General features: G+C 42.5%; 3 protein-coding genes across 4 annotated transcripts; all 3 read right to left on the bottom strand.

Annotated features, from left to right (window-relative positions):
• Positions 1-17,602: 17,602 nt before the first annotated feature.
• On the bottom strand, positions 17,603-21,834 carry gdf6b (growth differentiation factor 6b; the record flags this gene model as incomplete). The annotated part of the gene is made up of 4 exons (XM_083982336.1): positions 17,603-18,041; positions 18,495-18,808; positions 19,636-19,844; positions 21,594-21,834. The coding sequence occupies 4 exons, from the start codon at positions 21,832-21,834 to the stop codon at positions 17,603-17,605; spliced, it is 1,203 nt and encodes a 400-aa protein (XP_083838462.1).
• Positions 21,835-51,243: 29,409 nt separating this feature from the next.
• Positions 51,244-125,132, bottom strand: pkhd1l1.1 (PKHD1 like 1, tandem duplicate 1; the record flags this gene model as incomplete). Its single annotated transcript, XM_083982335.1, has 76 exons — positions 51,244-51,524; positions 52,545-52,698; positions 53,266-53,412; positions 53,505-53,656; positions 54,156-54,500; positions 55,380-55,515; positions 56,061-56,218; positions 56,768-56,932; positions 57,916-58,148; positions 59,912-60,077; positions 60,181-60,297; positions 60,998-61,109; positions 61,225-61,347; positions 61,911-62,059; positions 63,495-63,585; positions 64,176-64,297; positions 64,391-64,517; positions 65,350-65,453; positions 65,572-65,745; positions 66,007-66,136; positions 66,899-67,017; positions 67,725-67,854; positions 69,283-69,446; positions 70,596-70,684; positions 70,798-70,969; positions 73,153-73,312; positions 73,637-73,788; positions 74,752-74,943; positions 75,818-76,373; positions 77,591-78,064; positions 78,843-78,979; positions 79,766-80,007; positions 81,113-81,242; positions 82,139-82,348; positions 83,199-83,355; positions 83,466-83,622; positions 84,225-84,399; positions 84,560-84,709; positions 85,880-86,128; positions 86,743-87,736; positions 88,486-88,691; positions 88,883-89,056; positions 90,187-90,372; positions 91,433-91,537; positions 91,715-91,857; positions 94,261-94,453; positions 96,293-96,425; positions 96,582-96,703; positions 97,691-97,855; positions 97,951-98,046; positions 99,128-99,257; positions 99,548-99,670; positions 100,667-100,821; positions 101,944-102,076; positions 103,580-103,779; positions 104,615-104,787; positions 104,875-104,999; positions 105,720-105,869; positions 106,490-106,600; positions 107,366-107,520; positions 108,787-108,930; positions 109,053-109,188; positions 110,042-110,201; positions 110,293-110,384; positions 112,052-112,317; positions 113,690-113,800; positions 117,184-117,294; positions 117,412-117,482; positions 118,331-118,373; positions 118,460-118,533; positions 119,230-119,377; positions 120,103-120,160; positions 120,305-120,413; positions 122,294-122,438; positions 124,898-124,975; positions 125,078-125,132. The coding sequence occupies 76 exons, from the start codon at positions 125,130-125,132 to the stop codon at positions 51,244-51,246; spliced, it is 12,774 nt and encodes a 4,257-aa protein (XP_083838461.1).
• Positions 125,133-136,477: 11,345 nt separating this feature from the next.
• LOC310993287 (transcription and mRNA export factor ENY2-2-like) lies at positions 136,478-142,024 on the bottom strand. Of its 2 annotated transcripts, none has more exons than XM_083981603.1 (5): positions 141,978-142,024; positions 141,794-141,864; positions 141,614-141,684; positions 140,337-140,411; positions 136,478-136,704 (listed from the first exon to the last, which is right to left on the bottom strand). In XM_083981603.1, the coding sequence occupies exons 2-5, from the start codon at positions 141,859-141,861 to the stop codon at positions 136,628-136,630; spliced, it is 291 nt and encodes a 96-aa protein (XP_083837729.1). In that variant the 5' UTR covers positions 141,862-141,864; positions 141,978-142,024; the 3' UTR covers positions 136,478-136,627. The 2 variants fall into 2 exon arrangements, with proteins under 2 accessions (XP_083837729.1, XP_083837730.1); XM_083981604.1 differs by having other exon boundaries at positions 141,943-142,016.
• Positions 142,025-144,179: the final 2,155 nt, after the last annotated feature.

The following is a 144,179-nucleotide window of genomic DNA, read 5'->3' as shown; positions in this document are numbered from 1 at the left end:
TATTCTCTTCTCTACTCTACTCTACTCTACTCTACTCTACTCTACTCTACTCTACTCTACTCTGAGTCTCGTCCTGAACAGAAGCCGAGTCGCTCCAGAGCTGAACAAACTTTGATTTTCTAACAAACTGAGATTTTGTCATGTGTATTGTTGTGTGTTGTTGTGTTGTGTTGTGTTGTTGTGTTGCTCTCTGTGTGTGTTTTCAGCTCCGCCTGCTGCAGGTTCCTCTGAGCCTCCGACTTTATGAGTCTGAATAGAGAAATGAATCCCGACTTGAAAGGCGTCCCGGCAGCGCGGCGTTCAGCTCATTAACCCTCCTCCTCGTCAGCACCTCGCTGCAGTTAACGACACTGTGGCCTCCTCACACACACCAACACACACACACACACACACACACATACACACACACCAACACACACACACACACACACACCATCACACAGACACACACATGCACGGAGCTGCCACTTAAGCTGCTTTAAACTTGTTCACTGGTGCTTGGAGGCCGTAAAAATACTTCCGTTTGGGTGTGAATGGGAGCCCGTGGTGGTTAACGCTCAGTCATTGTGTGTCGTTAGTGTAAGTGGTCTGGTCACAAGGTCACAAGGTCGGAGCATCCAGGAGCTGCTCCGGTTCCTCTGCTCAGATTCCTCTTCTTCCTCTTCTTCTTCTGCTGCTCCGACAGTTTATGAACGTTTCCTTGTTTGTCTCTGACCAGATGGATGGAGGTTTATGAGTGTGTGTGTGTCTGTGTGTGTGTGTTTGTGGTGCAGGTTGGACGGCAGCGTCAGGACAGGACTCATCAATCCTCTGGTCCAGACTGAAAGGAAGAAGGAAGATTGGCTGCAATAAAAGATCCTGATTACAGTCTGAGGGAGGGAACAATGGTACAGTGTGTGTGTGTGTGTGTGTGTGTGTGTGTGTGTGTGTGTGTGTGTGTGTGTGTGTGTGTGTGTGTGTGTGTGTGTGTGTGTGTGTGTGTGTGTGTGTGTGTGTGATCCTGTGACAGAGTAAAAGTCTAAGATGAAACAGAGTCAAACATCCCGTGACCCTGAGGTCGTGACCCTGAATCAGCTACTTGCAGGTTTCTGTTCATTCTGAAGTTTCTTCCTTTAAAGGGACATTGTGTAAGTTCTCCCGTTATCTATTCACGAAAATCAAAAGTCTGTTTTTCATTAATCAGTAATCCCCCCCATCAACAAATTGAAGTGTTCCTTTCAGCTCTGAATATCATATCTAGATGGAGCGGCTGCCATGTCGTGTCGCCATGTTTTTACGTTCAGTGGCAGCGTGACAGTAGGAAACCACGGACGTCGCGCTCGCGCCGACACTCTGGCCAATCAGTGGAAGGCAGTCGGCTGACGTCACGTTATAGTATCGCTTCAGCTCGCTTGGAACCAGGGCCGAGGAGGTACTAAAAATGGTACCTGGTACCAGGTACTAGGGCTAGTGGAAAAGCCAAATAAGCGGGCCGCGCCGTGCCGTGCCGTGCCGTGCCAGTGGAAAAGCGCCATTTGAGAACCACTGATCTAAACCATGTTACGATATGTCTGCTGTTTCCTCCTTCTTCTTCCTTCCTTCCTCCTTCTTGGATTTACTCTTCAGGCTGCCGTACAAACATGGCGGCGCAAGATGGCGACACTCTCTAAAGCAAGACCCTTGTTATATGTAGATATAAAAGAAGAATTATAAGGCTACGAAAACCAAACACATTTTATTTCATAGCTGTAATACACTAAGTTATACAAATATATTCATGGGGAGTAGATTCAGATTTTAACAATAAACCATGACAATTTTTACACACTGGACCTTTAATTGATAACTGCAGATCTAGTGATCAGTTCTTTTTGTAACTGTTGGAGGAGATGGTGAGACTCGAGAGCTCGGCCAACTTCAAGTGGAGGAACAGTGTGTGTATGTGTGTGTGTGTCCGTGCCACCAGATTAACCCCTGGATTCTCCACATTCCAGCCCAAAGTCAGGCACAAGTCTCGCCGCCGGTCTGTTTGAGGTGATTGACGTTATTTGCTACCATTAGGCTCTAGTATGTAATTGACCTCTGACCCCTCACAAGCGACCTGTTGAAGCAGCTTTAAAGCGCAGCGTCTAATCTCCATGGGAACGGCCCCCGATCCAGACTCAGGCCTCTAAGAGCAATCAACACCTAAAGGTGAAGGAGGGGAGGAGGGGTCACTGCCACCAGATCACTGGGATCCAGTCAGAGGGGGGGGGGGGGGGGGGGGGGGGGGGGGGGGGGGTGATGGTTGATATTATTACTATTAGTCTTTAATCTACTTTTTTATATTTTCTTTAATGTTTTAAACACATGTTTTATTTGTATCAATAATATCACAGTCACTGTCACATCTCTTCTCCTGTTTCAGGATATCAACTAGGCCTATAAATAAAAATATGACATCATTCAACTGAATATAAAACTCTCTCTCTTTATATACGTATATAGTATATATAACCTAATATCCATTCTTTTATAAAAAATAACAGTGTTTAATAGCTTTGGACAAACAGATTCTGGACTGTGAGACTCTGGTGATTGACAGCTGTCAGCTCTGTCATCAAACCTTCACCTGCAGCAGAAAATATGAATATAACATGATATAAAATATTTATCACATGTTATTTTTGTATTAAATCACACAGGCAGCTTCATGTGAGCAGGACATGCTCCCCACTTTTTAAACTGTCAGCGCTCGATAGGCCGATTATTGCACATTTTGTTATGTGCTCTTATTGTAAGTTGATGCCTTAAAGGGATACGCCAACTTTTTTTTTACGTGTCTTGCCTCACTCCCGAGTCCATGACCAGCAGATAGACACCATCCTTTCGACTGTGCGTGCAGTAACAAGGGAGATAGAGCCGTATCGCCCGTAATTAGCTTAGCTCAAACACTGGAAGTGTATGGGTAATGTTAGCCTGCCTGCTACCCGAACCGAAATCAGCAGTCAGAAGCTGATTTCATTTTAGCTCTAAACTCTGTAAATATATCACTTTATCCACATTTCAAACATGTTTAGGAGAGAAAGTAGCCGTTTAGATCAGCAGTGTGTCGTTAATTTGTCTAAATACCAGCTGTTTACAATTTTGTTTGGACGAATTCGGCGCTACTCAAGCTAGCCGTTGTGACCAACGCACTTCCGGTTACTTTCACAAAATAAAACACCCGTTGCCCTTTACATACAGAAAACCATGACGATAGAATTTGTGCTTTTACTTTGAAATAGGAAGCTAACCTACCCTCGATGTAGCTAGCTTGAACCAAAATAAACCATTTTTGCTTGAACCCTCCGTTTTGACCGATCTCGTCCCATTAGCGGCATTTGACCGCTCAAGATGCCTTAACGGAGAGTTTTGTCAGCTCTGAGATGAAGATCGGCCCGCCGGTTTCCTTTTAAAGTTGCTGAAGAGTTTCTCTGATGACTTTAGGTGGAGGCAGGCTAACACTACCCATACACTTCCAGTGTTTGAGCTAAGCTACTTACGGGCGATACGGCTCTATCTCCCTTGTTACTGCACGCACAGTGGAAAGGATGGTGTCTATCTGCTGGTCATGGACTCGGGAGTGAGGCAAGACACGAAAAAAAAAAGTTGGCATATCCCTTTAAATGCAGCTATAAATAGCCTTTTTTTAAATGTGTCAGTGGGTGTATGATCAGAGTCAGGAATTAGAAGGGGGTGCACGGCCTAAAAAGTTTGGGAACAGCTGATACAGAGCAATGAAACATGATGAAGAAACATTTATACTTATAGTAAAGAACAGGTGTTTCAAATGTAGAATACAATATTAAAAAGCAGCTGAACAGAGAAGAGGAGAAAATATGAATAAACTCACTCAGAGTGAATGACTTATATTATATTATATGTTATATGTACATATGTAGGCTATATATATATTATAAGTGACAGAAACAGAAGCAGCTCCTGGTTGTTGGGGGGTTTTCAGGTGTTTGTGACAGTAGATCCTCGGTGTGTCTGTGCTGCTGCTGCTGCTGCTGCTGCTGCAGACGTGATGGGACGAGACATCGGAGGATTAACGAGACACTGATCAAAGTTCATTTTAATCCCGTTAATTAAAGCAAAGAAGAAGAAGAATAACACGACTTAAAAGAGAATCAGGATGAAAGAGCTGATCAAAGATCTGGACTGAAGCTCTGTTCATTCTCCTTCTTTCCTCTCCTTCTTCCTTCTTCCTTCTCCTTCTTCTTTCCTCTTCCTTCTCCTTCTTCCTTCTCCCTCATTGTCTTCTTCTTCCTTCTCCTTCTTCCTTCTTCCTTCTCCTTCTCCTTCTCCTTCTTCCTTCTCCCTCATTGTCTTCTTCTTCCTTCTCCTTCTCCTTCTCCTTCTCCTTCTCCTTCTCCTTCTCCTTCTCCTTCTCCTTCTCCTTCCTCCTCCTCTCTGCTGATCCTGGAGCTGCTGTCGGAGCGAGCAGCAGCAGCAGCAGCGAGGTGGGGGGTCCGGTGTGGGGGGGTTAAGCCCATAAACACTGACCTCTCCCAGGCCATGAGCCTCCCACAGTCACATAGGAACAGTGGCTTACAAATCAAAATATGCTTTCATCATTTCATCACCGAGTCCAAACACACACACACACACACACACACACACACACACACACACACACACACACACACACACACACACACACACACACACACACACACACACACACACACACACACACACACACACACACACACACCTGCTCACTGTCGCTCTGACACATGTAAGCTACATGTAACACATCTGTATATTCATGACATAAATATGTTTATATGAGGTAAAAATGAAACATGGAAGCTTTTAGAAATGAGAACAGCTCCATACATGGACACGTTTCTATATAAAACTGTATGTTTACTGTATGTTTATGTAGGTCGATGTTTGTTTATCATAAATGTTAATGTTGTCAATATGTGTTCATATTATAAACACAGTGAAACACTTAGAGTGTAAATAAAGGATCTTTAAACAACAATTAAACATAAAAACAACTGAAACTTCTCTAAACCGACGTCAAAGGTCAAAGGTCAAACTCTGAAGGTGAAGGTGACCGACCAGGTGAGTCAAGTGTTTCTGTATTTATATTACTGTAAAAGTATTCAGAATAGAAAATAGATTTTAATCCCACTGTGGGTCTTAACATTAGTGTAATCACTCATCTATCAGGCGATGGAGCCCAAACTCTGTGCAAAATTCTATTTTCGAGTAAATCTGGGGTGAAAGTGAGGTAGTTTTTTTTACATTGGATAATGCAGGCGCACAAATTATGTGTCACGTTGCTCACGATTCATCAGCCAATGATATCAGGATCTGATCAAACGTCTGAGACAAACGAGGAGACTCGTCCACCATCACCGGCACAAACTCTCCTACTCCTCTCTCCTCCTCCAGATCCCTGCGCTCCATCACTTAGCTTCGCTAGCTAAGTTAGCAAGCTATACCGTAGCTAGCCTACTAGCTAACAGTTAGCTACGTTAGCTAAACACACTCGCACACACACACACACACACACACACACACACACACACACACACACACACACACACACACACACACACACACACACACACACACACCGAGCTCGGTCTCGCCCCAAACATTGAATATCCCGCCTTACTCGGGTAAACTCGTGGAAGGAGGCGACAAACATGACAAATGGCCGTTTCTGAACACCGGCTGAGAGACAAACAGCAGCTTCCTGAGTTCTGATGGTTCTCCACCGACTCAGCTCCATGTTTACCAGACACAAGACCAGAGGTCCAGACTCAAAGGTCCAGACTCAAAGGTCCAGACCCAGAAGTCCAGACTCAAAGGTCCAGATTCTGAGGTCCAGACCCAGAGGTCCAGACTCAAAGGTCCAGACTCAAAGGTCCAGACTCAAAGGTCCAGACTCAAAGGTCCAGACCCAGAGGTCCAGACCCAGAAGTCCAGACCCAGAGGTCCAGACTCAAAGGTCCAGACTCAAAGGTCCAGACTCAAAGGTCCAGACCCAGAAGTCCAGACCCAGATGTCCAGATTCTGAGGTCCAGACTCAGCTCGATGATGGTCTCTGGTCTCTGGTCTCTGGTCTCGCTTCCGCTAAAACAACAGAAAACTGTTGAATTGGATCCAGACGTGTGATTCTGGTCCAGCTGCTCTGGGATCAGCTCTTTGATGCTGCGTCCGACTCTGAGCTCCAGTTTAAAGTAAATGTTTGTCTGTGTGTTTTCTCAGCCCCCAACCCCCCCCCCCCCCAATTCACCCTCCCGACACCTCCCACTGAATAAATGCATTAATTTATGACTCTGTGTGTGTGTGTGTGTGTGTGTGTGTGTGTGTGTGTGTGTGTGTGTGTGTGTGTGTGTGTGTGTGTGTGTGTGGCAGTGAGGCTTTTCCGTCCTGTCAATGGAAAACATTAGTGTCATGCCCCTCGCCCCCCCTCCCCTTGCCCCCCCCCCCCTGTTTAATTCAGTCCATCAACACTTCCTCCTTCAGCCTGTTAGTGTCACACTACATTTCCTCTCTGGACTCAAACGGACCGGCTCGCCGCGCTCGGCCCGGTTTTGGGTTTCCCTCCAAACGGCTAAAGGGCTTCAAAGTCAATAACTGCCTTTCTGATTTTTATTGACCCAAAGACTCGACCCCCCCACCACCACCACCCCCTCCTCCTTCCCCCTCCTTCCCCCCTCCCCTTTACCCTTAATGCCACTCACCCCCCACACACGTCTTAAAGGGGGAATAAATGACAGGACGGTCGAGGTTTGAAGCCGCTTATTTTCGTCGTCGTTTTGCTGAATTCACCTGCAACTGATTTAACAAGGTGACTGGACAAGGTTTAAACTGTGAGGCGTTCAGGGGCCGTCAGGAAACTAAACATTTTTTCTTCTCAATGAAACACCCACAGAGGTTCATTCTCAAGCTCTGACTGAAACAAACCAGCCTGTTTGTTCCTGTTTATCGGTCGAAACAGGAACATTTACCAGTTTGGGATCAATAAAGATAAATTATCTATGACACAGAGTATTACATTGTTACCAAAATATAATTCATCACACATGAGATATCAAAACACAACATTATAGATAATCCTGTAGTTTAATATTATGAACTAATTTGTAATATTAAAACATCTTGTCTTGGAGATGGTTTATTTTGATCATGTGTCCTGCAGATTGAGTTTTTACTCACACATGAGAGGAGTCAATAAAATATTAATAAACTCTGAGTCATCTCCTGTAAAAAGATCTTTTATCTGAGGATCCTTGTGAAATGCAACGACTCAGAAAGTCAACCTGTATAAAGCTTTCTTTCTTCCTTTCTTTCTTTCTTGCAACAACACTGCAGTGCTGAGAAAGTTCACTTTCTACATCAACTAGGCCTGGTTCAAAGTGCACAAATTCAGTTTAAAATGAACTAGTTCAGTTCATAGTTCAGAATTAAACATTTTGAGCTAAGTTCACGGTTCCAAAAATGAACAAGTTCATATTTTTTTTTTTTTTTTACGCTACGGAGGCTCATAGGATTTCTTGTTTTCCCTCATCAAACTCATCAAATACACAATCCAACAACTCCAAAACGCTCTGGTCAAGTTGTGACCTGCACATTCACCACGCTATGAGATAATAACACAACGTTACCAGACAGAGTTGTTGTAGAGGGAAATACAGAGACTGCTTGATGAAAAACTGTCCCTGAAGGCAACACACATCAGCGGTTTTACATGAATTTCCCTCTAAAACAACTCTGTCTGGTCATGGTGAATGTGCAGGTCACAACTTGTCCACCAGAGCGTTGTGGAGTTGTTGGATTGTGTATTTGATGAGTTTGATGAGGGAAACCAAGAAATCCCATGAGCCTCCGTAGCGTAGCTCTGAGCAGCTCACGGCTCTGCTCCGCCGTTCTAAAAATAGCTTGCACCGACAATTAAAGGTAACAAACCAATGGACCAATTTGCCAAAATGTTGAACTATCCCTTTTTAAGAGGAAACAAACTAAATGTCCCTCTGTCCTGTAGTTACCGGGGGAAACTTTATTGTTTTTCATTATTTACAAATGATTGAGTGAATCTTGGGGGGGGCAGCCAATCATCTGCCTCCGATCAGTTTCACAGGAAGTCGACTCTCCGGCGTTGTTTCCTCTTCATGTGATCAGCAGCGATGATCAGAGATGTGGCTGCGCGTTGTAAAGAGCTCTCAGCAGCCACTTTTAATTACCGGGGGGGGGGGGGTTAGAGGGTGATTTTGGCGGCTGAGACCCCCCCTCCCCCCTCCTCCTCCCCCCCGTCTGGTTTTTATTTCCCACTGCAGACTGACTGTAAAACAACACGAGCGGCGCTGTCACCCAAAACCAAAGCTGCTCATGTACAAACGCGGCGCGAGCTGATTATCATCCTGTGTCGACCATGTGAGCGACAGCTCCTCTGGTTTTACTTATACTGACCCCCCCTCAACCCACCACCACCTCCTCTTCCTCCTCCTCCTCCTCCTCTTCCTCTCTCTTTCCTTTAAGTATCTTTCTGTTCACATAAAAACCGATGTCAAGTGCACACGCTACATGTTGTATCTCAGACAAACCAGAGCCAGGTGTGTGTCCGGCTGAGGGAGTTCGTATTAGAGAGATATTACAAACATGTGTGTGTTCTGCTGCGTGTCCTCGTCGGTTAGACCAGAGTGTGACAGAGAGAGGCCGAGGAAGAAGAGGAAGGAGGAGGAGGAGAAGAGAAAGAAAGAAAGTAACTGGTGGTTTCTTCTGCTGCCACACACACACACACAGACACACACCAACCCCCCCAACAGTGGACTGTCACTCGACACCAGCCAAATGAGGACCAGTACCAGTGTTACCAGTGTTTTGAGCCTTTTGAAAATATACAAATAAAATGTGAGGAGGATGACACAGTGGTGCAGCGGTTCACACCGTCTCTTCACAGCAAGAACAATCTGGGTTCGATCCCCGTGTCCAAACGTGCACGTTGTGGTGTGAATGTGACTGTGTGAGGTGGTTTGTCGGCCATGTGATCGACAAAGTGCTAATGGAAGGATAGAAATCAAAAAATCAAATGTTAATTATTTTAATGAAGTTTTTACTATTTATTATAAAAGTGGAGACCTGTGTTTCTGTTTACCTCCCACAGTGGGACCCAGGTGTTAGTACAGGACCCGATGCCATCAACAGACTGAGGACGTACAAATGTTTTCTATCTGACTCTGAAGCCGCTTTCCCACTAAAATGAGCAGGTCGCCGCAGGTTTTTTAAACGCGGGTCGACCCGCTAACAATCGGCATTTGGCTCCTTTCCCATTGACCAAAACGAGTTGAGTCTGACTGCGCCCCCCCCCCCGCTGGCGACATCACGCTGGGATCGCGTTGATGACGTCATAAGTGCGACAGAATTCAGGGAAGTAAACAATGGAGAGCAACATGGAAGCGCGTCAGGCGGCGGTCAGTGTTCTCTCTTGTTTTGCACTTTTGTCCGTCCTCAAAACGGTCGAAAGGCAGTGGAACGATTAACAATTTTCAAGCGCTCAAATCAATCGCTCAAATCCCCAGTCTGGAATGCGATTAATGTAGATTAGCGGGTTGACCCGGGTCTGGCGTTCCCACTGCAAGCCGCTCAGAGCCGAGCCAATTGAAGGCGATTTTAAACCGTGTCGCTTGCCGATTTTGCGGGTTTTTTGGCCAGTGACAAAGGGGGATAAGTATGTTCTTTTTTTTTTGGAGTTGTTGGATTGTGTATTTGATGAGTTTGATGAGGGAAACCAAGAAATCCCATAATGACCCTCCGTAGCGTAGCTCTGAGCAGCTCACGGCTCTGCTCCGCCGTTCTAAAAATAGCTTGCACCGACAATTAAAGGTAATGAACCTACTGCTATGACTATAGGGATTATGGCAATGGGCCAATTTGCCAAAATGTTGAATTATCCCTTTAATAATATGACTAAAGTGAAATGAATCTTCACCTGTTTGCTGAGCTGTCGGAGGGTTTTTCTACCTCTGTGTCTTTTCGCCGCCTCCCCTCCGTCAGAAATAAAAGTGAACCAGCACATTTCTTTCTCCTTCCAGAACTTCCCCCTCTGAATTCATCCCATCACCGTTGTGGTGGTGGTGAATGTGTTAGTGGATCAGTGTCAGCGGAGGCCGGAGGATCCAGGTCGCACTGAATACCAGATGTCACCACACACTTTATCTTCTGCTGTTTAACGCCGAGTCTTTCCTCCACCGTCTGAACCGTAGCTGTTGTTTTCATACTCGACTCGTCTTCACCTCAGCCTTCTATGGAGGATTTGCACCTTAATTAAACAGCTTCAGAGTAATTGTTAGATTAGATTAGATAAACTTTATTGTCCCCCAATGGGGGAATTTAGAGCCATATAGCAACAATACAATAAGTGACAGACATACAGGCAATAGACATACAGACAAAGCAGCATTGCACAGCATCAGAACCAACAGTCGGCTTTTTTCTTGTTATTTTGACCTGTTGCCATTTTCTGCAAATTAATGCTCTAAATGACAATATTTTTTATTTCCAATTTGGGAGAAATTTTGTCAGTATTATAGAATGAATGTTATAGAATGAAACAAAAGTGTTAATTGTACTCAAACACATAGCTATGAATAGTAAAACCAGAGGAACTGATCATTTTGAAGTGGTCTCTCATGTTTTTCCCAGAGCTATATATTCCACTTTGTAACCAAGATGGCGATAATTGAGGGTGGGAAGTGTCCATCGTTCCGCACTCAACTTTCTGGACGTTGTGAGTGAACCATCCAGGTTCTTACAGTTCACTGTGTTTTGCCATATTGTGAATGCACTTACACACATAATAGTTGGTGTGGATGGAAGCAGTTGAACTGAGACCTGAGCAGGAGACTCGTACCCTTCATCTTCAAGCTGCTGTTTGTGTCTGACTGACGGTTTGTCACCTGACAGATGTTGACTCAGCTAATCAGAGCAGTGTGTCTCTGGTGTGAATCTTGTTCTCTGTGACTCAGAGCCCCCCCCTCCTCCTCCCCTCCTTCTCCCCCCTCCCTGAGGCCTGAGGTCGTGTTTACCTGGACAAACATGGAGGACGAGACGACAGAGGAGACACGTGTTCCTGGGTCAACGCTGCAGAGAGAGACAGCGAGCGGTGTGGACGCTCATGGACTCACTGTCGTCCCTCCTCCTCACCCCCCCTCATCTGCAGCTTCCACTTCCTCCACAGCTGATTTACACCCCCCCACCCCCTCTCTCCCTCCTCCCTCAGCCAAATATTTTCCCTCCATCTCACAGCAAATCTGCCACCGAGCAGAAACGCCTCCGCTCGCCGCTATAGAGACGCCACATTCCTGCTCTTTGTCCTGCTCCGCCCCCCCCACGCCCCCCCTCTGCCCAACCAGCTGCCCCGCTTTATACCTCACCTCTGGAACACATACACATTCCTCCCCTCTTGATTGCGGCCCCTCCCTCTGAAAAGGGGGACGTACACGTTGTTTAATGTGGGAGACAATGGGCCACTTGACCGTTGACCCCGGTGAGGAAAAGCCAGGCTTAATCTGATGTTGAGATCCTCCACTGCCATTGTCCAGAGGGAGGGGGGTACAGGGGGGCAGGGCTGGGGGGGGCAGTTACTACATCTGCCCACCAATTTGTTTGTTACATATATAACAGCCCACCCACCCAGGGAAGATGGCGCTCTTTCCCCTCGTCTGCTGACCCCGTGTTCACCCTGCACTGTTGCTGTTCACTTGTTGATATTGATCAGAAGTCTGGACACTGAGATGAGACAACAGATCACTGGATCAATAATATTTAAATCCCCAGTGTGTAACTTATTTGTCTTTTTATTAGCAAAAATCAAATATGTCTTAATAAATACGTATTTCACTGAGGTTACACCAAATGAAAGCTTTCTCGTACCTTAGAATGAGTTTTTACAAGTCGTTACAAATACATAAGTGGGCGACCCACCGAACCGAGGTGGCCATGTTGCATCGCCATTTTTTACGTTGAGTGGCAGCGTGACCGTAGGTAACCACGGAAACTCAGCGGAGCTGTGGGCTCGGCCTGTTAAAACTGTCACCACTGTGTAGTGTGAGGAAGGACGGAGGCACTGGTGTTGCATTCAGGTGCAGTCAGACACCTGAATGACGCCGTCGGCAAACCAACCGGATGTCATTTTACTCCACCAGAGAAAGACGGTAAAACGTGGGTCAGGTAAACAATACGACATCACCATGACAACATATTGTCACGCCTGTATTGTTTTGCCTCGTGCTGGCGGACCACTTGTTTACATAGACGCTTGTTTATCCTGTTACATGCAGCGTCTGTTGTCTGTCTGACGTCTGCCCGATTTCACCTGAATGCAACATCAAGAATACGTTCAGATATGCAACCGCACCGCTAGATGGGGGGGAATTCCTACATATTATACCTTTAAGTGGTTATTTACATAGCTATTATAAATCTACAGTGGCCCTGAGGGGTCAACTCGCTGCAGATTAAAGGACGATTCCACTCAAATCCAACCCGGGGCTCTAGTTTTCTAATATTTTAGCTCTAACCGAATGAACCTGCTGATTTTCTTTTTACTGTCTCCTGTTCTGCAGTAGTTGTGTCTGTCCCTGCATCGCCACAGCAGCGTAGAATGGGAGTGGACGGATCTAACTGTGCGTTCACACCAAAATCTTCCAAAGCGTCAAAAACGCCCGAGGATGTGCGACAGACAAGCTTCCAAAGCGGCTAAATATTTTTAGCTGCTTTGGTCGCTCTTCATGTGACTGACGTCCAAGTTTGATCGCACTGGTCATTGGGGAGCCGAAGGATTAAAAAAAGAAAAAAAAAGGGAGCCGAAGGACGTCTCTATTCTGACAGGTTGCCGCCAAACCGCGTCATAGCTAATTACCATAAAGTTAATCAAGACTCAACTTCTCGTTTGGTGACGCTTTGGAAGCTTTGGACACTTTGGAAGCTTTGGACACTTTGGAAGCTTTGGAAGCTTTGGACACTTTGGAAGCTTTGGAAGCTTTGGACACTTTGGAAGTTTTGGACACTGGACACTTTGGAAGCTTTGGACACTTTGGAAGCTTTGGAAGCTTCGGACACTTTGGGAGTTTTGGACACTTTTGAAGCGCGGGCTCTCATTGAAAATGAATTGCTTTCCGGCGTTTTTAACGCTTTGGAAGCTTTTGGCGTGAACACTCAGGCTGTTTAGGCTGTTTAGATCCCACAGAACCACAATTTCTTCCACAGACAACGCCAGACACACCGAGGGGTTTGTTCAGGAAAGAAAGAGGACATGTTTGTGAACGGAGCTGTAAGACAAAGTCTCACTGAGAGTCAAGTTGACACACTCAGTAGGCTATGTTAACAGGTAGAATAAACAACATCCAGATTAACGCTGAGCCTCCGAGTTGATTTTCCTTTGTTGATAAAACCAACAGGAGCTTCAGACCGGAAACATAGTCAACAAGAGACTTGACTCCAGCTCCGTTTACACACATGTCGTCTTTCTTGAAGTGAACAAACCCCTCGGTGTGTGTTTGAAGACATCTGACATTGTCTGTTTTATGGGATGTAAACAGCCTAAACAGCCTGAGAGCTGTCAGACAGAACTAAGCTACTGCAGAAAATCAGCAGGTTCATTCTGTTAGACCTAAATAACTAGAGCCCCAGGTTGAATTTGCCTGGAATCGTCCTTTAAGAAAACAAGCAAAGACACAAATGTGCTACAAATTCAGAACAGAAGTGTTTCCGGGGACACAAATTAGTGACGGACCAGGCTAAAGGCTAATGCTAAGCTAGCCTTGTGCGTCTTTTTGCGTCTCATGTTTTGTCAATTTGATGACGTTGTTTTCTGAATTCGTAGCACGTTTGTGTTTATTTAAGTTGCAGTGACTTGTCCCCTCAGGGCCACCGTACAAATATGGTTCATTGATGTTATTAGTTGAATTAATTAAAAAAAAAAAGTATCATTGACACTGAAGGCGGAAACACAGCTCAAGACATTTTAATGTTTGTGTTGTTCTATATATTTTACAGTTCATACACTTTATAAGAATAGATAAATTTGTCTAAACAATTCAAATGATTATTTTACTATTTCACTTTTCTGCTGTAAAAATATGTGAGAAGATCAAAAACAAATCTAAACACAGTGACGCTGAATCTCTCTGTACAATATATTATTCTCAGATTCTAGTAAATAATGAAAAACATAAAATAGGGATTAAAACTAAAATTAAAAACAACATCAGAGGCTAAAACACAGAGGAATTCACCAAACAGGAAGGAGACGCAGCTTCTTCTGTGGTGATGAATAATTTCCTATTTAAAGGCACGTACGTCATCAAAAAAACACTGATAATATTTCACAGTGTGAGCAGAGCTGTCACATCTCGTTACCGAAACACTGCCCACATGCGTTCATTAGAATCAGAGTATCCAGATGTGTGACTCACGACATCTGGAAGTTGTAACGGAACAAAGCGGATGATAAAAACAAAAAAAAAATGCAATAACTTATTCATAGAACATAAATTATTATTTCCATATCAAATATTTACACATGGTACCTTTAAACATCAGTGCATTACAGACAAGGTTGTGTTTCATCCTTAACAGAGACTGATACCCCGTTTCCACCTGGCATAGCATGAGTTTTCAGTAATCAGATTACAATCAGATAGAGCTTGACCACATGAAGGTACAGGTGTAAATGGTAACGTACGCTATGGTTCCCAAAACAAACTAGCCTGGTGGATAGCAGTGGTCAGCGCCTCTAGGCCGTAGAAAACATGGAGTGAGGATGAGAAAAGTGCGTACAATAGCGTAATTACATGAATGGCTACCATTTTCTCTTCTTATTCGCCTATTTCTTTTCTTTTATCTTTTTTAATTACCGCGCAAATGTGATTAAGTCTCAATCGGCTCTACAACACAATCTGGATATGAGACGCGTGTTAACGCCAGGTGTCAACAGGGTATAGAGACGCTGACAGTCGTAATCTGGGTGTAGCCTAAAGAAGCTGTTTATCTAAGGAGTTGCTAATGCTACATGGCTAATGTTACCATTAGTGGCTGTTTGCTGACCAGTGTTAAAGAAAAACGTTGTGAATTTGGCATCAAACTTCGTCCCTGTTCAGGCTAATAGCGGCAATACTTGTTTTTCCTTCTACTGAAGTTAGCATGCTAACCAGCTAGCCTCCGCGACTCCCTGTAGCATTCAGGCTAATGAAGATGTAGGCTATTTAACCTCTCGTGTTGTAGATATAGTGATGGGCTTAAGTTATTGGAAATTAAACAAATGCTAATGTTAATGTTAGCTACATAGCAGTGGTAAACAAAACCAGTAGCTCCTTTAAAAGGGGCGTTAATCCCGCTGCAGAGGAGACGGCTCCTTAGTGACGGAAATTACAAACACCTTGAACCAGAAGAAGAATTATAATTTCTAAACCCGTTATCCGTCCTATTTAATTTATTGTTAACGTTTGCTCAGGAAAATTCTATGAACTAGCTACATGGTTAAGGAGCCGTGTCCACCAAACAGCGCTCTCTTTTTTTCTCTCTTGTCAGAATGCCGCTGTTGCTAGGTTACAAAGGAGTCCTCTCACACCTTGTTGAGCTAATGTAGCTAAAGCTTAAATACAAAACTGACTTGGTGAAAAACTATTCTAATAGTTAGTTGTGTTTGAAGGACGTGAAATAAATATGAAGTTGTTCACTGTTTCTTCTCTGCAGCTGCAGCTCCTCTGTGACGTTCCCTGAGTCTGAGGTCGCGTCAGGTGAAGTTCTGCTGTCTTTTACTTCATGAAGGAAAAACATCTGTTTATCTGGAGTTTATCTTCTTTTTGGAAAAGTGGAATCAGTCTGTTTGGCTTTGGCTTAAATTAAAACAGTTTTTTTAATTAAATTTTTTTTATTTTTTTTTAAATGTGGTGAATTTGGATAAACACTTTACAAGCAGTGGTTCCCAACCAGCGGACCGTGACCCCCTAGTGGGCTGCAAAGGAACTGCAGGTGGGTCAACAAATCATTCACAAAACAGATGTTTATGTAAGAAATGTCATTATAATCGGACATATAGCTATGAATAATGTTTTAAGATTAAGATGTACTTTATTTATCCCAGAAATTATTGAAAGGGAACTTCCCAGGTCACCTGGGTGAAAACCAGGAATCCAATGTCAAATAAAAATGACCAACAAATGTTTTAAATCTCCTCATAGATTTAAATCACCTGTCGACCTGTGTCCAGTTTCAGAATCACTGTTTTAAGAGTTTATCACTCCGTCACACTGGGAGGAGGACAAACTCTTTTAAAGAATTTATTTAGTTTAGTCTGCCATATAAGCCACTGTATTTTGTCCTTTTTAAAAATGGCCACATGATGTGTAGCCATATGTTCATATTTGTGTTTTTTCTTTCATCTAACAGTAAAAAGTGTTGGTTCAGTCCAATGGTCTGAACATTGGGTAATGAAAAGATAAAAAACAACAACTAACTATTGAAGCAAAGTTTTACACTGACAGTAACCAGTCGCTATTCTAAGTCTTTTGTGCCTTCTGCCATTAATTTGTTGAATGCTGAGCTGGCTTGAAGCTGTAGTTAGTACAAGTCCTGTTGTTGACAATGTGTTTTTTTTATGTATATTGCCCTATTTATGTATTTACTATACTTATTGTACTTTTTTTTTATCTTACTTGATCTTAATTTGCACTGTCTCGCACTTTCCTCCTCTCTTGTATGTACGTATGTTTGTATGTGGTGCAATGGTCAACTGTAGAAACAGAATTGCCCTATGGGATAAATAAAGTAATCTCAACTTAACTCAACTTTTTTACAGTATCAAATGTAAACGTATATTTCATATGTGGGTGAGATGTTTTCAGGCACTGCTGCAGATTTAAGGCGACCAGATGTGAGCAGATGTGTCTGAGGTATCAGCTGTTGTTCCACAGGTTCCTTCATTCTCTGTCTTGTTAAAGGGACATTGTGTAACTTCTCCTGTTTGGTTCAAAAGTCTGTTTTTCAGTAATCCCCCCCATCAACAAACTGAAGTGTTCCTTTCAGCTCTGAATGATCCGTTCATATCATTCATATCTACATGGAGCGGGTAAGCTCGGTGCTGCTGCCATGTGGTGTCGCCATGTTTTTACGTTCAGTGGCAGCGTGACGGTAGGAAACCACGGAAACTCAGCGGAGACACCGGAGCTGTCGGCTCAGGTCGAGGTGGCGTCTGTGAAAAGTCACCGCGGTAACGCAGTGAGGAGGAATGGAGCGTTACACTGATGCTGCATTCACCTGCAGTCGGGCAGACGGCCGTCGCTAACAAACCAGATGTCATGTTAGTCACAGAAGTCCAGAGAAAGCTGCTAAAACGTGGGTCAGGTAAACAATACGACATCGCCATGTTTCGTTTATGCCGTTATGTGCAGCGGCTGTCGTCCGTCTGCCGTCTGCCCAATTTCAGGTGAATGCAGCATGAAAAATACGATTGAGTTGCTTGAGATATACAACCGCAACGATAGATGGGAGGAATTCCTACACAATGTCCCTTTAGATAAACCAGGTTGAGTCCTGCAGCCTCGGGCCCCCTCCCGTCCCGCCTGCAGCTCCACTACCTGCAGCCACAGGACTCGACCACCATGTCCTCGTACTGCTTGTAGACCACGTTGTTCCCTGAGTCGATGTAGAGGATGCTGATGGGGCTGAGCTTGGAGGGGGCGCAGCAGCTGGGCGGCATGTCGCCGGGGTTCATGGAGTTCATCAGCGTCTGGATGATGGCGTGGTTGGTCGGCTCCAGGTGCGAGCGCAGCGGGAAGTCGCACACGCCCTCGCAGTGGTACGCCTCGTAGTCCAGCGGGGCGATGATCCAGTCGTCCCAGCCCAGGTCTCGGAAGTTCACGTGCAGCGGCTTCTTGCTGCACCGCGACTTGGACGACTTCCTGCCGTGTCTCTTGCCGTGACGTGCCGCCGTTTTGGACGCCGTCGCTGTCACCGTCGCCATCGCCACCGCCGTCGTCCTCCTCTTCCTCCTGCTACTGCTGCTGCTGCTGCTGTTGGCTTTGGCCTTCCTCCTCCTCCTTACGGTGGCCCTGAGGTGCAAATCACAACAGCAAATCAGAAAACACAATGGCAAAAGAGAAAACACAACACAAAAAGAGAAAACACAACGGCAAAAGAGAAAACACAACACAAAAAAGTTAGTTTAGTAATTTGTCATTGTGTTTTTTCTCTCTCTCTCTCTTTTCATGCCTTTATTTGATAGGACAGTTGAGAGAAACAGGAAATGGGTGGGGGGGGCACACACGCAGGATAGGGCCGCTCGATGCGGGAATCGAACTGGGGCCGCCTGCAGTGAGGACTATAGCCTCAACACATGGGGCGGGCGCTCTACCAACTGAGCTAAAGACAGCCCGTGTTTTCTCTTTTTCCGTTGTGTTTTCTCTTCTACCGTTGTGTTTTCTGATTTGCTGTTGTGATTTGCACCTCAGGGCCACCGTACCTACCTCCTCCTCTTCCTCTCCAGGCCCAGCAGCGGCCGCCCCTCCCTCCTCTCGTTGAACAGCGTCTGCCTCTTGCGGGAGCGGGTGAACACCACCAGGATGGCCTTGTGCTGCTGCGGCCGCCCGTGCCGGTGCAGCCCGAGCAGCTGCAGGTCCAGCTCCCTCTCGGGGGGGTCCAGCACGCCGCGCAGCTCCAGGCAGAAGGAGGACGAGGACGCCATCATCGCCCCCCCCTGGCTGCTCCGCTGCTGCTGCCGCCACCGCTCTCTGAAGATCTCCCAGACGTCCAGCACCTCCCAGCGCGGCCGGCGGGAATCCTGCAGGCAAGGCCGTAACCATGGAGTCAACATTAGGGGGGGGGGGGGGGACCAAATCTCTCTCTTTCAATATACTCAAAATCTTTCCAAGAATATTTGTCGTATTTCTTGTCAAAATGTCTCATTTCTAGTCAAAACTAATCTCTTTCCACTTAAAATAAGATTCATCACCTAAAAATGAACTTGTTTTTAGATAATTTTCATTTGTTTCAAACAAAATTTCACTTGAAATAAGTAGAAAAATCTATCAGATTTTTCTACTTATTTCAAGTGAAAATCTGCTTGAAAGAAGTAATAGTCTAAAAACAAGCTACTTTTTTATGTGATTAGTCTTATTTTAGGTATAATGGGATTAGTTTTGACTATAAATGACATTTTGACTAGAAATAAGACAATTCTTGGTAAGATTTTGAGTTTTTGCAGTGGCACACACGCCGTAACATCGTTTATGTTATGTAACGTTATCCACCCCTCCATTCATTGATTTTTCGTCGGCTTCGTTGTAAACAAATGCACATGGAGGAGAGGAGCGTAACCAAAACAGAGGAAAAGCGAACGGACTGTCACAGTTCCCTACTGTCTTTCTGTGTAAATATCTCATGTTACATAACACGAAAACCTGCAGCTTATGTTCAAGTGCGGCCAATAGGCTATATGTATCTTATTTTAAAATTTAAAAATACTCAGGTGCTCTATAGTCCGGAAAGTACAGTAAATTCGCTAACACATGGGGTACTTTTTTATTTTTTTATTCTTATTTTTTAATCTAGCTATATATTGGGCATATTTGAATATTGGGGGGGTGTATATGGTAATTAGGGCCTTGCCTGCAGGTCCAGAGTCTTGGAGTGGAGCAGCTGCTGGTCGTGGCAGGAGAGGAGCTGCACGTCCACGGGCTCCGTCTCAGATATCCTGAAATTCCCAGACACCTTGGTGTATATCCTGAGCTCGGCTCCCAGCACCTCGGCTCGGTCGGAGAGCGTTGAGACGTCGAACAGATACCGCTGCCTCCTCAGAGGAGAGAGTGGGAGGTCATCTGTGGAAAACATTAAAGCTGCGGGTCAGACGCATTCTCACGGAGATGATGTGGAATCTGACAGGAAGAAATCCCACCGTTGTCTGCACGGGATTCATCTCAGACACACACACACACACACACACACACACACACACACACACACACACACACACACACACACACACACACACACACACACACACACACACACAGAGGGGGAGTGGGGGACGGTTGCAGCACTTTCACATTATATCACAAACTTCCACCTGTCTGTTGTTAATGACTCATTATGTGACGATGATATCACACATCAGCATCGTATCGTTGACGTGCGATAGTGAGATTAACTAACAAGGTCAAAGAGGTTTTTCCTTTAAAATGCTTCACAGGTTTTATTTTTACCAAACTATTCATGAAGACGGACACCAATGTGACTGTTACAGTAATGAAACTTGGGTTCATTTATTCTGGTCTCGTCCACACACCAGACAACTCTGGAGCAAACTGCATGGCTCGTTTTTATCAATTGAATACTATAATTGAACAATTAAACAACTAAATGCCTTATTTTTTTGTCATTTATACTGGTGGTACAAATAAAATTAAAATTGTATGTATGCCCCATGTGATTAAAAGAGACAGTGATCAGTGATGATATTTACTCCCAGTTTAATTTATACTGTAAAAATGTTCTGTTTGGCTACACTGAATTAGATAATGAACTGAATTCCCAGTTTTACTTGATTCATTTGTTAATTATTTTATCCAAATTGCACATGAACAAATCTACATTTTCAGGCAAGAAGCCACACTTTCTAGCACTGTCTGTGTATGTTAAACAATACATCTCCTCTATATGTGATTGTGAAAACAAAAAAAGCTGTAAAAACATGATCTCTGAAAGTTTTACAAAACATTCATTCATTCAAATTTCACATACACAAATCTAAATTTTCTGGAACTGTCTGCATAATAATCTCTTCTATATGTGATTGCTAAAACAAACAAACAAAAAAAGCTTTAAAAACATAATGACCTCTGTAAGATTTACTTCTTTCTCTGTCTTGTTGTTGTCACCCTTAAACCCCCATGGCGTGTTTACGATTGTGTAATAATGTTGTATTTGTCTGTATTCCGTCTGTATACTCCTGTACTGTTGTCAATGAAGCTATTAATAATAATAATAATAATAATAATAATAATAATAATAATAATGTGACAATAATATTATTATTAATTTATTCCAGAATAATCAAAGACCAGTTAGTGAGTTTTGTTTTGAATATTAGCCTAAATATTCAACTATTTGTCTTATTTCTAGTCAAAACAAATCTCATTCTACTTAAAATAAGACTCATCACATAAAAAGTAGCTTGTTTTTAGACACTTTTTACTTCTTTCAAGCAGATTTTCACTTGAAATAAGTAGAAAAATCTGATAGTGGAGCAAGTTTTTGTTTCTTATTACAAGCACAAAAAACTTGCTTTCACTGGCAGAGTTTTCTACTTATTTCAATTGAAAATCTGTTTGAAACAAGTGAAAATGATCTAAAAACAAGTTCATTTTTAGGTGATGAGTCTTATTTTAAGAGAAAAGAGATTAGTTTTGACTAGAAATGAGACATTTTGCCAAGAAACAAGACAAATATTCTTGGAAAGATTTTGAGATTTTGCAGTGTATTACTGTATTATCGCTGTAGTTTCTGATTGGAGGATTCCCCTTAGTACAGGTGTGCCGTGCACGCGCCGTGGCCGTGACGTAGCCTACCTTGTCCACTGTCCACGAAGCTGGCGATGGTGTTGGCGGCCTTGGAGGAGCGGAAGAAGGAGGCGTTGAGTCCGAGCCGCTCGGCCGAGGAGAAGGTCTGGTAGATGGACAGCATGTAGTCGTGCGGGGTGCGCGAGGCCAGAGCCGCGGAGCAGCGCGGGGTTTCCCGGAGGAGCAGCAGGGGCAGCAGGAGGAGCAGGAGGACCCTCAGGACCCTCACCCAGCTCACCCTGACCTCCATCCTCTGGGCGCGGACCGGGACTCGGACCGGGGACCGGAGCTCTGTGGCCGCGCGGGGCTGAACTCTGCTGCTGCGCGTGAGGCGGCTCCGCTCCCTCCGCGCGCGCTGTTAAAGCCCGAGCCGAGGACACGCCCCCCCACCGGGGTAAATGGAGAGAGAGGGGGCAAATTAAGGCTGTAAAACTAATTGTCCCTCTGTCAGTCCCCCCCCTCAGGGCAGATGTTGGCCTCTGGTGCGTTCACGGACTCAGTTCGCTCTCTGTCTGTCTGGGCACAAAGTTTCTAAGATATTTGTGGGTAACACTTCACAATAAGGGTCCCTCAATTAACGTTATTTAGTACATTATTAAGCATTACTTATCTGTTTACAGATATATTAACAATCATTATTATGTATTACTTAGGATTAGGAAACACATTAATTAATGTAGCCTATTAGTAAGCAGTTAATTAATGTTTACTACTCAAAGTTAGTTAATAAATTATTAAGTAATAATAAAAGTTGAACAATCATTACGTACGCATTACTCAGCTTTAATTAACACATTACTTTATATGTTAATGCTTAATAATGTACTAACCAACATTAAATAAGGGACCCTTATTGTAAAGTGTCACCTATTTGTGTTTTACAGTTTTAATTTTTTTTAAACTTTTAGTTGGACCAGTTTCCCGCCGTTTGAGCTCAGTTCAAACGATGTTTTTTTTTTTACATACATACATACATACATACATACATACATACATACAATAAACATATAAATAAACAAACAAAAAATATATACATTTATACATAGAAAGGGGTATTGGTATTATATATGATAGGTATTATTAAATCATATAGTTGTTTGTAATAATTTATAATATTCCAAGTTTTCTTATAGCTTTTTTTTTTAATTTTTTTAATTAAAGCAGAAGTAAGCAGAATGTTTGTGTTAATAAAAGTCTTAAATAGTTATATCTTCCGACAGCAATCACTTATATAGAGTGTTTGGTCTGAAACACGGGTCTGTCAGTCACTCTGCTCTGCTCTGAGCCGAGGAGAAAACTTTCCTCGTATCCTACAACCTTTATCCAATGAGGAGAGAGAACGGCATAAAGGGGCAGTCCTCTCTGTGTGTGCAGCCAAGGGATGCGCGTGAATGTGGTGACGTAGGGACGAGGGCGGGGACTGGCAACTCCATCAGCTGACAGGAAGTTATATAGCCAAAACCACCGGATCGCTTACTTCTACTTTAAGTGAGAATTATATCTTTTTTTTTTTTTAGGTTTAATCTTGATGCCTGTCAAAAATTTAAATGTCTTCTAGTTCCACCCAAAACAAATAAGTGTAACGACATTCAAAGAACAGATGACAAATATTTTCCTCCTCTTGTTCTCAGAAAGTAGGAGTTGACATTGATGAGACTGCCTGGTTGACAGGATAAACTGAATGCATGATGATTTTAAAAGAAATTTCCTTTATCTTCTTTGTGACACAGAATCTGCTGCTTGAGTTCCAGTTTATATCTAACATGTCTATGCTCAGTTCAAACTGCAGCTCAGGTTGATACTCGCTGTTCCCGCGGTGTCTGGCGCCCTCTGGTGCTGCTCAGGTGCAGTGCAGAGGAGGAGGAGGAGGAGGAGGGGGGAGGTTCAGCCTTCAGCACCATGGACAGAGTCTTCTATCTACCTCATTAACCACCATGTTGCTCAGTCATATCCATCCGCCTCACAAACTAGTTCCAGATTAAACTCATGATCATAGAACAGTTGTAAAAGACAGTGACCTCTGACCTCCAAGCAACAGTCAGTGTAATGTGTGTGTGTGTGTGCCCATGCATTTAATTTATTAATCTCCAAATGTAAAGATGTGGATAAAAATTGTACTTCCTGTAAACAGAGGTGGAAACATCAGTCATGTATTTGGTTAATGATAATTGATTGTGGATAGAAATAGAACAACTCTTTGAAACTTGAACAGCTTAAAGGCTAAAAAAACAGAAAAACAGAAAGATAATATTTTTGTATGATGAGAAAAGACTTGAGGGTAAGGAAAACTTTTTTTTTATTGGGAAATTAACTGAAGCTAATAGATAAAGAGATTTCCATCATCTGATTCCTCTTGTAATCCACTTCTTTCTTTCTGCCACAACGAAGCCTCTTCACAAATGTAAATGGACTCGAAGGAAACCAAGGACACAGGACTTTAGAATAAAACTTTGCCACTATATTCAATCACTAGCCTTCCTACATGGACTGAAGACGCTGGACATTTACAAAAAGCTTCTGTGTGATTAATTTGAGTTGGTACACTCTATTTCCATCTTTATAAACAGATATATAAGTTGTTTGTCTGTATGTATGTCTACTTTATGTTAATGAACAAAAAACATTCCCCTTTGCTGTCTCCCTCCTCTGCTCCCGTTAGCTCAACAGCAGCAGCCATGACTCCAGAGCGCTCCCTTGTGGACTAAATGAAACACTGCAACAACAACAAGTGGTAGATGGATGAAAAAACACAGTGACCTCTGACCTTTGTCCACACTGCTGATCAGTCTAAGTGCAACATTCACTGTCATCTGAGAAAACAGGAAAAAAAATCCTCATGGCTTCAAAATAAAAGAATCAATCACCAAAGTTTTTCTCCTCTGTGGTCTGGTCGTATTCCTCCGCCTCAGTCTAGTTAGATGCTGCCAGGACCCTATTGTTTTTCTCAGTGTTCTTCTTTCTTCTTCCTAGACTATAATGAATCACAGATAGTGTACCTTTGACTTTTGTTCTTATACTGCTGTTGTGGAAATTTGTTGGGAAAAATCTGAAATGGAGATGTTGAGATCAGCTGCCCTTAATAGTTTTATTCTTTGCCGTGAAGGGCCACAATCATACAGGGTACACCATCATGCCATCCCCTTCCTGTTTGGTCTGGCTCTGAGAGCTGAGCCTTCTTCTGGTGAACCTGTAGTGAAGCTGCAGCGTGGAAATTGTCCCACGTTCTGGTTCCACTTCAATGGCTGCTGCTACAAGTACGCTGTCGTTGCCACACGTATGTCCTGGGCTGATGCAGAGCTCTATGTGTCAGAAGGAGCCAGCCTGCTGTCTATCCACGGTCAGAATGAAGATAATTTCATCAGGTCCTTGATCAGGAACTTTGGTCCTTCTCAGGGATACACCTGGATCAGACTCAGAAGGAAGGATCATGGATGTGGTCTGATGGGTCTGCAGTCAACTTTGTCTTTTGGAGTAGAGGGCAGCTAGATAACGCTTGAACAACAAAATAAATGTGCAAAATGATGATATCACAGCAAAAGTTGTGTACATTTAGTGCTTTCTTTCTTTCTTTAGTTGTACTGTCACTCAGGCTTGTTTTGTTTGGTTAAGTCTCAGACAAACAGTGCATATAGGTTTGACATCAGGCTTTGACTGTATCAATAAATGGCAAGGCAAGCCAGTTTTATTTGTATAGCCCGTTTTTACAAACAGTTTGTCTCAAAGGGCTTCACATGGCATCAGAACAACATCCTCTGCCCTTAGACCCTCACATCGACTGAGGAAAAACTCCATAATAATAACACTTATTATACTTACTACTAGTTCTACTTTGCTTAAGACTTAAAGTATGAAGGGAGTGTGTGATTCCTGTGTAACAGTTCTTGTGGATAGTTCACTTCAAAGCTGCACCAACATTTTTAGGTATAAATGAGGTACTACGTTGTGCTGTGCTGTTACATACCTTTTGCTTCTACTCTATTTTAACCTTTTGTAAAGCAATGTGTATGTAGGTTTTGTAGTTGCTATGTAGATAGAAATTGACTTAATATGCATACATAACCGCTTTTAAACAAACTGTCACAGCAACCCAGCCAATGAACCTGAGAAGCCCATTGATTGTTGAAAATCCTCAAGAACTTGATGTACAGGACAAGTTTTTTCTTTCGACAACAGGCTACTCTTAAGGTCAACTGTGGATGTAAGATACACAATGCTAAAGCTAAGTTACTGCATTGTTATTTAGAATAGTCTCTGTGTACAATCATCATAAATCATCATCTGATGCGGATGAAATTGAAGAAACCTGAAAAATGCACATGTACATCAACATGCTATCAGACCAGCTGAATTTTATGTAGCAGATGTCAGTTATTGATTGACCAGTTTCATATGTGAATATCCATAAATGGTGCACAATGCCAGATATTCTGCTAATAAACAGTTACTGTGTCATTGCCAGTTTCCTTATTAGTGTGACTGCTGAGCAGTCACACTATTGTTCTTCTGTTTGGCCATTTTCTTCCGCCTTTTTACGGTCTTCTTCTAGTCCTTCATACTTTGTGCTATTTCAACAATTCATATATCAAAACGTGCAGCTTTTTCTGGACTTTAATGGCATTACTTTTCTCTTTTTAACTCATTATACTTTTTAAAATATTTAACTTTTTCTGATTTTTTTCAGCTTTATAATGGGTGTGTATTGCGTCTAACGAGCAGAGCCAGAGTGGTGTCAGAGTGGATAGAGGCAAAAAAACATTCTAGAGTTTTTCTGGCTAAACTGTCAGCACGGCCACCAAATAACTCTAGACAAATTATTTTCTCCAGTTTTGTAGCCACACTTGTCTTCTGGCTAAAATTCTGGTCAAAAATGCAAAGAGACTTAGATAATAATTTTAAATATTTTTTAAATGCAGCCAGGGAGCTCTCTGCTCTCATTCAGCTCAATGTATTTTTTTCACATCAGCAGGAGAAGGAGCTCAACTTTGTAACTTGCTGTTAAGTGCTTTTTAATTCATTTTAATTCACCAAAAAATAGTCACAGGTCACAAAAAAGTCCTCTTCTTGCTTGGTGTGGCTAATTTATACTAATTTCTCTTTATTTTAAGAATCATTGAAAAATCTCACATTCATGAAAGTCTCAACCTCTCTTCACTACAACTCCACTGTAGTGTAGGGGGTAGGGTGGCTGCTTCCCAACCCCAAGGTCACTGGTTCGAATCCAAGGGAAGAACTCTTGTTATGTTATGTTGAATTCTGCTCTCCTCCACCGCCTACAATTGGTTAAAGGTGTTTGTTATCTCCTTGATTACTCATACCAGTTTGCAGCACATCATCACATTACAATTAATGACAACAGTCTTGAAAGCAGTGTGCTCTCTGTAGCCGAGTGGCAGAGTAAAGGTTTAGTGATCATATGGTCATGGGTTCGATTCCTGCCTCAGTCATTTCACATCATTGCTTGACTTTTGATTCCAATTATTCAGCTGTCATTGGACAGTCTTTGATTCCTCATAGTATAAAGCTCATTGTAACTCAGGTTCTCTGTGGCCATATGGTTAGTGTGTTAGGTGTTGTGCTATTTCAACAATTCATATATCAAAACGTGCAGCTTTTTTAAAACTTTATCGGCATTACTTTTCTCTTTTTAACTATTTATACTTTTTAAAATATTTAACTTTTTCTGCCACGATTCCTTACTTTTTTTTTTTAAGCAGAAGCCAGTGATCCTCTTATCAAAGGTTTTCTTTACCCTTCACATACTGTCTCTGTCTGTAGCCTAGTGGTTAGCTTGCTGGTCTGGAGACCTGAAGGTTGCTGGTTCAAATCTTGCCTCAACAACAATTATAGTGCATTATTTTCCCAGTTGTCCTCTGTTGACTTCTGATAACTTGCTTCATGTTGAAACTGCTGCTCTCAGCCTGAAATTCACAGAAATTTTCATTCTAAGTCATTCAAGCTTGACTCTCAAGCTTTCTTGGTGTTAACTGTGTGTTCACCGTGGCCTAGAGGCAGAGTGGAAGTCTAATGACCATGAGGTTGTGGGTTCGATTCCCGACCTTGTATGGTGATCACTGCTTGCACTATTTGCTAATTCTGCAACAGCGTTCAGTTGCTATCAGCAGTCACACCATTTCCATTCTTGGAAATGCTTTTTCTAGTTATGGTCTAAAGTCCATGTTCGATTATTAACCCATGGTCCATGTTAATTTTTAAAAAACCTTTCACCATTGACATCACATCAACACTTCAACCCCCCTCCCTCTCTGACTCGTATAAAAGAAAGTAACCTTTAGCTGCTTCTTCAACAATCTTGATCTTCCTACATCCAACACTGCAGGAAAGCTCCAACCAAGACTTCAACCCTGCGTCATTCTCCAAAGACTCTGAGAGAGAGACTCTGATACCATCATGATCCTGCTCCTCTTCCTGTTTGGTCTGGCTCTGGGTGCTGAGTCTCCTTCAGGTGAACCTGTAGTGAAGCTCCAGCGTGGAAGCTGTCCCCCATTCTGGTTCAACTTCAAGGGCCGCTGCTACAAGTACGTTGCCTCACGTCTGACCTGGGCTGGTGCAGAGGTCAACTGTTTGTCAGAAGGAGCCAACCTGGTGTCCATCTACAGTCAGGATGAAGATAATTTTGTCAGAGCCCTGATCAAGACCTTTGACCCTGCTGAGGAATTTACCTGGATCGGACTCAGCGATACCCACAAAGAAGGCAAGTGGATGTGGTCTGATGGTTGTCCTGTGAGGTTTACCTACTGGGGTCGTGGGCAGCCAGATGGAGGACCTGGGAACTGTGCTGTGTACTATCACGACCGTATGTGGCATGACGTATATTGTCCTTTGGGTTGTTCCTCTGTTTGTGCAACTCGTATAAACTGTCCTTAACAACTGACGGTGTCTGATTCAACCTGGCCACTGTTAAAAAGTCATCCTCCACAATAAAGACATCTACACACTTGTGTGTTTGTGTTGAGCAGTCATTTCACTGACTTCATTTTCAAAAATGTTGGACACACACTTTGTAAATTCAGTGGCTGATCAAAGGGAATATCTCCACATCTTTTAAGAACCTCTGAAATATACCAACAATTAAAGGCCAAGGAGAATTAAAATAAAACCATGTACCATTAACATGACTTCAATCCATATTTCTACATGTATATAATTATTATTTTTGGATAGAGTAATAAAAATCTAATAAAAGTGAAGACAAAAGGAAGAGTAAGGATAAAAAAATGCATAAATAAATGTAAACTATAAATATAAACTAGAAAATTTCCTCTGGGGAAATTTTGAATGGGTAGGGTTACTCTAAGCCCTGCTCGTTAGACGCAACACACACCCATTATAAAGCTGGATTTTGTCAAAAAACGTAATGATTTTAAAACGGCCAAATATCAGAAACTGTTGAAGATATCAATAAGCTGAGTCATAGAGGAATACTTAAAAAGTTTGTCTACAGCTTAGAATTTGAATGAAGTCTCTAGCTGAAAGTATGTGGACACTTTAAAGGCTGAAAGAAGTAAGAAGATTTGAAGAGTTTCAAGACTGTTCCAATGCATTCTCTATGGGCCAAAAAAAATCAGAAATAGTTGAATATTGCAAAAAGTATGAATAGTTGAAAAGAGAAAAGTCATAGCACACCTGTCCCGAAAAGGCCGCACGTTTTGATATTTGAATTGTTGAAATAGCACAAAGTATGAAGGACTAGTTAAATGCCGAAAAAAGGCAGAAAATGGCCGAACAGAATAACAATAGTGTGAATGCTGAAAGCATTCACACTAACTAGAAAAAACATTTCCAAGAATGGAAATGGTGTGAATGCTGACAGCAATGCTGAATGAGCTGAATAAATTGTTGAAACAATGCTGAATGAGCTGAAGAAAGAAAGAAAGAAAGAAAGACAGAAAGAAAGAAAGAAAGAAAGGACAGAAAGGACATAAAGAAAGAAAAAGACACAGAGAGAAGGGTAGATAGGGGGGTAGTAAGGAAGAAGGAAATAAATTGGGGTGGATAAATGAAAGAGAGAGATATACAGAGAGCTGTACAAAGAAAGAAAGAAAGAAAGAAAGAAAGAAAGAAAGAAAGAAAGAAAGAAAGAAATGGGGTAGAAACAAAGAAAGAGAAAATGAGTAGAAAGAAAGACAGAAACAAACAAAGAAACAAAGAAGTTAAAAGAAATGGGGTAGAAGAAAGAAAGAAAGAAAGAAAGAAAGAAAGAAAGAAAGAAAGAAGAAAAAGAGAGAGGGGGATGATAGATAGAAAGGGGTAGGTGGATGGATAGAGAGGGAAAGATAGAAAGAAGTTTTGTAAAATACAAATAAAGGAGTAAAAGAAAGAAAGAAAAAGAGAGAGAAAAGAGACAAAGGGTTTGAAAAAAGAGATAGATAGATAGATAGATAGATAGATAGATAGATAGATAGATAGATAGATAGATAGATAGATAGATAGATAGATAGATAGATAGATAGATAGATAGATAGATATGACACATGTTAAAAGCTGCATCCTATGTCCTGGCTCCACCTGTAATTGTACTACTATTAATAGAGTTGGAAAGACTAAACGTCTGAACTTAAATTCATGAGAAAAATATAAATTGTTGGAGATGTTTACATCAAAAGTATAAAATCATTGAGAGGCTGATGAATTTGAGCTGCAAACCTGTGTGTGTGTGTGTGTGTGTGTGTGTGTGTGTGTGTGTGTGTGTGTGTGTGTGTGTGTGTGTGTGTGTGTGTGTGTGTGTGTGTGTGTGTGTGTGTGTGTGTGTGTGTGTGAGTCTGACAGTCTCTCTGTCTGCGTGTACATGTGCAGAAAGTAAAACTGTTGATAAGCGCCACAAAGCTCCTCCCTCCCTAATGATCTGATTGATTACACCTGCGTGGCAGCCTGCCCTCAGAAGTTACCATGGTGACTACCATGCTTACATTTTACTGTGTGGAACAGTGTTGTGTTGTGTCTGTTTGTCTGTTTGTGTATGCGTGCATGTGTGACTGTGTGTGAGCGTCTCTGTGTGTCTGTCTGTGTGAGTGTGATGCCTGTGTTTGTGCGTGGACATCCTCTGTCAGTCTGGTTTATCATGTGTCTGTGTGGGGCTGTGTTTAAAAACATCTTAACGAGCGGCCAGGCTGCACCTGCACTGTTCTATTTATGGGAGCGTGCCTATGTTCCCTCAGCCCTATGTTCCCTCTGGACTCTCTCTACCTATCTGGACTCTACTTATCTGGCCTGTCTAGCCTCTACCTGGTCTTTTTACTAAACTTAACCAAGTCCTTTCTTCATTGCCTAAACCCAACCAATGGTGGGACCAAAGGGCTGTGGGAATAGGGCCTAATTTTCAGTGACAACAAAAGTTAGAAATGAGGGAACATAGGGCTGAGGGAACATAGGGCCTAATTTTCAGTGACGACAAAAGTTAGAAATGAGGGAACATAGGGCTGAGGGAACATAGGGCTGTGGGAACATAGGGATGACCCCCTATTGATAGACTTTGATAACGAGCTGGCCGCTACAGCTGGACCAACTGCACACAGAGCAGAGCAGAGCAGAGAGATTTGAGCTCGGAGCAGCTTCCGAAAACAGCCCATAAAAAGAGAACCGTACCTCTTATCAGAATATGGCCATGATTTTCTGGGGCAAGGAGACCTTTCTGAGCACATTGATGTGCATTAAATGTTTGTAGGGCAAAAACTTTTCTCAGGGTCGCAAGGTAGAAAAGGGGGTCATTTCTGTTTTTCTAAAAAAATCAGCTCCTACTTTTATATTGAAGTCAATGAGCCACTGGAGCAGGTCTATTGAATTGTTGAAATAGCACAAAGTATGAAGGACTAGAAGAAGACCGTAAAAAGGCGGAAGAAAATGGCCGAACAGAAGAACAATAGTGTGAATGCTTTCAGCATTCACACTAATTATTCAGCTGTCATTGGACAGTCTTTGATTCCTCATAGTATAAAGCTCATTGTAACTCAGGTTCTCTGTGGCCATATGGTTAGTGTGTTAGGTTACCACTCATGAAGTTGTGGGTTCAATTCCTTCCATGGACATGTTTCTTGTATGCCATTCCGCATGTCTTTGTCAATTTATTCTGCTAATTCAGCATGGTTCAGCATTGGGTTTCAGCATTCACACGCATGTTCCGGAAATGCTGTTTCTAGTTAGTGTGAATGCTGAAGAAAAAGTTAAATATTTTAAAAAGTATAAATAGTTAAAAAGAGAAAAGTAATGCCGATAAAGTTAAAAAAAGGGTTAGTTTTATTGCTGGTGTCAAACACTTCAATCAAGTCAACAGGAGGCTGGACTAGGTGTTTTATCAGCCATTGTCATGACTGTGTAAAGTTGTGGGTTTTTGTTTTGTTTTTGTTTTTTTAAAGAAATGTTTAAGTTTTGTTTGCATGTTAAATACAATTTTTAAAAAGTTCACAATGAGAAAGAGGAAATGTTGAAGGCTTTGTACTATTGTAATATTGTTGATGTGTAAATACATGACAATGTTGGTATGTTGTTATTTATCTGTTGTAAATGGGGGAAAAAATCAACCACAAAGCAATATGTCTCCCCTTGTGTCCCCTCGACCTTCGAACAGCTGAAGCCACATGTCTTTTCTAAAGCTGCGTTTTACTATGTCAAAATTTTACTGAAAATGAATAAATTATAGGTTTTATGTGACATCTCCAGGTGAGTTGTGTGTTATCAGCAACAGTGTCTAGTATCAGCCCATGAAGCATAATATATGACAACAATTCTAAAGTGCAGTATTATTTATAGTGAGAAAATGCAGTAATGAAAATCCTCTGTGACACATTAGTCTCTAGTTTCTCATGAGGTTTTTCCACTGAAGATTTCAGTGCATTGATAAAAGATGATTTGCTGATCATGTTCCAAAGTCCAATGAAGAACAGTTCTTACTGCTCTTTGTTTTCTTGTTTTTCATTCTGGTTAACCCGGAGCTACACTAACCTCATATTTCCCATTAGACTATACGATGTTTTTGCTCTAGTTGATTAGCTGTTTTCAAGCTCCTCCTGGGTGACACTGGGGGAAGGAAGATGGATTGTCTTCTGAAGCAGGGCCGGCCCTAGGATTTTGGTGGCCCCTAAACAAGATTTTTGTTTGTGGCCCTGCACTCTAAGCGCAAACACCAAATCACTGGTTAAAACTGAATACAGACGTGTTTATGCCCTCTGAGGTTTGAGGCCATTTTCTCGACTTTTACATATTTTCTTAAATTTATCTTTTTAAGATACTTGCAGATGTAACAATACTCAAGTGTTTTATGTCTAAATATTAGAACCTCCGCTGTAAGCACACTGAGGCCAGTTTGCCCTAGAACACTGTAGAAAGAAATAATTTAGGCCAAATGCTGGAAATTTGAGGTCTGCTTTTTGAAACATTTCAAATCCCTTGTGAAAACACTCCTTCAGTCATGAGAATAAACTGTTTTTGATGCTTGAAATAGGATATGAATACAGTAATAGATAAGTGTAGAAAACAACTCTAAAATGAAATTGCTTTTTGAACACAAATGTTGTCATTCTGCCGTTCTATTTTCACCAAATGTCTCAAATGTGAGATAAAAGAAGCTGAATATTGACTTCACATTACATATAAAACTCATAGCGTGCACGTGCAGACCTCAGGATGTTTAAATGACTTGATTAACCCCGGTAGTTTTTTGATCATGTGGCCCCCCACCTAACGGCTGTGGCCCTAAACAACCACATAGAGTGTTTATGCCAGCGGCCGGCCCTGATCTGAAGTCTGTGTAAACACTGACCAGCAATGACGGGAAATGCAATGATCAACCTTATTCTAATATTTATCCCTCCCTGTGTTTGCACATCTCGCAACACCAGAGTTTTTTACCGGTCATTTCATGTTCACACTGAACACTCTAGCATCACCTCACACTGTATGGAAATATAAATGTTGAGCCTGCGGAAGACAGAAGAATTTCAAATGTAGAAAATGGTTTTGATTAATTATAGTTTTTATGTGACATCTTCAGGTGAAGTTGTGTATTTTGTGCTTGTGTTCTTGTGGTTGTAAACAAATGTAGGAGAGACCGGGGTTGGTTGGCACACTTTTCACTCTTTGCCATAGCACTCTGGCATCATTTATGTGAGAATATTCAAACCAGCATTAAAGCAGAAGTAAGTGGTCCGGTCGTTTTCGCTAATGCTGCGTTCCAGGCAGGCTTTTGAAATCGTAAATTACAGCTTCAAGTCACAACTTACGACTTTGTAGCGTTCCAGGCAACCCACTCGTGTTTTTCCGACCTGTTTTACCGGTGAAAGTCACTATAACGGCCACTCGTAACTTCTGACCCGTGAACTCGTACCAGATCGAACTGGTACCACTTCACGGTCGGAAAAATACGAGTTTCCTTGAACGCACCATAACAGTCCTCGTCCCTACGTCACCACATTCACGGCGTCCCTTGGCTGCACACACAGCCCTGCATGCCGTTCTCTCTCCTCATTGGATAAAAACTGTAGGATACGATAAATGTTTTCTCCTCGGCTCAGAGCAGAGCAGAGTGACTGACAGACCCGTGTTTCGGTCCAAACACTCTATGTAAGTGATTGCTGTCGGAAGATATAACTATTTAAGACTTATATTAACACAAATATATCACTTACTTCTGCTTTAAATGAAAGGTTAATTATAATATATTCAAATTTAAGAAGATAGCATGTATATGCATGTATATATTTGCATGTATAACACTAAAACAGGGCATTTAAGGCCACGAACAAGATAACACGTACACAGAACATCAAACAGTAAATGATTTGAGCTTTTTTTTTTTTTTTAAAGAGAGAATATTCAATGAACATATAATTTATTCTTAAATATAGCATATCACCTCTTTGTATTTTTATTTATTTCCATCTCACTGTGTTTTAGATTTGCTGTGTGGGGTGGATGCAGATTATTTACATTATGGCCTATAGAATCACTGGAATTACAGTATTGGCATATGTAGGCTTTGTGGCCCATTTCACTGCATAAGTCATGTGCCCATTTCTTGCACTCAGTGCACTGAATTGTATGAAATTATGTTTAATCACATTTAATATATGTATACTGCATGTTGGGGTTGGTTTGTGTGTGCCAACCAACCCCAACATGAGTGTGCCAACCAACCCCGACCAAAACGAACCCACTTTTGTGAATATATGATGTTGCCCAGTTAACATCACTCATCAAAGACTTTCAAGTTTCATATCAAATTGAAGCTGACTCCTATCTCTACAAACTGGAAGTAACACATTTCCAATATCTTTATCCAAAGCAATTTTATAACACTTTAAGTGCGGGGGGCAATTTTTTACTTTTGGTACTAAAAAACTGATATTTTGCCCTCAGCAAAAAAGTGAGTGAGTTTCAGATGTTTTAACAAACTAGATAAGTGCAACTCAAAAAGATGATCATTTTGATGTCACATTTGTGAGTCTGTGACCAACAGGAGGCCAGAAAACAGGGGTGTGCCAACCAACCCCTTCAGCCAACCAACCCCGGTCTCCCCTACAATGTCTGTAAAGTGCAACTGGCCAATGATATCACAGCAACAGTGAAGACACCCTCTCCAAAGCATATAAAAGGTGTCACGCTGTCACCTGACAGCACAGAAGGGGCCTTTCAGCTGTTTCTTCTACAATCTTGATCTTCCTACATCCAACACTGCAGGAAAGCTCCAACCAAGACTTCAACCCTGCGTCATTCTTCAAATATTTGGAGAGAGACTCTGATACCATCATGATCCTGCTCCTCTTCCTGTTTGGTCTGGCTCTGGGTGCTGAGTCTCCTACAGGTGAACCTGTTGTGCAGCTGCAACGTGGAAACTGTCCCCCATTCTGGTTCAACTTCAACGGCCGCTGCTACAAGTACTTTGCCACACATATGACCTGGGCTGATGCAGAGTTCCACTGTTTGTCAGAGGGAACCAACCTGGTGTCCATCCACAGTCAGGATGAAAATGATTTCGTCGCATTCTTGATCAAGACCTCTGATCCTGCTCAGGGTAGCATCTGGATTGGACTCAGTGACACACAGAAGGAAGGGTCATGGATGTGGTCTGATGGGTCTACAGGCACATTTCGCTCTTGGCTTTCAGAACAGCCAGATAATGATGGAGGACATGAAAACTGTGTAGAGTATCACGATAATGGATGGAATGATATTCCATGTTCTACCATTTATCATTTTGTTTGTAAAACTCGCCTAAGTTGTAACTAAGACAGTTTTGCTGAGTCCAACCTGATGACTTTGCACCTGTTTTCCTGTTCAAAAGCTTTTGGAACAATAAAACAAATGTGCAAATGCGTGCAGACGTTATTTCATTCACCTCATTCAACTGATGTGTTTGATGATTCTGTCAAATAATGATGTTATAATAAAACCAGGGCTTTAGCAGTGAAGAGCAAGAGCTTGGAAATGGCTTTAATGTTAACATGAATTTCAGTCACTATTTCAAACTGGACAATGGAAACATAAACTATATACATGCATACATACATACATACAGCATATTTATGTGAGCATCAGTATTGCAAGCATCAGTGATATGGAAACTACGGCAAAATGAATATAATTTATATATATATATATATATATATATATATATATATATATATATATATATATATATATATATATATATATATATATATATATATATATATATATATAAGGGGAAAAAAAACCTTCCAGGAATCTGCAAACCTTAAATAGCACCTGCAAAAGACAGCTTTGTCACATTATATTAATTTATATTAATTTTATATTATATTTCCTTGTTTATGGTTTTGATCTATTGCATCAGAGGGGTAGCTATTCCAGAAAGGAGGTTCAACAAACTCTCAGCATAACCCTGAACTCTGAGTTGACTTGGACTACTCTGAGTTTTCAGTTCCAGAACAGCTGATATGAGTTGGGCAAGTCGACGTCTAGTAAAAAGCCATCATCAATGGAGCTCCGATATTGTGATTCAGCATGGCAACAGGGTAGAAAACTGGGGAAAAAAAGAAAGTAACACGGCTGCGGCCGAATCACTGGCAGAGATTTAGATGCAGTCGTCTTTTCATTTTGATTTTAACATCACTTTCTTTTTATATTAGCTTTTGAGGAAGTGGTTGGATGTAGTTCAGTGTTTTGTTTTATTTTAGGCTATTTTATTTAGCTGAATGCAGTCAGCTGATGGGCTATAGCCTAAAAACAGTCTTGTGACTTTGATTTTATTCATATTCAAAGTAAAAGTTAATTCAGTTGATATTTTAACTTGTAGTAGCACCCACACCAACATGCATAAACAGTAGATTACTTATGCTATATTAGTTATTTATTGTTTGTTTATATATTTCTGAGGTGACAGAAGGCCTCAGTTTAAGGTTCCCCCATGTGGAGGTGAACATGAGGAGAAAAGATGTTTGTGGGTTGAGGCTGCACTGCTGGAATGTACAAGTACCTGTTGTTGTGTTTTGTGGCCACTAGAGGGCAGCAAATGAGTGAGTCAATGTGATGACGCTCATCTTTTATTGCTGGTGTCAAACACTTCAATCAAGTCAACAGGAGGCTGGACTAGGTGTTTTATCAGCCATGGTCATGACTGTGTAAAGTTGTGGGTTTTTGTTTTGTTTTTGTTTTTTTAAAGAAATGTTTAAGTTTTGTTTGCATGTTAAATACAATTTTTTAAAAAGTTCACAATGAGAAAGAGGAAATATTGAAGGCTTTGTACTATTGTAATATTGTTGATGTGTAAATACATGCCAATGTTGGTATGTTGTTATTTATCTGTTGTAAATGGGGGAAAAAATCAACCACAAAGCAATATGTCTCCCCTTGTGTCCCCTCGACCTTCGAACAGCTGAAGCCACATGTCTTTTCTAAAGCTGCGTTTTACTATGTCAAAATTTTACTGAAAATGAATAAATTATAGGTTTTATGTGACATATCCAGGTGAGTTGTGTGTTATCAGCAACAGTGTCTAGTATCAGCCCATGCAGCATAATATACGACAACAATTCTAAAGTGCAGTATTATTTATAGTGAGAAAATGCAGTAATGAAAATCCTCTGTGACACATTAGTCTCTAGTTTCTCATGAGGTTTTTCCACTGAAGATTTCAGTGCATTGATAAAAAATGATTTGCTGATCATGTTCCAAAGTCCAATGAAGAACAGTTCTTACTGCTCTTTGTTTTCTTGTTTTTCATTCTGGTTAACCCGGAGCTACACTAACCTCATATTTCCCATTAGACTATACGATGTTTTTGCTCTAGTTGATTAGCTGTTTTCAAGCTCCTCCTGGGTGACACTGGGGGAAGGAAGATGGATTGTCTTCTGAAGCAGGGCCGGCCCTAGGATTTTGGTGGCCCCTAAACAAGATTTTTGTTTGTGGCCCTGCACTCTAAGCGCAAACACCAAATCACTGGTTAAAACTGAATACAGACGTGTTTATGCCCTCTGAGGTTTGAGGCCATTTTCTCGACTTTTACATATTTTCTTAAATTTATCTTTTTAAGATACTTGCAGATGTAACAACAATACTCAAGTGTTTTATGTCTAAATATTAGAACCTCGGCTGTAAGCACACTGAGGCCAATTTGTCCTAGAACACTGGATAAAGAAATTATTTAGGCCAAATGCTGGAAATGTGAGGTCTGCTTTTTGAAACATTTCAAATCCCTTGTGAAAACACTCCTTCAGTCATGAGAATAAACTGTTTTGGTGCTTGAAATAGGATATGAATACAGTAATAGATAAGTGTAGAAAACAAGTCTAAAATGAAATTGCTTTTTGAGCACAAATGTTGTCATTCTGCCGTTCTATTTTCACCAAATGTCTCAAATGTGAGATAAAGAAGCTGAATATTGACTTCAAATTACATATAAAGCTCACAGCGTGCACGTGCAGACCTCAGGATGTTTAAATGACTTGATGAACCCCGGTACCTTTCTGATCATGTGGCCCCCCACCTAACGGCTGTGGCCCTAAACAACCGCATAGAGTGTTTATGCCAGCGGCCGGCCCTGATCTGAAGTCTGTGTAAACACTGACCAGCAATGACGGGAAATGCAATGATCGACCTTATTGTTGGGGCTGCCCAGCAGCCAGCAGCCAGTCAGCCCAGCACAGGTGCTGGCAATGAGGACGACGAGCAGCCCAGCTGCTCCACATCATCTACTCTGCCTGAGTATAAGAGGAGGCTGAGAGGAGGCGCCCGCCGCTTGAACGTTGACTATTGTGGTCAGTTTAGCCGGCTGTGTCCTAGCAGCATTTTCAGCGCTCGTGAAAGACTGTGTAGTGTATTCTTTGCTAACCCTGTTCTCTTTTGTGTTTGTTCCAGGCTCCCTCCGCAAACCCAGTGTCTCCTCGCTCCATCCACGCCTTCCAAGCCCCTCACCTTCACCCCCACCAAACCACCACGTGGACCCTCCACCCTCTCACCTCTCCCAGGATACCCCCTCTCTCCCTCCTCGGCCCAGCTCCACTCCGACATAACGCCCCTTTAATAAATCTGTTAAACTTGCACCACGATTCTGTGTCTTTGTCTCTGGGGTACCTGGCACATTTGGCTACTGTGACTTTGGAGCATAACAGAACGTTCAAGCCAATATGAGCCAAGCCGGGTCCCCAGGGGCAGGGAACCAGACTCCTGCAGAATTAGGAGGTTTGATTGCCAAGCAGGCCTTTGACCTTGCCGAGCTGCAGCAGGAGTTGAAGAAGGCCTTTCCCACTGTGCAAAGTCGTATTGCAGTGCTGGAAAATGCCTCCCGTTCCACAGTAGGATCTGTGGCGTCCCTTTCCATGCAAGTGAGCGCCATCTCCGGAGCTTTGGCCGACATTCAGAAATCCCTGGATACCCTTACAGCCCAAACCCCTGTCAGCGGACTTCCAGATCCCGTCGCCAACACCAGCCCCAGCCCTCCCAGTGCAGCAGCGGGTTCTGCGGCCTCCCCAGTCCAAGCGCACCCCCAATCTGAGCCCAACTTAGTCAGCCCTAGGCCCTTCGACGGAGATTTCAACCGCTGTCGGGGTTTCCTCGCTCAATGCGAGTTACTTTTCACTCATCAGCCATCCAGATATTCTTCCGATGGGTCTAGGATTGCCTTGGTCATGTCTCTTCTTGTTGATGAGGCTCTCAGCTGGGCTATAGCTGCAGTTGAAGGCAACCTTTCTCTGGCTACCGACTACGCACAGTTTAAGAGGGAGTTTCAGGCAGTGTTCGATCACCCTGTAGACGGGAAGGACGCCGCCAGTCGTTTGCTGGTAATCCGTCAGGGGTCTCGCTCTGTGGCTCAGTATACCCTGGAGTTCCGGATCCTGGCAGCGGAGAGCCGATGGGACACCAATGCTCTTCTCAGTGTTTATCGCAAGGGGCTGAGTGATGCCATTAAGGATCTCATTGTCCGTGACTGCCCCGAGACCCTCAACGACTTAATATCCCTGGCCCTCCAGATGGACTCCCGGCTTCAGGAACGACGCACAGACAGAGTCCATCGAAGCTCTCCTCGCCAACCCTCTCACCGCCCAGCTACGGAAGTTCCCACTCTGTTTTCTGCCAGCCGAGCTCAGCCCCCTCCTTCACCTCTGCGTTCCCCGGCTCCTTCTACACCTGGCCCAGGGGAACCCATGGAGATCGGCCGATCACGACTCACACCAGAGGAGAGGGAACAGAGACTGAACAACAGGCTGTGTCTCTACTGTGGTGAGTCAAATCATTTCATTCGCTCTTGCCCCACTCGCCCAAAAGATCCTGCTCGCTGGTAGGGGCTATACTGGTGAGCAAGACGATTTTCCCCCAGCCCAAGAAGAATCCCAACCGCCTCTTCCCTGTTACGCTGGCCTGGGGCACAGAGACACTTTCTGTCAGCGCCTTCATTGACTCTGGTGCGGATGAGTGCCTCATGGACTATTCCTTTGCTCGCCAAGCAGGTGTCCCCTTGGTTTCCTTAGACCACTCGTTGTTCCCCCAGGCCATAGACGGAAGTCCATTGGGCGCTATCTCCTATTCTACCAGGCCCCTCATGCTCACCTTTTCAGGTAATCACACCGAGTCCATCTGTTTCTTTGTTCTTCATGCCCCGACTGCGCCCTTGGTGTTGGGTCGACCTTGGTTGGAGAAGCATGAGCCCCACATCTCCTGGGCCTCCGGTCGGATCCTGGGATGGAGCACGACTTGCCATGCAACCTGCCTGCGTTCTGCACTGTCCCCGCCCTGTGGTTCCAAAGCGGTGTCCTCTCCCCCAGACCTCACAGGTGTTCCCCCCGAGTACCATGATCTTGCCCCAGTGTTTAGCAAGGACCGGGCTCTGTCGCTTCCCCCTCACCGGCCGTATGATTGTGCCATCAATCTACTACCTGGGGCCCCCTTCCCGAAGGGACGGCTTTACAACATCTCTCTTCCAGAGAAGGAAGCAATGCGCAACTACATTGCGGAATCCCTGCATTCAGGCATCATCAGACCCTCGTCTTCCCCCCTTGCAGCAGGCTTTTTCTTTGTGGCTAAAAAGGATGGCGGCCTGAGACCATGTATTGATTACCGTGGGCTAAACAAACTCACGGTGAAGAATAAATATCCTCTTCCCCTTATCAGCTCCACCCTCGAGCCACTTACTCATGCCAGAGTTTTCACGAAGCTTGACCTCCGCAACGCCTACCACTTAGTCCGGATCAGGGAGGGCGACGAATGGAAAACGGCCTTCAACACCCATCTTGGCCACTTCGAGTATCTAGTTATGCCGTTTGGCCTGTCCAATGCCCCAGCCGTTTTCCAAGCCCTTGTGAACGACGTGCTGAGAGACATGCTTAACATCTTTGTAGTGGTGTACATAGACGACATCCTCATCTTCTCCAAGTCTCTGGAGGAACACCACCAGCACGTCCGCCTGGTTCTTCAGCGGCTGTTGGAGAACCGCCTGTACGTCAAGGCTGAAAAATGTGTGTTCCACTCTGACTCTGTTACGTACCTGGGCAATGTAGTGGAGAATGGACAGACACGTGTGGATCCTGCCAAGGTCAAGGCGGTAGAAGAATGGCCGCGTCCCAACGACCGAACTCAGCTAAGGCGTTTCCTGGGGTTTGCTGGCTTCGTCCGTCGGTTCATCAAGGGTTTCAGTCAAATAGCAGCCCCTCTCAATTCCCTGACCTCCCCCTCTCACCCTTTCTCCTGGACAGCGGAGGCGGAGGCAGCTTTCTGTAAGCTTAAGAGCCTGTTCATTTCAGCTCCTGTGCTGGTCTTCCCCGACCCAACAAGGCAGTTTATCGTCGAAGTAGATGCCTCGGATACGGGCATCGGGGCAGTTCTCTCTCAACGGTCAGAGGGGGACCAGAGAGTGCATCCGTGTGCCTACTTCTCAAGGAGTTACAGCCCCGCTGAGAGGAACTACGACGTGGGTAATAAGGAGCTACTGGCGGTCCATGATGCACTGAAGGAGTGGAGACACTGGTTGGAGGGAGCGAAGCTGCCATTCATAGTGTGGTCAGACCACAAGAATCTCACCTACTTGAGGACAGCAAGGAGGCTTAACTCCAGACAGGCCCGCTGGGCCCTATTCTTCAGCCGGTTTGATTTTGCCCTCAGTTACCGCCCGGGTTCCAAGAACATCAGGGCTGATGCTCTCTCCCGTCAGGCCACTGGGGAACTCCCTGAGATCCAAGAGGTGCCAAACACCATCCTTTCCCCCACCCGAGTCGTGGGTGTGGTCACCTGGCCTATCGACTCCATGGTAAGGCAGGCCCAGCGAACCCAGCCTGATCCGGGCAATGGACCCCGAAACAGGCTGTTCGTTCCCACCTCTGTCCGCCCACAAGTGTTGGAGTGGGGTCACTCCAGTCACATTGCCTGCCACCCAGGGGAACGCCGAACAGCAGAATTCATCAGCCGCAGATTCTGGTGGCCCTCCCTCAACAAGGATGTTAGGGAGTTTGTAGCCGCCTGCACCATCTGCGCCCGGAGCAAGGCCTCTCATCGTCCTCCAGCGGGCCTGCTTCAACCCCTCCCCGTCCCCAATCGGCCATGGTCCCACATAGGTATGGACTTTGTTACAGGGCTCCCGGTATCCCAGGGCAATAATACCATCCTGACTGTGGTTGACCGGTTCTCTAAGGCTGTCCACTTTATTCCACTCCCCAAACTTCCTTCTGCTGCAGAGACCGCAGACCTGCTCACCCTCCATGTTGTTCGGCTGCATGGAATTCCCTCGGACATTGTGTCTGACCGTGGTCCCCAATTCATCTCGAAGGTGTGGCAGGCCTTCTGTAAGGGAATCGGGGCCACAGTCAGCCTCTCCTCTGGCCACCATCCACAGACCAATGGGCAAACAGAGCGTGCCAACCAGACACTTGAGACGGCCCTTCGCTGTGTCACCACCAGCAACCCCTTGACCTGGTCCAGATACCTGCCCTGGGTGGAGTACTCTCTCAACACCATGGAGAGCGCAGCAACTGGTATGTCTCCTTTTCAATGCTCATTGGGTTACCAACCCCCTCTGTTTCCCCAACAGGAGCTGGAGGTGGCAGTCCCGTCCACCAGGGCTCACCTCCGCCGGTGTAGACGGGTCTGGAAGGCCGCCCGGGCTGCGCTACTTCGTGCCACCGCACAAGCTCAGCGTGGGGCCAACCGGCGGAGGGTGCGTGCTCCTGTCTACCAACCTGGCCAGAAGGTTTGGCTGTTGGCCCGGGACCTGCCCCTCCAGACCTCCCAGACCTCAACCCGCAAGCTGAATCCCCGGTATGTTGGCCCCTACTCTGTGGACCACGTCATTAGCCCTGTGGCGGTACGTCTGATTCTCCCTCCTGCTCTCAAGGTTCACCCAGTTTTCCACGTCTCCCAGCTTAAACCTGTGGCCACCAGCGTCTTGTCTCCTGTTTCAGCTCCTCCGCCTCCCCGAGTCCTAGCTGATGGTGACCCTGTGTGGACAGTTAGGAAGCTGCTCGCCGTCCGTCGCCGTGGTCGGGGATTCCAGTACTTAGTGGACTGGGAGGACTATGGCCCCGAAGAACGATGCTGGGTGCACTCGTCTTACCTCGCTGACCCCTCCTTGTTGGATGATTTCTACAGGGACAACCCAGATGCCCCCGGGTGGTCGTCCGGTGCCTCCCCTCAGGGGGGGGGGGTACTGTTGGGGCTGCCCAGCAGCCAGCAGCCAGTCAGCCCAGCACAGGTGCTGGCAATGAGGACGACGAGCAGCCCAGCTGCTCCACATCATCTACTCTGCCTGAGTATAAGAGGAGGCTGAGAGGAGGCGCCCGCCGCTTGAACGTTGACTATTGTGGTCAGTTTAGCCGGCTGTGTCCTAGCAGCATTTTCAGCGCTCGTGAAAGACTGTGTAGTGTATTCTTTGCTAACCCTGTTCTCTTTTGTGTTTGTTCCAGGCTCCCTCCGCAAACCCAGTGTCTCCTCGCTCCATCCACGCCTTCCAAGCCCCTCACCTTCACCCCCACCAAACCACCACGTGGACCCTCCACCCTCTCACCTCTCCCAGGATACCCCCTCTCTCCCTCCTCGGCCCAGCTCCACTCCGACGTAACGCCCCTTTAATAAATCTGTTAAACTTGCACCACGATTCTGTGTCTTTGTCTCTGGGGTACCTGGCACATTTGGCTACTGTGACTTTAGAGCATAACACTTATTTTAATATTTAATCCCTCCCTGTGTTTGCACATCTCGCAACACCAGAGTTTTTTACCGGTCATTTCATGTTCACACTTAACACATCACCTCACACTGTATGGAAATATAAATGTTGAGCCTGCGGAAGACAGAAGAATTTCAAATGTAGAAAATAGTTTTGATTAATTATAGTTTTTATGTGACATCTTCAGGTGAAGTTGTGTATTTTGTGCTTGTGTTCTTGTGGTTGTAAACAAATGTACAATGTCTGGAAAGTGCAACTGGCCAATGATATCACAGCAACAGTGAAGACACCCTCTCCAAAGCATATAAAAGGTGTCACGCTGTCACCTGACAGCACAGAAGGGGCCTTTCAGCTGTTTCTTCTACAATCTTGATCTTCCTACATCCAACACTGCAGGAAAGCTCCAACCAGAAGGAAGGGTCATGGATGTGGTCTGATGGGACTAATAGGCTATATTATTTCAAAGGCAGAATGAACAGTCGTGCTCAGGTGCATTTCACTGGTCTGGCTAATCCACCAGACCTGACATTTACTTAATCCAGGTTTCACTGGACAGACACTATGTCTGTGCTGCTCTACTTACAAAGAAGTTCAGTTCAGTTAAAACCATTTTGTCAAACATTCCATCATAAATTTGGTCACTTGCATTTATCTACCTCCAGTGGCTCATCGGTGGCTTTCACCCACATTACGAATGCTTTTGACTAAATTATTTTCCTTAGTGGAGGCAGTATTTGTTTAAATGCTAACATAAATATGAATATGTAATATACAACTTGAAAGTTTCCTCTGGGAAATTTTGATTGGACCACAAGGGGCTACTGCTGGGCATACCACCTCTGTCAACATGGGAATCAAACCCACAACCTTAAAGGCTAGGGAGGCAGCTTTTTTTTGACAGTATTAGGCAAAAACTTACACACTAACCTTGGGGATAATGTAAATGAAGTGATGTGAAAAAAGATCAGACGTCTGCGCCTCCCCTAGGCTCTGTTTTCAGCCTGCAAAGAATCTACCCGTGACGGTTGATTTTGACCAATCACAGAGCAGCAGCCCTTATTCGTATTATTTGGACGTTTTAAAATGTAAGAAAGAGACGTTCTTTCTCTACTCGCTGCTCTGGCTGAGGGGATGAGAACCGCGTGGACTCAACTCAAAGCTTTTTTCTAGATTTCTGCCTCCCTTTCCTTTAAGGTCAAGACAGAGCTGATCAGACACATGATCATCTTTCACTGAGCTCTGATATGGAGGAGCTGTAATCACAGTCAGTCACCTGTGTGTGTGTGTGTGTGTGTGTGTGTGTGTGTGTGTGTGTGTGTGTGTGTGTGTGTGTGTGTGTGTGTCGAACTGTAATCACATTATGTTACCTGTGTGCTGGTGTTTGTGTGTGTCTCTCTCTCTGTGTATCTATTTAATCACATTATGTTACCTGTGTGTGTCAGTGTGTGTGGGAGTGTGGGCGAGGAGTGCGTGCATACGCGCGCATGTATGTTACCTGTGTGTTTTGGTGTGTGTGTCTGTGTTACGGCCCCAAAGCAATAGAAACAAAGGCTCAAACTGAAAACAGGACCACCGGTTACCTACACCCCAAACTAAAATGACAAAGCCCAGCGGTACACTACCACATTAAGGGGGAAAATACATTTACATTTACATTTACATGCATGCTGCTCTCTCTACATTGAAACCCCTGGATGCACTTTATCACTCCTCTCTTCGTTTTATTACTGGAGATGTGTTCCGAACCCATCACTGTGTTCTTTATAATAAGGTTGGGTGGCCATCCTTAAAGCAGAAGTGAGTGATCCGGTCGTTTTCGCTAATGCTGCGTTCCAGGCAGGCTTTTGAAATCGTAAATTACAGCTTCAAGTCACAACTCACGACTTTGTAGCGTTCCAGGCAACCCACTCGTGTTTTTCCGACCTGTTTTACCGGTGAAAGTCACTATAACGGCCACTCGTAACTTCCGACCGGTGAACTCGTACCAGATCGAACTGGTACCACTTCACGGTCGGAAAAATACGAGTTTCCTTGAACGCACCATAACAGTCCTCGTCGCTACGTCACCACATTCACGGCGTTCCTTGGCTGCACACACAGCCCTGCATGCCGTTCTCTCTCCTCATTGGATAAAAACTGTAGGATACGATAAATGTTTTCTCTTCGGCTCAGAGCAGAGCAGAGGGACTGAGAGACCCGTGTTTCAGTCCAAACACTCTATGTAAGTGATTGCTGTCGGAAGATATAACTATTTAAGACTTATATTAACACAAATATATCACTCACTTCTGCTTTAAGTGTAAGGAGGGAACAACATTGCATGGTTTTTATTTACAAAGCTTTACTTGAAATATTACCTGTTTATCTTACTAGTTTAATTTCACTTAAATTTGTAACTTAAACACTCGTTCACAGGACACCTTGGTTTTACAAATTCCCAGTATCAGGACAGAATTGGGGAAGACTGCCTTTCAGTTTTATGCCCCCCAAAAGTGGAATAACCTACAAAATTGTCTGAAACTGGATCATCTTATTTCCTTAGATAGTTTTAAAAACGTATTATCGAATGTTTTACAACCTGTATGTAATTGTGAATCATGACCTTGTATACTGTATAATTGTGTTTTTGTAATCAGGGCGTCATTGAAAAAGAGAGCTCGCTCTCAATTGACCTTCCCTGTATAAATAAAGGAGAAATAAAAAAAATAAAATAAATGCTTGGAACGAAACGCAGAACGGAAAACAAAAGAAAACCTCCTCCCGCTGTGATCGTGTGGGTGTGTGTGACCCTCTAAATACTCCCTCCCCTCCACTGAGTGGAAAGAGCACTCAGGTGTGTATGGCATCCACACCGGAGGAGGGAGCCGATGCATGTCCATGACAGTTGCGAATGGGCCTCACTTTTCTTCTTCCAAAAAGACACACCAAAAAAACATCCAAATACCTCCATAGTGCTCGTCTGTAATGTCCCTCTTGTATTGAAGCCCCAACATGAGAAATTATTCTGAAAAAAATGAAATAAGTCTAGGTTTTAAGCTTGTTTGTAGCGGAAGCTCCCAGTGTCTCAGTTCACTGCTTTGCCTGTGTCTGTGCAAACCTCGCGCGATTTGCCCAGTTCACGGCTCCGCAAATTGCGTGAGATTTGCACAGACACGTTGCTGTCAGTGACTCAATGTGGGACATCCTCAGATACAGCTACACCTGTGCACATCATTAAATCCAGACACTTCAAACACTTCAGAGCACAGCGATCATATTACACAACCAGGCTTGCCTTGATATCAGTAGCAGTAAGAAGAGGAACAAGCTAAATCGTTTCATTTAATGCCACACAGAGCTGTGCAACTACGGTGATTTCTGTTGCTGAAGACGTATGACGCTCATCTTTTCTTCTGCACAACATCAGAATCTGAAAAAAAATAAGATGAAATAAAATGAATAAACTAGTGATGATTGTCATATATCAGGTGCTCTGTGATCAACACCGTGACATCATCTAAGTCTGTGTAAATAATCAGTATGATTGAACTAGCAGGCATCTGTGATATTTTATGTTAGGATAATAATAAACACTGAAAGAGCTTGAAGACACTGAAGTTATCCACCAGGCTCCACACAGACAGAAACAATCAGTCTTTTTTTTAAATTTTATTTCTGCTTGCCTGAACAAAGAGAACATGTTGTTAACAGGTACCTGACTGCAGACATCCTGGTTCTCTGTCACATAAAAAGAAGAAAAAAAGCAGTGATGGAAAAGGGTCAAAAAGTAAAAGCATTAAAGCAGATATCAGCTTCACGGCCGTTTCGGCTAATGCTGCGTTCAAGGCAGGCTTTTGAAACCGTAAGTTACAGCTTCAAGTCACAACTACGACTTGGTAGCGTTCCAGGTAACCCGTAGCTCGTGTTTTTACCATCCTGTTGTCTGTGAAAGTTCCCTATAACGGCCACTCGTAACTTCCGACCCGTGAACTCGTACCAGATCGAACTGGTATGACTTCACAGGAAGGAAAAACACAAAGTACGAGTTTCTTTGAACGCACCATGAGTTAGCAGCCCCCGCCCTTGTCAGGCATCAATTGGTCCTCGTGCTACGTCACCACATTCACGCGCATCCCTTGGCTGCACACACAGCCCTTCATGCCGTTCTCTCTCCTCATTGGATAACACTTGTATCCCACAAGGAAAATTTTCTCCTCGGGTTACAGCAGAGCAGAGTGACGGAGAGACTCGTGTTTAGGCTGAAATACTTCATGTAAGTGATTGCTGACGGAAAATAGGACTATTTAGGACTTATATTAACAAAAACATTCCACTGATATCTGCTTTAAAGAGTCTTCAAGTATATCTCTCTCTCTAACTTTAACAAACTCAAACTGCAAAACTATACTAAACTAGACAAAAACAACAATCAAATATTTCTTCTGAAAACCCCACAGGTTGAAACCATTATATCAAATATTTAGTCAAGAAGAGGGAAAACCATAAAGGACACAAAGCCTACAGGGTGGGTCCAAACATACACGGACCGAAGCGCTCCAGCGTGCGCAACGGAGACAGAGACCCAGCGCAGCGAGGAGAACAGACAGTACATGAGGAAGATGAGTTAACGATCAGCTTCGCTATGTGTAAAAATAAACACAGCTGTGAAAATGTATCCATGTGCTCAAAACACAACATTTACAAAAAACAAACAAAAAAAGATTGTATAGGCCATTCATACAGTCTGTGGCTATAACGCAATTCACTGGGATTTTATTTTGAAGTTCAGACATTTCCGGTCTGTCATCGGCGTTAATGTGTTGTTTAAGATCAAAAACGAAAAGGCAATCAAAATTTGACCGTAATTTGATTTTGGTTTCCTCGTTTTTTCGTTTTAAAACCAAAAACCAAAAAACAGCCTTAATTTTGGTTTTGGGGTTTTTGGTTTGAAACGGAAAACCAAATTACCAGCTTATTTTCGTTTTCTGACAGTTAAACAAACTAACGAAACGTACACGGACCCTACAGGCCTACAGGTACATGTGTCTTTTTAAAAGGTCTACACACATCAGCATTTGATCCTGGCCAATGCCTTTTAAGACTTTTTAAGGATCCGTAAGAACCCTGAAAAAAATTGCCCGGCCCCGAATATTGCTGCGCGTAGCCGACGTTCATATCTGGCCCTCTGCGTTGTGTTTCTCACGGCCTGACCTAGGTGGGGTTCGGACCCTAGTCTCTTGCACGGCAGGCGACGATGCTAACCGCTTCGCCAAGAGGATAACAACCTCTTGGCAAGTTGGTTAGCACGTCCTTTATGGGTGGAGTGAGTGCACATCCGTTACAGGCACAGCAGCTATAATTCCATCTTGAACACACAAAAACATGTTTTCACATATTTTATCTATAATAAATTCATGAGATTTTTTCCCCCTGTAAATTAGCCCGCCCTTCACTTTCCCCTAAAGAAGGAAAAAAAAAAAGAGGAAGAATGATGACTAACCGGAGGCGTTACTTCTGCTATAATTCCAGTGAGTTCAGCTCAGATACGTTTTGTGAGGTCACACTGCCCTCTTTGACCTCTAAATTATGATGTCATTAACGTCTCATGAGCAATAAAAACACTAAAAAACTTATTCAACAATGAAAAATAGAATTTATTGAAAAGAGAATAAAGTTTCAGAAGATCATAAAAATAAACTGTAAAACTTCATGTGTGAGATTCAGCTTCAGCTTCATTACAACAAAGAACATTTACACCTGTAATCAACATTTACACCTGGAAGAGCCCAAAGGAAACAGTGATGAGGGAGGTTTTATATCTTTATATATATATATATAAGATTATCATTATAGTTTCTGTGATATCATCCAAAATATTTAATTTAAATCTCAATAAAAATATGTAGAAAAGGACAAAGAGAATAAAACATTTAAAACATTCATGTGTGGGTTAGTTTCACTTGTTCATGTAAACGTTAACGTTTCCTTCATTAACCCCTCAGAGCTCAGCAGCCGTTTGCCCTACAAAGGCAACGTACAGTATCTCTAAAAAATGCCAAACTGAGAAAAACAGCTTTTTGTGTTTTTCATTGTCAGGTTATCTGGAGCAAAACAAGGTTGTGCGGGCTATTTCTTCTCTTTTCTGCTTTCCCCTTAGCCCAGCAGCCCAAGCAAGGGATGTGCGTATATTTTTACAATCATTGTCAGGTTTACACTGCAAAAACTCAAAATCTTACCAAGAATATTTGTCTTATTTCTAGTCAAAATGTCATTTCTAGTCAAAACAAATCTCATTCTACTTAAAAAAAGACTCATCACATTAAAAAGTAGCTTGTTTTTAGACACTTTACTTCTTTCAAGCATATTTTCACTTGAAATTAAGTAGAAAAATCTGATAGTGGAGCAAGTTTTTCTTTCTTATTACAAGCACAAAACAACTTGCTTTCACTGGCAGATTTTTCTACTTATTTCAAGTGAAAATTTGTTTGAAACAAGTGAAAATGATCTAAAAACAATTTCATTTTTAGGTGATGAGTCTTATTTTAAGTGAGAAGAGATTCATTTAGACTAGAAATTAGACATTTTGACAAGAAATAAGACAAATATTCTTGGAAAGATTTTGAGTTTTTGCAGTGTAAGCATCAAATTATGAATAACTACCAAGTCTATAATTGATTAGATAAAGGTGGACTGAATTAAATGTATTTTGTAGTTTGTCTTTCTGACCAATTTTGACCGTTTTATGGCAGATACTGCACTTTTTCCTTGGTTTTACTCCAATGGAGTTATAGAGTAGAGTAAATTATAGGATGTAGGGATAGTACAGTTACTCTTTGCAGATACTGCACTAGTTTGCCTTGGTTTCACAGTGCTTTTTTTGAATGGACAGCAAAATAAAAAGCCCAATAACTCTGGAAATTTTAGCCGTACCAATATCAAATTCTACCAGATTGAAGAGAATATGCCACACTTTTGATTGGTCAAAAAAAAAAAAAATAGATACTGCACTTTGCCTTTGTAGGGCAGATCAGTCCCATCTGTCTAACAGACGTGGAGGCCGTCGGTGCAGCACGCCACCGTGTAGATGACGCTGACCAGACACAGGCTGCTGGCGGTGACGGTGCTGCTGGAGCCGAAGACGCTGCCGTCGGTGGTGGTCGTCGTGGTGATGGGGGAGGAGGAGGAGGAGGAGGAGGAGGAGGAGGTGGTGGTGGTGTTAGAGGAGGTGGTCGGGGGCTCGGTGGTCGGAGTGTTTTTGACGGAGAAGGACCGAGAGGCGGCGCCCCACTCCTTCAGGGTGAAGACCATGGTCAGATTCTCACCTGAGCAGGAGGAGAAGAGGAGAGAACGTCGTGAGCACTGATAAAATGTTGACATTTTGGGTTATTTTTCTTCCTTAACATGTCTTCTTTCAGAAAAGTGGAAATAAATGGTAGAAAATCCACATTAAAGTTTTTATTTTACATACATTTTTCGTCTTTCATCGGTAGGTTTTCTCCTAAATTCACCAAAAGTTAGTTTGACCCATGTCATGTCAGGTGTCATTGTAAAGCTCTCTCTCTTGTCATTTCCTCCGTATCAGCAACAAATCATAAAAGTACGATTGACAATAACAATCTATGTAATTTTACAGTCCAAAGTCTTTAAAGGGATAGTTCACCCAAAATTGAAATTTCACTCATTATCTACTCACTCTGAAACTTCTCCCAGCCCTTAGTCCACATGAGGGTGAGTCGATAATGAATGAAATTTCAATTTTGGGTGAACTATCCCTTTAAAGGCCTTTTTCTCAGAAAGCGTTTCTCAGACTCAGACTCTGAGCTAGAAATCTCCACTTCAGCAGCACTTACAGACACCAAACCTTCCACTTTGATCCCTTTCTATATTCTGAAGGTTTCTACAGAGGGGATTGTTGATATATCATCCACAGCCTCATTTATACAACATTTTATTACTAACAACATGGAGAAAGCTGATTTTTTTTTAGGGCTGGTGACAGTATTTTCTCATTTACAGAGTGATAAAAAGAGATATCCAAAATCCTCCTCTGTAAAAACTTCTGACTCTAATATGTCAACAAAATAAATCAAGAATTTTTAAAGTAGCTTTATCCATTGTTCAGATTTCTGCTCTGGAAATGTATATGCAAATTAGCGCATATTTAATTGGATATTGCCCCATTCACACATTTAAACATAAAATTTGACAAAACTTGTAATACAAAAAACATTTTTCTTAATGTAAGTGATAAACTTGGGAAGTTTCAAGGTGAAATCTGTTAGTTTTTTGTTTTTTTTCCTATTCACCTGTAGTGTCTCCCCTTAATAAATGAATGCTCTTACCACTGTTGGCGATGGACAGGTCGGTGAAGTTGGCCCAGCAGGTGCTGAACAGGATGGTCGTGTTGCCTTCGAGGCCGTCCACCATGTTCCCTGAGGCGTCCTTCAGACTCGCCGTGGCGGTCAGAGAGGTCACGCCCACCGAGACGCAGTCGCCCTGGAAACGACGACAGAATCACAGCCTCATGTTAAAGACGTCACTCTACTGAAGTTCTACTGAAGTTTTAATGAAGTTTTACTGATGTTCTGCTGATATTCTACTGATGTTGATGCTCTACTGAGGTTTTACTAGGGGTGGGAGAAAAAATCGATTCACATAAATATCGCGATATCCTTTTTGACGATTTTTAAATCGATTGTTTTTTCAAAAATCGATTTTTAAAATGTATTTATTATTTGTATTTATTTATTTTTTGAAATATTGTGCAATGTGCATTTGTTCGCCTTTTTTAAATACAGAGAGTACAGTACTTTATAATGAAGTATGTTCATTTATAGGCTTCTACAGTGTTTGTGTGCAGTAGAATCGCAATTTAAATTGAATCGCCATCCAAAAAATCATAGAAGAATCGAATCGGGAGAAAAGCATATCGTCCCAGCCCTAGGTTCTACTAAACTTCTATCGATGCTCTACTGAGTCTCCACTGAGTCTCTACTGCTGTTCTAGTGTGGCGGTATCGAACAGGGAGCTGTGTGGCCCCGTGCTGCTGCAGCGGCGTCTCACCCGTTCGTCCACGGCCATCAGACTGGGCTGTTGCTGCAGCGGACCCACGAACTCCCCGGCAACGGGCTCGGTGACCAGCAGCAGGCTGGAGACGCTGGAGACGAAGCTGACCTTCGGCTCCTCCCTCGTCACCTCCTCCGTGGCAACCTGAGGCGCAGAGGAGAAACAACCAATGAGAACGCAGCACGCCAGAGAGTCAGAGAGTCAGAGGCTCGTTGCGACTCGGCCTGGAGCGTCACCTCGTTCCAGCTGGGGTCGGAGGAGGGGGGTGGGGGCGGGATCACGCCCATGGACGACACGTTGAAGCCGATGGATCGGCTCAGGTTCCCGGACACGGCGGCCTGGCCGAGGTCGTCGGCGATGTTCTTCAGCAGAGCGAAGTCTTCCTCATCTGAGACCGAGAGACAAGAGACAAACATCCTACTGTCACTTCCTGTTTCACCTTCACACTGCAAAAACTCCAAATCTTACCAAGAAAATTTGTCTTATTTCTAGTCGAAATGTCATTTCTAGTCAAAACAAATCTCATTCTAAGACTCATCACATTAAAAAGTAGCTTGTTTTTAGACTTTTTACTTCTTTCAGGCAGATTTTCACTTGAAATAAGTAGAAAAATCTGATAGTGGAGCAAGTTTTTCTTTCTTATTACAAACACAAAAAACTTGCTTTCACTGGCAGATTTTTTTTACTTATTTCAAGTGAAAATTTGTTTGAAACAAATGAAAATGATCTAAAAACAAGTAAATTTTTAGGTGATGAGTCTTATTTTAAGTAAAAAGAGTTTAGTTTTGACTAGAAATTAGACATTTTGACAAGAAATAAGACAAATATTCTTGGAAAGATTGTGAGTTTTTGCAGAATAAAACCAAACACAGACTCTGGTCTCTCACCGTTGGTGCTGTTGTCGGTGGCCTGGACCGGCGGCTTCTTGATCTCCACCTCCACCTTCAGACCCGTGGACCTCTTCCTGCGCCGGGCGCCGCCGTCCTCGCGGATGATGTTGGTGATGCGGATCATGTTTGGAGGAACTTTGAGGAAGGTGGCGAGGTTCTGGACCAGGTTGTCCCCGAAGAACTCGTCCTCGGTCATGGCGGGCAGGTCGAAGGCCAGGACGAGGACCGGGGAGGTTCGGACCTCCACCGGCTCGGAGCCTCGCACCAAAACCTTCAGCATCTTGAAGTCCTGGTCGAAGAAGTTGGTTCCCTGGGAGGCGTTGAGCTGAGGAACGTACTGACCTGAGGAGAACCGAGAACATCAGAGAGGAGCAGGAATACAACTTTTACTTTGATGGGCTGGCACGGTTTCTCATTAAAGGGATAGTTCAACATTTTGTCAAAATTGGCCCATTGCCATAATCCCTATAGTCATAGCAGTAGGTTTGTTACCTTTAATTGTTGGTGCAAGCTGTTTTTAGAACGGCGGAGCAGAGCCGTGAGCTGCTCAGAGCTACGCTACGGAGACCCATGGGATTTCTTGGTTTCCCTCATCAAACTCATCAAATACACAATCCAACAACTCCACAACGCTCTGGTGGACAAGTTGTGACCTGCACATTCACCACGCTATGAGATAATAACACAACGTTACCACACAGAGTCGTTTTAGAGGGAAATTCATGCAAAACCGCTGATGCGCGTTGCCTTCAGGGACAGTTTTTCATCAAGCAGTCTCTGAACTTCCCTCTAAAACAACTCTGTCTGGTAACGTTGTGTTATTATCTCATAGCGTGGTGAATGTGCAGGTCACAACTTGTCCACCAGAGCGTTGTGGAGTTGTTGGATTGTGTATTTGATGAGTTTGATGAGGGACACCAAGAAATCACATGAGCCTCCGTAGCGTAGCTCTGAGCAGCTCACGGCTCTGCTCCACCCTTCTAAAAATAGCTTGCACCGACAATTAAAGGTAACAAACCTACTGCTATGACTATAGGGATTATGGCAGTGGGCCAGTTTGCCAAAATGTTGAACTATCCCTTTAAAAAAAAAGACCTGATGCAAGAACCTCTTCAAACAGTTATGAACAACAACTCAGTAGGTTTTTCAGAGTCTCCTCCTCAGTTTCATCCTGGTTATTCAGAGTTATGTAACATGTTCTTGTTCTGTCTTGTCCCGTACCTGCGGAGAGCGGCTTCTTCAGTGTGTAGTCGGTTTTGTCAGAGTTCCAGTTTGCGTTCGTCGGAGGGACCAGTTTGTTGTCGACGTAAATGTCGAGCCGCTGGGGGTTGGAGTAGAAGATGGAGACGAGGACGCTCTGCAGAGACACAAGACATCACAGACAGTCAGTCGGTCAGTCTGTAGTCGCAACAACACACCTCATTTTTACATTTTTAAAATTATGTTTAGGCCCTTTAGCATTAGTATTATATCATTTTTAAGTTATGTATTGCACTCAAATGTATGTAGCACAGTTTTTAACATATGTCTAGGTTGCTGCCTTTGCACTAGTAGTGTATATTCTATTGTTTTAGACATTGTAGGATATATTCTATCATATACTTCCTCTTTGTATCCTGTTTATCTTCCTTGCACATTTCCCTTTGGAGCATCCTGGCAGAAGAATCTCCTTCGGGATAAATAAAGTTCTATCAATCTATCTATCAACCTATCTATCAATCTATCTATCAATCTATCTATCTATCTATCTATCTATCTATCTATCTATCTATCTATCTATCTATCTATCTATCTATCTATCTATCTATCTATCTATCTATCTATCTATCTATCTATCTATCTATCTATCTATCTATCTATCTATCTAGTTCTTTGTAAATGAACACTGATTGATTGACCGACCTCGGAGGCCTCGGCGTTGAGCATCATGAGGCGGAGCTTCTGAGGACTGACGCTGGTGAAGAAGACGTCGAAGGAGCGTCCGGTGGCGATGACGCTGTGGAACAGAGACACTCTCTTCTGACAGGTGTAGCCGGAGCACCAGCCGTGGTCCTGGGGCCCTGAGACACAAAGACACAGAGACACAGAGACACAGAGACAGAAACAGCATTATTTAAGGCTTAAACAGCCTGCTACTTAAACATTTTTCATTGTGCTCCTAAAAAATCTTAGTGTTGAGCCCTGTATGTAATGTTCAGCTTTTTATACTGAGGGAAATATAGGTTCACTGCTCATCAATGCCCCCACCCCAGGGCCACATGCACACACATACAGCACAAAACTAAAAACTAATATTGGTTGTAAATATTCTATTTTCTCACACATATTTGCATTGTTTGTCTTTCCTGATTTTTGTTAAGGCAAAGAGCCAGTTATAACATTAAAAATTAGGAGTCTACAGGGTTAGGATTATAGGCTAAATCTACTTTATTTGTTTAAAAATTATATTTTCACCAAAACTGCAAAATTTTTATTGTGCTACTAAAAAATGTTGTGTGCTACTAAATTTTTCAGCATGGTAGCACAGTGCTACTTGGAAAAAAGCTTAGCGTCAAGCCCTGATTGAACCTTTCTGCTCAGACGGATTCGAACCGAGGAGCCGGTCCTACCGTTGATCAGGTCCACGAAGCCGTCCCCGAGCACGGCGACGGGGGACAGACGTCTGGTCTCCGTGTCCGAGTCCAGACTCTCGATCACCAGCATCCTGTAGTTCATCCCGAAGCACCGGTAGCTCTGCCAGGAATTCATGTAGGTGCAGTTCCCCCGGATCACACCTGAGGACCAGAAACAGACAGTGAAGAGCAGGGCCCAGTTCAAAAGTAATCTGATCGGATTTTGGATCATGGATCGGATCAAATCTTGAAAATGTGTGTGTCGTATTCTGATCCCAGCGGTTTGGTGGATTCAGGAACAAAATATGATTTAAATCCAATTCAAATTGGTCAAATAAAGCAACATTTATAATGTAGAATATAGGCATTGATATTTTGCACCTTATCTTTTTTTAAATTTTAGTGATAAAGTAGGCCTAAATAAAGTTAACTTCTGATTATTCCACAAAAAATAACTTTCCCCCAACTACCGGATAATTAAACGGATAGTTCAACATTTTGGCAAATTGGCCCATTCCCATAATCCCTATAGCCATAGCAGTAGCAGGTTCGTTACCTTTAATTGTCGGTGCAAGCTATTTTTAGAACGGCGGAGCAGAGCCGTGAGCTGCTCAGAGCTACGCTACGGAGGCTCATTATGGGATTTCTTGGTTTCCCTCATCAAACTCATCAAATACACAATCCAACAACTCCACAACGCTCTGGTGGACAAGTTGTGACCTGCACATTCACCACGCTATGAGATAATAACACAACGTTACCAGACAGAGTTGTTTTAGAGGGAAATTCAGAGACTGCTTGATGAAAAACTGTCCCTGAAGGCAACGCACATCAGTGGTTTAGCATGAATTTCCCTCTAAAACAACTCTGTGTGGTAACGTTGTGTTATTATCTCATAGCGTGGTGAATGTGCAGGTCACAACTTGTCCACCAGAGCGTTGTGGAGTTGTTGGATTGTGTATTTGATGAGTTTGATGAGGGAAACCAAGAAATCCCATGAGCCTACAAACCTATTCCTAAAACTATAGGAATTATGGCAATGGGCCAATTTGCCAAAATGTTGAACTATCCCTTTAAATGAAAACTGAAATTTGTATTTTGAATTTTGAAGTTCGAATTTGAAACACTCCCGATTCTCCCGTTACCTTTGCGAGGAGCGACCTGCTCCACGGGGATGCGGCTGCCGTTGGGGAAGGTGAGCATCACCTTGGGGATGCGGTAGTCGCCCAGCCCCCTCCTCGGGTCGCCCCCCCACTCGTACTCAGACTGAGGCACCACGGACCCGACGGCGCCGAGGAAGGAACCGTCCTGGTCCTGGAGCAGAGTCTTCTTCTTCGCATCGCAGTCCATGTCCACGCAGTCGGCAGGGTTCGCCTTGCTGAGACACACACAGAAACACACTCACTCATTACACTGTCTGTGTGTGTGTGAGACTGTTAATGCAGCTCGGAAATCTGACAACATTGAATCTGACACAGTCTGTTCAAACTGTTTTTATGTTTTTATATTAAAAACATGTTGAGCTTTTACATCACTTCTTTTTTTATGTTATTTTTTGGCCATTTTATGCTTTTATTTTGATAGTGACAATGAATAGAGGCAGGAAGCAGGGAGACAGATGAGACCTGCCCTGACCGCTCCATCAGTTATAATTAGGGCCGGGACTCGATTAAAAAAATTAATCGAATTAATTAGAGGCTTTGTAATTAATTAATCGCAATTAATCGCATTTTAATCGCATATAAATATTTGACCTGAGAACAGTGAGAAGCATTTTTTTTCCACATGGATTTTAGTATACCATTGAATGACTGAATACATAAGCTTAAGCATTCAAGGTGGTACTTAACCAAGACCAACAGACTAGGGATGCAAATTATCGATTAATTCATTAATCGATATTTGATACATACAGATTAAATGGTCTTTCCTTCCAATACACTATGATGATTACTGTAGTATTTAACTAGGCTACTTAAATCACAGTAGCATAAACTGATTTGTTGAACTCAGCCTGATGTAAACATTAATAAAAGTCAGTAACCAATCACACAGGCAGCTCCATGTTGTCCCTGTGTGATGTTCAGGGACAGGTCAGGACAGTCTGAAGACAGACAGCTCTGAGGGTGAAGTCCTATCATAATGAGATGAGCTGCACCTGTGACAGTGACAGGTCGTAGATATAGCGCTGCAGCTGAGCAATTAGCGCGATATAGCGCATTTAGCGTGCGCCCGTGTCTGTGTATCTATGTGCAGGCAGAGATCAGAGATGGTGTTTTAAATAACCATGCTAGCGTTTCACCAGCTCTCATCTCTGCCAGTCAGCCTCTCAAACTGCCGCCTCTCTCGCGTGCGGGCGCACCGCACGTAGACACACGTGAGAAAAAAAAAAAAATTTTTTTTTTTTTTTTTTTTTTTAATTTTTAAAATGCGTTAATTTTTTTAACGCGTTAATTGTTGTGTAATTAATTAATCGTAATTAACGCGATAAAGTCCCGGCCCTAGTTATAATTATTATTATGACCATTTATTGTTGATGTATTCACTAGTTGCAAAGTGCAGCACTTACAGAAGCGTATTGTATTCACTTGAAATTCGGGGTAATTTTTTCTGTTTTTCAGAGTAATATTTTTCTGTTTTTCGGGGTAATTCTTTTTCCTGACTTAACAAGCTTTCAAAATCTGATGAGAGTCTCCCATCTAAGTAACGTAAGGACTGATTTCAAAATAAAGGTGACACTCTCTGAGGCGGTGTTTTGTAATAACAGGTCGTCTCCTTTCAATATCAATATGAATTCACAGGAAACACAGTGAAAATAAGAAAGAAAAATAGTGGGCTTTTCCTCGGAAATTTATCTTGCAAATTATGCGATTGAATCCGTCATTTTATTTTGAAATCAGTCCTTAGACGCTCTATATACATGTAGCACAAAACAAGGCCGGGAGAGCTCGACTGTATTTTTTTTAAGTGGAGCATTTACATATATTGAATCTAGCTCTAATTGATCCATGATGAAGTGAAGGCTGACAGAACAGAAAAATTAATTACTGCCAAAAACCAAGCTTTTTTTTTCCAAGTGAATGCAATACGCTTCCTTACTGTAACACAAACTAACAACAAACTCTCCTGCCGTGGTCTCACCTGACGTCAGGCCTGTGGATGAAGACCTGCGCCTCCGTCCTGCTGTCCAACATCTGGATCCCTGACACCTGCACCGGGTGCTGCAGGTCCTCGCTCTTGGGGTTGGTCATGAACATGAAGTTGGTCTGGGAGGAGCAGACGCTCTTGAAGCCGACAAACGTCGAGTCTGTGGAGAGAGGGAGAGAGAGAGAGAGAGAGAGAAACCGGACGAGTTGAGACGACTTCACCTGAAGACGAAGCTCAGATCTCCGAGCCGAACCTGAACTCACCTCTGACCGTCATCAGTCCTGCGATGGCGTTGTAGCTCATGGTGCCGTGGTGCGGCTTCTCTGGAGCCGTGTTCTGAGCAGATAAATATGTGGGCCAACAGATCCCAGATCTGCCTCCTGGACCGAAACAAAGAGAAGTCAAATCAGTAAACTTTGTTCTTTTCCTCCTGTCACAGACAGAAACATTAAAAGGAATAGTTCACCAAAAAATGAAATTCAGTAGTTTTTTATTCCTCAAAGTGCATCTGGAGACCCGGGAGGCCGGTTCGTATAGTCCAACCAAAACTTTATATGAGAGTCAATAGGGCCCGACACAAAAACGTCCATAAAACTACACAAAAACCATTTAATATTCCTCCACACTGCTCGTCCACTGCAATCCAAGTGTCCTGAAGGGAGATAGTCCAGAGTTTACTGGAAACTACGTCATTGAGGCAAGTCCGTGCACCAGGCAAATTCAATCCAGGACTGTTTAGGCTGTAAAAATGTCCTAAATGAGGTAGTTTCCAGTAAACTCTGGACTATCTCCCTTCAGGACACTTGGATTGCAGTGGACGAGCAGTGTGGAGGAATATTAAATGGTTTTTGTGTAGTTTTATGGACGTTTTTGTGTCGGGCCCTATTGACTCTCATATAAAGTTTTGGTTGGACTACGAACCGGCCTCCCGGGTCTCCAGATGCACTTTGAGGAATAAAAAACTACTCCGGAGTATTCATCAGCATGAGGGGGAGGCACTGATGACTGGATTTAATTTTTTGGTAAACTATTCCTTTAAAGGCTCTAATAGGTTAAACATCTCCAGGGCCGTGTCAGTACCGTTCGGGGGCCTCGGGGCCCGGTGCGAGTCTGTGGTGGCGATGTTGAAGTCGCTGCTCAGCAACGTGTCTGAACAGTTGAAGTTGGGGCTGCTGCCGACGAGCAAGGCATTCTGGGAAAAAAACAGGAAGGAGATTTAAAACGACAGAGACTCAGTGAAGGAGGATAAACTCTCTCTCTCTCTCTATATATATATACTATATATATACAGTATATATATATATCACCTTGACGTGAACAGGTTTGTCGGCGTAGGCGTGCGACAGCGAGGGGGGGGCGTAGATCAGCGGCATGATGCCCATCCCGTTGTCGACCAGCGTCACGTTGGAAACCATGATGCTCATGATGGTCTGTGAGGAAGAGGAGGAGGAAGAGGAGGAGGAGGAGGAGGGAGGAGGAGGAGGAGGAAGAGGAGGAGGAGGGAGGAGGAAGAGGAGCAGGTGAGTCTCTGTGGGTTTGGTCAGATCAGTTTGAACCACACTGCAAAAACTCAAAATCTTACCAAGAATATTTGTCTCATTTCTAGTCAAAACAATCTAATTCTACTTAAAATAAGACTCATCACATAAAAAGTAGCTTGTTTTTAGACACATTTTACTTCTTTCAAGCTGATTTTCACTTGAAATAAGTAGAAAAATCTGCCAGTGAAAGGAAGTTTTTTGTGTTTGTAATAAGAAAGAAAACTTGCTTTCACTGGCAGATGTCAAGTGAAAATTAGTTTGAAACAAGTGAAAATTATTTAAAAACAAGTTAATTTTTAGGTGACAAGTCTTATTTTAAATGAAAAGAGTTTAGTTTTGACTAGAAATGAGACATTTTGACAAGAAATAAGACTAATACAGTATTCTTGGAAAGACTTTGAGTTTTTGCAGTGCAATCAGCTCGTGAACTGGAGCGAGTTTGATTCCCGCACCTGGAAGTAGACGCCGTAGTCGAAGTTCCTCCAGGCGAAGAAGCCCTGGATGTGGCTGCAGCCGGGGAAACCGTCCTTGTTCATGTAGACGCCGTAGAGACCGCCGTGAGCCTCGTTATGGAGCCACCGCTGGTTCTCATTGGTCTGACCTGCAGGAAGCACGGCTATACGTTCTGTATATATATATAATCCCAGGTCTGAATGTGATGTCATATGAAGAAAGATTAAGGCATTAAAACTGCCAACTCTTGTCTATAGGAGGTAATATAGGGGTGACATGATTGAGGTGTATAAACTTGTCCATAAAATATACGATTCCACAGTGGAGCCGGTTGTTAGTTTCTGGAATAATAGGTATGAACGAAGAGGGAACTCCTTAAAACTCCGACCAAAAAGGTGTCGTTGTGACAAAAGAAAACATTTCTTTGCACTTAGGGCTGTAAAAGTATGGAACGAGCTTCCTGAGGATGAAGTGCAGCTCTGTCAGGGAACTCTTTTAAAAATAGACTTGATCATTTCTAGTCAAATAAGGATTTTTTAATATAATTATAAAGCAAGGTTATGAAATTGTAGCCTTGGTTTTTTATATGTTTATGTACATAAGTGATATTATGTATGGGTTATTGAAGTTTCTAATGGTATATTGTGTTTATTTTCTGTATGTTGTCATTATTTTGAGTCAGATTTCATTAAATATTGACGGACAGGGCCGGCCCAAACCTCCATGGGGCCCTAAGCTAAACTTTATTTTGATGTTTTATTCCTCTATTACTGCCAATAATACTGATTATTGATGATTACTTACACACCTACTACAAACTAATTTCTGTAACCCTTTAATTCACATCCAGCTAGTTAGGCTACGTGATAATGTTGAGAAATAACAATTAATTGCTCAATAATGTCTAGAAATAACGATCAATTTCATAGTAATGTCATGTTTTTCATAAAGGTAAAAGATTACACATGCTTTTCATGCTTTGAATTTTTTGGGAAAGGCCAGAATTCTCCACCAAGTCCTGGAAATTGATTAATCTGGACAATTTCTATGCAATCAATCGTTATTCTAGACAATTTCTAGACATTACGCAATTACTTGTTATTTCTTTCTTAAATTAAAGGGTTACCCTCATTTCATTTTTCTAATCTGTCATTACTAATCATTATTCTAGCCTGGCATGTTTTCTACCCATTTATGGTTTTTAATCTGAAATGGAAGCAAATGCAGCTAGTGCTGCAGCCTGGGGTTAATTTACACTTATATTCAAAATGATATCGTGCTCAGTGGGATACTGAATGTCAGCTATGCCGATACTGAAAGTAACAACATAAACCAGTAGACAATGCATTTGCTGTAAACACGTCATCTTTTGTTCAAAATAAACTGCAACAACAACTATTAAGGGTTATTGTAATTACGCAGGATTTCTGTAGGGATTGACAGAAATTACACATTATAGTTTTTAATTAAAAGGTAAATTGCTTCATGGGGCTTAGCAGGTGTGTATTTCTCTTATGCTTTGGGAGTCTCTGAACTTTTAACAGACTATTGTGAGTGAGTGAATCTGACTCTGGGTCAGTTACCTGGACACGGTTCACCGTTGATGCGATAGCCGACTCGCTCGTAGCCGGCCACGACGTTGTGCTGCAGAACCACGTTGGTGCCCTCGTTCACCTGGTGAAGACGAAGATGAAGATGAAGATGAATGAAAGAGAGCAAGGTTATGATTTAAGAGAGAAATCAAATCTAAAGGTTGGCAGAGCTCGCACAACAAAGAAAAGCTTCTGTATCACCATTTGTGGAGTAAAACTGTGGAATAATATGAGTAACTGAAGTAAAAACCATTTCGAGTGTAATCATGTTTAAAAAGAGACATAAAGAAATGATTCTCCAGACAGAGGTACATTGAATAATTCACACAAGGTGTTTGCTTGCTTACTATTTGGATTAAAATGTGGCAGGAAATGGTACATAGTGTAATGGAGGAATGAAATAATAAATGTAATGTCTTTGTGCTATGATTTTAATTAGAACATATAGTTAAAATTATAGGGGTAGGATTAGATAAGTTTATACTTCTTCTTCCTACTCCTTTCGCTCATGTAAACTGCGTTACTTATGAGATGTTACTTTTTTGTGTATACGTTTTTGCTGTTCACTTATTTCCTTATTATTATTATTTTATCTTATTTATTTTATTTGAGAAACAGGACAGGTCATAGAAACAGGAAGTGGTCTGAGCAGAGTCTGGGGGGAAGTCGGACCTCGATGGCGGCGTTCCAGTCGAAGTTGAAGGGCTCCTCGCGGTCCTGGTAGGAGCCGGGCCACAGCGTCATGGTAACCAGGTTCCTCCGCACCGTCACGTTGTTGCCCCAGATCCTGATGCCTGAAACAGACGGAGGAGGAGAGGGAACGTCAGGAAGCTGCTGCCGAGGAGAGAGAGAGAGGACGGCGCCTAACGAGGGAGATCAGTGTGGACCTTCTCCCACGGTGTGGTGGATCACGTTGTCGTCCACGTTCAGTCCTTCGGTGCCGAAGACGCCGATGGCCGGAGAGAAGCCGTCGTGGAAGGAGCAGCCCTGAAGGTACGACTCTCCACCCGAGACCTTCAGACAGAGAGAGAGGAGCAGAGTCAACAGAGACACCTGGTGGCCACATGGGGTTCTGTTAATGATGTTACAGTGGCAAGAAAAAGTATGTGAACCCTTTGCAATCTCCTCGTTTTCTGCATAATTGCTTTGGTTTCCATTTCAAAATGTTTTGTGGACGAATGAAACTAAGATTTAATTTTTTGTAAATGAAAGTACGGTGGAGGAGCATCATGGTTTGGGTATAATCCGTGCGCCTGCATTATCCAATGCGAAAAAAAAATACACACTTTCATCCCGGATTTACTCAAAAATAGAATTTTGCACAAAGTTTGACCTACATCGTCTGAAAGATGAGTTATCACATTAATTTTATGATCCAGAGTGGGCTCAAATTCAATTTTCTTTTCTGTACACCTTTAAACTTTTCCACATCAAGGACGTTTTTTCCGCTGAGGGCGCCGACTTCCATAGGATCTGAATGGAAAGTAGACGCCCAGAGCGCTGAAAGCGCGTCCGGTGGACACGGCCCCTTATATATTAAAAAATATTAAAAGTGGTACAATTCCTCCAAAAAAGAAAAAAAGTTTTAAAACATTTCCAAAAGAAACTGGTAAAATTTCTAAAAAAAAAAGTTAAAAAATTCTAGAAAAAGTGGTACAATTTCAACCAGTTATTAAACCCAAGGGTTCACTGACTTTTTCCACCTGCTCTGTGGATGTTTAATGGAAATTTTCAATTCATGTGTGTGTGTGTGTGTGTGTGTGTGTGAGTGTGTGTGTGTGTGTGAGTGCGTGAGTGTGTGTGTGTGAGTGTGTGTCTGTGTGTGTGTGTGTGTGTGTGTGTGTACCTGTCCCAGGTTGAGGAAGGCCACAGAGTACCGAGGGTCGGTGTCGTCGCTCCAGCCTTCCTGACCCGAGTGGTGAAACTCCACGTTCCTGATCTGAGCTTTTCCTTCAGGAGGAAACAACATGACATCATCACATGACATCATCACATCACATCCCATCATATTACATGACGCTTCCATAGCAACCGCAGAGCGTGGCTGGTGAGGGAACGTGTTGTGAACCTTTGTAGTCGACGCCGCCGCTGGAGAAGGACCCGACCAGGACTCTGGCTCCAAACGACTCCGTCATCATGTCGGCGTAGTCGGCGCCGACGACCCGGATGTTCCTGGTCAGGAGGCCGACGTCAGCGGCCAGAGAGTAGGAGAGGGACGAGCCGGGGACAGAGTGGGTCTCACCTGACACACACACAGACACTTTAGAGGACAACTCTACAACACAGACGTTAAAACATTTGTAGAGAATTATATAACAGCTTGAATCAACTGACTATAGGGATCATGGCAATGGGCCAATTTGACAAAATGTTGAACTATCCCTTTAACTGTACAGTAACACCCATGATGACCTCATGTTCTTTGTACATGTAAATAAATAATAAAATAAAAACGTTTGTAGAGACAGAGGACGGATGAAGACGAGGACGAGGAGGAACTGACCGATGTGAGTGTAGGTCAGCGGTAGGTTCAGGGTCAGGACGCGGCCGTCGGACGACACGGCGCTGATCGTACGCTTCTCTGTCTCCCAGGCGCTGAAGCTGCTGGTGGAGACGACGACCTCGTCTCCGACCTGCAGACACACGGGACGAGCGTCAGCGTCATGAAACACACACACTCTTCTAAACATCCTCATGTCTCATGTTGTTGTATTGCATTGATGTTGTTTTATGTGTGTGACCTGTTGACTGTGAAGCACTTTTGGTGCAAATGCTCTTTGCTTTTAAAGGTGCTATATAAATAAATTAAACTTAAATTAAACTTAAACAGGGTTCCTGCAGCTTAAACCAAGTTAAATTTAAGACTTTTTAAGACTTTTTTTAAAGCCACTTGAAATGAAATTTAAGACCGACTTCACAATAAACACAAATGCAGAAAAAAGAAAAAAAAAACCCACATCAATTACATATAATAGGGTTAGGGACAATTTTACCCACTTTCCTATGTGATCCAAGGTAAAGTGACTGCTACATGAACATTGGATTGTGTCTCTTTCCAGCTGTCCTTTCAAAATAAATGCATAAAAAGTCCGAAAAAAAAAAAACACTGACTTGGGAGCTGGTGGCGGTGAGAAATTTAGCGTTGACGGCCGCCACTAACTTCTCTATGTCGAAATGCTACCAATTATTTTGAGATTTGAGACTAATTATAATCATAAAATACCACTTACCAAGTGTTAACATTTTTAAGACTTTTGAAAAATTGATTTAAGACATTTTAATGCCAATTAAGGCCTTGTTTTTAGATTAATGAATTCAATGCCTTTTAAGACTTTTTAAGGATCCGTAAGAACCCTGTTAAACCTAACAACCTGGAGTCAGTGAACGCCTCTCACCTGCCAGTCGACAGACCGACCGAGGGTCAGCCGGACGGAGCCGGCGGCGGCGGTCGCGGCCAGTTTGGTGTGATAGACGTTGTGAGGTTGTCCGAACAGCTCCAGGTTTCCAAACACACCTGATACACAAACACAAACACACCATTATTGATTATTGATCTATATAGTCATCAATAAAAACTGGCACAGGAAACACTTCCTGTGCACTGCAAAAACTCAAATGTCCTACGAAGAATATTTGTCTTATTTCTAGTCAAAACAAATCTCATCATACTTAAAATAAGACTCATCACATAAAAAGTAGCTTGATTTTATACACTTTTTACTCCTTTCAAGCATATTTTCACTTGAAATAAGTAGAAAAATCTGATAGTGGAGCAAGTTTTTCTTTCTTATTACAAGCACAAAACACTTGCTTTCACTGGCAGATTTTTCTACTTATTTCAAGTGAAAATGTGTTTGAAACAAGTGAAAATGATCTAAAAACAAGTTAATTTTTAGGTGATGAGTCTTATTTTAAGTGGAAAGAGATTAGTTTTGACTAGAAATTAGACATTTTGACAAGAAATAAGACAAATATTCTTGTTTGCAGTGTAATATAAATCTTAAACAATATTGTAGGCTACTATGTAATTTAAATAAATAAATACTTATATGTAAAATGAAATACAGTATATATTTGTATGTTTATCTTGATCAGTGTTGGGCTTGATCAGGTTACTTTAAAAAGTAATAAGTTATAGTTATTTCCCCCAAAAAAGTAACTGAGTTAGTAACTGAATTACTACATTATAAATGTAACTAATTATATAAATGTGTTTCTGACCCAGAACCCTGGAGCCCTGGTTCGGTCCGTTGGGCAGCAGCCAGTCTGGGGTCCGGTGGTTTCCCCTCAACCTGATCTGAAGGAGACCCCTGAAGGGCTCCTCCTCCTGGCCCGCTAGCACACGACCTCCCTGGAGGAGGAGCAGGAGGAGGAGGAGGAGGAGGAGGAGGAGAGGAGGAGGAGGGGGGGGGGGGGGGGAGGAGGAGAGAGGAGAGAGGAGGAGGAGGAGAGGGAGGAAGGGAGAGGGGAGGAGAAGGAGGAGGAGGAGGAGGAGGAGGAGGAGGAGAGAGGAGGAGGAGGAAGAGAGGAGAGGAAAGGAGGTAGAGGAGAATGAGGAGGAAGAGGAAGAGGAAGAGGAGGTGGAGGAGGAAGAGGAGGAGGAGAAGGAAGAGGAGGAGATGGAAGAGAGGAGGAGGGAGATGAGTAGGAAGAAGAGAGGAGATGGACGAAGAGGAGGAGTAGGAGGAAGAGGAGAAGGAGAAGGGGAGAAGAAGAGGAGAAGGAAGGGAGAGGAGGTGAAGGAAGAGAGGGAGGAGGTGGAGGAGGAGAGAAGAGGAGGAGGAGGAGGAGAGGGAGGAGGAGGAGAGGAGGAAGAGGAGGAGGAGGAGGAAGGGAGAGGAGAGAGGAGGAGGAGAGAGGAGGAGAATGAGGAGGAAGAGGAAGAGGAAGAGGAGGAGGGGAGAAGAAGAGGAGAAGGAAGGGAGAGGAGGTGGAGGAGGAGGAAGAGAAGGAAGAGGAGGAGGAGGAGGAAGAGGAAGAGGAAGAGGAGGAGGAAGAGAAGGAAGAGGAGGAGGAGGAAGGGTGAGGAGGTGGAGGAGGAAGAGGAGGAGATGGAAGAGAGGAGATGGACGAAGAGGAGGAGGAGGAGGAAGAGGAAGAGGAGGAGGAAGAAGTAAGGGAGAGGAGGAGGTGGAAGAGGAGGAGGAGGAGGAGGAAGAGGAAGAGGAGGAGGGGAGAAGAAGAGGAGAAGGAGATGGGGAGAAGAAGAGGAGAAGGAAGGGAGAGGAGGTGAAGGAAGAGAGGGAGGAGGTGGAGGAGGAGAGAAGAGGAGGAGGAGGAGGAGAGAGGAGGAGGAGGAGGAGGAGGAGAGGAGGAAGAGGAGGAGAGAGGAGGAGAATGAGGAGGAAGAGGAAGAGGAGGAGGGGAGAAGAAGAGGAGAAGGAAGGGAGAGGAGGTGGAGGAAGAGGAAGAGAAGGAAGAGGAGGAGGAGGAAGGGTGAGGAGGTGGAGGAGGAAGAGGAGGAGGAGAAGGAAGAGGAGGAGATGGAAGAGAGGAGGAGGGAGATGAGTAGGAAGAAGAGAGGAGATGGACGAAGAGGAGGAGGAGGAGGAAGAGGAAGAGAAGGAGGAAGAGGAGGAGGAAGAAGTAAGGGAGAGGAGGAGGTGGAAGAGGAAGAGGAGGAGGGGAGAAGAAGAGGAGAAGGAAGGGAGAGGAGGTGGAGGAGGAGGAAGAGAAGGAAGAGGAGGAGGAACAAGTCAATCAACAGATCAATCAATCAGCTGATCAACAGTTTGATCACTGATACATCAACAGACTCGTGACCTGAGGCCACGCCCACCTGGATGGAGATGTAAACGGCGTCGATCGTCACGGAGACGAACTCTGTCGACCGCCTCTTCCTGCTTGACGACGAGGCGTTCAGGGTGTCGGGGATTTCCAGAACTCCGTTGACCGTGAGCTTATTGAGAGGAGGAGTGTCGCTGTCCAGCACCACCCACTTCCCTGTGATTGGACAGAAACACACCAGTGAGCACAGATGACCTCATCGATGACTGAATCGATGAGGCTGATGACAAAAACAACACCACATCGATTCATCGGTGACCTGTCCTGATGCCGGTTTGGCCCTTTTCTCTCTTTCTGAACAAAACTCAGGTAAAATAAATGTAAAATCTTTAATCATAATTTAAATTACTTGGATATAAAAGAATGAAAACATTAATAAAAGTATTATTAAATTATATCATATTAATGATATTATTAATATTAATTAAAAAAATAAAGATAAAATGTTCATATAAATATATATTTGTATGTTTATCTTGATCAGTGTTGGGCCCGTTACTTTAAAAAGTAATTAGCTATAGTTACTAGTTAATAACTGAATTACTACATTATAAAAGTAACTAATTACCAGGAAAAGTAACTATTGTGTTACATTTTTTATATAATGCTCTAATATGTCAAAATATTTGGACTTGCCCCTCTAACTTTATGTTTATATATAAACGTTTATTTTTTCCGACCAGTTGATGAACTGAAATAAATGTGTATATAACTATAACTACACTATTTAGTGACGGGACTTCTTGAGTCAAGTAACGGTAACAGCGTTATAACGGGGGAAACAGTAACATTTTGGATTACTGTTACTGAAAAAAGTAGCACCGTTAGTAATGCCGTTATTCCCATCACTGATCTTGATTTACTTTTTATTTCTAGGACATGTCCTGCCCAGTGTCGCTAAAATGCATTAAAATCAAATTATAGACACACAGAAAAAATCAATTTCAATTTAATGTTTTCAGAAGAAAGTATATTTTTATAAGTGCACTAAAATATTATTTTGTAGTTACACCATTTGACATTTTCAGGGGGTTCAAAAAATGTAATTTTAAACGACATAAAACTAGCAACTTTTAAAACACTTTTTTACTTATTCGTTTTCATTTATTTAAAACTTTTTTCTTTATTTGTCACTGACCCTTATAATTATATAAGAAGAAAATGTCTGAATATTAATAGACTACAGTAGAAGAATAAACTTTTAGTTGTTTCATATATTGATTGTTTTTATCAGGGAGAAAAGGGTGAAATTAAATTTATTATAATTTGTTGAATGTTTAGTTAAAGGTGTATTCTGCGTCCTACCTGAGGGAACGACCACGTCGGCGCCCTCTGCTGGTGCAGTGAAGTTGTTCTCAGCGGAGGTTTTCCAGAAGGAGGCGTTGGACCACAGGCTGAGGACGGAGACACAGAGACACGTTACTGACAAATCAACCAATCACGGCTCTCACACTTCAAACTCCTGGTTTGATGTGTTTGCTCTTGTCCCCGCTGAGATGTAACGTACATGAAGTCGTCGGGGCGACCGGTGGGGAGGGGGGCGAGCGTGGCCGGAGGCGGGGGAGGGGGCCGGACGCAGTCGGGGAAGAAGCAGCGATAAACTCTGAAGTTCACGGCCACGTCGAGCATCGAGCGGTCGACGCTGCTGCGGCGACGTCGCTGGCTCGATTTCCCCGAGACTGAAGAGAAGAAGGAGAAGGAGGGAGTTTAAAATCTGAACAACACAACTAATTAAAGAATGACTCAGCACGTTTAACTAATTTCTGCTGTGTCATATTAAAGGAGAATTCCGGTCATTTTTTACCCCTAAATCATTGTCCTGATGGTCACCCAGTGTTGGTTGGAGCAAAAACCGCGACTAAAATTGATGCAGGCAAACTGGAGGTGAAACCGGAGTTACCATGGCTACCCGGCGCTAGGGATAGCCACAACGCTAACCCATGGGGGGGCAATTCTTTCAACCACAACAAACACTCAGAAAACAATCAAATATCTCTGGTACATGACTGGAATCCTTAAACGGTCAGAGATATTTTGGACATCACCACTGCACTGCTCCACCGTTTATTTTTGTAAAGAAATCATCACAACAAGGAAAAAGTGTTTGTTTCTGTGGCGGGGAGAGCAGGCGCTCTGCGATCGGATAGTAATGTCTTTCCAGGATGTTTCAGAGTTCAGCTATCTGAGGTGAGTGACTACATGCAAAAACACAAAGTTTATACTGTTTATACTGTAAGCTACACTATATGAGTTCAGTGGTGTCTCTAAGGATTCCAGTCATGTACCAGAGATATTTGATTGTTTTCTGAGTGTTTGTTGTGGTTGAAAGAATTGCCCCCATAGGTTAGCGTTGTGGCTATCCCTAGCGCCAGGTAGCAATGGTGTAGCCCAGGGGTCCCCAAACTTTTTGCAAAGAGGGCCAGATTTGGTGAAGTAAAAATGTGTGGGGGCCGGGTCGGCCGACCTTTCAGCTGACATCCTTTGAACCATTAACATTAAATGCAAATTAACTATTTAATACTTTTTTTTTCATTGCAAATGGAATTCTTTTCATTTCTTCACATAGATAAATAAATCTAAACAAGTTTTTACCAAAATCACTCTGCTTTTCATATTTGAAGACCACATAAAATGACATAAATGTCTGGGGAAAAAGGAAGCTTAAACATATCTAGGTTAATTTGAAACATTATTAGCCTACATTTTATATTAGCCTATATTATATTTTAAAAAATCAAAAATTGCAAAATCAAACCAAAAACAAGAATAGACCCTGTCTCTGTTAAGAAAAGATGCACTCAAATATAAAACCACACACAACCAAAACAATAAATAAAATGGCTTATCAAGTCTCAACAAAACTGCACTTGAATAGATATTGACCGTGTCATCACAGTAGATGAGGTGAGTAGTGACTGAGGCTGTGTATGTCGCTCTAAGACGGGTGTGGTGGGGGTGTCAGCGGCGTGGAGCGGGTCTCTGTAGCGGGGACAGCTCCGTGACACCGCCGGTGGGGGCTGTAGGGACGGGGGCGGGGGGCTCACGGCAGCAGCGCTGCTCGGTGGAAACAGCAGTGATGACGTGTTTTCACGTCCGAGTCTCCAAACCAGAAACGTTTTTTATTTGTAACAGTAACAGCACCGGAAAAGTCGCTAGATTTGTCGCTAGTGGCTTTTGTCAAAAAGAAAGTTGATGAGAGGGTTTGGAAAGTCGCCAGATTTAGGAAGAAAGTCGCCAAGCTGGCAACTGACGTTGCGTTGTTCCTCACAGACTCACATGCTGCACTGTGTGTGTGGTACGGTGTGGTAGCGGCCCCGCCTCCCCCCACAGAGACAAAGATCCTGGATGACTGACAAGAGGCTTCACTCCCTTCATTTCATTCCGCTATGGAACAAACGCGCCCAGGTGCTGAGACAAAAAAAAATTGTACGTGCTGGCGGGCCGCATATTATTGATTTTTTTGATGACAGAGGCTGCGGGCCGGTTGGAATTTGAACGCGGGCCGCATCTGGCCCGCGGGCCGTAGTTTGGGGACCACTGGTGTAGCCTAACTGTGGTTTGCCTGCATCAATTTTAGTCGTGTTTTTTGCTCCCCCCAACACTGGGTGACCATCAGGACAACGATTTAGGGGTCAAAAATGACCGGAATTCTCCTTTAAGTTCTATATTCTTTATATTATAAACTGTATTCTCAATATCAACAGATAAAACTGTTTTTGTTTTAATTAAAGACAAACTCAATAATTAATAATTAAATCAAGTTAATAAAATGTCAAACATAGAGAGAACAGCCTGACATGGTTAAATGATCAGTATTATAACATAATCAATAATCAATAGGTGATCAATAACTCATCCTGACTGAGGTAGTAGAGGTCGTTGGTGGCGTTGGTGAAGAACCAGTCTCCGTTGTTGTTGCTGCTGAAGCTGAGCGGCGCCGACGACCCGTTCCTCTCGTCCACGACACGAAACCGATCAGGACTCTGGGTCAAGTTGTGATGGATGATCAGGTACTGATCCGGCTGAGAGGAGGAGGAGGAGGAGGAGGACGAGGAGGAGGAGGAGGTGGAGGAGGAGGAGGAGGAGGAGAAGGAGGAGGAGAGGGAGGAGGAAGAGGAAGAGAGGAGAAGAAGAGGAGGAGGAGGAAGAGGAGGAGAGGAGAGGAAGAGAAAGAGGAGGAGGAGGAGGAAGAGGAAGAGAGGAGAGGAAGAGGAGACGTCATTGATCAGTGTGGTTGAGACACTCAATGTCTGATGGCGTGGATGAGGTCAGGGGTTAGGGGTTTAGGGGTTAGGGGTTAGGGGTTTAGGGGTCAGGGGCGTTGATGCTGTGGATGGGGTCGTCACCTTGAAGCCGTAGAACTTGGCGCTGTAGCTGATGTTGGTGACGTGGTCCATGTCGTCAAAGTACCAGTTGTAGGATTTCCCAGAAGGCAACAGGGCCATCCAGCCAAACTTATGGGTCATCCTCTTCTTCAGGTACGGGACCGCGCTGGTACCTGAGACGGACACAACATGAGGGAGGGACGCCGCCATTATAGATTCTCTTTTCTAGATCTCTCATTGTCAGAAAAATAAACCATAAAACCAGCATGAGAACAATAGTGACAGACGAGAGTTTCGTTATATCTCATTTTTCATGTTACTATATCACCGTTTAGACTAATCTGGTGTTTGTAAAGTTTATAAAACCAATGATTTTGTAATTAGTCATGGTTATCATAGATTAGCCGGGCTAACGGTTAGCTACCTGTTTAACTTTAATAACTCAGTGACTCAATAAACGGTCCGTGAAAAAATATTTTCTCCAGCGGATATCTGAGTTCCAACATGACTGAGCTAACTGGAGTAGTTTCATGTCGTGTCCGACAACGGGAGGGTTTTAACAGCTGACGTCCTGCTGTTAGCTTAGCTGCTGCCGTTAGCTTAGCTGCTGCCATTAGCTTAGCTACCGCCGTTAGCTGTCCCTGTCAGCTGAGCCACTGATGCTTTCTAGACACTGTGATTCCCATTCCCACCTTTTTAGGTCCGTGACCCCATTTTGACATCACAAATTTCTGGCGACCCCATGTGATCGCGGCCATCAATCAAAATGCTCAATTTATATTTGATAAAGTTAAACTATAGAAAACAGTTGTTTAAGATTGTGTGTGGTGTTTTTAATCATAATTTTTAAAAGAAAATGAAATAATATGAATGAAAACTATATTTTTATCAGTATTTATTTTTATTTTTATCAATTAAAAATAAGATAAAAAATGTGAAAAATATGATATACATGATATATAGCTAAACTCTTGTTCGTTAGTACTGTTCGCATTCAAATTACGTGCTGGTTTTCTACCAGGAAGTAGTTATAAACAAGGAGATTCGGTCTATAATAAACCAGACTGCAGTTCCTCTGATCTCCAGCAGGGTTAGGGGTCAGTAAACGTGTGTGTGTGTGTGTGTGTGTTTCGTACCGTGTGTGTTGGTGAGGATGACGTCTTTGGCCTTCAGCGATGACGGCGCCGGGTTGTTGAACGCCAGACGGTGGAAGTCGACCGTGTTGTCGCACACGGCTCCGGGGAAGCCGACGCTCCACTCGGCGCTCTGGGAGCAGTGGGCGGGGTCGAGGAGGCCGCTCATCGGGACGACTTTGTGGTCGACGCTTCCTGAAAAAATACCAGACACAGAATTTGGTATTAGACTTTACATTGGATTAGTTGATAATAATCAATAATTCATAGTGAACGTATCTTTAAAGGGATAGTTCAACGTTTTGGCAAATTTGTCCACTGCCATAATCCCTATAGTCATAGCAGTAGGTTTGTTACTTTTAATTGTCGGTGCAATATATTTTTAGAACGGCGGAACAGAGCGACGAGCTGCTCAGAGCTAAGCTACGGAGGCTAATGGGATTTCTTGGTTTCCCTCATCCCTGTTTATGTCAAGCCTGATGCCTTCACTCACATGGCAAGGTATATGGTTCATTCATTCAACAGTAGTATCGGATCGGTATCGAGTAACAACTCCACAACGCTCTGGTGGACAAGTTGTGACCTGCACATTCACCACACTATGAGATAATAACACAACGTTACCAGACAGAGTTGTTTTAGAGGCAAATTCATGCAAAACCACTGATGTGTGTTGCCTTCGGGGACAGTTTTTCATCAAGCAGTCTCTGTATTTCCCTCTAAAACAACTCTGTCTGGTAATGTTTTGTTATTATCTCATAGCGTGGTGAATGTGCAGGTCACAACTTGTCCACCAGAGCGTTGTGGAGTTGTTGGATTGTGTATTTGATGAGATTGATGAGGGAAACCAAGAAATCCCATAATGAGCCTCCGTAGCGTAGCTCTGAGCAGCTCGCGGCTCTGCTCCGCCGTTCTAAAAACAGCTTGCACCGACAATTAAAGGTAACGAACCTACTGCTATGACTATAGGGATTATGGCAATGGGCCAATTGGCCAAAATGTTGAACTATCCCTTTAATAAAAGCTCACGTTCAGGAGTATTAACGTGATACTTGAACTCAGACGGTACCTGTGAGCGACCCGTCCGTGTCCACCAGCTGCACCTCGTGCTCCCACCTGAACTTTCCCTTGTTGGGGGAGTTCATGAACTGGGCGCCGCTGAACCGCACCGCCCAGCCGCCGCAGCGCTCCAGACAGGTGCCGTCGATCTTCGTGACACCGATGGCGGCGCAGGAGTCGCGGTCGAAGTTGATGAACTTGGTGTTGATGACGCTCATGCCGTCGTCGAAGGGCGTGATGACGCCGAGGTGCGTGCAGCGGTCCGACCCCAGGCCCAGCTCGTCCACGTGTCCCACCATGGTGCTGTTGGACACCAGCGCTCCGCCGCGCTCGCCAAAGCCCGACACCGCCCACTGGAAGATGCGCTTGGCCTCCACGCCGGCCTTCTCGTTGTTGACCATGACGAAGCCGTTGAACTGGACGGCGCCCACGTTGACCCACTCGGCGCCCTTCTCGCAGTTCCAGGTGGTGAGCGTGTGGAAGACGGCGGGCTCGGGCGTGCTGGAGCGGCAGCCGCCGTCCTTCATGGGGAAGAAGTCCGCGAAGATCCAGATGCCGAACCAGCCCTGCGAGTAGGGATGTCATGATGTTTATGTTTGTTTTCACAATTAATCGCGGTATTAAACGCCACAATTAATTGATCGTAAAGATTCCTGCACTGCAAAAACTCAAAATCTTTCCAAGAGTATTTGTCTTATTTCTTGTGAAAATGTCTTATTTCTAGGCAAAACTAATCTCTTTCCACTTAAAATAAGACTCATCACCTAAAAATGTACTTGTTTTTAGATAATTTCCACTTGTTCCAAACAAATTTTTACTTGAAATAAGTAGAAAAATCTGCCAGTGAAAGCAAGTGTTTTGTGCTTGTAATAAGAAAGAAAAACTTGCTCCACTATCAGATTTTTCTACTTATGTCAAGTGAAAATATGGTTGAAAAAAGTAAAAAGTGTCTAAAAACAAACTACTTTTTAATGTCATGAGTCTTATTTTAAGTATAATGAGATTTGTTTTGACTAGAAATAAGACAAATATTCTTGGTAAGATATTTGAGTTTTTGCAGTGTATGTCAGAAGCGTATCAGCAGATGTGCGCCAAAGTAACATTGATTTGTTAGGAATCTAAATGCTAGAGTGTCATTTGTAATAAAAAAAAAGATTAAAATTAACTTAAACATTTGGTATAGATGACAATTACTGTAATGGCTGGAATATTTCAAACACTTCCCCTGGAGGATTAATAATTGGTCATATTTTAAAAGATACTTAAAATATTTTGTGTAAATAATTAGTAATATAATTATTGATAGTGTTGAGAAATTAACTAATAATCATTAGGGCTGGGACAATATGCTTTTCTCCCGATTCGATTCTTCTACGATCTTTTGGATGGCGATTCAATTTAAATTGCGTTTCTACGATATTGCCGATTCTCTCGATTTTTAGTCTGCATTTTTAACATTTATCTGCACACAAATACTGTAGGAGCCTATAAATGAACATACTCCATTATAAAGTGAACTTAAACCCTTTTCAAAACCTGTACTCTCTGGATGTAAAAAAGGCGAACAAATGCACATTGCACAATATAAAAAAAAAAAAGTTTAAAAAATAAATAAATAAAAAAAATAGATTTTTGAAAAGAAAATCGATTTAAAAATTGTCAAAAAAGATATCGCGATATTTATGTGAAGCAATTTTTTCTCCCACCCCTAATAATCATGAAAATCGGATTACTTCTCTGACAATAATCGTACCAAGAACATCTATAATGGTGACTTCCCTACCTGCGAGTGGACCGTGTTGTTGCGGAACTCGCCCAGAGGAACGCGCTTCTGGCAGATGTTGCGGTCGTAGGACGGGCCGTCGGGGTGCTCGTGCATCCGGTACCAGAAGCCGAAGTGCGTCCCGCCGGCGGCGGCGTTGTGGCGGACGACGTTGTTGGCGTTGGTGACCCAGTAGGCGGCGGGCGTGACGTCGTCGTTCAGCAGGCTGGTGCTCTGCTTGACGAACACGGCCAGGTTGTACTGCAGCACGTTCTCCGTCTCGATGCCGTCCTCGATGAAGAAGGCGCCGCCCATGATGTCGTAGATGACGTTGCGCTCCACCAGCAGCCGGTGCGTGTTGTGGATGGTCACGGCGCGGTTGTAGGTCTGGTGGATGGCGCAGCCGCGGACGTACGACTGGTAGCGCACGTTGCCCATCAGGTGCCAGTGGATCGGGTAGCGGCCCAGTCTGAAGGCCTGGCCGGCGTGGTACACCTGTGGAGCGGCGCCCGTTAAAGCTTCTGATCGACAATCAATGACCAATAATCAATAGGACGAATCGCCTTGTTGTTTACAACTACTTCCGGGTAGAAAACCAGCATTCGAACAATAGTGACGGACGAGAGTTTCACTATATTTATCTAATTTTTCATGTCACTATATCGCCGTTTAGACTAATCTGATGTTTGTAAAGTCTATAAAACCAATGATTGGACAAACATTACTATTTCTGTGTGCACATTTTTGTAATTAGCTAGTCATGGTTATCATAGATTAGCTGGGCTAACGGTTAGCTACCTGTTTAACTTTAATAACTCAGTGACTCAATAAACGGTCCATGAAAAAATATTTTCTCCAGCAGATATCTTAGTTACAACATGACTGAGCTAACTGGAGTAGTTTCATGTCGTGTCCGACAACGGGAGGGTTTTAACAGCTGACGTCCTGCTGTTAGCTTAGCTACTACCGTTAGCTTAGAGCTACCACCGTTAGCTGTCCCTGTCAGCTGAGCCACTGATGCTTTCTAGACACCGTGATTCCCCCAAACTGAATAAATACAACACATAGCAACACAAAAAACACACACAGAAATAGTAATGTTTCTTCAATCATTTCAGATTTGTCTAAACGGTGATAGGTCGTGAAAAATATGATATATAGCTAAACTCTCGTTTGTTACTTTTGATCTCATTCAAATTACGTGCTGGTTTTCTACCCGGAAGTAGAATGTAAACAACAAGGCAATTCGGTCTATAAAATCGACTGTTCTCACCTCCACATACTCCAGTCGGCCGATGGCGAGGTTCTCGTTGGGTCGGGGAGCGTGGAACATGATGCAGCCGCCAAACTGGTCACTGCCGACTTCCTCACCGAAGCGACCCTGGAAACAGGTCTGAGTGGCGAACTCACCTGAGACAGAGAGAGAGAGAGAGAGATGTTAAAGGGATAGTTCCACATTTTGGCAAATCGGCCCATTGCCATAATCCCTATAGTCATAGCAGTAGTTACCTTTAACTGGCAGCTATTTTTAGAACGGCTGAGCCGAGCGGCGAGCTGCTCAGAGCTACGCTACGGAGGCTCATGGGATTTCTTGGTTTCCCTCATCAAACTCATCATATACACAATCCAACAACTCCACAACGCTCTGGTGGACAAGTTGTGACCTGCACATTCACCACGTTATGAGATAATAACACAACGTTACCAGACAGAGTTGTTTTAGAGGGAAAATCATGCAAAACCGCTGATGTGCGTTGCCTTCAGGGACAGTTTTTCATCAACAGTCTCTGAATTTCCCTCTACAACAACTCTGTCTGGTAACGTTGTGTTATTATCTCATAGCGTGGTGAATGTGCAGGTCACAACTTGTCCACCAGAGCGTTGTGGAGTTGTTGGATTGTGTATTTGATGAGTTTGATGAGGGAAACCAAGAAATCCCATAATGAGCCTCCGTAGCGTAGCTCTGAGCAGCTCACGGCTCTGCTCCGCCGTTCTAAAAACAGCTTGCACCGACAATTAAAGGTAACAACCTACTGCTATGACTATAGGGATTATGGCAATAGGCCAATTTGCCAAAATGTTGAACTATCCCTTTAACACTGTGCAGCTTTTCAATCAATCAATTTGTTTTCAGAGGAACTTTTTGTCCAGTTGTTAAAACCACAGTGTAAATAAAGATGGCCGCCTGCTCGTCACCTGTGTTGAAGCCGTCGGGACACGCCTCGATGGTGTCGTTCCACTCCTCGTGCTGCGCTCCTCGCACCACGATGTTCCTGGTGAGCACGCCGACCTCGGCCCGGCCCTGGAACTCGGTGCCGTCCGGCAGCGTGACCGACACCCCCAGGTGGGAGTACTCCAGAGGTTTGTCCAGCGTCAGAGTTTTACCGTCGGCCGACACGGCGCTGATCCTCCTCACCTCGTTCTCCTTCTGACTGTGTCTGCAGACAAACACACACACACACACAGCTCCTCGTCTCAGTCTGTAGAATATACACACTAATATACAGTATATAGATATACACTAAGATATAAACTAATACAGCTCTGGATAAAATGAAGAGACCACTCCAACATGTTCTTAATAACTCAGCTTCTCTACATGTTTGGCAGCCGTTTGATTCCAGTGTTTATTGAACTCCAACTGAAGCTACAGGTGATCACCTGAACCTAATCATATTCAATGAATATTATAAAAACCACTGCTGTGATTAAAAAATGGGGTTATTCCACCAATGTTGATTTCTGAACTCTTCCTAAGTAAAAAGAAAAGTGTTGTGTTGTTTAAAAATGTTAATGAATGATCTTTTGCATAAATATTATTGTCTGAAAACATGGGAACTTCTTTGTTATTTTGACCAATTGTAATTTTCTGTAAATAAATGAATGATATAAATGACAATATTTTTATTTCAAATTTGGGAGAATTCTTGTCAGTAGTTTATAGAATAAAACAAAAGTCTTCATTTTACTCAAACACACAACTATAAATATGCAAACATATGTATAAATGTGGATAGGTATGTATATATTTGCAAAAATAGAAGTTCATGAATGATACAAAAAAATGTTGCATGATGAATTTTCTACTTTGTTTTGATTTGCAGAATAACGTTCTCTGTATTCTGTATATTTCTATCTTTATCTTTATTCTATTTTATTCTTTTTATATAAATCCTAAATTGTATAGTATATGCATTTTTTTTGCACAAGAATATATTAATTTATCCTTTTTTATTTTATTTTATTTTATTTAAATTTGTATTTTATCCCTACCTTTAACTATTTTTTGGTACCTTTATGTTTGCACCTGACACCACGACAGTAAACAGACCTTTACTGCTCTTGGTAATAAAAAAATGTCTGATTCAGATTCATATAGCCTATTATCTAATTTATAAAAGCATTTCTTGAAAAACATTTTCTTCTTTCTGCCTCCTTTCATTCAGGAGTTGCATTATTTTTTGTATTAAACTGTTTTTCTTTTCTTTTTTCAATGAATGGAACAAATAAAACTCTTCAAACAAACAGGTGAGTGTTCTGTACCTGTCGCCGGTGGAGGCGATGACGATCTGGTCTCCGGTCCTCCAGGTGACGGGCAGCATCAGCGTGACGGCGGCGGCGCCGGCGGCGGCGGTCTGGGCCAGGTGAGTCCAGGGGACGGGGACAGGGATACCTGGACAGACAGGTCGTCAACAATGAGCCGTCACCCGATGATCAGAGCGACGCGGCTGCAGGGCACGGCGTCGCGTTACGGCGCCGGTTTCCCTCGGTGACATAACGACATGTGATCGGGGGCGTCGCCGTGACAACTGGGTCACAGAGATTTCACTTTTCTAAAGTTTAAATGGTTTTTAAATGTGACGCTCAACGTTTAGAGCGACTGACACTGACACCGAGGCCGAGCTGGTGACCGCTTTAGAAAGACACTGTAAAAAAAAAAGGGTAAAAAACAAATGTTCTAACAAACTATATCTTTTAAAAAATGAAAAACATTTTTGTTTCTATAGTTTTTCCTCAATAAATTTTAAAATTTTAATTCTATTCTTATTTTAGGATTACAGAATAACCATATTATTACGAGAATGAGGTCATTTAACCTGTAAAATGACTGAGAAAACCTGTGAAAAAGTAAAAATATATTTCTAATTTTACATTTTTAACAAACATTTTCTGCCACCAGAAAATTAAAATTGTTTTTTATATGATTTTATAAAGTGTTTAATCTGTAAATGTATCACCTGTGTGAAGATGTTTCTGTGTCACAGAGTCCTAAAAACCTTGTAAAGTCTTTTTAAAATCTAAATTAAATGTTTGATATTTAGTTTCTACCTGAAAACAGGAGAGAATACATTTTTGAAACAAGTTAATTTGAATAAAAACTGGTTAAATGTTTCTATAACACTTATAGATTTTTCACTTGGTCACATTTTGTGTATTTTCATTAAACTGTAATTCAGAGCAGCGTCTTTTAAACCAGCCAATCAGATGTGCAGCAGTTCAACATTCAGTTCAACATGAACAGAACCATTTGTTCTTTCTTCCTCTGTCCAGATGTGTTGGTGTTCGTACCGTGCAGGTCCAACACGCCCTCTCTGACCGCCAGCGTCTTGGTTCCGTAAACAGGAAGTTCAGGCGAGCGCAGGTTTCCGTGCAGCGTGATGATGGCTTTGTGCTGGAACGGCGCCCCCTCCTGTCCGATCTGGAGCCGCCCGCCGTCCGTGATCAGGATGTTTTCGGCCTGGAGCTCGATGTCGGCCTCGTCGAACATCAACGTCCCGCCTGCGCCCGGAGGAACAGGAAGTTAAACAAAAACACAACCAGAAGTTTTCATTAGGGATGGAAACATTGGATGGATACTTGGTTCCTGTGAACTCCTCCGCCTTTAAGAGCTTTTATGTTGTAGAGACAGGCAGTGAACTGAAGAGTCATTCAATGAAAAAAAATGGAATAGTTTATGAGAGGATCGTCTTGCAGCTGTTTTTCAGTCAGTGATTTAAAGGGATATTTCAACATTTTGGCAAATTCGCCTAGTCATAGCAGTAGGTTTTGTCATTGCAAGCTGTTTTTAGATCCGCGGGGCATGTGAGATGTGAGCTCTGCACGAGCATGGCATACGGTATTTCTTGGTTTCCCTCATCAAACTCATCAAATACACAATCCAACAACTCCACAACGCTCTGGTGGACAAGTTGTGACCTGCACATTCACCACGCTATGAGATTATCATGTAACATTAGAGACAGAGTTGTTTTAGAGGGAAATTCAGCCGGAACTACATTCCAGACACAGCTGCTGGGCGGAGGGATTTCAGAAGAGAAAGTAGTTCAGAGTATTTGCTTAATTACATAATTATTTCCTAGCGTGGTGAATGTGCAGGTCACAACTTGTCCACCAGAGCGTTGTGGAGTTGTTGGATTGTGTATTTGATGAGTTTGATGAGGGAAACCAAGAAATCCCATAATGAGCCTCCGTAGCGTAGCTCTGAGCAGCTCACGGCTCTGCCCTGCCCATCTCAAAACAACATGCACCGATAATTAAAGGTGATGAACCTGCTGCTATGACTATAGGGATTATGGTGAGAGGAGGATCTGACTAAATGTTGAACTATCCCTTTAAACATTGTCCGTACCCTGGATGAGCAGCATCTTGAGCACCGGCGTGTTGGCGTCCAGCAGGATGGTTTGTCCTTTGGTGATGACGGCGAACGAGCCCCTCTCGGGCGGCGGCAGCCCCCCCCACGTGAACCGGGACGACCACACGTCGATGTAGAAGAAGTCGGCGTTGTCCTGGAGACGGAGACAAACAAACAAACAGGCTGGTAAAGAGAGGTTCTGTTTGTTGCCGTGACAACGCTGCGTCATCATCATCATCATCATCATCATCACCGTCCTCTCACCGTCTTGGCGACGCCGCGGTCGCCGACGCTGACGAGGACTTTGGTTTCCTGCGAGCGGCTCTGGGAGCTGGTCACACACACGATCTGCGTGAGGGAGGAGGACTGGACGTCGCACACGGAGCCGGCGATGGTCACGCTCACGTCGGCCATGTTGGCGCTGCGGCCGGTGGGAAACAGAGAAACAGTTATTATGTCATCAGTTACTGTTACTGTTGTTATTCTATTGTATATAATTCAAATGCAGCATTACTCTACGTTATGGTGTAATGCACTTTAATAAAATAGAATAAGATGAAATGACAATAATGAGGCGCCGTTTGGCTCAGTGGGTTGAGCAGGTGCCCCATATGCAGAGGCTACGGTCCCTTGCTGCAGCCGGCCCTGAATCATTCCCCCACTCCCTGCCCCCCCATGTCCTGTCTCTCTTGACTATACTATCAACTAAAGGTAAAAAAAAAAAAAAGGCCCCAAAATATATTTAAAAATAAAAATAAAAATAAAAATAAAAATAGAAATAAAATAGAAAGTAAAAAAAGTAAAAATAAAATTGAAAGTAAAAAAAGTAAAAATAAAATAAAGTAAAAATAAAATAGAAAGTAAAAAAAAGTAAAAATAAAATAAAGTAAAAATAAAATAGAAAGTAAAAAAAGTAAAAAATAAAAATAACAAAAAAAAGTAAAAAATAACTAAAATAAAATAGTAAAAATAATAGAATAAAATAAAATAGTAAAAATAAAATAAAATAAAATAAAACCACACCTGAAACCGGAGCCGCTGATGGTGAGCCGTGTCCCTCCAGCTGTTCCACCTCTGGACGGAGACACCTGGGAGACGACCGGCGTCAGCGACGACCTGTAGGTGAAGCCGCCGGACACGTTGACCGAGTCCAGCTGGTTGTCCACGGCAACCACACAGCTAAGCTCCGCCTCCGTACCTGAGAGAGACACGACGACAGAGGAACGAAGTGAAGATGCTGCTCGGATAGATAACGACCAGACTCGCTGTCTGGTCTGTCGTCGTGACAACAACATTCCTACAGTCCCTCTCCATCAGCGAGGTCAAAGGTCAAAGGTCAAAGGTCAAAGTGGACTCACTGTTGCTGAGCGGCGACAGGCAGTGCAGCCGCGTGGACGTGGACGCGTTCCTGTCGACCTCGCACTCGCGTCCGCAGATCGTCACCGTGGAGTTGAGCGGGTCGAAGCCGGAGCCCTGGACGGTCAGCAGAGCTCCGCCCCCGAGGCTTCCTGAGGAGCCAATCAGAGAGCAGGACTCAGCCACAACAACAACAACGAGACAAACGTGTCTAAAGTAAATGTCAGGAGGGTTGACAGGGTTCAAGGGGGTCCACAACTTTGTCTGGAAATTTTACCACTTTTTCTTAGAATTTTTCAACTTTTTTTTTTTCCAGAAATTTTTACCACTTTTTCTAGAATTCTTTCGAGAAATTTTACTATTTCTTTTCTCAATTTAAAAAAAAGACTTTTCTTGAAATGTTACCATTTTTTTTTTTTAATTTTATCAATGTTTTAATTATTGTTTGACTTTTTTTTTTTTTTTTTTTTTTAACACTTTTTTCGAGAAATTTTACCAGTTTCTTCTAAAAAAATTTTTTTCAAGAAATGTTACCCTTTTTTGTATAATTGTTTGCCCCTTTTTTTGAGAGAGAGAAATTTTGCCACATTCTTCTGCAAAGTCTTACCACTTTTTTTAGAATTCTTTTGAGAAATTGTACTATTTTTTTCTCAATTAAAAAAAAAGACTTTTCTTGAAATTTTACCACTTTTTTTCCCAGAAATTTTATCAATATTTTAATTATTGTTTGACTTTTTTTTTTTTTTTTTTTTTTTTTTTTAATTTTTACCACTTTTCCTAGAATTTCTTTTCAAGAAATTTGACCCTTTTTTGTATTATTGTTTGCCCCTTTTTTTGAGAGAGAGACATTTTGCCACATTCTTCTGCAAAATCTTACCACTTTTTCTACAATTCTTTTGAGAAATGTTACTATTTTTTTTCTCAATTAAAAAAAAATACTTTTTACTATTTTTTTTTGTTGTTGAAATTTTACCACTTTTTTCTAAAAAAATCTGAAACTTTTTTTTTTTTTTTTAAATCTTACCACTTTTTTCTAGAAATGTTTCAACTTTTTGGGAGAAATTGTACCACTTTTTCCAGAAATCTCTCTATAATCTTTCAAAAATACGCCTAATTTAAACGTACATTGATTGTATTTCTGGTTTTTGCTTCAAAATTTTGTCCAGTGGGGGTCCGTGGTCTAATTTGTGTCAATTTTAGGGTCCTTGATGTAAAAAAGTTTGAGAACCACCGGCCTATGTGATACAAGTATTTGCGCTTTACCACCTAAAAAGCAGTTTACCCACTACTACAAAACATTAGACTACACCGCTGCGTCTCACCCTGGTTGGGCTGCACGCCGCTCAGCGTCAGCTCGTAGGAGAACCAGGCGTCGGACCGGGCGCGACCTTTGACCCCGTGCAGCAGCTCCACCCGGTAGGCGCCGCCCGCGTTGTCCCCGGCCGTGCACCGCACCTCGGTGTCCGACACCGAGGACACGGCGCAGGAGGCCCGGTTCATGGAGACGGAGATCAGCTGAGGGTCGGAGCCGAACCCGGAGCCTGTCACCGTGACGACGGCGCCGCTCGGCCCTGTGGGAAAAAAAACAATGAGGAAAGTTTAAGGAGAGACTTTATTTAACCCTCCTGTTGTCCTGCTGGGTCAAGGAAGGAAGGATGAAGGGAAGGAAGAAAGGAAGGAAGGAAGGACAAAGGGAAAGATGGGAGGAAAGAAGGAAGGGAAAAAGGAAGGAAAGATAGAAGGATGGAGGGAAGGAACAGACTTCAAGGAAGGAAGAAGGTAAAGAAGGAAGGAAGGGAGGGAAAAGGGAAGGAAAGAAAGATGGAGGGAGGGAACAGACTTCAAGGAAGGAAGAAGGGAAAGAAGGAAGGAAGGGAGGGAAAAGGGAAGGAAAGAAAGTGGGAGGGAGGGAACAGATTTGTTCAAGGAAGGAAGAAGAAGGAAGGAAGAAGGGAAAGAAGAAGGGGAAAGAAGAAGGAAGGGAGGGAAAGGGGAAGGAAAGAAAGATGGAGGGAGGGAACAGATCAGGTCAATTGGATCAAAAGAGGAAGGAAGAAGAAGGAAGGAAGGAAGGAAAGAAGGCAGGAAGGACAAAGGGAAAAAGGAAGGAAAGAAAGATGGAGGGAAGGAACAGATTCATTCAAGGAAGGAAGAAGAAGGAAGAAGGTAATAATGACATCCTTACCGGTGGCGGGGCTGATGGCGGTGACGACCGGCGTGTGTTCGGTGCTGTAGGTGAAGTTGAGAGCCGGGTACTGGACGTTGAAGACCGTGACGCTGACGCTCTCCGTGCCCTCGGCGTGCGGCGGCGTCAGGCATCGAACCCGTCCCGGCGTCACGTCCTGCAGGTCGCAGCGCTCGCCGCCCACGGTGACGCTGGTGTTCCCCGGAGCGAAGCCGTTCCCCGTCAGGACGAGCGGCGTTCCCCCGGCCAGGCTGCCGGCGGCCGGGCCGGTCAGCGCCGCCTGAGCCCGGCTCGTCAGCGTCACCGCGCCGACCGCCAGACCGTTGCTCCTGACGACGACGGTCACCGGGTGGTCACCGGCGGGCAGAGCGTCGACGATCACGGTGACATTGCCGTCGGTTACGTTGGCGACCCGCAGCTCGATGCCGCCGGCGAACACGGCCACGTCGTCCGCGCTGGAGCCGAAGCCAGAGCCGGAGATGGTGACGACGGTGGCGTTGCCGCTGACGACGCCGGGGGAAACCGCGGCGACGGTCGGCGTGACGGAGGAGGAGTAGGTGAAGGAGCAGCTGGACCGACAGGAGCTCTGCACACGGCCCCAATGGAAGACGACGTCGCCCGATCGCGGCGCGGACGGGGCGGAGTCACAGATGACGTGGGTGTAGTTGAGGGACACGGCGGCGCAGGGAACGCCGGCCGCCGCCACCGAACCCTCCGAGGAGGAGGAGGAGGAGAAGCCGGAGCCGCGGACGAGGAGCCGCGTGAGGCCGGTGGCGCTGCCGACGGCCGGCGCCACCGAGTCGACCACGGGCAGGACCACGAAGCGGCGGCCCAGCTCGTCGGCCACGGCGATGACGGCGTCGCCCAGGTTGTTGATCCGGACGGCCACCGGGTGGGCCACGCCCACGGGGAGCTCGCTGTCGGCGCCGAGGCGACAGGTGATGTCAGAGGTGGAGCTGTTGATCACGTGACACATGACATCTCCCACCGTCACCTAAAGGACGACACACACAGAGGTTACTAACACAACGCAGTATTAGGGCCACATTGAGAAAACAAAACTAAACACAGACTTCGAGAATAAAGTTGTACATTTACGAGAATAAAGTCGTACATTTCCTACGAGAAAAAAGTCATAAGATTACAAGAATAAAGTCGTAAATTTCCGAGAATAATGTCGTACATTTCATCTGAGAAAAAAGTCATAACATTAGGCGAGAAAAGTTGTAAATTTCCTACGAGGAAAAAGTCATAAGATTACGAGAATAAAGTCGTAACTTTACGAGAATAAAGTCGTAACTTTACGAGAATAAAGTTGTAACTTTACTAGAATAAAGTCATACATTTACGAGAATAAAGTCGTACATTTTCTATGAGAAAAAAGTCATAAGATTACAAGAATAAAGTCGTAAATTTACGAGAATAAAGTCGTACATTTCATCTGAGAAAAAAGTCATAACATAAGGCGAGAACAAAGTTGTAAATTTACGAGAATAAAGTCGTAAATTTACGAGAATAAAGTCGTACATTTACGAGAATAAAGTCGTACATTTCCTACGAGAAAAAAGTCATAAGATTACAAGAATAAAGTCGTAAATTTACGAGAATAAAGTCGTAAATTTACGAGAATAAAGTTGTAAATTTTCTACGAGAAAAAAGTCATAAGATTACGAGAACAAAGTCGTAAATTTACGGGTCATAGTGACCGTATAAAACTGTAAACTAGTTTTAATGATCTTGGACCTCGACGGCGCAGGCGAGGTCGGTGAGGCCGTGGCCGCGGATGTGCAGCAGCGTGTGGTAGGAGCCCTGGTTGGGGGAGATGGAGGTGACGGTCGGGGTGGAGCAGGAGGAGGTGCTGAAGGAGACGCCGTCTGACGTCTGATTGGTCCCCGGGCACTGAGGGGAGGCGACGCACGGCTCAGTCGCCCTGACAACACGGCGGGAACCTGAAGGCAACACGAGGTCGTTCAGTTCATTTAGACCTGGAGCTCAGAGGAATCCACATGTTTGTACAGAGGTGGTGTTGTGTCGTGTTGTGTTGAGTCATGTTTTTGTTTCTTGTCGTGTTGTGTTGAGTCATTTATCGTGTGGTGTTGTTGTGTGATGTTGTGTGATGTCGTGTCGTGTGGTGTCGTACCTCCGCTCACGTATCGCGCCTCCACGCCGCCCACGCTGACCGACACCCGGCTGCTTCTCTCGGCGCGGCGCTGGACCCTCACGACGCCCTGAAGCAGCTTCGCCTTGGAGTCGTCGATGAAGCCGCTGCTGTAGTAAAACACACCGGGGGAGGTGAAGCGATACCTGAAGGAGCCTGAGAGAGAGAGAGACAGTATGACATCATCACGTCATGACATCATCACATCATGCAGCTTTTCATCATCACACGTCACAGAAATGAGATGAATCAGGAATAAATGATCCAAACGAAGCTGCAGCAGCTCCGCTTTCATTGATGCTTTATGAAGTTGTTTTTATTAAGCCAGGGACACAACTGGCCCGACCGTCGGACGTCGGGCCTCGTCGGACGGCGTCGGGAGCTCGTCTGTTTGGTGTGTTCCTCTCCGTCGGGACTCGTCGGCCGTCAGGAGAGTAGACTCGTCGGGTACTCTGATTGGCTGTGTGCTAGCTATGGCGATTCTGATTGGCGGTGTCCTAAGCGAATCAGCGCGGTGTGTGGGAGGGACGGAAGTGACCACAGTAAACAAACGGTGTCCTAGCCTGTCCTACGGTAAAAATGGTATACAAAATAAAAAGAGGAGTAAAGCAATATATTAAGCGGCAATATATATATATTTAAACATCAAAGATGTTCAATCAAACCCACATAGTTTGAAACAACGTTCAAAACACACACAGCTCACAACTAAGCATATAAAGCCCGTTAGCTTAATGCTAACGTGTAATGTAAAACACCATAGACGGGCTAACAGAAATTAGCATCGGCTATCGCCAATTCGCGGCAACCGAGCCACAGCAGTAAGCTGCTAAAAACTGTTTTAATTTTGGCTTTAGCGCTGTTAACACGTGGCTGGTTAAATTGTTTTTGGGAGATTAATGTTGGTCTCATTGATGAAATTTAACAACTGGCAGTGGCATTAGTTTGTTTGAATGAAAAGTGAGCAGGACTGCCTCTGGGCTACGTACTGAAATCACCACATTTACGTAAATAAATAAATGTTTTACAATGAACCGATCAGTCTTATTTTGTTAAGTCAACATGGTTACTGTACATGGCAAAGATTATTACTACCACTTTATGACTTAGAATTGGTCTGTATTTCTATGGGGGAGTCCTCGCCCCTCAGTCGCTCTGGTCGGCAGTCGGGGCAGTGTGTTTCACTTTTTCCTTTCTCCCGACGAGAGGCGACAGACTTTAGTTTGTTTGTGTTTTCCCGTGCTGTCATCACCCAGGTAACCATGGTAACCTCTGTGGCGTCCTACCTGTGTCGGTCTTGGCGTCGCCGCTGGAGAACGCTCCGCCCTCGTACTCGGTGCCGCTCGGGCTGGAGACGCTGAACACCCGGTAGCCGACGCTCTGGAAGGGCGGAGCCTCCCAACGCCACATCACCGTGTCTCCCACGGCGACCGTGAGGGAGGCGGGGCTCCAGGCGTAGCCCCGCCCATAAACTGAAACACAACACAACACAGGTGTGAAAGTTAGAGCATCACACACACACAGAGAGACACACACACACACACACAGGAAACTGGTGAAACTGGTTTCACTCCGGTCTCGGCCTCAGGCGACAGTTTCCTGTGTAAACGGATCCTGGTTTTGTTGTCATGGGTTTCAGGTTTTGATTGACAGCACAAAGGAGGAGGAGGAAGAGGAGGAGGAGGGAAGAAGAGGAGGAGGAAGGAGGAGGAAGAGGAGGAAGAGGAAGAAGAGGAAGAGGGAGGAAGAAGAGGAGGAGGAGGAAGGAGGAGGAAGAGGAGGAGGGAGAAGGAGGAAGAGGAGGAGAAAGAGGAGGAAGGAAGAGGAGGAGGGGGAGGAGGAAGGAGGAGGAAAAGGAAGAAGAGGAGGAAGAGGAGGAGGGGGAGGAGGAAGGAGGAGGAGGAGGACGAAGAAGAGGACGAAGAGGAGGAGGAGGAGGGAGGAAGAGGAGGAAGAAGAGGAAGAGGAGGAGGAGGAGGGAGGAAGAAGAGGAGGAGGAGGAGGAAGAGGAGGAGGAGGGAAGAAGAGGAGGAGGAAGGAGGAGGAAGAGGAGGAAGAGGGAAGAGGAGGAGGAAGAGGAAGAGGAGGAGGGAGGAGGAGGAAGAAGAGGAGGGAGGAGGATGAGGAAGGAAGAGGAAGGAGAGGAGGAGGAGGAGGAGGAGGAAGAGGAGGAAGGAGGAGGAGGAAGAGGAGGAGAGAGAGGGGGAGGAAGAGGAGGAAGAGGAGGAGGAGGAGGAAGAGGAGGAGGAAGAGGAGGCGGAGGAGGAGGAGGAGGGAGGAGGAAGAGGAGGAGGAGGAAGAGGAGGAGGGAGGAGGAGGAAGAAGAGGAGGAGGAAGAGTAGGAGGGAAGAGAAGAGAAGGAGGAGGAAGTGGAGGAGGAGGAGGAGGAGGAAGGAGGAGGAGGCAGAGGAAGAGGAGGAGAAGGAGGAGGAAAGAGGAGGAGGAGGAGGAAGAAGAGGAGGAGGGAAGAGAAGGAGGAGGAAGAAGAGGAAGAGGAGGAAGAGGAGGAGGAGGCGTGAGCGGTGAACGTACCTCTGTGTGAGCCGTCGTTAGTGACGACGTGCGTCTGCTCCTCCGACTTCATCACACACTGCAGCTCGCGCTCCGAGGCGTCCGTCACCTCACACACAGCTTCACCTGTCACACACACACACACACACACACACACACACACACACACACACACACACACACACACACACACACACACACACACACACACACGAGGTCATATAGAATATTTGCATCATGACGACGCAGCAGCTGATAGAATCACGCTGCTGATTGTTGCCGTGGCGACGGGCGTGTACTGACCGACAGAGACTCTGTTGTCCGACGCGTTGGCGCTGAAGCCGGCGCCGGACACGGTGAGCCGGGTTCCTCCCATCAGAGAGCCGACCAGAGGAGAGACGCCGTAGAGCTCCAGGACGACCTCGATGCTGCCGTTCACACCGTTGCTAGGAGACAGGGACACAGGGGAGCTGTCAATCAAAGCTCTGGATCTGATTTAATTATGATAACAAAGTAGAAGGAACCGACCGATGAGGGAGGAATTATTATGAAATCTAATTGGCTGGATTCACCAATATGTTCTTAATAAGAAAGATCTTAAGAAATGTCTTAAGAAGAAAATTAAGAAGTTCATATGAAAGTTCTTAAGTGCAATTCCTCAATATTATCAATCAATCAATCAATCAATCAATCAATCAATCAATCAATCAATCAATCAATCAATCAATCAATCAATCAATCAATCAATCAATCAATCAATCAATCAATCAATCAATTTGTTTATTTCGGGCATGTCAATTTAAATAATCATCATCACACTTCATCTGCGGGAGAAGCAAAAGCTTATCTAGTCCCGCCCCCATTACCCACAGAATAAAATCTTTTTCATAATCAGATCATATCATAATTAGTCTAGATGGAAACAGGGGTCTACGAGCACGGACTGATTTTTTTTTTTGAATTTTCAGCTAATTTTTGATATTTTTGCCCCAAAATCAAGTCAGGGTGTGTTAAAAACTTAAAAATAACTATTCTATTGAATTCCTTGGCCCCAAATTGTGTAGAAAAACGTGTTAATTTGTCTCTGTGAGTTGTTTACTGAAAGAGCTATGCCAATTTCATTTTCAGTTTTTTCAGCCTCGAATTTGGGATAGGTGTAGTAAAGGGTTAAAAATAAACACCATGGGACATTTTTTCACCCTGGTACCTGTCAGAATCTTAAAATAGACACTTTAAAGATTAAGAAAAAACAGGTGGGGGAAAAAAATCAGTCCGTGCTCGTAGACCCCTGTTTCCATCTAGACTAAATCTTTTCTTTTGTTTTTTGCTTTTTTACATTTTGATATAACATTCTTTTACTTATGACGTTTGACATAACATGTTACAGCAGTTATTATCTTATCTTATCTATTATCTTAACAACAGTCATTTCTTACGAATTCCTCATTTTTCCTACTTAAAATATGTCATTGCATTGCATTGCAGGCACCAACAAACAGCATATAGTTTGCGTCTTATCCGTCAGTCATTCACTAACCATGGAGAAGGACAAACAGAGATGCAGAAACTTTTCAAGGCAGGAGTTTGAGGTTATGGTGATGAAATGAATGTACGAAAAAAAATACTACTGGGGAAAATTAATAATATGGGAAAAACAGCGGAAAATAAGACAAGAGGGTGGGCCAAAGAAATATCTTTACTTACTATAGCCTACCAGTCTAAATTTGTCTAAAATTTGTTGTAAAAGGTGATATTAGAGGCTTATACCTATTCACCGTAGGAATTTTAAGACAGGTGAAGGTTGTCTTAAGTTAAGATAAAAGTAAAGAACACATTTGAGAACTTTGATTTCAAGAATACCATTTATTCTTAAGTGTTTTCTTAAGAAGAAACTTAAAGCAGATATCAGTGGAATGTTTTTGTTAATATAAGTCCTAAATAGTCCTATTTTCCGTCAGCAATCACTTACATGAAGTATTTCAGCCTAAACACGAGTCTCTCCGTCACTCTGCTCTGCTGTAACCCGAGGAGAAAATTTTCCTTGTGGGATACAAGTGTTATCCAATGAGGAGAGAGAACGGCATGAAGGGCTGTGTGTGCAGCCAAGGGATGCGCGTGAATGTGGTGACGTAGCACGAGGACCAATTGATGCCTGACAAGGGCGGGGGCTGCTAACTCATGGTGCGTTCAAAGAAACTCGTACTTTGTGTTTTTCCTTCCTGTGAAGTCATACCAGTTCGATCTGGTACGAGTTCACGGGTCGGAAGTTACGAGTGGCCGTTATAGGGAACTTTCACAGACAACAGGATGGTAAAAACACGAGCTACGGGTTACCTGGAACGCTACCAAGTCGTAGTTGTGACTTGAAGCTGTAACTTACGGTTTCAAAAGCCTGCCTTGAACGCAGCATTAGCCGAAACGGCCGTGAAGCTGATATCTGCTTTAAGAAGAAAGTTGAGAAAATACTAGAAAGTTAAGAAAAAAATGACACTTTTGTGAATCTGCTGATCCTCAAATATTGTTCTGACACTTACAACAAATCTGTTTCACAATAAAATAACCATCAATAAAAAGTGTTTCTAGGGACACGATAAAGTGAGGGACCGGTCTGGGGACAGGATAATCACCCTGATCTAGGCCACGCCCACTCATCTGCTCTCAGGAAACACGCCCATATAAGGTTAAAAAACGTATAGAAACAGTTCAATGACTGAAAAGGGGAAAAAAAAAAACATGAAAACAAACTTCAGTCTGAAAGACAATTGATCATGACAGAGGAGAGTTAGTGTTACTATGGTAACCACAGAGGTGTGTGTGTGTGTGTGTGATGTCATGGAGCAGACCGGTACCTGATCTGGGAGAAGCCGTTGTTTCCCACCTGGACGTCCACGCGGTGGCGTCCCGGCGGCAGCACGGGGAGGACACAGCTGATGTTGGTGTCCGTCCACTCCTCGATGACGCAGCTGGCTCCGCCCACCAGCACCACGCTGCCGTTGCCCCGCGCGCCCAGGTTGGCGCCCTGCACGGTGAGGAGGCGTCGCCCTGGAGACGGAGACAGAGCTCATCAGGTGTCACGGTAACGAGCAGGTGTCAGAGATAATCAGCCTCTTCTTCTTCTCTGGAAGCGTCTGTATTGTTGCTATAATTAGCAGCTGTCGTGCTAACGTCTCCTTAGCTCAGATTATAAAGCTTCAGCAACAAAGAAAACTTGAAAGTCGACATTTTATAGACGACGGAAAAACAAAACTAAAGAGACGTCAGAGTTAACCACTTTATTTTTGACACTTGTCCCCTGTGTTTACGCTTATCACTGTCCTGTCTGAGTCAGACTGAGGGACAGTGAACGCATCACGCAGGGTGGAGCTGTGGTTTGCACTGTCGCCTCGCAGCAAGAAGGTTCTGGGTTTGATCCCATCATAGACATATAAACATACTGGCACATCTCAATAAATTGAGTGTACTTATTATAAAGTGTTACCTACTAAAATCTAAAATTAAATTTTGTAATATTGCTTTTTGAGCATAAATGTTGTCTGTCGTTCTATTTTCACCAAATGTCTCATGTGAGATAAAAAAGGCTGAACATTGACTTGTATCAAGCTTCATGAGATGTGTGTAAATGAGAAATTAGCTTTTTTTTTTTTCTCCAAACAAAATATTTACTGAACACACCGAAAACACAAACACACAAAATGTACAGTCTTTATATAATGTGCATGTGTTGTCACTGTGTCTGTGCTGTTTGAAAGGTAAAACAGAGTTTGAAGAGCTCAACAGGTCTGTATACAGAGCTGGAGCTGAGCTGAAGTCTGAACTCTCTGTAACTCTCCTCATCAGATGAGTCTAAACTTTCAGCCTCTGAGGCACCATCATCGTCATCTCTCCTAAGCTTCGCCGTTGTTATTGAACGACAGGTTTGGTCTCCTCTCCCGTCTCCTCTCCATGCCACTAGAGCTAAAACCACGGCGCTAAAACTGTAATAGGAAGAACCTTAGTGATCCCAGAGTGCCGACTGGTTGGCAGAAGTTGACTGCCAAGGGATTCAACCAGTCACGTGTGCTCTAGTTGACGGAGAGCGGCTCCAACACAGTGAGAGGTGACGAAGCGTGCACCGTGCTCTGTTATTGGTCCTCTAACTCCAGCTGTGAATCACGAAGGTCTAACCTGAACCCAGGGGCGGGTGCATTTGAAAGAAAGGTCACAGGAGTAGTTGAACCACTTTTCTACGGTGTAAAATGACCGAAATATAAACAGAAGCATAACCCCACATCCCCCCACTGAAGCAGACAGCTCAGGGTCTCTTCAGGTTTCACCAGCTCACATTAAAGACTTTTTAAGACCTTTTTAAGACCATTATGGATGAAATTTACTAAGACCTATCATAACAAATAAAAAACGTACAAAAGAAATGCAGAGTTACAAAAGCAGAAATTGATTGCAATATATAAGTTGCGTGTTAGGCTTGTTTGTAGTTGAAAATACATTCAATAAAGCACAATGAAGTGTCACAATGAAGTGTGTTTATTGAGCATTTGCGGTAGCGAGGGCTCTACTGTAACATTTTTCCCAAGGAGCACGCCTACAGTAAACTATTTTCCCGGTTCACACATGTATTTTTTTTAGGGTCAAATGTGAGTGAAATGCTCGCCCATGGTGGGCATAAGAAAATATAAGACCTGTCTAAAATTATTTAAGACTTGAACACAATAATTCAACGAATCTAAGACATTTTAAGGCCTAAAATTTAGATTTTCAAATTTGAGACTTTTTTGGACTTTTTAAGACCCCGCGGATACCCTAACCGCTGCTGATTTAAACACCTGGATCCGCTGAGACTCACTGAGCCGTGTCGTGTGAATCCCAGAGTGTCAGTGAACTCACCGCTGACCGTGGTGGCGTTGGGGCTGATGGCCGAGATCAGAGGAGTGAGGTCGTCGTCGTAGGTGAAGGAGCTGCTGGACGTCTGGCTCATGTTCCCCACCGTCACCGCCACGGCCACCGAGCCGGCGGCGCCCTGACGTCACACACACACACACACACACACACACACACACACACACACACACACACATGATGAGGCGTTCAAGGTCTCATAAATCTATTTACGGTATTTCTCTATGTAAAGAGCTTCTCGGTGGGTCGGTCCGGTGGCGGTCAGTGTGTGACTTACCGGCGGCGTCCTGCAGCGCAGCTCGCTGTCGGAGGCCCAGACCACGGAGCACTGCCCCTCCCCCACGCTGACCGAGGAGTTGGGGCTGAAGCCGGAGCCGCTGAGCGTCAGCAGAGTTCCTCCTGTGTGTGTTTACACGGGTTTATTAATGTCTTCATCTCGTCTTCATTTGAAATAATATGTCACATCATCTAAAGCAGGATTTATTAACTGTCTGTTTCAGACCTGAACCAGTAAATATGAACTAAGAGACATTTATATGTTTTACAAACAAAGGCACGAACACATGTAAAACTAAGGTGTTTATTGATTAAAGGAGTCGATCTATGGAATAATTTAGAAATAGAAACAAACACACACTTAATAGATTCAAAAACTTATTTAAAAACAATATTATAACAAATATAAAACCGAATTATGAACACCAGTGTGCTTGTAAACTGCCGACTGTGTGTATCATATAGACATGCTTTTGTTCTTGTGGGAGGAAGAATAAGATGAAGCTTCAAGGACAAGGTACATTTGTTTTGTTTTGGATTTTTATACTTTAGGGAAAAAAATATTAGAATTATTGTTTTTTGTATATGTGTATATATTGTGTACTTGATTCTACAAGTTAAAAAAATAGACCGAAATAAACTTAGTCATCTAAGTCAGTTTCATAGTAATGTCATGTTTTTCATAAAGGTAATAGATTACATGTGCTTTTCATGCTTTGAATATTTTGGGAAAGGACAGAAAATTTGTTGCAATTGACTGATATTTCTGGGCTATTTCTAGATATTATGGCGCAATTAATTGTCACTTTACAATAAGGTACACAAAATTAGAGTAGTTACTGAGGAACTAAGGTACACAAAGTAGTTACTCATTTTGACATCTCACTTTAGGGTACACAAAGGGTAACTAATGATTAAGTTATAGTTAGTTCCTCAGTAACTACTCTAATTTTGTGTAGCTTATTAAATTCTTGACATTATCACATAATTAAGGGCCGGTAATGAAACCAACTAAACTAATAGCAACTATATGACAACATGAATTAACTCTGTGTGTGTGTGTGTGTGTGTGTGTGTGTGTGTGTGTGTGTGTGTGTGTGTGTGTCGGACCTGCGACGCTGCCCGCCAGTGGGGAGAAGGAGGAGACGATGAGCTGGTAGGTGAAGAGCGGCGGCCGGCCGTCGGCGTAGCGAGCGCGGCCCAGAGACGGGAAGCTGACCAGGACGGGGGCGGGGCCGGCGCTGGAGCTGCCCAGCCTGCACACCTGGCTGGTTGCTACGGCGACCAGGTGACAGAGAGAGAGGCTCGTTAGTGACGTTCATCACCTGGTGGTTCGTTAACGAGCTGCAGAGTTCAGACCCGTCACTCACCTGTCACCTGCTCCACGACACACCTGACTCCGCCCACAAGGATGGAGGCGTGGCCACTGCTGAAGCCCCGCCCACTGACGGTGAGGAGAGAACCAGCTGAACCTGAGGAGGAGGAGGAGGAGGAGGAGGGGGAGGAGGGAGAGGTAGGAGGAGGAAAGAGGAGGAGGAGGAGGAGGAGGAGGAAGGAGAGGGAGGAGGAGGAGGAGGAGGAAGAGGAGGAGGAGGAGGAGGAAGGGGGAAGAGGAAGGAGGAGGAGGACGGAAGGAGGGAGGAGAGGGAGGAGGAGGAGGAGGAGGAAGAGGAGGAGGAGGAGGAGGAGGAGGAGGAGGAAGGAGAGGGAGGAGGAGGAGGAGGAGGAGGAAGAGGAGGAGCAGGAGGAGGAAGGGGGAAGAGGAAGGAGGAGGAGGACGGAAGGAGGGAGGAAGGTGGAGGAGGAGGAGGGAGGAAGAGGAGGAGGAGGAATAGGAGGAGGAGGAGGAGGAAGAAGAGGAGTGAGAGGGAGAGGGAGGAGGAGGGAGAGTAGGGAGAGGAGGAGGAGGAGGAGGAAGAGAAGGAGAGGGAGAGGAGGAAGAGAAGGAGGGAGGAGGAAGAGGAGGAAGAAGAGGGGGATAGGAGAGGGAGGAGGAGGAAGAGGAGGGACAGGGAGGAGGAGGAGGAGGAGGAGGAGGGAGGAAGGAGAGGAGGAGGAGGAGGAAGAGGAGGTGGAAGGAGGAGGAAGAGGGGGAGGGAGAGGGAGGGGGAGGAGGAAGAGGAGGAGGAGGAGGGGGGAAGAGGAGGAAGAAAGAGGAGGAGGAAGGAGGAGGAGGGAGGAGGTAAGGAGAGGGAGGAGGAGGAAGAGGAGGAGGAGGAGGAGGAAAGGAGGAGAGGGAGGAGGAGGAAGAAGGACGAGGAGGGAGGAGAGGAGGAGGTAAGAGGCGGAAAAGAAGGAGAAGAGGAGGAAGAGGAGCACAAATGTTTAATAATCAATCAATAACCAATATTGGTTCATGTCAGAGCAGATGATGAAGATATTTTCTTCATCCAAATCATTTAGATTCATAATTTAATATTTTAGAAGAGTGAATGTTTCAGTGTTTTCTGCTTCTGCTTCTTCTCTTCTCCACAGCAAGTTCATCATGATGCAATGATTGATTCATCTGATTGATCTGATTGATCTGATTGATCCGTGTATTGATACGTGTATTGATCTCCATCTCTTCACCTTGCGTGGGGCTGATCTCCGTCACCTCGGGCGTCTTCTCCTCGCTCCAGTCGAAGCCGCAGTCTCCGGAGCAGCGCGAGGGAATCCCGTTGATGTGAACCTCCACCTGCGGAGCAACGAGCACGTGACACACGATGACACATGAGACTCTGAGCAGGAAGTGAGGTCACAGCTGCAGGACTCAGTCACCACGGTAACAATGGAGTCGTCCGACAGGAGGACAATAGCAGGTGTCAGTCACAGAGAGAGAGTGTCGACCTGTGATTGGATTCCTGCCTGGAGGACACACACACACACACACACACACACACACACACACACACACACACACACACACACACACGGAGAGCAGCGAAGATCCTGAAACCTGAAACACCTGGAATCTGGTCCTCCTACCTGAGGTCTGGTTTCCCACACACGGAGGAAATCTCCCGTCAGCCCTCGGAGCATCAGACCGCCCTTCCTCCTCTCATTGACGAAAACCACCGCGTTGCCCCCGACGACCGAGGAGCTGTCCACCTGGGAGAACAGGAAGTCAGAGTTCAAACATATTTTTGATTCCCTTTAATCATTTCAAGCATATTCTCATGGACTCGATGCACTCTGAGTGAACAAGAACTTTATGAAACTGTTGTTTTTTGTGTCACTGCTTTATGTTTAGGTAAAGAAAGAAAGAAAGAAAGAAAGAAATGAAGAACAAAAAGAAAGGAAAGAACGAAAGAAAGAACAAGAAAGTAAGAAAGAACGAAAGACAGAAAGAACGAATGAATGAAAAGAAGGGAAAGAACAAAAGAAAGAAAGGAAGAAGGAAAGAAAGAACAAAAGAAAGTAAGAAAGAATGAACAAACAAAAGAAAGGAAAGAGGGAAAGAAAGACAGAAAAAAGAAAGAAGGAAAGAAAGGAAGAAGGAAAGAAAGAAAGAAAGAAAAGGAAAAAAAGGAAGAACGAAAGAAAAAAGAAAGAACAAAAAGAAAGGAAAGAACGAAAGAAAGAAAGAACAAAAGAAAGTAAGAAAGAATGAACAAATGAAAAGAAAGGAAAGAGGGAAAGAAAGAAAGAAAGAACGAAAAGAAAGGAAAGAACAAAAGAAAGAATGAAAGGAGGAACAAAAGAAAGAACGAAAAAAAGGAAAAAACGAAAGAAAGAAAGAAAAAAAGGAAGAACAAACAAATGAAAGAAAGAAAGAAAGAAGGAACGAATGAACGTAAATAAAGGAAGAAAGAAAGAACGAATGAATGAACAAAAAGAAAGGAAGGAAAGAAAGAAAGAAAGAAAGAATAGAAAGAAAGAAAGAAAGAAAGAAAGAAGGAAAGAATAGAAAGAAAGAAAGAAAGAAAGAAAGAAAGAAAGAAAGAAAGAAAGAAAAGAAAGAAGGAAAGAATAGAAAGAAAGAAAGAAAGAAAGAAAGAAAGAAAGAAAGAAAGAAAGAAAGAAAGAAAGAAAGAAAGAAAGAAAGAAAGAAAAGAAAGAAAGAATAGAAAGAAAGAAAGAAAGAAAGAGAGAAGGAGGTCTGACCTGGATGAGGGGCTGGTCTCCGGGCCTCGTCAGCCACTCCACTCTCCACTTGGGCCGTCTGCAGGTTCCCTGGGCCGAGACTCGGACCTGGCCCATCCCCTGGATCCCCTCCAGGGAGAACCTCAGGTCCTCCTCACTGATGTCCACGGACAGACCTGAGGACACACGTCAGGGTCACATCTTTAATTAGACTAAACTAGACTAAACTAAACCTCAGGTCCTCCTCACTGATGTCCACAGACAGACCTGAGGACACGGAAGGCTCACATCTTTAATTAGACTAAACTAAACTAAACTCAACTAAACTCAACTAAACTGCAGGTCCTCCTCACTGATGTCCACGGACAGACCTGAGGACACACGGCAGGCTCACATCTTTAATTAGACTAGACTAAACTAAACTAAACTAAACTAAACTAAACTAAACCCAACCCAACTACCAACCCAGACTAAACTAAACTAAACCAAACCAAACGAAAACTCAACCCAACCCAACCCAACCCAACCAAACTAAAACTAAACCCAACTAAAACTAAACCCAACCCAACTAAACTAAACTAAACTAAACTCAACTCAACTAAACTAAACCAAACCAAACTAAAACTCAACCCAACCCAACCCAACTAAAACTAAAACTAAACCCAACCCAACCAAACTAAAACTAAACCCAACTAAACCCAACTAAACTAAACTAAACTAATCTAAACTAAACCCAACCCAACCCAAAGTAAACTAAACTAAACTCAACCCAACCCAACCCAACCCAACCCAACTAAACTAAACTAAACTAAACTAAACTAAACTAAACTAAACTAAACTAAACTAAACTAAACTAAACCCAACCCAACCCAACCCCACCCAACCCAACCCAACCCAAACCAAACCAAACCAAACCAAACCAAACTAAACTAAACTAAACTAAACTAAACTAAACCCAACCCAACCCAACCCAACCCAACTAAACCCAACCCAACCAAACCAAACTAAACTAAACCCAACCCAACCCAACCCAACCAAACTAAACCCAACCCAACCCAACTCAACTCAACTCACAAAATCAGCAGGCGATCATATACTAATTCTCCCCACTGTACATAGGTTAACATCAGCCTCCGTCACCATGGTAACAGTGCAGTGAGGGGGTGGAGCCTGAGTGTGACCTTCTGGTCGACGGTTATCTGTGGTATCACATCATCACCGCCGCAGCAGATAAAAGAGTTGTTCCGATGCAAATGTTATGTGACAGGTGTTGCTGCGGTCGCCGTGGGCAACGTTACCTTCAGCTCGGCCGCCGTAGATCTCCACATCAAAGGTGCCGTTCAGAGGGGGCGTGGCTCTGTGGGGCCGCGTCACCGTGACGTTGGTCGCCCCGGACATGAACTCGGTGGCGTCCTCGCTGCTTTTAGACATCTGTGACATCACAGGAGAGAGGGAGAGATTATTGCTTTACAAAATACACAAACAGTGCATAAAACCATATGATGAGCATCATATTAATAACAATTGGATAACAAATAGACGTGACAATAAAATAAATACATACATAAATAGAAATAAATAATAGTACAAAAAATACAAAATAAAAAGGAGAAGAAAAAAGTAAGATGCACCAGGGGATATGAGCAATGGAAATTAAATTGAATTAAAGATATTAAAGTGGGAGCACAGATTTATAGTTTTGATAGCTTTCTTGTTATTAGCAGAGGAAACTGACTTGAAATACACCTCCAGTTCTTTCATGAAAACACAAAAAATGGGTTTTACTTTGGCAAATTTACACTTTAAATTGAGATTAATTAAAAAAATATTCTTTTTCAGCTGGAGCGTCACTCTTTATAAATCCAAAAAGGACATTTTGCAAGAGGAGCTCAAAATCACAGCAGATATTATCTAAAATGAATCTACAAATATCTTGCCACAGTTTACGGGTATATTCACATTTCCAAAACAGATGAATAACAGTCTCAGTATGGGAGTCACAAATGGCACACTTCAGATCTAGGTCAACAAATTGAATTGAATTTGATAAAGAAGGATTTAACCGGGTAACATCTATGAATCATTTTAAATGACACTTCTTTCACCTTATTATCACGTTTTCTTATCTGTCACGTTTTCTTTCCCGTTCTCTTAGTCAAATGATGCGTTCACTGCCGGTCGGGACACGAGACTCACACGGCGTCACCGCGGCGCCTGATTTAAATCACTTCCTCAGTTTATCAGTTTATCACCTGACGGCTGCTTCCTCTGACTATTCAACATCCACACTGTGTGGACGGACGATCACAGGTTTCGATTCCTGATATTCCTGATAACTAAAAACACATTTAGAAAATAATGAAGTGTCAGATTTGAGTTTCTTGGTCCTGAATGACAGGATAAACCTGAACCAAGGGGGCAGTTGTCGGTCTGAGAAGTGAAGCTCACTTCCGTGTTCAAAAAACTGCAATCCCCCCGGCTTCCTCTGGGGGCTGGTGTCAGAAAGCAGCATTCTCCATAGACCCCCATGTTAAAATCGCCGACTTTACATCCTCAATAAACATGTTAAAAGCCTTGTGTCAGCACGTTTTTTTTTCACAATCGATAGTTTCTACCCCCGCACACACTCTGAGGGGGGTGAATTTTTTTTAACTCTACCGTTTTACTGTTATTAGGTTAAAACTCTGGCCAATTAGGGCGCGGAAACGTTGAGTGACAGGTCCGAGCAGCTCCGTGGACAGCTGCTTCGAGGCCAGTGGGCGGGTTCTCGGCCCGACCAATCCAACATGGCGCTGTTCAGGCCGCCATATTGGAGTCACAAAAACGACTCCACAAAACCAATGGGTGACGTCACGGATGCTACGTCCATATTTTTTTACAGTCTATGACCGGAACTCAACACCACGCCTCTCTGTGCAGGAACGGGTCAGTTACCTGCAGGAAGGCGACTCTGAGCAGCGGGAAGTCGAAGGCGCAGTCCGCCGGCGTGGCCTTGATCCGGTATCGGACCTGAGGAGCGGCGGTAACGTTAGCGTCTCTGCTAACGTTAGCGCTAGCGTCTCTGGTGACGTTGAACGACTCGAAGAAGCGACCGGAGCGCTCGAAGGGCGGCGGCCTCCTCCTGAGAGGAACAGCTGAGAGACGGAAACACAACAACAACTGATTCAACACAAAGAAAGAACTGTTTTTACAGACACAGATATTAAACTTAGGACTGAATAGAACAAATCTCCTTGTTGTTTACAACTATTTCCGGGTAGAAAACCAGCACGTAATATGAATGAGAACAGTGACGATTTAGCTATCATGTTTTTCATCACCGTTTAGACAAATCTGAAATGACTGTAGGAACATTACTACTTCTGTATGCACGAACAAAGAGTTTTGTGTTGCTATGTGTGGTATTTATTCAGTTTGGGGGAATCACAGTGTCTAGAAAGCATCAGTGGCTCAGCTGACAGGGACAGCTAACGGTGGTAGCTCTAAGCTAATGGCAGTAGCTAAGCTAACGGTAGTAGCTAAGCTAACACCAGGACGTCAGCTGTTAAAACCCTCCCGTTGTCCAACACGACATGAAACTGCTCCAGTTAGCTCAGTCATGTTGTAACTAAGATATCTGCTGGAAAAAATATTTTTTCATGGACCGTTTATTGAGTCACTGAGTTGTTAAAGTTCAACAGGTAGCTAACGGTTAGCCCAGCTAATCTATGAAAACCATGATTGATTACAAAAACTCCTTTTCCAACATGATGATTATGCTTTTGTGTTTTTGTTTCTAATTATTTTTCTTCAACTTGTTTATGTTATTTACAGACGAAGGAACAAATTTTATTTTGTTTTACATGTCATGTTCAAAGTAAATATGTCGTTGTGTTGCTGATATCACACAACAACCTGTGATTTCCTGTTGCTTATATTATATAATAATATTATTCAGTCGTGTTTTGTTACGTAACATTCGTCTTCTACCTCGTTCGTCTCTGGTGGTCGCTCTCTTCCCGATGTGGATGGCGTCCACGTAGAAGTCGCCGGCGTCGCCAGCGGAGGCGTCTCTGTACAGGAGGAACTGCAGTAGCTGGTACTTGCTGCCGATGTAGTCGGTCTGCAGGAGGCTCTGCAGGTCCAGACACTTGTAGCTCCAGCTGTGGAGGAGACAGAGACAGATGTGAGGACGTGTGCTGCTCCCAGATGTTCCAGATGTTACCGATCAGCTGCTCGTCTCCACCGACCTGGAGCTCCGTGTGAACACCGTGCTGATCTGGGCCGTCTCTGTCTTGGTTTTGCCGTCGGTGTTGCGGTACGTGAACTTCATCCCGACTTGGTCCTTCAGCGTCCCGCGGTAGGCGAAGCACAGCTGGAGGACAGAGACGGGTCGGGGGCAACAAATCAATTATCAATCAATTAGAAATCAAACGTAACACAGTGAAATGTTTGTTAAAACATGAAGGTTTTCTTTATATATTAAGATGTTTAGTTTAGTTTAGTTTAGTGAACTTTATTGTCAATCACACTATAAATTGCGTTTCCCCAAACCCAAACTTTAACATGTGTATTATAGAATAGAAAACACCACGTGTTCATGTGTTAATTTATATATATATTGTTTGTAAAAATAAATAAAGGTAACACTTTATAATAAACACACACTATGAAGCATTAGTTAAGCATTAAATACTGAATTCATCATTTATAACACATGAATACTCATTAGTATGTATTTAATAAACAGTTAAAATGTTTTACTCATCATTGATAAGCACTAACTGTATTATTAACTACATATTAATGAGTATTCATGCGTTATAAAGAAGAATTCAGTATTTATTAATGCTTAACTACACTGCAAAAACTCAAATATCCTACCAAGAATATTTGTCTTATTTCTAGTCAAAATTTGATTTCTAGTCAAAACAAATCTCATTATACTTAAATAAGACTCATCACCTAAAAATTAACTTGTTTTTAGATCATTTTCACTTGTTTCAAACTAAATTTCACTTGAAATAAGTAGAAAACCTGATATGACAAAGGTTTTAATGACATGGTGTTTATTAATGAGGTAAAGTCTGGTCACCGTGGAGTGCTGGTCCAGGGACACGGCTCCGTACGACTTCCCCGACTCCGACTTGAAGCCGTCCTTGAAGAGAAGCTGAGGGTTCTTCAGAGACCAGCGGCCGCAGAACGCAGAGTGATTCACAGCTGTTCCCTTCTCTCCTCCGGCAAACTGGGGAGAGACGACAGGACAACCAGAGTCAGAGGCTCAGATGCAGCAAACCATCATCTAGTGAGTTAGTGTGTTTTTACAGCTGGCTCGTTTGGAGCAGTTGTTCTGAAACAGGGAGAGTTTCCCCTCGAAGGTCGGTTAGTTTGGTCACATGTGAACACAGCAATCGCACTAGGAATAAAACAAGCGGCCGAGATCGCTCAGAAGTGTTGGTCTGCGGTTTTGGAGCGGTTCCTTTGCAGTGAGAATGTAAGCGACACAACAGGCTGCTGATGTTCTCTGATTCTCAACGACCCAACGCGCTGCTTCAGGCCAATAATATAAACCTATACACAACTCTGTCGGCTTCTTGTTTGTTTGAGCTTCGTGTTCGGGTCAGGTTTGGGCGGAAAATATACTCGCGATTCAGACTGGGTCGGATTTAAATTTTCAGACCTCCTTCTTTTTCTTCCAGGTAAAATTTCTGACCAATGAGAGAACAGTTGGTTCACGTATGGCATTTGTTTACAACGTTGGACGAGCTGGGACTGTTTCCATGTGAAACAGTCCCAGTTTAGTTTCAGTTTAGCTGCTGGATTGGAGCAGAGCCAAAGAGCCCCAGGTCTGAGTCCACCACCGACCTGAGACTGGTCCTCCTCAAAGTCCTGGAAGTATTTGACCGTGGTGCCTTCAGTGGTCAGGATCTCAGCGGGACATTCGGCCGCCATCATGTCCTCCAGAGCCGACTGCACCTGTTGAGCCACACACACAGACACACACAGTGGACGTTAGAGTCTGTTCTCCAATACAGACGCTGCAGGTTCTGTATCGGACCCAGGACCGGTTTCAGGTTCATACTAGAGGATGACATTTGTTTTTGCGGGAACCCCATTAATAGATGATGATTTTCAGCCGTGTAAAACAACCAAAAGGACAGACACGTCCATTTTTGTCGTCATCTTTCAGTGAGCCAAAACTATTTTGAACTGCGTTAGTTAGTTAAATGGGGAGTGGACACACAATAAGAACAAAATGCAACATTTTTGCAACATGTTTAGGTTCATTTAACTAAGATGGACATAAATGGACATGGTGTGACCAATGTACTGTTTTTGTTAAACTGGCATCCATTCGCTGGCCCATAATAGAAAAATGGGACCACAGACCATGACACATTTATGTTGGTCCGATATTGTTTGAAAATGGATTGGCAATATACAGTATATAGCTACAGATTATACCCACAGATTTACTATTACTGGTGCCATGTCATTTGAATTGAAACTGCATGAAATCCATTGAAATTCCTAATGACTAACTTATTAATTAAAAGAAACAGGAGTGGGAGTAATTTTGAGTGGGAGCAGGATGGGATCGGGAGTCATTCTACAGCAGTGGGACGGGATGGGATTTATTTTTTTACTCCGGGTGGGATTGGGATGGGATGGGATTTTTTCTCTGGTAGTGGGATGGGACGGGAGTGAAAATCCACTCCCGTGTCATGCTGTAGTTCAGACCTCGGCCTCCGTGGCGTTGTAGGCGATGGGTTTGGTGGGGACGCCCCCCCACTCCAGGGTGAAGGTCTCCATGTTGCCCCTCCCCTTGGTGACCTCCACTACAGTGATGTTGGTGTCGGCGCCGTAAACCTCCGACTGAAGCAGGTCGAAGTCGCCTGCAGAGAAAAAACACACAGATAATCAATCGATTATCAATCAATTAGAAATCAAACGTAACACAGACACAACATGAAGGTTTTCTTTATATATTAAGATGTTTAGTTTAGTTTAGTTTAGTTTAATTTAGTTTAGTGAACTTTATTGTCAATCACACTATATAACAGTCAATTACACAAGGGATCGAAATTGCGTTTCCCCAAACTCCAAATGTGCAAATTAACATTGAACACACGTTTACCACACACATACAGTAGGCTATAACATAAAAGTGAACACAGACATCAACAATAATTAAATAAACACAAGATATACAGACAGACAGACAATGGACATATACATTTTCCAAACAAAAAGAAAGTCTGAGGTAGCCTGTGATAATGTGGAGTAATAATAAGGTGCAATATGAAAAGTGCAAAATGCAGAAAGCAGCATAGACATGTGTTAGAAAAAATGCTTGTATTATTAGAATAGAAAACACCACATGTTCATGTGTTATTTTATAAAATGCTTTGTAAAGTAAAATAAATAAAGGTAACACTTTATAATAACTACACACTATTAAGCATTAGTTAAGCTTTAATAAATACTGAATTCATCATTTATAACACATGAATACTCATTAGTATGTAGTTTATAAACAGTTAAAAATGTTTTACTCATCGTTGATAAGCACTAACTGTGTTTATGAACTACATACTAACGAGTATTCATGCGTTATAAAAGAAGAATTCAGTATTTATTACTGCTTAACTACACTGCAAAAACTCCAATATCTTACCAAGAATATTTGTCTTATTTCTAGTCAAATTTAATTTCTAGTCAAAACAAATCTCATTTAACTTAAAATAAGACTCATCACCTAAAAATTTACTTGTTTTTAGATCATTTTCACTTGTTTCAAACTACATTTCACTTGAAATAAGTAGAAAAATCTGATAGTGGAGCAAGTTTTTCTTTCTTATTACAAGCACAAAAAACTTACTTTCACTGGCAGATATTTCTACTTATTTCAAGTGAAAATTTGTTTGAAACAAGTGAAAATTATCTAAAAACAAGTAAATTTTTAGGTGATGAGTCTTATTTTAAGTGGAAAGAGATTAGTTCTGACTAGAAATGAGACATTTTGACAAAAAATAAGACAAATATTCTTGGAAAGATTTTGAGTTTTTTGCAGTGTGATGCTTAATAATGTGTAGTTATTATAAAGTGTAACCTAAATCAGTACTAGTACTAGATGATGACACCGATGACGTTGATCTCACCTCGGTCAGAGTTGAAGGTGACGGTGTAGTGAGTTCCCTGGTCGTCGTCCTGTTTGGTCACCATGACGCCGTCGGGTCTGATGGACCACAGGTGGTTCAGCGCCGCCGCCACCACCTGAGCCGAGGCGCTGACGGGGATCGGACCTGAGGACAACGACCACACAGACAAAGGTTTTTTTTTTGTTTGTTTTTTTTTTTACTTCTGGTCACAGATTTTTAAAATGGACCGTTTCCCGTCCAGGTGTGTTTGTGTGTTTGTGTGTTACCGGTCTTTGCGTGTCCGTAGCTCAGGCTGTAGTAGCTGCTGCTGCACATCTGGCCGTCGCAGCTGCTGCTCACGCTCACCTTCTGCACCTCCTTCACTCTGACGGCGTTGGTCGGCCACGAGTCAAAGGTCAACACCTGAGGGACAGACGGACGGAAACAAGGACCAGTCAGAAGGTTTTTACATTCGTCTTTTCTTCCCTCAGAAGAAGAACAAGAGCTTCTACACAAGGAAGCTGCATCGTTTGTTTAAAATATATTAATGTAGCTTAATATATTATTATAAACCATGTCTCTGCTTCTAAAGGATTTAAGTTGAGAACTGTGATGAAAAAGTAGAAAAGGTTCTTATGAGACCGGCACAAACTTGCTAATGTAAATTGAGCAGATTCAACAGGTTTTAAGATTTTATTAAAAATGTATAAAGAGTTTAAAATACGGTTGATTTTAGTTACTGTTTAATTTAAAGGGATAGTTCAACATTTTGGAAAATTTGCCTATTGTATCATGTATAATTATGTAACATGACGACACATGAAGCAAATATTCTGAACTACTTTCTCTTCTGAAATCCCTCCACCCAGAAGCCGTGTCTGGAATGTAGTTCCGGCTGCATTTCCCTCTAAAACAACTCTGTCTCTAATGTTCTTGAAATAATTTATAGTCATTCACATACACAGCTGTGCACAGGACGAAATTTTGTTCGCATTCATTTCTCCCATTGCAGTGTTGAAATAAATAAGAATAAAAATAGATAAAATAGAGTTTAAAGGTAGAGTACAAATAAACATATAGATAAATAGAGTGAAAAATACAAAGTATAAAGTGCAGTTTGCATTATAAAGTGTTTGAGCTCAGCGATCTTATGGCACGGAGGATGAAACTGTTGGCTGCTCTTTCCAGAGGCCAGTAGGTTAAATTAGTAAAGAATCAAACAATTATTTTATGTCTTGCAGAACCAGGTGTTAAATGAGGTTTAGCCGCCACACACCTGCTCTTCGTCGAACACGTCGTACTCAGCGATGATGCTCTGGATCTCGTTGACGGCGTCGTCGGACTGGTCCTCCGTGAAGGAACTCTCCTCCTGGAACAGACCCAGGTTCAGACTGGCGTGGCCTCCCTTTTCCTGATGCAGGATCTCCATGTAGTAGCTGCAGGAGGTTTAAAGACTCTTAGTCAGTGTTTCACTCATTAACGTTTAGATTTATTGTAAATATGGTTCAGAAACAGAAGCAGACTCACGGCTTCCCCTCCTCCAGAAACAGAACCTCCGTCCTCTGGGAATCCAGGTAATTGAAGTTGGAGACATAATATGGCTGATGAGCAACTTTAACCTGGAGAGGAAAATAAAAGATCATCAGGAGTTTTTATTTAGTCTTTCAGTTTGCTTTTTTATTTCAGTTTTCATGAGTTCAACAAGTGATGAATCAGTTTTAGTTTAGTTTTTATTTTAGAGGAATTGACTAGTTTTTATTTAGTCTTAGTTGTAGTTTTATTTAGTCTTAGTTGTAGTTTTTGTTTAGTCTTAGTTGTAGTTTTTATTTAGTCTTAGTTGTAGTTTTTATTTAGTCTTAGTTGTAGTTTTTATTTAGTCTTAGTCTTAGTTGTAGTTTTATTGAGTCTTAGTTGTAGTTTTTATTTAGTCTTAGTCTTAGTTGTAGTTTTATTGAGTCTTAGTTGTAGTTTTATTTAGTCTTAGTCTTAGTTGTAGTTTTATTTAGTCTTAGTCTTAGTTGTAGTTTTTATTTAGTCTTAGTCTTAGTTGTAGTTTTATTGAGTCTTAGTTGTAGTTTTATTTAGTCTTAGTCTTAGTTGTAGTTTTTATTTAGTCTTAGTTGTAGTTTTTATTTAGTCTTAGTTGTAGTTTTTATTTAGTCTTAGTTGTAGTTTTTATTCAGTCTTAGTTGTAGTTTTATGTAGTCTTAGTTGTAGTTTTATTGAGTCTTAGTTGTAGTTTTATTTAGTCTTAGTTGTAGTTTTTATTTAGTCTTAGTTGTAGTTTTTATTTAGTCTTAGTTGTAGTTTTATTTAGTCTTAGTCTTAGTTGTAGTTTTATTTAGTCTTAGTTGTAGTTTTTATTTAGTCTTAGTCTAATGGTGCGTTCCAGGCAGGCTTTTTAACCCGTAAGTCACGACTTCAAGTCACCAGTTACGAGTTTGTAGCGTTCCAGGCAAGTTACGAGTTACGAACTGGGAACTGGGAGCAGATCGATCTAGTACGAGTTCACAGGTGGGAAGTTACGAGTTTGACTGTACGTTCTAACGGGTAACCATAGGAACAGGTCGGAAAAATACGAGTTACGGGCTGCCTGGAACGCACCATTAGTCTTAGTTGTAGTTTTATTTAGTCTTAGTTGTAGTTTTATTTAAGTCTTAGTTGTAGTTTTATTTAGTCTTAGTTGTAGTTTTTATTAAGTCTTAGTTGTAGTTTTTATTTAGTCTTAGTTGTAGTTTTATTGAGTCTTAGTTGTAGTTTTATTTAGTCTTAGTTGTAGTTTTATTTAGTCTTAGTCTTAGTTGTAGTTTTATTGAGTCTTAGTTGTAGTTTTATTGAGTCTTAGTTGTAGTTGTCCAGGTTTTAGGAGAAAGCCTCAGTCAGACTTCTGAAGATGAACTTGTTCCCTTTTAGTTGCATCTATCCCATAATGTTCCCATCAGTCCTCATCAGGTTCCATTCACTCTATCTTATCAACTAAGCTGATGTTATCTGACTCTACTTTACTTTACTGCAGTTTAGCATCGACATGTTGGAGCTAGCTCTAGTTTTTAGTTTTATTTCAGTTTACTAGATTATTTTTTCACTGCTAGTTTTAGTTTTAGTTTTAGTGAACTATAATAACCCTGGACGTGACTCAAGTCCAGTCTGGAGTACCAAAACTCTGCTGGATCAACCCGGTCTTGTTAATGTTTGACCATTTCTCTGTTGCTTTTTAACTTAAATATAAAGTTAGTATAATATAATATATACTATAATATAATGTGTAAGCTGTGTGTGTCTGCACCTTGTCGTCGGGCCGGCTGGAGTTGCTGAGGTAGAGCTCACAGCGGTCGTCACAGTGCAGGTAGACCGTGAAGTTTCCGGTGGCCGGCGGGACGAGGAAGCCTCTGGACCGGGTGGAGAACCAGTTGTGGTTCAAGGGGAAGGGGTGCGGCATGGCGTCGATCCACTGGCTCCAGTAGCCCGTCATGTTGTCATGGTAATCCCAGATGTCGGTCAGGTAACGCGGATTGGTGTCGTTCCATCCCTCCATCCTCAGACCTCGGCTTCCTGCACGAACACGACACAAGACACAACATGATGACAGCTTTTATCTGTTCCTATGCAAGGATGGAATTTGATTTTATACATTTCCAGGTCTGGAAAAATATGTAAAATGGAAACTACTGTATGGAAATATGTATTTATCTTAATACTTATCTGTTTGGTCTTATCTGTTAGTTATTTGGGTTAATTATTTTATATGCGCTATTGTAGCTACAATCTCCTGGAAATGATTTGGTGACATACCTACTGGCATACACATTCAGAATAATGAAAACAAATGATTAATTGCATGATTTAGTTACATGATACACATCTAATTACTCAAATGTCACAAATTATTAGATTTTTTTTACAGAGAAGTCTGGAAAAAGTCCTGAATTTTGAAATTTCAAATGTGTAGGAAGTTGGAATCCTGGTTTGTCGACCAACAAGCACTTTAAATCTGTTATTCTGTCCAGCAACAGGATTTTTAAAAGTATTTTTATGTATTATGTGTTTTATTTTCTGTACAATTTTATATAGATTATGATTTATATATTTATTTAGTACACAAATGTCCTGTTTCTCTGTCATGCTGCTGTGACAAACGAACTTCCCCTCTGGGATGAATAAAGTTGAACCTAACCGCATCAATATGTCGATCAACAGGAAACTGAATGGAACTATTTGTCCATCGATCAGTAAAACTGTAATATAACTTCTTCAGATTTATCACAATCAATCACTTGGACTCAAAGTGATTGATTGATTAGATATTGGTCACTGAAGGTCAAAGGTCAAGGTCACAGTGACTTTGAAAACAATATCTCAGAGTATTTCTTCTTCAACTTCTTCACAGATGTTCGCTTGGACTCAACAACTTGTTAATTAGATTTTTGTGGCTTAAATTAAACCTGGAGGAGGCGACATTAGGTTTTTAAATCTTTTGCTTTAAAACAAACACAACTTTTAGACGCGAGGCGACAAAGCAACAACTTGACCCTGGCGTTAAAGACACAGAGCGAAGTGAATAAAGGTTCAAATCTGGACACGGAGCTCCGATTGATCGACTTCCTCCTTAGTAAGTAAACATTCCTTTCATCCATTTCACTTTATTGACTTTTTCATTAGTTAATAATTAATATTTTTCTGCGACAGCGTTTCTCTCAGAGTTAAAAACCGTTGGGCTGACTGACTGACGGCAAACCTGTTTCTGTTACAGTCAGATAAGAGACAACAAAGACCATCCAGGTGTTTAGAGACTTGATGGAGCGTGACGGACACACGGACGGATGCTTCACATTCCTGCTGCGATTAACGAGCTGAAGTTCGTCCTTTTGTTCAGATAATGACACAGCAGCTCCAATTAGAGGAGACAGAGATGTTATGTCCTCACCTGGGAACCCTCGTGTGCTGTTGGGACTTCTCATGTGGTCGTCCATCGGGCGTTCGGCCGTCGTGCACGTGATCATGTTGTCGGTGACAGTGTGGACGTCACAGGGCAAACCTGAGGAGACACACAACACAACACAACTACTTCACACACAGTAACACACACACAGGTACATTATGAATAACAGTTATAAACATATAGGGACAAATTAATATTAATTAACACATTCACTCCTTCATATAAAAACCATTAAGCGGAGACACTACAGGTGAATAGGGGAAAAAAATTAACTAACAGATTTCACCATGAAACTTCCCAAGTTCATCACTCACATTAAGACAATTGTTTTTGTATTACAAAATTGTATTCAAATTTTATGTTTAAATATGTAAATGAGGCAATATCTAATGAAATATGCGCTAATTTGCATACATTTCCAGAACAGAAATCTGAACAATGGATAAAGCCACTTTCAAAATTCTTGTTTTATTTTGTTGACATATTAGAGTCAGAAGTTTTTACAGAGGAGGATTCTGGATATCTGTTTTTATCACTCTGTAAATGAGAAAATACTGTCACCAGCCCTAAAAAATCCAATTTCGCCCTGTTTTTAGGAACAACACTTTGTATAAATGAGGCTGTGAATGATACATCAACAATCCCCTCTGTAAAAACCTTCAGAATATAGAAAGGGATCAAAGTGGAAGGTTTGGTGTCTGTAAGTGCTGCTGAAGTGGAGATTTCTAGCTCAGAGTCTGAGTCTGAAAAACTCTTTCTGAGAAAACGGCCTTTAAAGACTTGGACTGTAAAATTACATAGATTGTTATTGTCAATCGTACTTTTATGATTTGTTGCGGATATGAAGGAAATTACATCATTGTTCAGGAGAGAGAGAGCTTTACAACGACACCTGACATGACATTGACTTTGAACGTCTCAATAATGACTTGTCATGTCGGTGTGTAACTGTTGTATCAGTGATGTGTTTGTTATCTGAGGCTCATGTGACGCTTCCTTATCTGATCAATACTGATTATCTTTGATGACAGACGAACAGATACTCATGAAGTCTGTTTGAACTCTGAGATCTGGTCACAGTTTGGTTTTAAATAGACTCTAAAGAAACACAGAGGACTGATCCTAACGACTGTTTCACTTGAATGTTTTTAGTTTTTAGTTTTTCTGTAGATTTAAAGCTGAATAATCTGATTAGGGATGTCACGATTACTTGCTTTCACAATTAATCGCGGTATTAAACGCCACAATTAATTTATCGCAAAGATTCCTAAATACCGTCCCTTTCCAAAAATGATTATGTCAGAACCATCTTGACAAATGTGCGCCAAAGTAAAGGTAAATGTACAGATACTGGTCCATTTACCTAATATAACATTGAATCGGTAGGAATTTAAAAGTTTGTGTGTCATTTGTAACAAAAAAAAACAATTAAAATAGACTTAAACATTTGGTAAAAAAGACAATGAATTCCCCTGGGGAATATAATTGGTCCTTTTATTAATAGAGCATTGTGATTATTTAGACTATATTTGATTTTACACATACATAGTGTTGTGAAATTAATTAATGCATTATAATCGTGATAATCGTAACACCGTGATTATTTCTCTGACAATAATCGTACCAAGAAAATCTATAATCGCGACATCCCTAAATCTGATCATATAAACTTTTCATCAATCAGATTAAAGTCTAAACATTTTAGATATTAAAATGTTTTCTGTATCTGATGATTGGTCCTCGTCAGGTGTCAAACGTGACGGTGTGATCGGCGACAGGATGAAAGCGAGCGATGAGGGGTTAAAGGTCGCGGTCGACTGCTTCTCTGAGCTCCGTCGGATTCTTTCTGCTTCTTTCACACGTTTCTTTTGTTGTGAGGAATGTTGAGCTGCTGTTGTGTTGAAAAGGATTATCACCGTCGCACAACAACTCCTGCACGACAACATGACATGACAACCTTTGTTCACCAGAGACAAGACGAGACGAGACGAGACGAGACGAGATGATGAACACTCTGTACTGATGCTGTCACGGCAACAGGTGGGACAGGAGGAGGAGACAGGTGAAGGAGATAGGAGGAGGACCTGCCAACCTGTACGCATTTTGTGTAGCAGGTACGCAATTTGACATCAAAATACGCTGGTACGCTCCGCCTCATTAAACTACTCAAAAAGCTGCAGACATCTGTGAGTGCTGTTAGAAATGTGCACGTGCAATACTCCTGTCTGACAACACGATGCAGCAGTGTAGTGGTGCAGTTTCAACCAATCATCCTTCAAACTACCTACTGCTGTAACATGTTATGTCAAATGTCATAAGTAAAAGAATACTATATCAAAATGTAAAAAACCAAAAAACCAAAAAGAAAAAGATTATGATATGATCTGATTATGAAAAGATTTTTATTCTGTGGGTAATGGGGGCGGGACTAGATAAGCTTTTGCTTCTCCCGCTTTCCCTTTCGGCCATGTGTATTGTATTATTTGAACTAAGATGAAGTGTGATGATGATGATTTAAATTGACATGCCCGAAATAAACAAATTGATTGATTGATTGATTGATTGATTGATTGATTGATTGATTGATTGATTGATTGATTGATTGATTGATTGAGTAGCGGAGAATAACGAGTCTGCCGAACCCACAGCGTTGGCCCGCTCTCTCCTGTCCTCTGCCTCCCTCCGCCTCTCTCCCCGTTCCCCGTGCCCCCACCCGCAGCAGCTGGCGGTTAAAACGGTAAACTGGTGTGTGTGTGTGTGTGCGCACGCGCGAGTGTACGTGTGTGTCTTTTGGCAAATATGTACTGTTAATAACGTTACTTTCACCTTGAAAATACGATGTCATATCGGGGAAATAAGCACAGAGAGTTTTTTTTTCCTATCGACATTAGCGCGAGCGGTGTGTGTGTGTGTGTGTGTGTGTGTGTGTGTGTGTGTGTGCGCGCGCGCGCGCGCGTGTGTTTGCGCATGCGTGTGTGAGAGAGAATAAAGTGTTCTGGAGTGATGACTGCGAGTGAAGCTGTAGTTAAAAGAGCATTAAAAAAAGCATCAACGAAATTGAAATAATATACCTTGGTTTGTAAACAGCTGTATGTTTTGAAAGTGTTTTTGTTCCATTGAAAAGCTGTTGCTGATACAGTATAGAATGTACATGGCTTAGAAGGAGATGTTATATGAAAAAATGGTTAAAAAAAATGTCCATATTTAGTTTAATAAATGTATTTAAGTCATAAATGTCATTTTATTGTTTGTTTTTTTATCGATAGTGAATGGGGAAGTAACTGCGTGCAAAGCAAAGTATTCTGCAAAAAAAGCCGCGCGACACAAGTGGTACTCAAAATATTTTGCCAAGGTTGGCAGCAGGTCTGGAGACAGGTGAGGAGACAGGAAAGGAGACAGGAAAGGGGACAGGAGGAGACAGATGGAGGAGACATGTGGAGACAGGTGTGTGGACTCTCCACCCTGACGGGGACCGTTACCTCCGACGAGGACTCGCGCCGGCCGGTCGGTCTGGTCGAAGTAGCGTCCGTGGACGGTCAGCAGCGTCCCGCCCAGCAGGCTGCCGTTGGATGGAGAGACGCCCGTCACCTCTGATCATGGAGACAGAGACACAGAGACACAGAGAGACGTTGAACATGGAGAAGAATAAAAACAGAGTGAAGTGACTCTGATCTCTGGTCTCTGGTCTCTGTCTCCTCCTGGTTTACCTGCGTAGGTCTGGAACATGGACAGTTTCCCCACCGCCGAGACTCGGTACAGACGCTTCTCTGGAGTACTCCTGCAGACGGGGAGAAACAGATGAAGTCAGATGGTGGTGAACTGGGAGCAGATTCTCACAGCAACACAGAGTATTAGAGCCACATTGAGAAAAAAAAGAAAACACAGACTTCGAGAATAAAGTCATAAATTACGAGAAAAAAGTCGTAAATTACGAGAATAAAGTCGTACATTTCCCATGAGAAAAAAGTCATAACATTACGAGAATAAAGTCATAAATTGAAAGAATAAAGTTGTAAATTTACGAGAATTAAGTCGTACATTATGATAATAAATTCGTAAGTTTACAAGAATAAAGTCGTAAATGTATGACTTTATTCTCGAAGTTTGTGATTTTTTTATTTGTCAATGTGGCCCTCTAATACTCCGTCGTACCCAGAAGATGAGAACATGTCATAGAACTCAGTGATTGGATTATTAATGACAATTTTTTATTTTTTTACTTTTTACAAATGCCACAGTCCATAATAGAACCACAGACATCAATTATTTTATCAGTTTTAATGAAAAAGGTCACCGCTCATCCGTTGGTAAAATACCTCTAAGACGTGCTGGAGCTGAACTTTGAAACTTAGAAAACAACAAAACAGCAACCGCACACTCAAAACACTCTGTCAATTTAAACTGAAACAACTATTTCAGGTTTCATCTTCGTATCCAACCAGGGTTTAGACATTTGGAAACCTGGCTCACTCTTTAACAAAGTCGTAGGCTACTGTGAGAGAGCGCCGTTCACAAACGCCAGAACGAACGCGTTCACGATAACGTTCATGAAGCAGAAATACAGTTCGTTCTCTCAACTCAAATGTTTTCAGACTGAACTCGGATCAGTTTGGTGCTTTACTGTACCTTCCAAAGTCGTTGTCCAGGATGTAGCTGAGGTTGTGGTGACCTGCAGACAGACACGTCGTCATGGTTACACTACATCTGGTTTATCATTGAGGTGTTTGTCTCTTATCTGACTGTGCAGCTTCTTACCGACGTACGTCCCCGTCATCCTGCAGCTCATCCAGCCCCAGTGAGACGTCTCGGCCCGCAGCCGCAGCTGGTAGCTTCACACACATTAACACACGTTAACACACGTTAACACACGTTCATATACGTTTATATACGTTTACAGGGTATATACAGGAATCTTGAAGTTCATTTTAATACCCTTTTAAGACTTTTTCAAGACCTTCTCAATATTTTTTAATACCTCACCGCCACTTCAAGCTGTAACCATTTACATCAGTGACACTTTTAACGTAACAGTTTTAGTTTGTGATAAAGACTATAGCCCACTATGATACAACAGAATTCAAAATAGGCTAGGATAATAAATAAAAGGCAAAGTTTATCAAAAAACTAAACAAAAAAACATTGCTCCACTCAAAAAACAAAAACAACAATCTTCTTTTTATGTTCCGGTTCATCTTTGGTTTTTAATAAAATGAATAAATTCACACACTTTCACAATGTTTTTTAGGACTCAAACTCTTGGACAGCTAATTCAGAAAAAATAGGCCTTACCTTAAAAATGTAACACTTTATAAAGTTGTGAAAATACTTTTTAATACTCTTTAAGGGTCTTAATTTTCCCAAAATTGATTTATCACCTTTTAATACTTTTCAAGACCCCGCGGACACCCTGGTTTATATACCACATCAGGATGTCGGCAGAGTTTCACCTGCAGCTAAACCGTGATGCAACATCTGGACTTTATATTTATACTGTAGATAAAAAATAATGATAAATAAAGACTCACAGTTCGTCAGAGTTTGGTTTGAGCATCTCGCAGGGCATCCCGCCCATGTAGGACCTGAGGAAGCGCACGTTGAGGCCGTTGGAGCTCTTGGCCGTGTTGCTGCCGTAGACGTCGGTGAAGATCCGTCCGTACACAGTCACCACGGTTCCTGCACAACGTTTAAAGGGATAGTTCAACATTTTTGGCAAACTGGCCCATTGCCATAATCCCTATAATCATAGCAGTAGGTTCGTTACCTTTAATTGTCGGTGCAAGCTGTTTTTAGAACGGCGGAGCAGAGCTGTGAGCTGCTCAGAGCTACGCTACAGAGGCTCATGGGATTTCTTGGTTTCCCTCATCAAACTCATCAAATACACAATCCAACAACTCCACAACGCTCTGGTGGACAAGTTGTGACCTGCACATTCACCACGCTATGAGATAATAACACAACGTTACCAGACAGAGTTGTTGTAGAGGGAAATTCATGCAAAACCGCTGATGCACGTTGCCTTCAGGGACAGTTTTTCATCAAGCAGTCTCTGTATTTACCTCTAAAACAACTCTGTGTGGTAACGTTGTGTTATTATCTCATAGTGTGGTGAATGTGCAGGTCACAACTTGTCCACCAGAGCGTTGTGGAGTTGTTGGATTGTGTATTTGATGAGTTTGATGAGGGAAACCAAGAAATCCCATGAGCCTCCGTAGCATAGCTCTGAGCAGCTCACGGCTCTGCTCCGCCGTTCTAAAAACAGCTTGCACCGACAATTAAAGGTAACGAACCTACTGCTATGACTATAGGGATTATGGCAATGGGCCAGTTTGCCAAAATGTTGAACTATCCCTTTAACACACACACACATCATCATCATATGAGACAGAGTGTGACCGTACCTGGGGGGCCGGTGACCGGGGAGATGGAGTCGATGGTCGGGGTTCGATACCACACGGTCTGAAGGAACAGGAAGTGAAGACTGTTAGTAACCAGAGAGACTGAGTGTGTGTGTGTGTGTGTGTGTGTGTGTGTGTGTGTGTGTGTGTGTGTGTGTGTGTGCATGTGTGTGTGTGTGTGTGTGTGCGTGTGTGTAGAACTGACGTAGATGCTGCAGTGATACGGTCTGTAGCCGCCGCGACAGATGTTTTTATCTGGGATGGGAACGCCGTCCACGCTGACTCGCACCCAGTACTGAGCTCTGGGCATCGCCCTGACACACAACACACCAACAGACCATAATATCAGAAACCACAGCTGGGATGTTGCCCAGGAAAAATATACAGTATATATACAGCTCTGGAAAAAACTAAGGGACCACTTTCACAAATGTTTCTTAAGTTTCCAGTTTAAAAAAAACTCACAACTCATTCGACTTAATGAGACAGAAGATTATAAAAAACACTGCTGGGATTAAACATGGACATTTTCCCACAGAAATTGATTAATAAACTTTTCCCAAGTTAAAATATTTGTGTTGTGTTGTTGAGCAATGAATATGAACATGTTTCCTTTGCATTATTATGACTCAAGGTCTGAAAAGACTTAAAACATCATTGTTATTTTGACCACACTGCAAAAACTCAAAATCTTTCCAAGAATATTTGTCGTATTTCTTGTCAAAATGTCTAATTTCTAGTCAAAAATAATCTCTTTCCATTTAAAATAAGAATCATCTCCTAAAAATGTACTTGTTTTTAGATCATTTTCACTTGTTTCAAACAAGTAGAAAAATCTGCCAGTGAAAGCAAGTTTTTTGTGCTTGTAATAAGGAAGAAAAACTTGATCCACTATCAGATTTTTCTACTTATTTCAAGTGAAAATCTGCTTGAAAGAAGTAAAAAGTCTAAAAACAAGTTACTTTTTAATGTGATGAGTCTTATTTTATGTATAATGAGATTTGTCTTGACTAGAAATTACATTTTGACTAGAAATAAGACAAATATTCTTGGTAAGATTTTGAGTTTTTGCAGTGTAGTTGTCATTTTCTGCCAATAAATGCTCTAAAAGACAATATTTTTATTTCAGTTTTGGGAGAAATGTTGTCAGTAGTTCATAGAATAAAACAAAAATGTTAATTTTACTCAAACACAAACCTACAAATAGTAAAAACCAGAGAAACTGATCATTTTGAAGTGGTCTCTTAATTTTTTCCAGAGCTATATAATATATAAAAACATCAGGAAACTTTAAAGGGATACGCCAACATTTTTTTCCCCCGTGTCTTGCCTCACTCCCGAGTCCATGACCAGCAGATAGACACCATCCTTTCGACTGTGTGTGCAGTAACAAGGGAGATAGAGCCGTATCGCCCGTAATTAGCTTAGCTCAAACACTGGAAGTGTATGTAGCGTTAGCCTGCCTCCTACCCGAGCTGAAATCAGCAGTCAGAAGCTGATTTCATTTTAGCTCTAAACTCTGTAAATATATCACTTTATCCACATTTCAAACATTTTTAGGCGAGAAAGTAGCCGTTTAGATCAGCAGTGTGTCGTTAATTTGTCTAAATACCAGCTGTTTACAATTTTGTCCAGATGAATTTGGCGCTACTCAAGCTAGCCGTTGTGACCAACGCACTTCCGGTTACTTTCACAAAATAAAACACCCGTTGCCCTTTACATACAGAAAACCATGACGATAGAATTTGTGCTTTTACTTTGAAAGAGGAAGCTAACCTACCCTCGATGTAGCTAGCTTGAACCAAAATAAACCGTCTTTGCTTGAACCCTCCGTTTTGACCGATCTCGTCCCGTTAGCGGCATTTGACCGCTCAAGATGCCTTACCGGAGAGTTTTGTCAGCTCTGAGACGAAGATCGGCCCGCTAGTTTCCGTTTAGAGTTGCTGAAGAGTTTCTCTGATGACTTTAGGTGGAGACAGGCTAACACTACCTATACACTTCCAGTGTTTGAGCTAAGCTAATTACGGGCGATACGGCTCTATCTCCCTTGTTACTGCACGCACAGTGGAAAGGATGGTGTCTATCTGCTGGTCATGGACTCGGGAGTGAGGCAAGACACGTAAAAAAAAATGTTGGCGTATCCCTTTAACCTTATAAAATAAAATCACAGAGGTGAGGACAGGTGTGGACCTACCTGGTGTAGCAGAGGATCTGGTTCGCGTGTGTGGAGTCTCTCTCCACGTCGCAGGGGACGGACAACGTGTCCGACACCAGAGTTACTTGGTTCCCGAACGAGTCGTCGGTCGGGTTCAGCTGGAACTGACGCTCCTGAGCGAAACCTGCAGACACACCAGACAGACCATTCATTAACCGATCACTACAACTTCCTGTCATCAGTTTTATCTGTCCCGATATATTTCTATCTTTCATAGATGGAGCCTATACACTGTTAACCCTGACAAGTTGATTGTACTTAAACCACTTTCATCAAATGATTGCCTCAAATGGTTTAAGTTATTGACAGTAGAGAAAATGAATTTGTTCATAGTTCATAGTCAACTTGAATATAATGGTCAGAATTTAAAATTTTAAGTTACACAAACGTAAATGCTTTATATAATCAACAATTTAAATAAACTGTGGAGTCTACTTGAAAGTACAATATTTAGAATTTAATATTATAAGTCAAATACACTTAAAGCAGAAGTGAGTGATATATTTGTGTTAATATAAGTCTTAAATAGTTATATATTCCGACAGCAATCACTTACATAGAGTGTTTGGTCTGAAACACGGGTCTCTCAGTCCCTCTGCTCTGCTCTGAGCCGAAGAGAAAACATTTATCGTATCCTACAGTTTTTATCCAATGAGGAGAGAGAACGGCATGCAGGGCTGTGTGTGCAGCCAAGGAACGCCGTGAATGTGGTGACGTAGCGACGAGGACTGTTATGGTGCGTTCAAGGAAACTCGTATTTTTCCGACCGTGAAGTGGTACCAGTTCGATCTGGTACGAGTTCACCGGTCAGAAGTTACGAGTGGCCGTTATAGTGACTTTCACCGGTAAAACAGGTCGGAAAAACACGAGTGGGTTGCCTGGAACGCTACAAAGTCGTAAGTTGTGACTTGAAGCTGTAATTTACGATTTCAAAAGCCTGCCTGGAACGCAGCATTAGCGAAAACGACCGGATCACTCACTTCTGCTTTAAAGTCCTATTTTTTGTGAATTACCACACACCTTCACACACACAATCAGGGCCGTTGTATAGACACAGTCGGCAAGCAAGGAAACGTCACTTCCGGTTAGGGCCGTGGGGGAAAACAAACCGTTTTCCCCATACACACTCATGCAAAAAGGCGGCATTGTAAACCTTTGTCAAACGCTTGTTCGCCGTCCTGTCTTAGTTTTGATCACATGTATATGCTGACAAAGAGCTATATATTAGAAAACTCATCACGATCTGGGTCGATTGCTGTCCGTACATCTTAAAATATAAAGTTTTCACAGCCATAGCCTACACCGAGTCAGCAGGGTCGGCAACCTTCACTTCCGGTCAGAGCGTTACACGTTTGGAGAAGATGAGCGAAGTTCCGATATAAAAGTTCAGGTTGTGGTTTTTGAATTTATTTGCGGTGCAAAATAATACACAATAACTCAGGCAGTGTCTACGAGTGTCTAGAGCCGGCCGGCGGCGACTAAGAGAGCGTCAGAGCCGTGGAGGAAGACAAATATGACTGACTGTGAAATACCTAATATTTTTAAATGTACGGACAACAATCGACCCAGATCGTGATGAGTTTCTAAAAATATAGCTCTCTGTCAGCATATACATGTGATTAAAACTAAGACAGGACGGCGAAAAAGCCTTTGACAAAGGTTTAAAATGCCGCGTTTTTGCATGAGTGTGTATGGGGGACACGGTTTGTTTTCCCCCACGGCCCTAACCGGAAGTGACGTTTCCTTGCTTGCCGACTGTGTCTTTAGGGGAGAAAGGTGATGATAATTCTAGGGGCCCAGCGCCCAGTGGGCCCCATAAAAGACCCCAGTAGTCTAATCTTTGTATGACTGATTTATTCTGCATAAGACCCTGACTGATACTCATAGTACACTGTAAAAACTCAACATCTTTCCAAGAATATTTGTCTCATTTCTAGTCAAAACTAATCTCTTTCCACTTAAAATGAGACTCATAACCTAAAAATTAACTTGTTTTTAGATCATTTTCACTTAAATTCACAATAAATAGAAAAATCTGCCAGTGAAAGTAAGTTTTTTGTGCTTGTAATAAGGAAGAAAAACTTGCTCCACTATCAGATTTTTTCTACTTATTCCAAGTGAAAATATGCTTGAAAGAAGTAAAGAAAAGTGTCTTATTTTAAGTAGAATGAGATTTGTTTTGACTAGAAATTACATTTTGACTAGAAATAAGACAAATATTCTTGCTAAGATACTTGAGTTTTTGCAGTGTAACGCTGCATTAGCATCAAAACAAAGAAGGCTAAATAAAAAACGATAATACAAAAAAGGAAAAGTTAGGGGGAGGGGCCCACTTTAGTATTATTTAAGGGGGCCCAGAATTCCTAGCAACGGCCCTGCACACAATGCAGTACATTCTTTTTATTTTATTTCATTTTACGCACAACAAAGCAACAAATAGATGATGCTCTGTGTGAAATACAACATGCAAATCCAAAAATAACAGTGCAACTTTCAAAAATCAATAACCAGTGTCTACATTCAGATTTTTTTTTAAACTCATGAGTTATTATCTTGTAAATAATATTCACAAAAACTTCTCACCGGATCCAGAGATGGTGAGTCGAGTCGCTCCGCTGTCGCTTCCTCTACGTGGAGACACGTAGTCCACGCGCTGAGCGGCTGCAACAAACACACGTTACGTCATCAGAGAGAGTCGGTGATTGGAAACCAGATCAGAGCTGATCAAGTTTATTATTGATCATCATCATCAGAGTCACTCACTGCAGCAGCACCAGAGCGCGAGGAGGAGAGCGGCCGGCTGCAGCGCGCGCTCCATCCTGGAGATTTCCCAGAGTTCCCCGCGGCCACCTGTTGTCGGCTGCGGCTCAGGTGCAGCGGAGAGGAGGAAAAACTAACTGCGGAGGAGGAGGTGAAGGCAGTGAACGCAACACAGAGCGACTGTTAGAGAGGACACTGCAAAAACTCAAAATCTATCCAAGAATATTTGTCTTATTTCTAGTCAAAATGTAATTTCTAGTCAAAACAAATCAAATTATACTAAAAATAAGACTCATCACATAAAAAGCAGCTTGTTTTTGGACACTTTTTTTTACTTCTTTCAAGCTAATTTTCATTTGAAATAAGTAGAAAAATCTGATAGTGGAGCAAATTTTTCTTTCTTATTACAAACAAAAAACTTACTTTCACTGGCAGATTTTTCTACTTATTTCAAGTGAAAATTTAGTTTGAAACAAGTGAAAATGATCTAAAAACAAGTAGATTTTTAGGTGATGAGTCTTATTTTAAGTGGAAAGAGATTAGTTTTGACTAGAAATGAGACATTTTGACAAGAAATAAGAAAAATATTCTTGGAAATGTTTTTATGTATTCTTGGAGTTTTTGCAGTGGAGGATGATTCATCAGGATGGGAATTAAAAATATCTGTGAAGAATTAAACAGTTACATCTGCAGCAATGGGAAATATTTAAATGTTATAAAAATAAATCAAAGTTAAACTCACCTGTCGTCAGGTAGAAAACCTCGTTTACCTGTTGGAAGAAGCAGGAGCTCACACAGATGCAGAGGGAGAGAAAGAGAGGCTGCTGCGCCCAATGAACACCACAACCTCTTTATACTGGACAGCCGCTTGGCCACGCCCCCTTTACCTGCGAGTGGGCGGAGCCTGAGCACATCAAAGCACCTGAGCCTCAGGTTCAGTCTGTGGTCGAACTGATTCCAACAACAGACTGAGACACAGACACAAAGAGGATGAGTCAGAGGAGGAGGAGGAGGAGGAGGAGGAGGAGCGCTGCAAAAACCCAACATCTTTCCAAGAATATTTGTCTCATTTCTAGTCAAAACTAATCTCTTTCCACTTAAAATAAGACTCATCACCTAAAAATGAACTTGTTTTGAGATAATTTTCACTTGTTTCAAACAAATTTTCACTTGAAATAAGTAGAAAAATCAAGCAAGTTTTTTGTGCTTGTAATAAGGAAGAAAAACTTGCTCCACTATCAGATTTTTCTACTTATTTCAAGTGAAAATCTGCTTGAAAGAAGTAAAAAGTGTCTAAAAACAAGCTACTTTTGATGTGATGAGTCTTATTTTAAGTATAATGAGATTGTTTTGACTAGAAATAAGACAAATATTCTTGGTAAGAGTTTGAGTTTTTGCAGTGAGGAGGAGGAGGAAGAAGAAGTTGTCGAACTATAAAAAGCAGAAAGTGTGAAAACCAAAGCAGCTGGAGTTGTTCCTGAATCAACAGCAGATGTTTGTGAGTAAACTCAGGTGTGAACTGGACTTTATTCTCTGAGTCCTTGAATGTTACACAACAACAGACACACAAAATAAAACAACAGGACAGCAACACTTTAAAACCTCCGAGTGAAGCTGAACTTTTTTGGTTTCAGGGTGAATTTTCCAGCTTCAAGTTCAAGTAGATTTTTATCTTTTTATCTCGACACTGAAGAACAAAAAGAACAAAGAGACTGAATCTGATAAAACTACAATAACAGCAGAGTGACGTGTTCACTGAGATTCACACTTATTCACACTATTAATTAGGAAATATAAATAATGTTGGTGTTTGCAATACAAGGCAAGGCAAGGCATCTTTATTCATATAGCGCATTTCATTAAAGCTACAGTACCACAAACAGATATAAGAACAGTTTTTACCCCAATGCACTGATTGCACTTAAAGCAGAAGTAATGATGAGTGGTTAATGTGTGTTTTATGTTTAAAAAAAAAATGTTTTTATGAATTTTTGCACTGCAGGAGATGCACTTTTAATTTCATTGTTGTGGAAACAAAATCTATCTATCTATCTATACATACATACCAAGGCAACTCAATGTGCTTTACATAAAGACAAAACATTAAAAAAAAAAAGAACAGCATAAAAACAAAAAAAGTTAAAAACAGAAGCAAAGAAGAATAAAAAAGTAAAATAAGTTAGATAAGTTTAAAGGTATTAAAAAGTGCTCAGCTATAAGCACATGAAAAGATAAATGTTTTTAACCTGGATTTAAAAGTGCTCACAAAGAAGAAAGATTAATAACATAATTAATAATGATAGGTATTATTATTACTGAGACAGTGTTGATCAACACTCTGATGACATCACTTCCTGTTTAAAGACCAGAATAAATCAGTTTCCCCTCCGACTCATGATGGGATGGAGCAGCAGCAGCAGCAGTTGTACGGAGGCTCAGAGGGGCCAAAATTAACCCTGAACATACAATAATACTCTGTTTAAAATGAGGGAGAGGAACATTAAAAAACCAAAGACTTGAACCAATGTAAAGAATAACAGTTAAAGGACTGAACATCTGGAACAACTGTCCTGAACACAAGCAGCTTTAAAAACTTTATTAAAATTATGTAATTTCTTGCTAAACAATGGAAAAATTAAGTTTATTGATCTTGAATTGTTAATTATGGATTGTGCGCTGCAGTGTGTTATTGTGTTTTGATGCAAGTTTACAGATACAGTTAATTTCTATTTTTTGTGCTTCATTGTTTTTGCATTTTTTGTGATGAGTTTCATCTTGTAAAGTTAAAAGGTGGAAGCTTTGACCTGGAGCCTTTTGATGCCTTGAAATGTACCGAAATAAACTCATTCATTCATAATAAAAATAATGATAATTATAATGATAAATGGCTCTTGAAGACGTTTCTCATCTCGTCCCAAAACACGTTTGTTGAGTTTTATCAGAACTGAAGAAACTTTTCAGATCAAACGTCTTCAGCAGACACAGACGGAGAGCAGCGACGTCCATAATAATAAATATAAAGGTAACAAAGTGGTAGCTACATACATGTGCATGTGGATATATACAGTGCAGGCCCCTCCCTGAGTGTCAGAGGCCTCGGGGGCTGGAGGAGTCGATGAGCTGAGGAACTGAGTCACTGCTTCACTCAGCAAAGATAAAAACAGAAACATCTCCATAAAGGTTCAGTTTAAATCACTGAGTGTGCAGAATAATGAACATGTTCTGGGAAGAAGAGTCATGACTGAAGAGATTGTTTCTAAATCTATTTTATTGGACCATAACATGAGCTTGCATTGCATTGTATTATTAGGCTATGGAAAAGAATTCATAAACCAAGTAGCACTCAATGGTTAAGACAGATTGGAAAGAATTACTTACATACTGAAGGCTAAACACATATCTGAATGTATATGGAGGTCCTATACTAATCTCTGTGGGTATAGCAGTTTCTAAGATTGTGATTATTAATATCTTTCATTTAAAAAAAAATATTTTTCTCTTCTTTTTTTCTTTCAAATACCTGTAATTTTTCATTATATCATTCGATGAGACTCGATAATGTGGTGTTAAATGACAGAAGAAGCAAGTTGGTTGTCTGGTGTTAATATCTGAGTGTTTTGTGTTTTCATCATAAGGCAGCTAACCTGTTGTACGACACGTTGCAGGAATGTTAAAGACTGTTTTTCTTTTTGCTGCTTAAAACTCAAAACCTCAAGTCTCTATGACGACCAGCGGCCAAATGTGTAGAAATCTGTGTACGAACAAACAGGAAACATGCATATGCAGTGTTTCTGTCAGATTTATAAAACAACACATACTGAACATGTACTGGAGGCCTATATGTACTGTATATGTACTGTATGTATTCAGTACATGTACTATACGTGTACTCTCACGTGTTTTTTCCTCTCATCATCCTGAAGTCGTGCAGATCAGGTGTGGCAGGTGTGATTGTGTAACATCACAGTCTTGTCTTCAAGTTCTGACTTTATCTGAAGATCATTATCATTATATTATTATTAACACAGTGTAGTGAAAGAAAAACACATCTAAGATAGTATATAGCAGCTACGCACGGTTTGAAAGATGTGTACACATATATTCTCACCGCCCGAGGATTTTTATACATTTGGATAAATATGAGGAAAGTGGCAGAAACTTTTCATGTGGCCCCAGATTGTTGTGTTAAAGTTCATCAGAGAGCAAACTTCTCATTTATACAATTTATATTTACACATCTGCTCACATTTATAGGCCATCTTGTATTTTTAATTTATCATAATTATTCTACAGTTTGTTTCTCGTCTCTTTTTTTTCTCCTCCTGAGCTGCTGAATCAGTTTCTGAGTTTGAACCTTTAAAGCTGCAGCAAAAATAAACTGATAAAGGAGCTGGACTCTGTTCAAATTTATATTTCATATGTGTCACCTCCTGGTTAAATCAAGTATTAATAACGTTTTTTTTCTTGTACCAATTAACCAAACGAGCTCCAATGTGTTCATTAGACAGATTTAAAGACCTGAAGAACAAAACACTGAATAAAAGTCAGACAAAACATTTTGTCCTTCTGATACAAACTGTTTCAGAAAGAGAAACACACAAAGGCAGAAGCCTAAAACCCCGAGGTCGACGGGATAAAGTGACACAATCTCAGCCGAGTCTGAAGTCATCGTGATCCAGCAGGTTCAGTGTGTGTGTGTGTGTGTGTGTGTGTGTGTGTGTGTGTGTTGGTGTGTGTGACTTCCTGTGAACTGTTACATAGAAAACAAATTCCTCAAAGGCAAAATTGTGTAACTGTTGTTGTTGCTGCTCGACGAGTCTGAGGACGACAAGAACTACATTTTATTTAGCAGGAAATGACTTTCTAAGAAAATAAAAGCACGCACTGATTGATCCGATGATGCAACATATGAACTTACAAAAGTAGAATTTTTTATAGCCTAAGTTGTGGTAAAATAATAATGTTGGTAATTACATCAACTTAAAGCAGAAGTAAGCGATCCGGTCGTTTTGGCTAATGCTGCGTTCCAGGCAGGCTTTTGAAACCACTCGTGTTTTTCCGACCTGTTTTACCTGTGAAAGTCACTATAACGGCCACTCGTAACTTCCGACCCGTGAAGTCGTACCAGATCGAACTGGTACCACTTCACAGGTCGGAAAAACACGAGTTACGGGTTGCCTTGAACGCACCATAACGTCTTGTCAGCCGACGGAGTTAGCAGCCCCCGCCCTCGTCATGGATCTATTGGTCCTCGTCCCTACATCACCACATTCAGGCGCATCCCTTGGCTGCACACACAGCCCTTCATGCCGTTCTCTCTCCTCATTGGATAAAACTTGTAGGATACAAGAAAAGTTTTCTCCTCGGCTCAGAGCAGAGCAGAGGGACTGGGAGACCCGTGTTTCGGTCCAAACACTCTATGTAAGTGATTGCTGTCGGAAGATAGAACTATTTAAGACTTATATTAACACAAATATATCACTTGCTTCTGCTTTAATATTCCATGTAATTTAAACTTAAATGTCATTGTTAATGGGTTTAAAATAAAACATTGACCTAAGGATTTCATTTCATTTACATCTAATAAAGTCATGAATTTGCTTCTTGCTTCTTTAACTTGACGTGTGTCGTTTTGCTAGTTTGACCATGTGACGTAATGTTTTCTAATTTCAGTCACAGCTACAACTTTAATGAAAATCATCTGTTTCTTCACAGACCACACGTCTTTTTGTGGTTTGTTTTCAGCTTCTGTGGGAGGAAGATGTTCTATAAATAATATATTAGTGCTGAAACTGCAGTTTATAAATAGAAACTCATGTATTTTCATATGTGGACTCCACAATACATGGATGTTCCTCAGCGTGGGCGCATGACGTCTGTCCGACTTTCTATTTCTGACCATACATTTCTTTATTTTTGTGTCCATTAGTCCGACTTAAAGGGATAGTTCAACATTCTGGCAAATTGGCCCATTGCCATAATCCCTATAGTCATAGCAGTAGGTTCTTACCTTTAATTGTCGGTGCAAGCTATTTTTAGAACGGCGGAGCAGAGCCGTGAGCTGCTCAATAAGTCTATATACTCTCTTATATTTCAAGCTTGTTTGTAGCAGAAGCTCCTCTTCCTGGTTCGTCAAATTTGGACGGACCAGGAAGAGGAGCTTCTGCTACAAACAAGCTTGAAATATAGACTTATTTAATTTTTTTCGGGACAATTTCGCATTTCGGGGCTTCAATACAAGACGGACATTACATACGAGCAGCATGGAGGTATTTGGATGTTTTTTGGTGTGTCTTTTTGTTACGAAGACAGTTGGTATCCATTTGCAACCGTTATTTGTACATGCACTGCTACTGTACGCCGAGACCCCCTGTAACTCAGAGAAGCCACGGAGGACTCTGAAACTTCTCCCAGCCCTTAGTCCACATGAGGGTGAGTAGATAATGAGTGAAATTTCAATTTTAGGTGAACTATCCCTTTAAACTTTTAGATGCAAATGAAATGATTCTCACCATGTAATGTCGTCGTTGATATGGAGTTTCTTCAGCCGACACATCGTCCAGACGTGTTGAAATCCTGAGGACAGTTTATTATCAAGTCAACTTTTATTTATTACATGTAAAATTAAGTTGATGTAATTATTTATTACAGTACCAACCCTATTACTGATCACAACTTTAAAAAATTAAGTTTGCAACTATGAAGTTCACTCTAAATGAACTCATTTGAATTTTTATATTTAATCTATGTATTAAATCAGGTCCTCTAGTTACTAAACAAAGAAAAGTAACAAAGTGAGATTATTATATTGTTGTTAAATGATGAAACAATGATAATAAAAGGTTGAAACGTGTCCCCAACCCTTTTTTAAATGTTTTTTTTTTCTGTGTGAACACGTCGTCCAGTTTATTTTCTTTTAGAAATGATTAAACATTCAACTTGTAAAAGAAAACACGTGTTAGATTTAATGAGAGGAGCTGGGAACAGAAAGACTTTGCCTCGGGCTCTTCTCTCTGTCCTTAATCCTCTCATTAGATCCTCAAGTCTTTGTCTCTTTTGTCTCTCCGTCTTTACTGTCTCTCTCATGTGAATAAAAACTCTTTGACTGACAGAAAAGTCTTTTTCTCTGCTTGACGTAACGCTCCCCAAAACGATTTAAAGGACACAAAGACATTTCTGTCATTCCAACATTATTTTTAGCTCTAATCGCTTTGTGTCCAACGTTCAAAGCGGAGAATCAGATCGAGCTGCATTTCTCTGAACCTGGACCAGCTGCAGGAACAGGAACGGGTCGAACCGGTTTATTCTGCTTCTGCACGAGGAGACGAGGAGACCCCACACTGACCAAAAATAGGCATCACTTTATTATTATCATTTTTATTATTAAAAGAGAGGAGAAAGAAAGAAAGAAAGAGATGATAAAGAAAGATAGAGAGAGGGGAGAAAGAAATAGAGAGGACAAAGAAAGAAAGAAAGAACGAGAGGAGAAAGAAAGAAAGAAAGATAGAGAGAGAGAGAGAGAGGAGAAAGAAAGAGAGATACAGAGAGAGGAGAAAGAAAGAAATATAGAGAGAGAGGAGAAAGAAAGAACGAGAGAAAGAAAGAAAGATAGAGAGAGAGAGGAGAAAGAAAGAGAGATAGAGAGAGGAGAAAGAAATAAAGAGAGATAGAGAGAGGAGAAAGAAAGAACGAGAGAAAGAAAGAAAGATAGAGAGAGGAGAAAGAAAGAGAGATAGAGAGAGGAGAAAGAAATAAAGAGAGAGAGGGGAGAAAGAAAGATAGATAGATAGAGAGGAGAGAAAGAAAGAGAGAGAGGAGAGGAGAAAGAAAGAAAGAGAGATAGAGAGAGGAGAAAGAAAGAACGAGAGAAAGAAAGAAAGATAGAGAGAGGAGAAAGAAAGAGAGATAGAGAGAGGAGAAAGAAATAAAGAGAGAGAGAGAGGGGAGAAAGAAAGAGAGAGAGGAGAAAGAAAGAGAGATAGAGAGAGGAGAAAGAAATAAAGAGAGAGAGAGAGGGAAGAAAGAGAGAAAGAGAGAGATGAGAAAGAAAGAAAGATAGAGAGAGAGGAGAGAAAGAGAGATAGAGAGGAGAAAGAAAGAGAAACAGAGGAGAGAGAGAAAGAGAGATAGAGAGAGGAGAAATAAATAAAGAGAGAGAGGGGAAAGAAAGAACGAGAGAAAGAAAGAAAGATAGAGAGAGGAGAAAGAAAGAGAGAGAGGAGAAAGAAAGATAGAGAGAGAGGAGAAAGAAAGAGAGATAGAGAGAGGAGAAAGAAATAAAGAGAGAGAGAGGGGAGAAAGAAAGAGAGAGATGAGATTTTTGATTTTAAAACTCCAATTTTAATTAGTTACACTTCCTTATTCATAAAACCATCCTTAATAATACATTATCTCACAGCCTTTCACACAACCACACACACACCTAAAAGTTCAGAACCAAACCCCCCTCCTCGGACACAGAGCATAGAACCCCTTTAATCCCCCACTGCGCTCTGAACTGCTCCAGGTTACTGGTCAGGCAGTAAAAAGTGTGCTCTACCCTCAGACGGGCTGCCACCACCCTCTTCAGGCTCTGCACCACCCCGGTCCCGCCCTGCCCCAACATCTGCTGCTTCCTCGTCCTCCACATGGCCAGTTTAGCTGCGCCAAAGATAAAATTGATTAAAACCAAAACCCCTTTTTTCCTGGCCTGATATTTTGGCCCAAACACAAACAAAGGAAAAGAGAACACCTCCCCCAGTGCCTCCACCCACTGCTTCAGCTGCCTAAACAGTTCCTCCAGCCGAGGACACTGGACCACCAGGTGCTCCAGGGTCTCCCTCTGAGTGCAGAAGGGACATTCCTCCCCAGCGCTTGGATCAAGGTGAGCTCTGTGTCTGTTCGTAGCTATTGCTCCATGTATAATCCTCCACTGTAGATCAGCTACACGCTTCTCCACAGGAGGCTTATACAGGACCCGCCAGCTGCCTTTAGGGGAAAAGTCCGAAAGCAACCCCTCTGTCCACCTCGACGCCCTGACGTTGGCCAGGGAGCGGAAATTCAGCACCTTTACGCACACCTGGTACAGCTGCTTCTTCCCACATGCAGCAAAGGTGCCGAGAGATGGAGACATGAAGGAAAGGAGGAGTCCACTGTCTTCCCTCCATCCCTGGACGGCAGGACTGACCTCCAGCTCCGGGAAACCATGACCCACACCATCAGACCACTGCCCAGCCATCCTGTGCACAAAGCCCCTCTGTGCTGGTGACAAAGACCCCCAGACCTCGTCCATGATGTTCCTCAGGACTCTGGAGGACCTGATGTTCAGGACGCCACCAAGCTGGTCCAGCGACGCCCCCACCAGATGTCCCAGTTTGGTGACTCCGGCCTCAATGAACTTAGTCCTGAGTGTGGTGGAAGAAGAGACCATGGTGTTGCTAAAAAAGTCGTTGTAAACCAGCGGCTCCTCCAACAGCCACATCCCTGGCCTGAGGTCAGGGCTCCGTGTGACCTCCAGGATGTGCCAAGCGTTGATCACTGACCTATAGAAAGGTGCCAGTCCGGTCAAATCTGCTTGTTTAAGCAGAAAGAGCTGCCTGTCCAGGCCAAGCCCCCCAGCCCTCCTGAGCAGCAGCAGAGCGGTGGAAACCCAGCCATGTCCCCCACCGTACAGCAGCCTCTGCGCCGTCTGGAGCCTGAAAGCTGCTGTCCTGGACAGGATGTCCACCAGCCCCTGCCCTCCCTCTGCCACAGGGAGGTAAAGGGCCGATGCCCTTATCCAGTGCTGACCCGACCAAAAGAAGTCCACCAGGAGCCGCTGCACTTCCTCCACCAGGCCTGGTGGTGGCACCAACACAGTCAGTCTGTGCCAGAGCGCCGAGGCAACCAGGTTGTTGACGATCAGAGCTCTCCCCCTGTAGGACAGCTGAGGGAGCAACCATTTCCATTTAGACAGCCGAGCTCTCACCTTGTCCAGCACTCCCACCCAGTTCTGCCTCTCAAAGTCCTCGCTGCCTAAAAACAAGCCCAGCACCTTCAGACCCCTGCTCCCCCATTGGAGGTTCCCTGGTAGATCAGGGATTGCCCCCCTCCTCCACTGCCCTACCAAGCAAGCCTCACTCTTCCCCCAGTTCACTCTTGCTGATGCTGCCCTCTCGTAAATACCCAAACTCTGCTGCAACTCTTCAATGTCCTCCTGGTCCCCTACCAGGACATTTACATCGTCAGCGTAAGCCGAAACGATAACAGGGGGGGCCTGTGGTGACAGGGACAGTCCCTTTAACCTATTCCTTAGCCTACAAATGAGGGGCTCAACTGCCAGACTATAGAGCAGACCTGAGATGGGGCAGCCCTGTCTGATCCCCCTACCAATCGGTATTGGACAGCTCAGCCCTCCCCCCACCCTCACCATACAAGAGGCCCCACTGTACAGCAGTTTCACCCAGGACAAAAACCCCTCCCCAACACCAAAGGACTGCAGGGTAGAAAACAAAAAAGAGTGGTCCACACGATCAAACGCCTTCTCTTGATCAATGGAAATGATCCCAACCTTCAAACTATCCCTTTCACACACATCAAACACATCTCTCATTAAAAACAAATTGTCCATTATGGACCTATCCGGGACACAGTATGATTGGTCCGCTCCAACCACCACCTGAAGAAAGTTCTTCAGTCTATTAGATAGAACTTTGGACAATATCTTGTAGTCCGTGCATAGAAGGGCCACAGGCCTCCAGTTCTTTAAAAGAGTCAAATCTCCCTTCTTGGGAAGCAGCGAGAGGACTGCACGTCTACAGGAGGCAGGAAGTGTCCCATCCTCACAACACTGTCCAAAAACATCCAACAAGTCCTGTCCCAACACACTCCAAAAATGCTTAAAAAAATCTGATGGCAAACCGTCGAATCCTGGAGCTCTGCCAGATGCCATCTGTGACACGGCAGCGCTCAGTTCCTCCATAGTTAAGCCCGCACCCAGGATATCCCGGTCCGCCGAGATGAGAAAGAAAGAAAGATAGAGAGAGAGGAGAGAAAGAGAGATAGAGAGAGGAGAAAGAAATAATGAGAGAGAGGGGAAAGAAAGAGAGAGGGGAGAAAGAAAGAAAGATGGAGAGAGAGGAGAGAAAGAGAGATAGAGAGAGGATAAAGAAAGAGAAACAGAGGAGAGAGAAAGAGAGAGAACATCCTGCATGTTCAGAGGTCAAAGGTCAAACCTGACCTCTGCTTCGTCGTGTTATTGAGGCTCTCGTGTCGTCATGGTGATGAAAGTGTTTTCTGACTTTGTGTGTTTGCTGTGTTTGAGTCCTCAGGGCCACCGTAGTCTGAACCACATCAACACTGGACATGAAGCAGAATGTGACCAAAAATAGGCATGACTTTATTATTATCATTATTTTTGTTGTTGTCTGCTGCATAATAACAAACTAAAATCAATATGAAAAACACACGATAGAAAATAAAAATAACACTTGAGCAAAAAAGTTCACAATGAGAACAAACATCTGACGATCCGAGAGTTTTACAGTAAAAAAAACTAAACAAAAGAAAAGAAAAGAAAAAAAAACGTTGTGTCCTTCACAAAGTGGCGTGTTGAGCTAGAAACGCTCGGATTCTCTGCAGCAGCTCCTTCTTCACGCTGTCGGGGACGAGCGCTGCAGAGGAGGAGGAAGAGGAGGAGAAGAGGAGGAGGAAGAGGAGGAGAAGGAGTCAGACAAACAACAGGGTTCTTACGGATCCTTAAAAAGTCTTAAAAGGCATTGAATTCATTAAAGCAGAAGTAAGTGATCCGGTCGTTTTGGCTAATGCTGCGTTCCAGGCAGGCTTTTGAAACCGTAAATTACAGCTTCAAGTCACGACTAACGACTTTGTAGCGTTCCAGGCAACCCACTCGTGTTTTTCCGACCTGTTTTACCGGTGAAAGTCACTATAACGGCCACTCGTAACTTCCGACCCGTGAACTCGTACCAGATCGAACTGGAACGACTTCACAGGTCGGAAAAACACGAGTTACGAGTTGCCTTGAACGCACCATAACTTCTTGTCAGCCGATGGAGTTAGCAGCCCCCGCCCTCGTCATGGATCTATTGGTCCTCGTCCCTACGTCACCACATTCAGGCGCATCCCTTGGCTGCACACACAGCCCTGCATGCCGTTCTCTCTCCTCATTGGATAAAAACTGTAGGATACGATAAATGTTTTCTCCTCGGCTCAGAGCAGAGTGACTGACAGACCCGTGTTTCGGTCCAAACACTCTATGTAAGTGATTGCTGTCGGAAGATATAACTATTTAAGACTTATATTAACACAAATATATCACTTACTTCTGCTTTAATCTAAAAACAAGGCCTTAATTGGCATTAAAATGTCTTAAATCAATTTTTCAAAAGTCTTAAAAATGTTAACACATGGTAAGTGGTATTTTATGATTATAATTAGTCTCAAATCTCAAAATAATTGGTAGCATTTCGACAGAGAAGTTAGTGGCGGCCGTCAACGCTAAATCTCTCACCGCCACCAGCTCCCGAGTCAGTGTTTTTTTTTTTTTTCGGACTTTTTATGCATTTATTTTGAAAGGACAGCTGGAAAGAGACACAATCCAATGTTCATGTAGCAGTCACTTTACCTTGGATCACATAGGAAAGTGGGTTAAATTGTCCCTAACCCTATGTAATTGATGTTTCTTTTTCTCTTTTTTCTGCATTTGTGTTTATTATGAAGTCGGTCTTAAAATTCATTTCAAGTGGCTTTAAAAAAAGTCTTTAAAAGTTTTAAATTTAACTTGGCTTAAGCTGTAGCAACCCTGTAACAGACAAACGGTTCCTCTGACAGGTGGAGATTAACACTTTGACTTCTCCTGTTACAGTTTCGTGTCAGACTGATGTGATTTAGATCTACGGAGGCCCGGAGGGGACATGGACATGGACACACACACACAAAAACAGACAAACACACAATAGAACAAAACACAAAGCAAATTCCCCATCATCTTTATCACCATGACGACGCACGACGACGAGCCATCAACACAAAGGACTCTGTGAGCGTTTTGTTTCCAGGGGACAATTAAGAGGGTCGGACCGGCTCAGGCACACGTGTAGAGAGAGAGAGAGAGGAGATAGAGAGAGAGAGAGAAACAGAGAGAGAGAAAGAAAGAGAGGAGAGAGAGAAACAGAGAGAGAAAGAGAGGAGAAAGAGAGAAGGGAGAAAGAATGAGAAAGAAAGAGAGGAGAAAGAAAGAGAGAAGGGAGAAAGAAAGAAAGAAAGAAAGAAAGAAAGAAAGAAAGAAAGAAAGAAAGAAAGAAAGAGAGGAGAAAGAAAGAAAGAGAAACAGAGAAGAGAGAGAAAGAGAGAAGGGAGAAAGAAAGAAAGAAAGAGAGGAGAAAGAAAGAAAGAGAAACAGAGGAGAGAGAGAAAGAGAGAGAACGTCCGGCATGTTGAAAGGTCAAAGGTCAAACCTGACCTCTGCTTGGTTGTGTCATAGAGAGCCAAAGCAGAAGCAGGAAGTAACGGCCCCATGGGTCCTCAATTCGAAAAAAGGCTCCATAGAAATGAACGGGACTCCAAATTTTATTTCGTGATCCGTTTGAATTGCGCCATGACAAAAAAATATGTCCTCTACCTGTTTAAAACATCACGTTTCATGAAGAGAAATCAGCAGTTTATTGTAAAACGGCAACAGAAGAATGTATTTAGTGTGACGACGCTCTGCGGACTACAGATCTGTGTCTCACAAAAAATACGTCACCAACTGACACGGGAAAGGGCGGCATTTGGTGTGTGACGTCACCTACGCGACTTGTAGTCTTTCTGGTTACGGATTCTTCCGAATTTTATTTTACAATAGTTTTACAACAAACTGCTGATTTCTCTTCATGAAACGTGATGTTTTAAACAGGTAGAGGTCATATCTTTTTCTCATGGCGCAATTCAATCGGATCACAAAATAAAACTTGGAGTCCCGTTCATTTATATGGAGACTTTTTTCGAATTGAGGACCCATGGGGACCGTTACTTCCTGCTTCCGCTTCGGCACTCTATTGAGGCTCTCGTGTCGTCATGGTGATGAAAGTGTTTTCTGACTTTCTGACTTTGTGTTTTTGTGTGTTTGCTGTGTTTGAGTCCTCAGGGCCACCGTAGTCTGAACCACATCAACACTGGACATGAAGCAGAATGTTGTTATTATCATTATTAATAATAATAATAATAATAATATTAGTGTAAAACATCACAGTACAACAACACATCAGAGTGTAAACACAAACATGACAAACTGTACAACAGAGAGTGGGTTCAACGCTGCAGGTTTAGTTTGTTCTTCACATCAGGAACGAGACGACTGGAGTCTGTCTCACTTCATTACTCATGAACACAAGGCCGGCTTCAGATTCAGCTTCAGCTTCAGCCCTTTGGGAGCCCTGGCTGAGATTTACCCCCAGCAAACTCCCAGTTAAAGCAGCTCACAGCGCCCTCTGTTGTTCCTAATGAGAGCTGCAGCTCATCTTCACTCTCAGGAGTTCACCTCCATGTTTGATCAATTCTGTTGTGTGTCTATTCTGTTGTTGTTCTTTTATCCTGCGACTTCTTTACACAACAACAACATTGTTTTACTGTTTCACTTCACATCACATCACATGATGGAGGAGACAAATAAACCTGAAGCTCTGACGTCTCCACCAGAGTCCAGATCTAAACTCTGAGTCTCTGCTGCTGCTGCTCAGTGTGTGTGTGTGTGTGTGTGTGTGTGTTCCTCCCCCTGGTGTCTGTTGCCTGTGTCTGTGTGTGTGTGTCTGTCAGTGGGTTCCCACTCTTTTCTTGAAATCATTTTCCAGGACATTTTCAGCGGCTACAGTCTCGACAGTTTTACCTTATTTTGTACATTTTTGTTTCTATGTTTCTTCCTCTCTCAGCCCCACAAGTCTGATTTAACTCTAAGTTATGCAATAATCTCTTACAGTTACATGCTTAGAAATTCCTATGAATTTATCATAGACCGACACAAACACTGGAAACACTCGTCAACTCCAAGTCTCTAGTTTTCTCACTCTGCACTTTTTTCTTTTTTTAGAGAATAAATCCTTAGTGAGTCTGAAAACAGAAAACAGAGCTCTGGTAGCTGATGTGGCAAATCATTTTTCAGGACATTTTACTTTTTTTTCTCATTTTCCATGTGTTTTTAATGACTGGAAAATTGGTCAACCATTTTCCAAGTTTTCCAGGTTTTCCAGGACAAGTGGGAACCCTGTGTGTGTGTGTGTGTGTGTGTGTGTGTGTGTGTGTGTCCTACCTCTGCCTTTCGGTGTGACTTCTGTGACCAGGTCCTCCACTGTGACGTGCTCCAGCCCCTTTTCTCTGATCACATCTGCACACAGCAGGTCACCATGGTTACAACACTGAGGTTGCCAATTGCCATTATGTTATATTATAATGCAATGGTTTATCCATATATAAATTATTGTAATTTCACCTGGGCCAGCACTGACCAAACTATTAGCCCATATACCTTATACCCTATATCTTCAGAAAAGAGCAGTAAGAATAATAAGTTGTGCTCATCAAAGACATTCTTCACAGCCTTTATAGTCTGGTCTCCTCAGTGTTTATCAAGTCAATCATCTTCAGATTGGTTTATTAGTTTACGGTTCTTTATCGTGGGCCTAGAATATGGAATTCATTACCTGTACATATTTTAAAGTTATCTTTACAACTATTTAGGAGAGCACTAAAGACACTTCTGCTAACCAGTCAATACTTTCCACATGGTCTGCCTATCTAAACTGGGATTACTTTATATGTTTTTTTTTTTACCATATTTTTTTAAAATCAAGCTTTTGTATTGCATTGTACAATATTAATTCATGTTAAACCATGTTTGTATTTATTATGTATATCAAAAAAAGGAGAGGTCACACGCACATCCGTACCAAAAACTTTGGGCAGGTGCTGAGCCAAAAAATGCAAGAATTAAAAAGAAAGAAAAAGGCTTGTGTGTGCGAGCCTTTTTCTTTCTTTGTATTTATTATGTATAAACGTTTTTTGTACTTCACACAAATGTATGCACAGTTATAGCTTAGAACTGTAGTCAGAGAATACCACCCTACAAGCCCCTGGAGGGTTTTTTTTATGGCATTTCTCCATCACATTGTCTTGGATTCTATATGTTAGGCTATATCTTTTTTTTTGTTTACTTTCTGATATGGGAAATAAATAAACAGTGCCAACCTGTGAGGCACTTTTAAGACAGTTGATGTTTAGTTGTATGTGTCGCCTCGACAAATCAGAGAATCACATAATTGAGGCTCTACTAGTAAGCCCATTGAAAAGCTGCTACCGATTCACTTCTAGGCAAAGTAAAAGTGGCATTGGTGCAATAGTCTACTCTATGAAATGTATTTTTGTACTTTCTTTTTATTTTTGTACTATTTATATTGTTTGATTGTGATATGGACCTGTGTCTGAAATAAAGTTTATATAAACACACACACACACACACACACACACACACACACACACACACACACACACACACACACACACACACACACACAGAGAGAGTGTAGCTACCTTTGCAGTGAGCCTTCAGCTGGTCCTTCCATCCACACTCCACCAGCTTCGCCCTCAGCAGCTCCTTCAACCTAATAATAATAATAATAATAATAGTAAAAATACTACTACTAATAATAATAAAGATATAAATTAAAAACAGACAGAAAGACAGGAGCCAATCAGAGCAGGGTCTCTCACCGCTCGCGCTCCCCCATCTCTATGAGCTTGTGGTTGATGGCGGCTCTCATCTGGGAGTCTTTGCTCATGATCTGACGGAGACACGGAGGAAACATCACGTCACTGCACATCCCATAACCTGCTTGACAGATAAAACACACGTTAAATACCGTTTAACGGAGCGGCCGGGCCGGGAGGACGGTACCTTTTGTCGGGATGGGATGGATCAGCTGGGGAGAGCTACACGGTCCGTCCGCACTAGCGCTCCGTCCTGAAACTGTCACCACCGGGCGGAACGATTTAATAGTTCCGCTTCCTTTACGTCATTTGCAGAGTGATTAAAAAGAGATACCAACTATGAAAAGGTTTCAACTATGAAAAGGTGATTTTATTTTGTTTTGGAGGAATGTTCTGTTTGAAAAAAAAAAACAAGGAAAAAGCTAACATAACTTTTATTATCAACCTTATTATTTTAATGGCAAAATGTCATATTCACAAATGTAAGTTCATTTAAAAAAAACCTTTCTTTACTGCTTTTAACGGTGAGCTCAAGCAATACATAACCTCCATCAAATTTTCAAACAACCAGAAAGCGAAGACTATCAATATATGTGAAAACTTGAAAATGTTTTTGTAAACTTATAAATTCCCCCTGGCGTATAATATAAATGTGCTTTATTAATTGCATTTTACCATGAAAAACTGTTTTTGTATTGTGAAACAAAGTTTTGAATAAAGAATTTAAAAAAAAAAACTATGAAAAGATATTACTTCCTGGTATTTAATGGAATTTATGTTAACAATGATTACTACACACCTATGTATTGACATGACAATATTTATTTATTTTTGTTTGTTTAATTTTCTTCATTTTCTACTAATTTGAATGAGATCCTTGCTGTATTTATTTATTTTATTCATTGTCTTTCTGAATATGAAACAGGCAGCTCTCGTGTTGTGTTATGTTTCTGACACTGTGTTTGACACTTTTTGTACACTTTGAACACTTAAAGGTCATAGCTACAACTTTTTCATCAAAAGGATACATTTTTCAAAAATAATGCATCCACAGAATGTCTAGAGGGGTGCAGAATAAAAGTATTAATTTTACTGAATTATTTTTAAATAGTATATAAATAATTGTTTAATAAATTTTGGCGGGTCCGAAATATGTAAATATTTACATCTGGTTACGGTCGGCATGGAATGATCTCTGTGGCAACAGCATTAGAACTTTAGCTACTGCTGTAACTGGCAACCAGTAAAATGGAAGGTTGGAGCGAGAGCAGGCAGTGAGTTCTACACCTACTGGCCAGAAGGAATTAAACTTGTAGCTATCACCTTTAAATAAAGAGAAAAAAACCCTCTGTGAAACAAAAAACATTAGCTTTGTGTCATGAATTTGACTTGTGATCTATTGTTTTTCTAATTATTATTATTTATTTTATCTTGAATTTATTTTATTTTTTCTCTCTGTCGCTCTCTTTATGTGATTCCTGCACTATTATGCATTACCTTGTTTGTATTGACAGTTGCCTTGTCCACTACTTTGCGTAAATAAAGTTAATTTAAAGAAAGTAATGACTTAAAAAAAAACATTTTAACTTTATAAAAAAAGGTTTTTACAGAGGGGTTTGTTGATATATCATTCACAGCCGGATTTATACAACATTTTATTACTAAAAACATGACAAATGTTTTTTTGTTTTTTGTTTTTTTTAAGGGCTGGTGACAGTATTTTCTCATTTACAGAGTGATAAAAAGACATATCAAAAATCCTCCTTTGTAAAAACTTCTGACTCTAATATGTCAACAAAATAAAACAAGAATTTTGAAAGGGGCTTTATGCATTGTTTAGATTTCTGTTCAGGAAATATATGCAAATTAGTGCATATTTAATTAGCTATTGCCTCATTTACATATTTAAACTTCTGTCTGTAATGTAATGTAAGTGATACACTCGGGAAGTTTCACCAAAATAAACCCTGAACTCCACCAGAGACGGTTTATAAACTGTTTTTTTTTAAAACAAACGTTATTATCACATTTGAAACATACAAACATGACATTATACAAACATGAAACAACACTAAAGTACAGAGAGTGCATAATACATATAGCAGAGCTTGATAAAAATAAGTAAATGAAATAAAAAAATAAAAAAATAAATAAAAATGAAATAATAAATAAATAAATAGATAAATGAATAAAAATGAAAAATACAATGTATCCATATGCATAACCAAAAGGATAATTATAGGGTTAGGGCTCCCAAATCATGAACAATAAAGAGCCAGAAAATAAATACATGCAAAAATTGGAAAACAAAACAAAACAAAAACAGTAGAGATTTTATCTAGTAATATGGACCATAATCTTTTCCATAAGACTGGATGTCTTCAAAGCT

The sequence above is a fragment of the Trachurus trachurus genome (genome assembly GCF_905171665.1).
Source record: "Trachurus trachurus genome assembly, chromosome: 11".
NCBI classification, from domain to species: Eukaryota; Metazoa; Chordata; class Actinopteri; order Carangiformes; family Carangidae; genus Trachurus; species Trachurus trachurus.
This window is presented reverse-complemented; position numbering and strand designations above follow the sequence as displayed.

Excerpts from the sequence above, each read along its gene's own strand:
- LOC310993287 (XM_083981603.1), bottom strand. The coding sequence starts at position 141,861 with ATGAGCAAAGACTCCCAGATGAGAGCCGCCATCAACCACAAGCTCATA. Across the intron at positions 140,412-141,613 it reads GCTGAAGGCTCACTGCAAAG|ATGTGATCAGAGAAAAGGGG; the intron begins GTAGCTACACTC and ends TGCTGTGTGCAG. Across the intron at positions 136,705-140,336 it reads AGTCACACCGAAAGGCAGAG|CGCTCGTCCCCGACAGCGTG; the intron begins GTAGGACACACA and ends CCTCCTCTGCAG.